Genomic DNA, 144,179 nt, shown 5'->3' with positions numbered 1-144,179 from the left:
AGAATCACTCAATGGGGACAAATTATTTTGTCATATTCTTCAAAGCACACGTCTTTGTGGTCCAGAGTAATAGTCTCATTCATGATTTGTAAAGATGTATGCAGGCCCTAAGTTAAAAATCTTAAATTAGGCCTTCAAAATACAAAAATGGATGTGACGTTATCAATCTGGAGTTTGAAGAATATAGTTTACAGCCACATGATATTGCGAGGCAGTTGAACGCACAATATTTAGCTTCTTATGTCTCAAATATGATCAGAATCAGGGATGAAATGCTGCAAAGTATCCGCTCTTCCATCAGGCACTGGCGATGACCATGTCGAGGTTGCTGCCACGATGACACCAGCCACAGGAAGGCACAAGAGCCCAAGTCACTTTCAAAGCAGGCTGGGACAGCAGTGGGATTGCAACCAGCTTCTAAAGTTAATCATTGTGCCCGCCTCTTTTCCGGTTACTCTTTTCTCTAATATGGGGAATGAAAAGTGTAAATGAAGGAAATTTGAGGTCATCTCCCTGCTTTGAGATTCAGTGAACAAAAATGACTAATTGAATAAATTCAAATAAATGTCCTACGTCTGATAAAGAAACAGAAACACTGCATTTCCTCAGAAGCCCCATTCTTTCCCCCATCAAAGGAGACCACTACCCCAGCTTGCATGGGAATTCTTTTTACGTGTGCCCTACGAGCGTGCATATTCCTAAATATTCAGTTAGTTTCACCTGCTCTGGAACTTCTTTTGTTCAGCATTATGTTTGTGAAGTTCATCCATGGTTTGTTTTCAGCTTCAAGTTTTCTCATTTCAAATGATGTATATTATGCCACTGTGTAAATATACACTGTTTATCCATTTTAGTGATAGTGGCAATGTGAGTTATTTTACTGCTTGAGATAATATTCAATATTCATAATGCTGTTAAAAGCACTCTTGTATATACATATATAAGAAGAGTAATTGTAAAATAAAACAATGAAGTTCCACAGAAAAAGAAGTTGACTTTTATCACAATTGCTTGGCATTATAGATTGGTTTGGAAACAGTGACATATTTATGATACTGGGCCTTGCAATCCACAAGCTTGACCTAGCCCTTCTTTGATTGCTCTTTGTAAGGTTTTAGAGTTTCTTTGTGGGTGTGTAGATGCCTTGGACATCTTTCATTAGATGCATTCTTGAGTATAATCATCATATTTTAATTTTCTGTTGGCAAATAAAATTGCAATTTATTTATGAATATTGTGTGTATTATACAAATATGTTATATATTCCATATGTTTGATGTCTTATTTTTTTAAGATTTTATTTATTTATTTGAGAGAAAATGAGAGAGAAAGAGAAGGAGCAGAAGTGGAGGAGGGGGAAAGGAGAGAGGAACATAGGGACAAGTGGGCTCCCCACTGGGCAGGAAGCCTGACCTGAGGCTGGATCCCAGGAACCTGAGATCATGACACATGTTGAAGGCATATGCTTAATAGATTGAGCAACCCAAGCACCCCTATTTGTATGTTTTATAGACGGTCTATGTTCCCTTCAAATTCATGTGTTGAAGCCCTAACCTGCAATGTGTTGGTATTTACAGGTGAAAACTTTGGGGATAATTAGATTTAGATGAAGTCACAAGAGTGGGACCTTCGTGATGAAGTTAGTGCACTTACAAGAAGAGGACTAAAAGGAGGTGATTAGATCTCTCTCTCTCTTTTCCTCCTTCCCTCCCTCATCTTTTTCTCCCCTCCTCTCTCTCTGTCTCTCAGTCTCTGGCCCTTTGCTTCTCTGTCTCCATCTCTGTTTCTCTTCTCTGACTCTCTGTCTCTATTTCTATGTCTCTGTGTCTCTCCCTGTCTCTCTGTCTCTCCCTCTCTCCTTCTGTCTCTCTGAGCCCACACGCCAAAGAAAGAAAGGCCATGTGAACACACAGGCAGAAGGAGGCTGTATACAAGTCAGGAAGAGAGCCTTTGCCAAAAACCAAGTCTGCTGGCACTTTGATCTTGAACATCCTAGCCTCCAGAACTGTGAGAAATAAATGTCTGTTGTTTAATACCACCCTGTGATATTTTGTTAGAGCAGCCTGGATTGACTCAGATACACTGGTCAGCCTTCTCGTTGAACTTATTAAGTATAATTTATCTACAGTTTCTTCTAAAACTCCTACATATGTAATCATACTTGTATCATATCATTTTGGTGCTTTTTTTTTTAATGATTCCTTTCCGGTTATTAGACTTATTTATTTTTCTTACCCCAAATCTACTATTTGAGTACATCAAGTAAAAACTGAATGGAAATAGTGACAGCAAAATTCTTGTCATTTTCTGATCTCAAAGAGAAAGCTTTCACATTTCATCCTAAATATGGTGTTTGCTGTAGGCTTTTTATAGATCCTTTTCAAGTTAAGAAAGTTTTATTCTATTGCCAGTTTGCTGAGTTTTCCTAAAATTATAAATGCATGTCAAATTTTATTTTAAAATGTCTACATCTCTGCAGATGATCATATGATTTTTCTCCTTTATGCTGTTAATATGATGAATTACATTGATTGATTTTAAAATGGTAAATCAACTTTGCATTCCTGTAATATACCCAATTTGTCATAATGGATTATCTCTTTTATATAATTTTTAGGATTAGATTTGATATTATTCTGTTTAGAAGTTTTACATCTCTGAGTAAGAAAGACCTGTAATTTTCCTTTTTCATAGTGTCCTTGCCAAGTTTGAGATCAAGGTTACACTGGCATCTTAAAAAGTCCTGGAGTGATTTCTCTTTTTTCCCTCTATTCTCTGTAAAAATGTGTGACATAAAAACGTTTGACAAATATTTATTTCTCAAATGCTTGGCAAAATGCACTCTTTCTTTTTTTCTTTTCTTTCTTTCTTTTTTTTTTTTTTAAGTAGGCTCCACACCGACCCAGTGTGGAGCCCAATATGAGACTTGAACTCACGACCCTGAAATCCAGACCTGAGCTGATGACAAGAGTCTGATGCCTAACCAACTGACTCACCCAGTTGCCACAGTAAAATGCACTCTTAAGCCATTTGTACCTGGAGTTTTATTTATGAGAAGGTTTATAATTACTCTTCAAATTCTTTAAAAGTGAAAGATATTCAGCTTTTATATTTCTGCTTAAGTCGTTTTGGTAACTTGTGCTTTCCTACAAATTTAACTATTTCATAAAAACTTTCAAATTTATTGAAATAAATTTTTTATGATAATCTGCTCTGATATTTTTAATGATGATAGGATTTTTACTGGAGCACCCTTTGGCATTCCTGTGTTTGTTAATTGTGTCTTCCCACTTTGTTTCTAGACCTGCTTCATGGGTGTTTTTAAAGTTCTAAATCCTTTTCAATGAACTATCTATTATTATATATTACTACTTCAATTAATTATGAATTATCCTAATTGTGCTCTCTTTATATTTTCAGTTTGTTTTATTCTCCCACTTTGAGTTTAATTTGTTATTCTTTTTCAAATGTTTGGCTTCAAAGTTTATTTTGTGTATTTTTCAACTTTCTTTTTCTCTAACATAGATGCTTATGACTATAAATTTCAGAGTGTGGCTTTAGTTATATCCCTCAAGTTTGATATATACAGTAATTCTCTCGCTGATTAACTAATTTTAATTGTGATTTCTTTTTACTACCAACTTACAAGAACTTTGTGGGGCATTTTGTCGTTACTGCTTTCCAGCTTAATTGTTGTGTGGTCAAAAATATAGGCTGCATGAATTTCAATCCCTTGAAATCTCTGAGCCTTGCTGTGGAAACTGAATTGTTGCTTAGAATGAGTACTGCTCCTTCCTTCCTACTCTTCTCTGGAGTAGAATTATCCGCCTGCTCCAACTGACGTTACTTTGAAACCATATAACCTGATCTGTCCAACCATATGTAAGTGGAAGGATGAGAGATTCTTCTGAGATCTCTTTCTCCTCTGCCAAAAGATAGATGGAGGCAGCTGTGCCAGCCTGAGTCATAAAATGAAGACATGAGATGAGCCAGAGACATTCTCAATGAAGTTTGAGGCCATTTGTGACTATAGCATAATCTCAGAGTGGTAGGCCATGTGAGGATAGCCTTCTATGACCTTGCCTCCTGGAATGCATGCTCTTGGGTAAAGACTCACCTCGATAATTTAAGGACTTATTTTCTGTGAACAGAATGCAGTAAAGGTAGAGGAATGTCACTTCTGAGATTAAGTTACAAAGAGACAGTAGCTTCCACCTTGGCTACCTTCTCCCATCCCCTGGTCCTCTCTCTGCCTCTTTCTGTCATTATCTCTTTCCTTCCTACTCTCTATCATTAGCAGCTGCCAAATCATGATGACACTCAGGCAGCCTAAGCAGAGATCCTCATGGCAGAGCTGAGGCCTGCCAGCAACTCCATAAGTGAGTCTGGAAGCAGATATGAGGTAGGCACACAAGTGAGCTAGGAAGTGGATTCTCTCTCTAGCCCCAGCTGAGACTTGAGATGATTGCAGCTCCAGGAAATGTCTTGACTACAGCCTCCTGAGATTATTTAAGCTATAACCATCCTACTTAGCTCTCCCTGGATCCCTGACCACAGAAAATATGAAATAATAAATGTTTATTGACTTAAGACACTAAATTTTGGGGTAATTTGTTAGATAGCAATAGCTAAATAATACATATTTTGGTATCTGGAAATGGGATGCTGCCATTAAAAAAAAATGTGGGAGTAGCTTTGGAACCAGACAGTTGGTGGAAGCTGGAAGGATTTTTAGGAACATGTTAGAAAAGCATAAATTCCCTTGAGCAGACTGTTGGTAGCACCCTAGATTTCGAGGACACCATGAGTGAGGACTTACAAGGAAATATGACAAACATATTTTAAGAAACTGGAGGAAGGGAGATCCTAATTATATAGTGGTGGAAAGGTTTGCAACATTATCACCTGCAGTAACATGGAAAGTAGAACATATGCCATATGAACTAAGGAGATTTCCAAGCAAGTTGTTGAAGGTACCAAATGGCTTCTTTTTGCTGCTTAAATGCAAAAGGAGAGAGATAAATTGTGGGAAGGACTGTTAATCACAAAGGAGCCAGGATTTGAAAATTCTCAGACCTTCAAGATGGCAAGTGATGCTGCAATTAAGAAATGGCTTGTGAATAAAGTTCAAATCCAGGGCACTGCTGGCAAAATATGGGCTAGAGATGAAGCTGAGTGTGGTATCATAAAATCTTCTGGTAAGACCTCAGAAAGATCAAATTTGATTCCTCGGAGTACTATTTGGTCACACAAAGGGCCTTTTAAAAAGTTTGAAGGGGAAGCTCATAGATCCTCTTAGCTGAATAACAGAACCTCTAAAAAGGTTAAGGTCTTATCTGAAAGGGATTTGGAGGTATGGCTTTAGCTTAATGGAGTGACCCACGAAAAGATTCTAAGAGGGCACACAAACTTTTTGAGAGATGTATGTTAGGGAGAAATGTTATTGGCCTGGCTTGTACAGTATAGTCAGAAATGGTACAGAATAAAAAGACATTGCTTCCCAGGACCCCCCAAATTCTAATGGCAGGAAGCAGGTGGAGAAACTACTTAGATGCAAACAAGTGCCTACAGTTCATGGCAAGGAAGAGTGATTTCAAGGATGGAAGCAAGAGTCATGAAGAACTTTTTTCCAGGTTTGAAACCTAATGAAGAAGCTTCCCATATTTTTCCCAACTAGATTTCAAAACTGCTATGGACCAATGACTTCTTTATAGTCCCAATTTTTCCCACTTTTGAACCAGAATATCTGTAGCAATTATCCTCTGCCTGTCTCACTTCTCCATGTTGACTATACAGGAGGACAGATAACTTACATGCATGGTTTCACAGATTTGCAAATAGAGAGGAGCTCTCAACTTGGGGAACTGCATGTAAAGAACTAAATCTGAGGCATCTCACCCACCTCTGGACCTGACTCAAATAATGGCACTCTGAACTTTAAGCTGAGGTTAAAACACGGTGAGATTTTGTGGGCTTGAGAGATGTATGTTAGGGAATGAGATGAGATGTATGTTGAGAATGTATTATATAGGTAAGAGGGTCAAGAATAATTGGGGGGAGAGGGAAGATATACTAGGCATCCTGTAAGACTAAACTTCCTGGTAAGCATGCCCTTGTGTAATCCCTTCCCCTTGAGCTTGGGCTGGAGTTAGTGACTTGATTCTATTGCATAGAATCTGATGAGATGTCACTTCTGAAAGCACATTCCAGAAAAGATGATGGCTTCTGTCTTGAGCATGCTCTCTCATTCTCTTGGTTGCTTGCTATGAGAACAAGGGCTGCCATGTATGAGGTGTCCTATGGAGAGGCCCATAGAGTAAGGTATTTCTATCTGACCATTGCAACCTTGTAAGAGACCTGAGCCAGAGGCCTCCAGCTAATCTATTCCCTGATTCTTAACCCATAGAAAGCATATTGTAATAAATATTTGTTATTTTAAGCCCTGAAGTTTTAGTGCAATTTGTTATAGAAGAGTAGATAACTAATACACCTAATTCTAACTCAAGCTAAGTGATAATATTGTTTTATTACCTAGAGTATAGTAATTTTCATTAATGTTACATGCACGCTTAAAGCACAGATGCATACACACATTGCAATTATTGAATGGTTTTTGAACTGATAAAAAAAAAAAAAAAACCTCTCAGCCATGCCTTTAAGCTTCTGACCCATTTCCTCCTCCCTTTCCTATGGGATTCCAGATCCAACATTTATTAAAATTTCACAATTCTATGCCTCTAACCCTCTAATTTTTCTGAACTTTTGTCTTTCTGTGGTTGAATATCCATAATTTCCTATAAATTATGACCAAATTCATTCTTTCTCTCTAGCCATTGTCTAGCTCCTTCATAAAACTATCAACCAAGTTTTAAATTTCCATTATTTTATTATTTTATTCTTTAATTCCAGAATGCCCACTGGCCACTGACAACTCCTGACACCTAGAGAGTCTGTTTTTTAATTTGGTTTCATGTCCAGGCTGTCTTACATCTCTAAGTTCCAATCAGATAAATTAATCGAATTTTACTGTTTTCTGGGTATTGTAGGGGCAAAATTACATATATAAAGAAGTCTAGGCTTTCATAGAGGGTTCATGTTTCTTTTTCCAGATACCTGGGATTCATTCAAGTTTCAGTGGTTGGGATGCCATTCCCATAAAGATATCTCTCAGCTGTAACAGAGGGTCCAAACCCAAAGCTGGGGTGGTTCACTAGAGTGCTCCCTCTTCTAGCAGGTCCTGGATTCCAAACATGTTGTCTTAGTCCCAAGAGGTTGTCAAAACAATGCTCAGTCTCTCCCGATTCCAGCCTCCCCCTTATGAATTTTTGTCTTTTGGAAAAAAGATGGCCAAAAGCCAGTATCAGTTTTTTGGGCCTCTGTCCTCTCTTTAATCCCAAATCACAATATAAATGATTACATCATTACCAAAACTAATACGAAGTTCATCTGAATTACAGGGACAAGGGGAAAGGAACTAACATTTGTAAGCAACTCCTAGATGCCTCATGTCTATTACATGACATCTCATTTATTCATCACTTTAGAAGTTATCTGTAAGGTAATTCTTTATCCTTATTTTTACATATGAAAAGCTGAGACTCATAGTGATAATGACTGGTCTAGAATTACAGTCAGTTAATGGCAGAAGCTAAATTTGTATACCAAGTTTGTTGGACTTCAGAGACCCACTTTCTACTATGCTGTGGTATTATGAATTATAAGAAATATATATTTGATCTGGAAAGCCTAGGTGGCTTAGTCCATTAAACTTCTGCCTTTGGCTCAAGTTATGGTCCCAGGATCCTGGGATCAAGGCCCTCATCAGGCTCCCGGCTCAGTGGGGAGTCTGCTTGTCCCTTTCCCTCTGCCCTCCCCACTTTATCCTCCTCATGCTCTCTCTCTCAGATGGATAAATAAAGCCTTTATTTAGAAAAAGAAATATGTATTTGGTCTTTCAGATGACCAAAATATATCTCATATATATTTGGTCTTTGTCCATGGTTCCTGGCTCACAGCAACCACAACTCTTAGAATTTCCTAGGAGATAGGAGTCCTGGGAGCATCTTTTGTTAAAATAATTGGTCTCTTGTCCTCAGTTCCTGAAATTATTTCAGAGCCATAAAGGTGAAATGGGAGGGGGCACCTGAGTGGCTCAGTCAGTTAAGTGGCTGCCTTTGGCCCAGGTCATGATCCCAGGGTCTTGGGATCAAGCCCCACATGGTGCTTCCCCACCTACCTGCCACTCTCCCTGCTTGTGCTTGTCCTCTCCCTCTCTCTGTGTCAAATAAATAAATAAAATCTTAAAAAAAAAAAAAAGGTGAAATGGGTGTCTTATTAGTCATAACCAGCCCCTTTCTACCATAACTGGGTTTATGTTAATAAGGTGCCTTGGTAAGCACCTGAAGCTCCAATAGCCTGAAGGATGGGGGCTGATCACCAGGGGAACCAACCATGAGTAGAGGTTGGACTTCCAGTCCCACCTCCTGATTTCAGGGGCATAGAGAGTAGCTAAAGTTTAATCGATCACCAGTGGCAAATGACTTAATCAATCATACCCATGTAATGAAATCTCCAAAAAATCTCAAAAGAGGGGGCTTGGAGAACTTCCAGGTTAGGGAGTCAGAAAACATCCACTTGTCATGAAGCTGGGCCTCAGGCTCCATGAGTACAAAAGCTCTTTTGTTCAGGACCTCATCCTATGCATCTCCTCATTCAGCTGTTGACTTGCATCTTTTAATATTGTGTGTAGGGGCACCTGGGTGGCTCAGTGGGTCAAGCCTCTGCCTTCAGCTCAGGCCCTGGTCTCAGGGTCCTGGGATCGAGCCCCACATCCGGCTCTCTGCTCAGCAGGGAGCCTGCTTCCCCCTCTCTCTCTGCTTGCCTCTCTGCCTACTTGTGATCTCTCTCTCCATCAAATAAATAAATAAAATCTTTTTAAAAAATGTTCTTTGTAATAAATCAGTAATGTTGTGAGTAAGTCTGTTTGCTGAGTTCTATGAGCTTCTCTAGCAAATGAATCAAACCCAAGAAGAAGGTCCAATTTAAAACCAGCTGGTCAGAGTACAGGGGTAACAACACGGACTTGACATTGGCATCAGAACTGGGGGACTGTCTTGTGGGGCTGAACCCTTAGCCCATGGAATTTGATGCTATCTCCAGGTAGGCAGTGTTCGAATTGAGGTGAGCTGTAAGACACCTAGCTGATGTCCAGAGAATTGCTTATTGGTGTGGAAACAGCCACCCGCAAACTCATGCTGGAAACGGGTGCCGAAACTGTGTATGTTCTTTAAGCTGACCTCTCATTTGGCTTCCATTCGTGTTAGCAAGGGGAGAGATTTTTAATATTTTAGTTGCGCAGAGTATGATAAGCAACAAAATCTATTCTGCTAGAACATATACTCCTCACCCGTCTTACAGTTTGCAACCTTAAACATTGCTCATTTCATAGCTCTAAATCATATACTGTGCCAGGGTTGCAGAGCTCTAGACTTCTGTTTCTTAAGACGTATGATGTTCGTAATACAGAGAAAAACAAAACCATCATTGTGGATTCTGGTCAGGAATTATCTCTGCTTTTGCTACTCAAAGACGAATCTGTACACAGCCTGGGTTACTGGTTGTCTCCAACCCCCCTCCCCCCACTTGAGCGGGGGCTGCTCTCCTCTGGCAGACGCTGAGCTCATGCACTGTGTCACATGTGCCACCACACGTACTAGCTTAACCCAGTAGGACAGGAGGAACTGAACCACGGCAGATTTTTAAAAAGTGTCTCTCACAGCAAATAATTCAAGAAGCACTGATCATTTGTTAGTGTCGGTTTATGTGCTGCTCCGGGTCGGTGCCCATGCCTTCCTCTCTTTCCGCAGTCACCCTAGCAGTGGCTGAATCTTGGGCTGGTCACTCCGGCTGCAAGCCTAGAGCCCTAGGAGCCTGTGCATGGCTCCACAGGGCAGCCTGATGTCCATGGAGGCTGGTTTATCCAGCAGCTGCCTGAACAGGAAGCTGATTTGACCTCAAGTGGGGGGGAACATCCCCTGGGGTAGCAGTAATAAATTGAAGATGAGAGACTAGAGAGAGCTGATAGATAAATTTCTTGGCCTTTACCTCCCCAGGCAATAAGCTGATCTTGTTACAAAGTGAGGGCCCGCTCATCAGTAAATAGCACACATTCTCCTGTCTGTCTACCCTCCGTTCCTCCTTTGTGTTTCTTTTTCCCCTCACACCAGCTTCCCAGGGAGTGCACACCTCAATAAAGTATCAGCATGTAAGTGTTCATCTCAGGCTCTGTTTCTCCGGAAACTGGGCCAATACATACACACTATGTTAAACTCAAGAAATGCTTTTCTAATGCTTTATGCCGTTGGTTCTCAAAGTGTGGGCCTCAGACTAGTGTTATTTGTGAAACGGTTAGAAATCCAACTTCTTGGGTCCTACTGCAGAATGAATAAGTCAGAGATATTTGGGATGGGGTCTAGTGATCTGTTTCAGCAAGCCTTGCAGATGATTCTCTTGCATGCGAGTTTAAGAACTACTGCTTTAAATGGGCAGTTAAAGCCAGAAAAATTTCTTCCTTTTTCAAATGTAACAGTATGCTAGAAGTTTAGCTCAAGGATAGACCATTTCTTAGGTGATATAGTCACGATATTAATTTGACAATATCATAATGGCATATAATCTAGCAAATACAATGTAACATCTCTGTGACAGCACCAGCCCAATGGAATAAAAGAAGTTCTGCCTATCAAATTTGTCATGACTTCTATTTTTTTTTTAAATTCCCCACCTTGTTTTATGTTGTCTCTTCATAACTTAGACCAGCACAAAGAAAACTTAGCACTCTAGATCAACGCTCCAGCATTCTTAGAACAGGACCTCCCTTCAGCTGTGCAGTTTATTTATTTAACCTTCCATTGCATCATTCCTTTCTGCTCTCCCCTCTGAGACAATAAGAATATCTACAATAAGAACAACTTTGTTTTAAATAAAGCATATTAAAACCAATTTTTAGACTTTTGCAACATTCCTGGAGATCCACAGAGCCCCCTGGGCTGTTGACAACAGGGAGAGCCCCTGCTCTGGAAACATGTTAGAATCAGCTGGGGAGCTTATAAACTTACTTGTGCATTGATCCTGGACCAAAGAAACTGGTCTAGTTGGTTGAGGGGTGGGACCTAGATGTTGTCTTTTTCAAAAGCCCCGAGGGGATATCCTAATAGGTAGCCAGGGCTGGAAATAGCTTTGAGGCTAATTCTTCTAACTTACAGTGTACTTGGCTTTTTGCTTGACCCCATAAGCCCTGGGGCAAACCCACGATTGTATGTGTTTCTTTCTGCCTTTCAAAGACATTTAAGAGGACAGCCCCCCACTACCCATGCCACATAATTATCAGGAGGAGTTCTAGTAAAATTATATTCTGGAAGTTGACATCAAGGGACAAATCAGAGCCCATTTAAAATTACTCTAGAACTGTACCTCCCAGAGCAAAGGTTTTGCTTAAAACAACAACTTATCTATTGTTATCTTATCTATTGTTACTGCCCTGCTCCACTGGTATTGTCAGAGGAAACCTATTCCCCAACCCAACAGGCCTTCCCACCGCACCCCCCCCCCCCCCCACCCCCCCCCAGACCAGCCTGGTGCTCTCCAAGGTAAACACATGGCCCTGTGGGAGGGGTCTACATGCTCATCCTGAACCAGATGGAGCCAGAGCCATAAAGCTCCGGGTTCAGTTTCAGAGGGCTGGGGGCTAGCTCCCGGGAAGGTTCTGCAGACACGGGCACCCCTCAGCCAACACCCCAGATTCTGCACCCCAGACTTCAGCCTTCTCCGGCCTGTGGGTTTGTGCTGAAATGTTTGTGTCTGATTCTCACCTTCTATTCCCTTAGTGAAAATCCCATTATCTCTAACATCTGTGTGTCAAGAAAAGACATGAATTTTGTGTAACAACAGAAGGATACCATACTTGTTTTTCCAGATAGCCTTAGGCAAAACCATTTCATCTCACTTTCTTCATTTATAATATAAAGACTCAAACTTGGTGCAGAAAGAGGGTAGATACTTTTGGGAGGGAAACTTTTGAAAGGACTAAATCCCTATAGCACAGAAGGAAGCTTACAATGATATATTTAAAAAAACAAAAACAAAAATGGGCAAAAAAAAAAAGAAAAAAGTACAAATTCGCAATTATCAAATTTTATTTGCAATTTATCATTTCTAGATAAATTCATAAAGTGAAAGAAAACCAGGAAGGTGACATACACCGCTTGTGTAAACCTTGAAATTGATTTCAGAGGCATCAGCGCTCACTACAAAAGAACTTCACAGTTTAATTAGGATGGCTCAAATCCAGCGTCTATATTTAGGATAAGCTGGAAATTACAGTGTAGAAATGAGAATCATCTAGCAACAGTCTAAATGGGGGGAGAAATCTATGGAAAAAACACCACAGCTTTTCTCAGTAAACCATAAATTTTTTAACTTTTGTTTTGCATTGGACACAAATTGAATATCTGTAAGGACTTCACCTGTTCAGCTGAGGAAACCATTTTTACTAAAATTCTCTAAATAGGAACTTTTAAATCTATACCTGCACATATTACCCAAATTCTCTTTAATACCTGTATGATCTGCTTAAGTACAGATAAATTTGGCATTTAACATAAAACATATCAAAGGCATCTCATTAAAATTCTGAATGTATATAAACATATTTTATACCATTAATATTTTGGCTTCTTTTTTAAAGTGGTTGGCAGAGTTCTCATGGCACTATATCATTAATTCCTTAAATATTCCTGTTTTCTTCTCATCATTGGTATATCAGCAAATAAATTAGTTCAAGCTCAAAATGTGACAGAAAGAACCATATGATTGATTTTTTTTTTAACTTCAGGAAATGTCTGAACTGATTTTGTACAAGTTATATTGGCTTAACATCCAATAATTTATTAGAGGAGCACATGATTATTTATGACCATAATTATGGTTTTTGGATGTTGAACAGGTCGTTTTCTTCTTCTTCTTTCTCTTCTTTAGAGTGACCTGGGTCTGGGTTTAAATATGCTTGTCGGTAATTTCACTAAAAGCAGTTTAAATGCTCTATATGATATACTCAAAATTGTTAAGAAAATAAATTGCTGTAGTCAGCTGACCTCATCAACAAGGATGTTCTAATGTACAATAACTACAGAGCCAGAAAGACACAGAAAGAAATTAGAATCACAGGAATCGAGTCTGAAATTCTTTCAAATTAAAGTTACTTGCCTTGGCTGAAGGTTTAATTTTAAATTACAAGGAAGGAAATACCCCAGGTAAAATAGCTCTTACTCAATTGTAACTAACAAATAAATTGCAGATAGCTGCTTTAGAGCTTTTCACGTATTAGTGAATTACTTTCTCCTCATTTATCACTTTTGCAATAGTTCAAACACTGCCCTACTCTCATTCCAATGTCAGACGTCTTATTCAATGTGATCACTCAAATTTAAAAATGGCCTGAACGTCACCAAGCTGCAACCCTGAAGACCCAGTATAATGAAGCTGAGTTTGCTTGCTTGTATGTTACTATGAATTTGCTGCAACTATCTGACAGGTACACCAATTAACTCATTTAATCCTCACAGCGTCACTTAGGGATAGTTGTTCACCTTCTCCGGATGAATAAACTGAGGTTAAATATGATTCAGGCCAAAGCCTTCATGTTGAACTCACATGCAAGTCAACATTATTATTTCCTGTCCTGTGCCTGTCTCTGTTCCAGGACTCCAATGAAGGAACTCTGGAAAGATACAGCTGATTGATCCAGGGGTTACCTGCTATTAGGGTGAAAAAATGAGCACTTCTTGCTGCCTTGAAACTGTCTTAGTAACTGAAGGTGAAACCAACAAAGCTAATTGTCTTCATTTCTGGGGAAAGCAAAAAGGGGGAGCTGGATGGGCGGGGGAGTGGTTATGGCTATCCTGGGCTGCCATGATTTTCTATCAAATTAGCTGAAACACCCTGAATGTTTCATTCCTTATTTTAATTCAAACTTCAGTCTCCAACCAAAAAACTTTCTTAGACTTTTGAGCTAACTTTGGAGGAAAGATGGTGATTTCTATGACGTGGCAGGCAAGCCAGATTGGTCAGATCTTGTCAGCCATCCTGACTGCAGGCATGGAGCAGACCCAAGGGACAGGGGCTGAGGACAAGATGAGCAGCCAGCTGGCTGGAAGCTATTCATTTTCATGTGCAGGTGCTGCTGTGGCTGGCTGGCATCAGGAAAATGCAAAGAACTCAAGGTAGAGGAGGGGCAAGGTCAGTGAAAACGTGGAGACTCCACTTAGAAAGAAATGAGATGCCTAACACTGCCACCAGGTGGTCTTTCCTGGGAGAGGTTTATTACAACAAAAACAAAAACCTCCTCTGTGGTTTTCTTGCTAATGATCAGAATCTAATCAAGTCTCAGATCTAACATCAGTTTTCATGTCAAATGGCACTGGGGGATTCAATCGGCCATATCCAGAATGAATGAATCTTTAAGACAAATAACCCATTTTCTTCAACAAATTAATGGGAAGGGAAAAAGAAGGAAAGGGAGGTCCTGGGAAGGCAGGAGGAGAGGGGCAACTACGGCAAAAGATACTTGTGAGAGGCACCAATAAAACACACCCAGCGTGTGCCTCTCATTCAACAATGAGATCCTTATTCAAACAAACTGTACATGTTGTAAGCCAAGTGAAAATAAGTGGACATAGCCTGGCTGTCAGATGATATTAAGGAATTAGTGTTAATTTTGCTGATAATAGTCTTGAGGTTTATATTTTTTTAAAGGGTACATTAGCCAATAGATAGTATTCAATGGTGAAATAATGTAGTATTGGGATTATTTTTAAATATTTCCCCAAAAAAGTGGGGCTGGGAACAGATGAAAGGAGATTAGAGGAATGTTGATTATCTATGGAATCCAGGGAACGGACACATGAGGGGTTGCTATATTATTATTTATACTTGTGCGTTTGAAATTATCTTTAATAATTTTTTTTCCAAAAATACGCTAATTTATAGAGAAAATTATTGGTCATTCTATATTAAGTATAATGCTTTCTAAAAATACACACTTTTTAATCCATCCTGTGCCAAATTTTCTTGCACTTATCACCACTGTCTTCACATACACAGATATACATATTTCCCATGTTAGTTGCTACTCGATGTCCCATGTGCTGTTGTTAAATACTATACATCAAATCCTACAAAAGAAACTTAGCTTTCTAATCAACAACTTAAGCAAAGCATCCACAATTCCACCTTAAAAATCTAACAGTATTGGGAATCCATTTTGTCTTCTCTGCCTAAAGGCTTTTCTCAGTGAAACACTTTTCAACTCCATAAGGCTCCCCTCTTTACTCATGTCTGTGACATGAGAAGATAGAAAACAAGCAAATGAGAAGTCTATTTCTCTCTTTAAAATTCTCATTCCTTGAACACATCTTCAAATACTCCTGCATGACTTGGGGAAGGCAACTGTCTGTGATGACTATATAAAAGTATCTGAACTCTGAAAGTGAAATTAACATTTTGTAATTCACATGTTATTTTGTATTCAACTTTTTTGTTACACTTTTACAATAATCCCTCATTGACATGTCAGGAAATGAACCAACCAAAGCATTCTCACCAGACTGCCTACGAGAGTTCTGATCTGAATTTCCTAAGAATGAGAACTACAACCCTAGTTCAATCACTGATTGACAAAAGGTTGTCAATATGAAGGACAAGGAGAATTTTCCAAATAGATGGAGGTAATAGAGATTTTTTTTTAAACACTTAACTTCTAAAAATTCTACTTAAAAAAACAAAAAAGAACACCTAAAAAATATTCTCTCCCTGCTTTATTTTGGTTGGCCATGGGCAGTGGGCCGTGGGCAGGGGTGGGTCATAGGTAAACATAGGGAATATGACCAGTTAAGAATGCCTTTTCTCTTTCTAAACCAAGAAGACCACTTCAGGTAGTTAAAAGGTGATTAAAAAAAAAAAATCATTGGTTATATTTCAGTGTTCCCCAAATTGCCATTTCCCTCAAACCGACAGAGGGCTTCTTCCTGCATCCCAGCTGTTAGGAAGTCTCCTTCTCTGATCACAGACTTATGCAGAGGGATTTACTAGCCCCTCTCTCTGCTTCTTGTAGAAGTGTGAAGCTGATCTATCCCCACCCTGAGGGCTGGGACTCCACACCACAGCCTGGGTGCAAATCCCAGTTTGGTCATCTACGAAGTCGGTGAGCAGAGAAATTTCTTTTGTCTCCCTTTTCCTGCTGCTCGAAAATGGACATTAGTCATACCACTGTGGTGAGGTCCGGGAGACTCTATACAGCTAAAGTGCTCAAGGAAAATAACAATGCAGAGTGTTCAGACCACCTTCTCTCCCCAGCACCCTCACCCCAAGCGCAAGTGTACAAAGCAGGAACCATCAGGCTCTGCCTGTCTGCAAGGAGCCTTCAACCTGTCCCGTTCCCACTGCAGCTTCTATGCCCTCTGCTTAGAAAATTTCTGTCTTGCTGTTGGTGTAGAGAAATGCAACTGATTTCTGTGCATTGATCTTATATCCTGACACTTTACTGAATTCCTGTATAAGTTCTAGCAGTTTTGGAGTGGAGTCTTTTGGGTTTTCCACATAGAGTATCATATCATCTGCGAAGAGTGATAATTTGACTTCTTCTTTGCCGATTTGGATGCCTTTAATTTCCTTTTGTTGTCTGATTGCTGAGGCTAGGACTTCTAGTACTATGTTGAATAGCAGTGGTGATAATGGACATCCCTGCCGTGTTCCTGACCTTAGTGGAAAAGCTTTCAGTTTTTCTCCATTGAGAATGATATTTGCAGTGGGTTTTTCATAGATGGCTTTGATGATATTGAGGTATGTGCCCTCTATCCCTACACTTTGAAGGGTTTTGATCAGGAAGGGATGCTGTACTTTGTCAAATGCTTTTTCAGCATCTATTGAGAGTATCATATGGTTCTTGTTCTTTCTTTTATTGATGTGTTGTATCACGTTGACTGATTTGCGGATGTTGCAGCAATGTCCACAATAGCCAAACTATGGAAAGAACCTAGATGTCCATCAACAGATGAATGGATCAAGAAGATGTGGTATATATATACAATGGAATACTATGCAGCCATCAAAAGAAACGAAATCTTGCCATTTGCGACAACATGGATGGAACTAGAGCATATCATGCTTAGCGAAATAAGTCAAGCGGAGAAAGACAACTATCATATGATCTCCCTGATATGAGGGAGTGGTAATGCAACATGGGGGCTTAAGTGGGTAGGAGAATAATCCATGAAACAAGATGGGATAGGGAGGGAGACAAACCATAAGTGACTTTTAATCTCACGAAACAAACTGTGGGTTGCTGGGGGGAGGGGGGTTGGGAGAAGGGAGGTAGGGTTATGGACATTGGGGAGGGTATGTGCTTTTGGGTAAATTGGAAGGGGAGATGAACCATGAGAGACTATGGACTCTGAAAAACAATCTGAGGAGTTTGAAGTGGCGGGGGGGTGGGAGGTTGGGGTACCAGGTGGTGGGTATTATAGAGGGCACAGCTTGCATGGAGCACTGGGTGTGGTGAAAAAATAATGAATACTGTTTTTCTGAAAATAAATAAATTGAAAAAAAAATAAAAAATAAAACCTTACAAATGAAAAAAAAAAAAAAAAGAAAAGAAAAGAAAATTTCTGCCCGCTCTTCCTTTTCCTGGCTTCACCATAACCCCTGGGAAGCATCCCCTTTTCCCCACTACCACTACCACCCAGAATTAACCCCTGCTCCTGAGAAGGTAAAGTGGCCTTCAACATCTGACAATTCTTCAATCTTTGATATGTATTGGCAGATGAGAGTAATTGATTAAAAACTAAACACCGTGCGGGATTGACTGTAAGTTTCTGCAGGGAAGGAAACGGCACATAGTAGGTCCTGAATAAACATATATAATGGAAATATGCAGTCTCTGGAAAACATACCCAGTTTTATAGAAACCTACTGGAAGGGCAGTCAATGATACTATGGGAAAGGTGCTGGGAGGGAGGGGGGTGTTAGAAGAAGCTCCCAGGAGGAAGTGCCTTCTGCGAAATTAGCAACCAGTTGTAGATACTCACAGAGATGCAGAAAGATAAGGACAATACTGACTGCAATGTATTGATTGCTTAAGATGTGTCTGGTCATCTTGTCACCCTTGTTTGGGGTCATCCCGAAACAATTAGGAATTAATAATTATTTCCAGTTTCCAGAAGAAATCATTAAAATACAGGGAAATTAAATGAAGGCTCAAGGTCACATTGCTAGTGAGCAATGGAGGCATTTGTGGCAAATCGGGGACAGCTCTCCTTACCATAATGCCCGGCTGTCCATCCAATACCTGCAACAGCTTAAATAAATTACAAGACACACATGGAGAAAAAGTTCATGTCTCCCAAACCATAATGTAAGCACTTACTTTGGGGGGGTTTTCTTTCAGCTTGTAGAATAGGACTACATGTTAATAGGTCCTGGATAAGAAATTGTTAAATGATCAAATAGAAGGCTCTTACCTAACATGCTGCTCAACAGGTTTCTGAAATATCACTGCCAGATTTATATAAAGAGTTCATTAGTGAGCATGCTTATAGGAGTACTCTTTTAAGAATTCTTATACTTCAAGAATACTTATAAAAATAGGAGCTGTGCACCTTTGGGTAAGTTACTTAACTTCTCTGTGTCTCAGTTTCTGCTGCTGAGAAATGGGATTAACAAGTCTACCTGCCTTGTGTGGTTGCTGTGAAGGTTAAGTGAGAAAACCCACAGATGACCCTGGCCAGCCATCACTCACATCTGTACCATCATCACTCATGCACTGATCCTGTACTGAACCTAGTATTCACACATCAGTCGCTCCGGGACTGGGATACGGACCGCAAGGGGAGAAGAGGAAGAATCCTCTGGCTTTCCTAGGAAGCCCAGACTTTGAATGTCACCTTTCACAGCCACAATTTTTCTGCTCTCAGAACACTGGCAATTTCCCCGCCCTTGTCCACCTATTGCTGCTTTTCTCCTCACGGAAGTGGGGCTGCATTCCATCAAGTGACCAGACCAGTTGTAGCCAAGAAAAACTGGAGGGGTCTCCAAAGGAAAGAAATGAGGACACTTACAGCAGCGGCAAGAAGGATGTAACTGTTAGACTGGAAAGCCTTCTAGAGACTGGACCTTAAGTAAATGCCTGGGGAGGAGGGACCCCCACTTCCCCATCAGCCTCTGCACTGTCCCCCTTCTCCCACACCCCTGTCATGGACAACCTTTGCTCTGCAAGACCAGTGCAGAGATCCTCTGCCTGAGATGTCAGTCAGCAGAAGGTAAGGCAGGCTCGCGCAGAAGACAGCCGGGAGGAAGAAAAGACATTTGGCCCAAGGCACTGGCCGGGCTCCAGCGTTGAGTGACTGTCCCATCTCCCAGTCAGGAGGGCCTGGTAAGCAAAGCAGGCCTCCCGCCTGGATGCAATTAGCTATCAACATGCTCCTGGAATCTGCATGCAAATGTACCCACAATGCAACCTTAGTTATTTTCCAAAGCCATAATTTTGTTTTTAAAAAAACCTCATGCCGGGATAGAAATATCTGAGACAAGGTGGCCTCTGCTGACCACCGGGTCACCATAGAGGTTCCTGGTCACAGACCACTATCCATTAATCATCCTGACAGGAGCAATTACAAAGCGGACGTTCTACAAAGGGAATGTCGCATTTCCCTGCTACAAGTGAGCTGATGAGGGAATGGATAATTGGAAGCATTTCTGGAAAAACAAATACTATAATCCCCTGTTCCCTTTAATTATAAATATAAGCAGGTATGTATTTCCTCCATTCGTTCAATAAATATTTATAAGACATGGTATAGTAGGGGAGAAACATTTAAACAATAAGCACTTAGGAGTAAGAGTAGTAGAGAAACATTGAAACATAAGCATTTAAGAGAAAAACATTAAAAAACAAATTCAAGACTTGTGTTCTTCCAAGTGGCTTGCAGCTAATTGGGAAGATGCATTACGTGCAAGCGAAAAGATAAATGGCGAATCTAACCCACATGTGATGAACGTTCAGTGACTGGTTTACACTAGAGCGTGGAGGAACGGGATGTCCCTGAATACCACAGGAGTTTCAGGAAGGGGCTGGGACATCAGGGCTTTGCAAGACTTGAGTGACAGAGGGAAGAGGAAATCCCATGGAGAAAGGAGTGAAATTTATTAGGAGAGCCGCCTGGTTTTAGAGGAGAAATTTCTCAGGGAATTGTGAGAAATAACGTGAATTAGGTAGGTTGAAACTATACCATAAAAGGGCTGAATCTCCAACAGTGTGTCAGATTACGCTCTGTCATCTGCTAATAAGAGAGATTGATTCTGAGTGACCTGAATAAAAAGGAAAACCAGACTATTTATTGGGGGATGTCAGGATTTCTTACAATGGGGTAGACCTGCATAGCCAAGGCTCAGGACCGGCAGAACCAGGCTGCCTGGCAACCTCCACATCAAGACTTGCCCTTGATGGGACCAGTTTCCATACATCTGAACTCAATGTCTCTTCATTTCAGATTTCAGATTCCTTGGAAATGGGATGTGTCTGCGCACGTTGGGTCAGAAGCCCACATTCTTGTGCCAACAGCTGTCCAAGGGGGCAGTGCCAGTGGCCCTTCTAAATATCAGGACAGTTCCTGAAGAAGGGGGTCAGGTTGTGCTCCCGGCAACCAGCGAGAAGACTTGATTATCAGGAAGTGTGTACTAAGTATCAAGCACTTTGCTACCTAAGGACAGCACCTAACTGTGAAACGAAGCATATTTTCTATGAACTGGGAAATCATGAAGACGCACAGCAGAGAACGAACAAAATACAAATATGGGGGCACCTGGGTGGCTCAGTGGGTTAAAGCCTCTGCCTTCCGCTCAGGTCATGATCTCAGGATCCCGGGATCGAGCCCCACATCGGGCTCTCTGCTCAGCGGGGAGCCTGCTTCCTTTCCTCTCTCTCTCCACCTGCCTCTCTGCCTACTTGTGAGCTCTGTCAAATGAATAAATAAAATCTTTAAAAAAATATATACAAATACAGCTTTGAGAAGAACATTCTATCAAGGAAGTGCACTTTGGATTTAGAGGGAGAGCTGACTTGAGGTCTGAGATGTGTACGGCAGTGATTCCCAACACTCTCCAGAGGGTATGTCGAAGCTACGTCACCCCGGGCTACGTCACCCCGGGCCCCACACTCCGTAATTCTCATGGCATGGATGAGGATGGGGCCCTGGAAGCGGTGTTTGGGGTAAGGGGAAGTTCAGGAGCATTCTTGGAAGCCAGTGAGGGAGGAAACAGGGCTAGTAATCCTGCCCACCAGCATTGTGAAAGCAAGAGGCAGGCAGAGGAAACGGGGAGGCATTCAAAGAGGGCTTTGCGGCTTCAGGAGTCTATCAGAATCTGGAAGATGGTGGTGAAGGAGAGGTTGAGGTGAACCCAACAATTCAAAACTCAGGGAAAAGGACAGTACCATCAAACAGAAATTGAGAAGCAGATAGGGACGTTGGACCAAACAGATAATGATTCTGTATTCATGTCTTAGCAGGACATCAGAGCAGACACAGTCGGGAGGCATTGAGGCCCACATGAGATAAGTGGGTTATCTTCCTGGAGGTTATAACTCATACATGGGTAATAATGTATGAACGCAATCTATTCAAAATGAAATTAAAATATTAAGATAATAATGAAATCTAAACAGCATTTCAGTGATGCAACTGGATTCAGATTTAACTAACCGTACTAGGTGCTTTCATGAATATTATTTTATTTAACCTTCACAATTACCCTGTCATGGAACTGAGCCTCAAAGCTCTAAATTATGTAAATTGTTTGAGGTAACATACCCGTGGAGATGGGAGAAGCGAGAATCTGGACCCCGATTTTTGGGTTCCTGGGTTGTTTCCATGACATCAAGTTAGCCCTCCCTTCAATGAAGAAACAAACAAAATTATCTATCCAGACAACCAATAATCGGGACAAAAATTGATGTCATTGGCACTGTGAAATGTAGATATCTATCTTTTTAATATCCACATGGATAACTGTTCTTCTTAAAACTTGAAAGTCCACATGAACTACAAAGCTCAGGGCAGTCACTGAGCTGCCACGGAGGGAGTGCTTTCAATCCCTCTGCCGTCGCTCCGTGGCCTGTGCGCAATTTCGGCTCAAAGTCTTTTTTTTTTTTTTTTTAGTATAATTTTTTCTTAATAGAAGTATAGTGGATATATAATATAATGTTAGTTTCGGGTACACCGCATAATGATTCGACAATTATATATAACTCATGAAAGGCTCACCAGGGTACGTGTAGTTAGCATGTGTCGGTTCGCTTCAAGGTCTTTTACTTGGGGCTCTGCTCATTGAAACGCAGTTCCTTTCCTTTTTCCTATTTTAATAATTCCACAGTGACACCTGCTGGGGAGAAAGAATGGCTCAGCGTTGGGGTCTCTCCATAGAAGAGCTCCGTGGGGCTGCGGAGGGCGCTGTGCACCGCGTGGAGCCATGGGCTGCTGGTTCTCTCCTCGCTGGGCGCGGGGCGTCCTTATCTGCAGAGCTGGCTGCTTCCCATGTGAGAGCGCAGCTCTTCCAGGATTAATGCCCAGATTCTGGTTCCCTAGGTCCCTAAGCACCAAGACCGCCCAGGGACTGGCAAGTGAGAGGGAAGACATCCTGTGTTCTATTCTAGATTCTCTTTCTGCCTTTGCTTGCAGCCCTGAATTCTGCCCCAGCACCACTGGGGAATGGGCCCTCGCCACCACTGTTTGTTTCTCCGTGGATCTCCGTGATATTGTTACTTAATAACAAAGCAAAATTCAGGAAAAAAAAAAGTCCCCTGGCATAACTGAGGAGACGCCTTCCCCAGAAAGTGCCAAAATGTTTTAGAAATAGAGGCAGACAACAGAATCGTGGCGTATTTCACTAGGCAGGATAGTAATTTATGTAATGTATTTTTAACTGTGAGAAGTGATGGGGGAAACCACTTAAATATAATGTGAATTGAAGATTTGTCAGTTATGTAGTTCATGCGGTGGCAGATCTGGAAAATGTTATAAAAATTGAAGGATTACCAACAGAGAATGCCTAAAATCGGAGCTCCTATTTGAGTTCTGACTCCCCCTATTGCTGGGAATTTTCTGCTTTCTGGGAATATTTTGCTTTCTGTGAAGGGAATTGCAGTTATATGCTGTCTGTCAAATGTTCTTTTTTTAAATCGCCTTTCTTCATTCTTGTTTTTATCCCTTAGCTCTCTGTCTCGGCCTGTCTGATGCTGAGAAGGCCCGACACTAACTCAGTGCCCTGTTATCTCTGTGCCCCAATGTCACTGAACTGACCCCCACACACTCCCATATTTACTTTGGGTTCTGCCCTGTTTTAGGTGGGTGAGCCCTTTGGAACTCAATGGGGCATTCATCCCAATCTCAGAAGAGTTAATTGGAATGAAGTCTTTCATTTTCCCTCCAAATACGTGCCCCAGGTAGGGCCACAACAATCAGCAGTATACAGCCATCTTAAGCTGTGGGGAGCTCACACTTAGGCACACACCTCCTTCCAAAGTTATCCAAAGATACAACTCTATCTCAGGGCACTCCCCACCTGGCCCCCAGCCTTGAGACATGCTCAAAAAAGCCCTTTGGAAAGTTCTTGGCTTTTCAACGTAGACTTCTTTATAGATGAAATGAGCCCTCTAGTGGCGATATTTTGAGTTACAGCCTGTCCTTTTAGGACTGACCGTGCTGGTTCAGAATGTTTCTTCTTTCTTCTAGAGAGGCACCAGAACAAGTTCTCAGGATGAACTGACATAAATCTTGCTCCTGTGACTGCTTTCCCTCCAACACAACTCTACTTTCCTTTCCCCAGTCTGTGCATCCCTGAGAATCTTTCTTTTGTCTATTACAATCTGGATATTTCATGGTCACCGACTGGCTCCCAGAGGATCAGTCTCACTAAATCTCGCCAAACTGTGGCCACAGGGACCCTCGGCCCCACGTTCCTGTTGTAGAATTGCTGACTTCAGAAGTTGCATGCTGAGAATAATAGCACCACACAGGCAATCCGTCAGTGGACTAACCAATCCCTGGCTCTGAACAGAAACAGACTCAGACATGGGCTTCCTCACAGCGGATGGGAGTCAGAGTTTGGCCACGAACTACAGCCACACGAGTTTCGTGGTGTTCCGGTATTTTGAAAAGTCATGTAGTCTGCCATGTCAGTCACAACTAACACCTGCATTTCTGCCTTCAGGGTGCTCCAAACAAACTAAAAAGTCCCCTTTTGATGGTTTAGGACGGGTGCTAGCAAGTGGTGAAGCCCTTCATGAAGGGTATGATGCGAAGTTGCTAATCGCAGAGAAATCAGAAATCAGTGCTAACTCAGATGTGCGCTGCAGTGGTTGTAAATTGCTCTGTCTCCTTCCAGTCTAAGTGTTTAAATCAACAGAGAAAATCCACACAGCCTTTTAAACAGCTTTGATGTTCTCTTGAAATCCTAATCAGTCGGAAAATGGTATGTATTTAGCACCCGCTGTTTATGCCCTGTGAAACACACATAGTGACAAGAGCAAAAAGAATATCCTAGTGACCAAAGTATTCACGGTCAGGTGGGAAAGAGAGCAAAGCAAACAGAGACATAAAAACACAAGCACCATTACTACTGGTTACTTGGTGCTGTGCATGGGGTATTACTAATAAATGCCTGGGACGCCCGGGTGACTCAGTCGGTTAAGCATCTACCTTCAGCTCAGGTCATGATCCCAGGGTCCTGGGATCGAGTCCTGCATTGAGCTCCCTGCTCAGTGGGGAGCCTGCTTCTCCGTCTGCCTGGTGATCTCTCTCTTTCTCTCTCTGATAAGTAAATATAATCTTTAAAAAAAGAAAAAAACTAACTAATAATGAATGGTTGAACTACCTTCAAGAAAATAGTGCGTCCTTACTAGCTCTTGATTTTTCTCTTCCCTCCATTGTTCACACCCACAACGTAGCTCAAATTCATCCTCTCACCGCCCTTCCTCTGCCCATGGTTGGTTTTTGTCTCATGATCTGTACACCGGAACAGGTGCAAGACCCCATGGGTTGGAATCTCTTATGGTTACGCTGCCCAGGTACGATCATCAGTTCTCCATGAAGCCCCAGACCAGCTCCTAAAATGTGCATCTGCCTCGTCCTGCTTTAAAGTCATCATTGACTCCCTCTGACCTCTACCACAGTTTCCAAAGTGTTTTCAGGATTTTGGTCCCTTGAGATGTTACTACTGACCAATGAGAAGGGGTAACGTACTTGGGGAATGGCAACGTGGATTACCAAGTGGGGCAGAGGGGAAAGGATGTGGGAAATTCAGTAGGTGAATGAAGGAAAGGCTTTCCAGAGGAATGAAACCCCCCACCCCTTCCCCACACAGCCTTAACATGACAGACACCCTCACCACATGGCTTAACACTACTATAGTTATGTGCTTTTATACCTTGTTAAATAGGAGCCCTTGAGAGAAAGATCCAGGTCCAATCACAGCTGTCGTCCACTGTACCAGGCAGTGGAACTAAGGAAAAAAATGTCTTGAACTAAGAAAGTTAAACCCCAAGTTCAAACAATAGCTGTCAGAAGTGATAACTCAGCTTCAAAGTTTTCTGTTTTGAAACTTAAGACCTACAAAACCTAAATCACACAAGGGAAATGTAAACACAATGCCACGTATGCAGGCCGAATTGGATAATTAGGTTTATCATGCGAAAGAAAATAAGACGTGGTGAATTTGTAAAAGGTGTCTTGAAAATATTAATCAGCATTTTGTACTAATATTAATTTGCACTTTGAAGTGAAATGTAGCCCACGAGCCCATGAAACTCTACAAGGAATTTCTTCCTACTGAAATATAAAGAGCTGGAACAAGGTGTCTTGTTCATTTTTCACTTAATTTTACTCTGGTTGGATGAAGGTGTAGGTTAAGGCAGAGAACTGTCTCTTAACTTACACAGATTTGGTACAAAAGTGAGAGAGAGGCTAACACTGGGGACAGGGTCAGCTTTATGGCTGAGTGACAGATGCAGTCAGACCTGACCCCACACTTGGACCCATGCTTGGATTAGTGCTCTGCTCTTGAAATTCTTTTTATTTTATTTTATTTTATTTATTTATTTCACAGAGAGAGAGAGATCACAAGGAGGCAGAGAGGCAGGCAGAGAGAGGGAGGGAAGCAGGCTCCCTACCGACCAGAGAGCCCGATGAGGGCTTAATCCTAGGACCCTGAAACCAAGACTCAAGTTGAAGGCAGAGTCTTAACCCTCGGAGACTCCCAGGCATCCGCTCTTGAAATTCTTAATAATTTTTCAACAAGGAGCTCCTTTTTTCCCTTCACCCCGGGCCCCTCAGATTCTGTAGCCAGCCCTGAGTGGGGAGCTCTCAGAAGCCACCTGTTGCCTCCTTCAGCTGACAGCTTCCCTGGAAGTCCCCTGCCCAGACAGTCTATAATCAGCCTGCATCCTTGGGCTTCTAGAAAGCGTGAGAGTGCAGCTAGAACCAAATCCACAGGAGACACTGACAGCCCATCGGCCCCTCTTCTGCTGCCCCGTCAAGTGTGCAGTGAACCCAGCTGCTCTGTCACAGCTCATCATGGGTCTTTTGCTTCGGCCTCTGCCACGGCCTTAGAAACCACATCTCACAGCAGGGACTGGTGGTCCGTTAAGGTGACATTAGAGTGGCTCCCGAGCCCAACAAAGCCATCTCACAGTATCACTACAGAAAAAAATTCTACAAGGCCTGCACTGGCCGTCAGGGGTAAGCGTCCTCGCATTTTCAAGAGCAGAATCTGCCCCCTATTCACAGCAGCAAAGTCGGCCCTTACTACTTGCATTTTTCTGTTCCCTAATTCCAGTTAAGAACAAATCATTTCTCCTATTTGTCTTAATGAGCAACTTTATAATTCTTGACATTTTTGGAATTACAACCCCCTACATTGGGGAAAAAAAAAATCCACAAACTTCACCTTCTTATGCCGAACATTTGTTTTTAAAACTGAATTGGGTTGGAACTAATGTTCTAAGAATTCTCTATTTTGTATGAAAAAATTAGAAGCACCACAGGGTATCGTAGAACTTGGAATGGAAACTACCTATGAAGACAATTAACAGTGGAGGGAGGTAGTGCAGTAACACAGAGCTCTCATTTGTGGCTGACGTTCATGCGCAGGGCAGGCAACATATTTCAACTAGATAGCAAGACGATGCTGGGTTTATGTGCTGCACTCGAGAGAGGTCCTCTGGCTTTAATCTGAGCATGAAATTAAGTACATTTATAATAGGAAACTGGATCTGAGAAGCTTGGAATAGCCATCATCCATCAGGATTCCTCAGGATAAAGCCAAGGACTGCACACCTTCTATCAGAGGCCGAACCTGGGATGATTGACAGCTGAGTTTGTGTGGTGCAGAGGACCAGGCTGATAGAGATGGGGCTCTCTTCCTGTGTCTTACTCTAAGTAGCCATGACTTCCAGCAAGTCCCTTCTCAGATCTGGAATGAAGGTCCTCCTCTCTGACGGGAGGGGGTGACCATGAGACCGGCACTGTCAAGGAACTTAGCCTCCTATTGTAAGGAAGCGCCTCTGAACCCTTGGCTTTGTCCTTGGTATTTATAGGACCTTAGTTAAGTTATGTAACCTCTCGAACCTTCCTTTTACTTCTCTGGAAAATAGAAAAGCAAAATCATAGCACTTATCAGACTTTTGTAAAGTTTAAATGAGATCATAATAGTGCTTAGCCCAGTGTCTGACGCATATTAAGCGCACAACTTTAAGCATAAAGAGCTACAACTACGCATGTATTAGAATGGCCCACATCCAGAAGAACTGACAGCGCCAAATGCTAGAGAAGATTAGAGGAACAGGAACTTTCATTCTTTGCTGGTGGTGCGGCAGTATGGAAAACAGTACAGCCACCGTGGAAGACAGCTGGGACAGTTTGGAGAAGTTTCTTGCAAAACTGAACACACTTTTAGCATATCATGCTCCTTGGTATTTACCCAAAGGAGCTGAAAACCTATGTGCACGCAAAACCTGCACCCGGATGTTTATAACAGCTTTACTGCTAATTGCCAGAACTTGGGCCCAACAAAGATATCCTTCAGTAGGTGACAGGATAAAACAACCACACACACACACAAACGGTGGAACATCCACATAACAGAATAACACTCAGTGCTAAAAAGAAGCTCACTATGGAGTTGTGAGACAAATTTACATGGAGGAAACTTGATTGTGACTAAGTGAAAGCAGCCATTCTGAAAAAGCTATATATCGTATGCTTCCCACAATATAACATTCTGCTTTAATTTTTTAAAGATTTGTTTATTTGAGAGAGAGAGAAATTGTGCCCTAGCAGGGGGAGGGGCAGAGGGCAAGAAAGAGACAGAACCTTCAAGCAGCCTCCCTGCTGAGTGCAGAGCCTGTGCGGGGCTTGATCAGCGGACTCCGAGATCATGACCTGAGCCAAAATCAGTCAGAGGACACTTAGCGGACTGAGCTACCCAGGCGTCCCTCACAATATGACATTCTGGACAAAGCAAAACTATGGAGACAGTAAAAAGTTCGGTAGTTGTCAAGGATCAAGAGGGAAGGAGAAGTGCATAGGTGGGGCTCAGAGGAATTTTAGGACAGTGAACTACTTTGTATGATACTATGGGGTGGATACATATTAGCTGTTGGTCCAAAGCCACTGAATATATAATAGTAAGAGTGAACCTTTGTGTGAACCATGGACCTTGGGTGGTAATGACATGTCAGTGGAGGTTCATCAACTGCAACAAATGTTCCACTCCGGTGGGAGATGCTGATAAGGGAAAGGCAGTGCTTATGTGTGTGCATACGTGGTGGGTGGGAAACCGGGGGCTTATGGGAAATCTCTTTACTTCCAACTTAATGTTGCTGTGAACTTCAACTGCTCTAAAAAAATAAAATCTATTAAAAAAGGTTTAGCTGTGGCTATTTGTATCAATGACCCTTTCTAACTTCAGATTCTGATGGTATATGTAGCCAATACGTATTTGTTGAATGAAGCAAATGTTTACCCAGCATTTGTGTTATCCTGGCCTCTGGTGGTGAATTTGCAGAGATGTCATAACTCTCACTATTGCATTTAACATTTCCATAGCACTTTTCCCAGATTTTGGTTTTCCTTGAGCTGTTACAATTATTACGCCTTTCCCATCCCCCACCCTCCACAATTGCTTTGTGTGCAGCTGATTACTATTATTATCCTGAATTTCCAAAGAAGGAAACAGGCACAATGGGTCCTTATCTAGGAGATGTTATTTGGGCATAAATAACACTTCGGTGAAACAGGTGAGGCACAATTTGCATCTTGGCATTAAATTAGAAATAGACCCCAGGAATATTTTGTTCCTGAAATAACAACCACCAAGTGGAAAAGCCAGGGTGATTAAATAATGTTCCTTGGATTTTTATAATAACTTGGTAACACATCCAGAGTTCGGGGCACCTGCTCATAGATTGGACGGCACTGGACCCTCTAGGATCCCGAGCCTCTTTTGCTGGGTGAACGGAATGTCAAGGCAGCTCAGGGAACTGAGCATCAGGACCAGATGCTCTAACTCTTTACTGTTGTAGCCATTTAAAGCAAGTCTTTGAGCCTTCATCAGGGTTTTTTTTTGTTTTGTTTTTTTGTTTTGTTTTTTCCCCAGGGGGGATGAGGTTGTTTTTTAATTTGAGGAGTAGTCTGATTTTTCCACCTCCCAGGGATAAGGAGAAAAAAAGATACATGTGGCACATGTAGATAAAAAAGACAACTCTTAAGATGGTGACTGGATCAGTTCTTCTTTCTTTGTCATGCATAGAGTTTATAAATGGATCATCCTTCAGCCTTAATGTTAGAGCCTAGGTAAAGTGGGGTCAGGTGTTGACTCACCGATGGCTACAAACAGCCACAGTGCTACCAGAGACGCATTTAGACCTGTATACATCATGGTGATCGCAACTCACAGGGCAAGAAAATTAAAAATGCAAGCCCCATCAAGGATTTGAGGCATTGAATTCTTGCTCAGGGCACATATATACTGCTCAACTACAAGTCTACTAAACGGAAGGCTAGCTAGGTTCCTTTGCCAACTCGGGCCCTGGTCGCAAAAAATGGAAGAAGTTATATGTCATTGACTTAGCAGACCTCACTTTAATTAAGGTCACCCTCACCGGTAATGGGACAGATTAATATCCTGTGTTTCGTAATGCCCTGAGGAGGGTACATCATCTCTGCAGTATTCTTTCCGAAAATCTATAGCTCCGATCTGTCAAAACATCAGACAAAACCAAAATGAGAGACACCTGACAAGGTGCCTAACAGGTACTCTCCAAAAGTGCCAAGGTCATAAAAGACAAGGAAAAACTGAGGAAAGGTCACAGACTGGAGGAGGCTAAGGAGACAGTGTGACCAAATTCAACTAGGAGTCCTAGTTCAGACCCAGGACAGAAGAAGGCTGGCAGAGGGAAGACAGAGGGAAGACTCGAAAGATCCAAAAAAAGGTACATAATTTTAGTGTTATCATACCAAGGTTGACTTCTTAAAAGTTGTACAGTGGTTTCATGAGATATTAACATTAGAGGAAGCAGATGAGAGTATGTGGGGGAGTTGTCTATCTTCCCAATTGCTCCGTAAGTTTAAATTTATTTCCAATGGAAACTTTTTTTTTTAAAGCATGGTGCTTGATTGCCCAGCCCCCATGCATAATTCCTGGGAGGTGCCCAAGCCAGGACTGAATGTAGTGAGGGAGAGAAATGACAGCTAAACTGTTTAAATTGATGCAGGGGTCAAAACTAACATGGCTGTTATTTCTACAAAAAGTATGCCCGTAATTGATTTATACTAGACTGTGAATGAATAACAGAATTAGTTTGATGAGATCCTACTAGCAGCTCTCTGATCCCTAACCCACCACGCGTCCTCCAACCTTCCATCTGCCTGAGGAAGAGGAGCTCCTCTGTGAAAGCGTCCCGTGTTCCAATGTGGGTGTCAACCACTGCAAAGGCACCAGCCCTTCTTACATTGTTCTCGCGAAGTACGCTATTAGGGGCTCAGAATAATAAAGACCGCTGTCATAATTAAGCTCTGGGATGTATTTCAAAGACTCACAGACATTCAAAAGGAGAAGGACCCAGCAGGTCATCCAAGCCCATCTTCCTGCCAGTGCAGGATGGCTGTGTGCAATTTGGCAGATCTGTTATCAGGCTATACAAATTCTAAACTATTCAAAAAATTCCCACGTTGTATAAATTATGATAAAAAGTTTACCTTATTCCTGGGTGATTCTTGAGGGTAGGAGGAAAAAAAGTAAGTCATGAATAGCTTCCTAAAAACAATTACTGTTCTATTTAGAAAATACTTTCCAAGGTGAAAATGTGGTCATTTTCTGTTCAATGTGACAGTCTATGCTTATTGTTATGCAAGAGTAGCCTCTCTGCATCTGATAATTCAGAATTAAGCACTGACCCCAGCTGTCCCTCAAATGATGATATAAATGTGGTTTGCAATAGTTCCAACTTCTTTGGGCTTATATTTAAGTGCTGGACTTGAACACAGTTGTATACAATCCTGTCTTTAGTTCTGACCTCCTTGTCCCAGTGTCTACATTCCTTGAGAATGAATTCTAGAAAGAAACCCTCTAAAGACCTTCTACACCTCATCAAGTTGGGGGAGGCCTTTTCCAATCAGAATCATGAATTGACTGTGATAGACATTCTGACTTATAAATCCAGTAGAAAAAAGGTAACAACAACAATAATAATAAAAGAAGGAAGTATTTTCAATGCGGGAACTTGTAAGATTGAAGAGAATCACTAAGATGGAAATGTTAATTCATAGCTCATTAATACAGTCTCAAAATATATTTTGATTATGTACAAAGTGGAAACCTGGCAAAATAAAGGGTGTAGGTAGATACGGTCCGGTGAGAAATGTGACCACTGTATCCATCAAGAACAGATGTTTATCTGTCATTCTTCCATGCTGAGCATAGGGAAGTTGGTGCATACCAACATGAAGTGTGCCAATATTTTCCATTTTTCTCAAGCTTTCTCTACTTAGTATATACAATTTACTTTTGTATATTTTAAGAAAATGTAGGTCTGTGTCCTATGAAATAAAAGGAGCATTGTATCAAAAACTATTCCTAGTCCTTCTTTACAAGTGCCATTTTGGCTGGGCACATCATGTCTATAAGTCATGGCAGAAACACATGTTTAGAAGCATATCCAAAAAAACAGAAGTTCTACATTTGAAACCCTTCTTCACTCTTCTTTTAACATGACTGCATGGAAAATGTATACAGATAGGATAAGTGGTTTGTGTTGATAAGTGGTTTGTGTTCCAAAAATTCATTTGTTGATTGGTTAAAACTTAGAATGTACTTTCCCAAAGATCCAGTGTTATAAACAATAGCTTACTTCCCAGGGAAGCTCACAAAAGATCTTGATATCATTATTAGAACTAGTATCCTGGCCTTGACCACCTGTATATCCAGAAATGCTCAAAACCTAAGTGCTGAACACGCCATTATTTCACACACCATTGGGGCTTAATGGCAGCACTCCAGGGCTTTTGAATCTGGAGTTCCTAGGCTATAGGGCATGATTGGTCATTTGTATGAAATGGTGTTAAAAAATTGATTGTTCATTAAGTCTGAGGATTGTGATGTTGAAACTAATGGATAGAGCATCCGACACATGAAATTAGCAAGAGCTGTAAGACACCTACATCATAATACAATGAAAGGGGGGGTGCAGATTAGAAATCAAATATTCTGTGAGATATAAACGCTTATATGGAACTGGATGACTAGCAAATCCTCAGCTGCTACAGCTTTCTTGAGTCTTTCAATGGTAGACCAGCAATATGAACTTACCTCCTATGACCCGTCAGCTGTTACTCATGCAAGTAAAATGGACATTGACCTACTAGACAAGAAAACTGCCTCTAAGTTTTCCTTTCCTGTTTTGGTTGGCTCTCTGGGTCACCAGAATAAGGACACTCTCAGTCTAGCTTAAGTGGAGGAGGGGTGTGTCCAAGCAAAATGCATGGTGCAAGGAGGGACGTCTTACCAAAAAAGCCAAGAACAGGACACATAACGAGCTAGGCTGCCTTGAGCCTGGAGCCTGGAGCAGGATGGCAGGAGGCTCGGAGGGTCACAGCAGTAAAAGCCTCTGGAACTCATGGAAACCAACTGGTAATTTTTTTTTTAAAGATTTTATTTAATCATTTGAGAGAGAGACCGAGCATATGCAGAGGGAAGGGAGAAGCAGACATCCCGCTGAGCAAGGAGCCAGAGATCATGACCAGAGCCGAAGGCAGACGCTTAACCATCTGAGCCACACAGGCACCCCAGAAACCCTCTGGTATTAATGAAACTCCTCTATGCTCTCCAGGTGGATGGCTTTCTGACCTGCTGGCAAAAATCTTCATGTGCTTTCTGATGGTCTCTGTCCCCCTAAGCCTTCTGACTAAGCATGGCCCATCACTGTCTCTACTGTTCCCATTAGCAACTGTTCAGTGGAGCCTGGGTGGCTCAGTCAGTTAAGTGTCTGCCTTTGGCTCAGGTCATGATCCCAGGGTCTTGGGATTGAGTCCTGCATCAGGCTCCCTACTCAGTGGGGGATCTGCTTCTCCCACTACCCTTCCCCCCTGCTTGTGATCTCTTTCTCTCTCAAATTAAAAATAAAAAAATCTCAAACAAAACAACTGTTCATGTATCCTCCAGGCCTCTCCCTCTACTTCTTCCAGACACCTTTTCATATGTCCCAGTATAAATTACTGGGAAGGCAGCAGTTGAGACATTAGAGAAAAAGAAAGAGGGAGGGGAGAGAAAGAAAAACCCAACTGGTGGACTTTTCTGAGGAGGGAGACAAGTCTTGCATCCTGAGCAGCTGGAGAGGCTCTGGACTGGCTGTCCTGGGACCAGGAGCCCCTCCTTGGCACAATTAGCTGTTCTGGTCCTGCGGCATAAACCAGGGACCTGCTTCCTAGAAAGTATAAGAGGAGCCAGGTCTGGGACATTATTAGCACCTTTTTTATGAAGTGTATTTCAACAAAGTACTCCAAGTAAGTAAGAAATTCTCAATCCAGTGATGCTCGGTGTAGGTGAAGGAACTAGCATGACCTGGTGAGAAACTTCAGCTACCCCACAACCTCCGCCCTGCCCTTAAACTTCTCCTGCCGGGAATGTATGCTTATTAGTATACATTAAAAGAGAAGGAATCCAGTGTATCTGTTCAATTCTGCTCTGTCTTAACTCTTTAAAGGAATGACTTTTATTTTTCTAAATGACCATAAATGGGCCACAAAATATTTGTTTAATGTAAGTAGTTACATGCTGCCTTAGTTTCTCCTAAGTGATCAGTACAAGTGACCTTGTTCTAGGCCAATATTTCACAACAGCTTGATCCATTCACTCATTCGGCCATTCAGCCGTTGTTTATTGTTTATTGAGTACTGGGGACACTGTGTCAGGGAGGAGTTAGCAACACTCCCCACCTTGGTGATCACACGCAGAATTAACGACCATGACCAACAGGTCACCTTGAGCCAGAACCAGGAGGGATGTCAAAATCATGACATTTTCCTAATGGTTTTTTATTGCAAAGATAACATGTGACAATCTGAGAAATGAGTCTACTGCCTTGTTTCTCCAGCTCTCTCAATGACTGTGTATATTTTCACAGGTAGAAAAAAGAAGAAACGCCATTCCTAATGTGTCAGCCATGAGTAGAAACAGCGTCCTCATCCCCAAATTCCCATAAAAACTAGCAATCCTATGGGTCTGCTCCACCAAGGATAACTCTATTCCAGGTGACCTGAGGCTAATGTGACCCTCTCTGGTCATTCTTAGGGTAGGCATTTTGATTTCTGTGGTTAACAGCTGTGTAAAGCCTTATCGCTTAACCAAGTCACATCCAAAACGTACTTTTTCTCTAATCCTAAAACCACAAGTCACTGTTATCCAGTGTACATACTAGTCAAGTCTTTTTGGAAGTTCCTTGTTGGTCTTTCTTGAATATTATGTGAAATATAAATGTTGTATAATAAGGAAGGTGAGGCTTGAATCTGTTCTTCTAATACTGAACACTCAGCCGCACTTCCAAATCTTATCTGACACTGCTTAGGCAGGGGCAAAATGGTTTCTTTTCAAGAAACAATCTTCCAGGATCAATGATGCACAAAGTACTCCGGTTCGAAAAGAGGAGACGAGAGGAAAGCGAAGAAAAAAGCAGCTCAGGCTGGCGGGCCTTGAAGCTGGGGAATTTTTTAAAGTTGTTCACAAATGCGGTATCTACCCTTGACAGGTCATTTCATTCCATTTAGCACTTTTTATTCTCCATGTTTAGAAGCTCTTAGGCAAATGTAGAAGGGAGGAAAAGCTCACATATCTGATAATGCTGTATATCAGACTGACAACCTAACTGAATTTCCCCCGTGGTGCAAGCAAGACACTGTTCCGAAAAGAGGTAACACAAAAGAAAGAAAAAAGGATCGTGGAGATCACGCCTTCACTTTTAATTTCAGAGAAGAAGACCTGAAGTTGATTCCTGTTTAGATCAGTTGTGTACCAGTTGGAACTCGGGTGCCTAGCCCTGCAGTGCGGTAATATGATCCGTGCTTTAAATAGCTGCCAGAGAGCCATGTGGTGGCTGGCAGCAAGCTACGTACGTGTCGCAAGGACAGCGATCTGTTTCAAAGTGAAGCCACATAACAAGGGGACAAGTAAACCCGATGTGCAGGAGGCCCGTTTTTCATTATCTTCTGTGTTTTCCTTTTATAGATATTTAAATGTATTCTCCATTTTAAAAGGGCACTAATTCAATTTCGACATTTTTGGAGGGGTGGCGTTGGGGAGGGGGTTGGCCAGCCACATATAGAAACCCACCCGAGTGATTTCTGAGCTCACTTCTCTTCTTTGGTGGTCTGTTTTCTCTGAAGGGAACATAATATTACAATGGTTCCCCCTTCCCCCACATTTTTCTGGCTCTCATCACGCTCCCGGGAAATCTTATACCAGGAGAGGCAGTGACACGGGAGATGTTCATAAGGAGAATATATAGGAAAAAGAGGAGGGAGGGGTCCTGGAAAAATTGCATCCACTGACCTTTGAAAAGTGAAGTTAAGAAATCCGGGATCAAAAATCAGAGTAATTCAAAACGATAATAACAACAATAACAAGAGTAGATAATATTCATTCATTCATTCATTTATAGATAACATGTATTAAGCACCCCCTCTGTGTCAGGTATTGTTCTAAACACCTTGCATAAACATTTTGCTGTCCTTACTTTGTGGGTAAGGAGATTGAGGCATAGAGAAATCTATAATGCTCAAGATTGTGCTGCTCGTGGTAGAACTTGGATTCCAACCCCAGCCATCTTTCGCTGTCTCTCCAGGGCCCTCTTGCTTATCTGGAAGGTCTCCGTCCCTACTACCCCAATTGGCCTTAAGTGGGAACTGTGCCAGAAGTCCAGCTGCAGACTGTACATTGCACTGGGGGCTTTGCCCAGTTACACTGTTTGGAGAAAAGTAAAGAGGCTCAGTGATTTGCCTGAGGATACACAGATAGGTTTTAGACTCAGATTTCCACTGTCTTTCCTCTGTCACATAGCTAGGTGTTTTTTCCAACACTGCGAGTGACAGCTTCCAATAATAAAACCAGGAAGTCACTTCTTCAAGGCAATATCTGCTTTCCACGTAGCAGCATTTCTATTTTGCCCCCGCAGTGGCATAAGCCATTAAAGTGGCTTCAGACCCCTATTGCCTCCCACCGGATCCTAGGTCACTGAGGTAGGTCACTGAGCATGTCACAGGGACCCCGACGTACAGTAACCATCCCATTAAGGCTTGAAGCCCAAAGACAACATCAAAGGGAGTGGTCAGTGCAGAATTTTAAAACAGCTCACTGTGTGCGATTTGGTTTTTCATTCATGCAATTAATCCAACACATACCCATTCACAGAAATCTTTCTGTTTTTATTCAAATATGTTCAAAACCACTTTCCAACTGTTATTAGGGGGAAGCCAATTGGTATTACAGAAAGAACATGAGGATTCAAAGACCTTCAAAACAAATTTTCAACCCTCGCTAGCTAAGGAGCATTGGGCAACTTACATGCCCCTTCTCTCGCCCTTCCTGCAACTCCCCAGGGGAGTGACACCGAAGACAACGTATGAAAAGCTACCGGCACACAGGAAGTGCTCAAAAATCATTGCTACTCTTGTCTTGATTTTCGTTCAGTGGAAATTTAGAGAGCACCCTTTATTTTCCTAAGGTGATCTTCAATTGCCCACAATTACTTAACCCTTGATAACCCAGGTGGATGGTCCTTACTATTCCTCCTTTTTAAACTATGCCCACAAAGACAGCAGCAAAGTGACTCCCAAAACACAGACTGGGTTGGCATGCTTTTGAGCTGTGCTGGCTTGGCTGTAATTGAAAGAGTGGAGTAATCTTTGAAATATTTAAAGACACAAACAATGTTCAAGCTATAATATTAAATTAAGTAAAAGACAAAACTTTATTCTGTAGGACCCCCTTCTGGCTACCTATTATAACTATATACACCACTTGACTCTAGTGGTGGAATTATGGGTGAAATTTGTGTTTTTCTTTCAGCTTATTTATACTTTCTGAATTATCTAATGAATATGTATTACTTTTGTAAAGGAAAACAGCTTGGAGAATTAAAAGATTTCTTTAACGACTTTTTTTTTTTGGCCTATTGTGTCTGTGAATAGGCAGTAACAGACCTTGGAAACTATTTTTCTGAAAGCTTGATAAGTAGTGAAACTGTGGGCTTTGGGGTTCACCATTTTATGATTAAGACAACAACATTATAAAACAACCAGGTTAATTTAGAAAATCCTGCTATCTATAAAAAGTAATGTGCACAGATAAAAGTATTGGAAATCATGAACCAGAATGATACTACTGTTGGTCAATCAAAAACAACAATATCTTCTAGTGTAAGATGTAGTCCCTCTTCCTGGGCACTTGAGATGTTTTACTTCGTGTGCTAGTGGTCAGTCGGGCCAATTACAAAAGAGTAGAAACTCTTCTATATGCCCCTTAAAAAATAAACTCCTCTAATTTTACTACTGATAAATTAAGAAACAGAAGAATTTCTTAGAATCCAAACAGTCAATTTTAAAGATCTTCTGATCATTTTTATCAACATTCCTTCATATAGTATACTTTTCCTTTTTATCTTAGGGTATTTTCCCAGATCAGAAATGGACAACCTAAAGTAAATAATGTGTAATCTAGATCCAGGTTTCCAATGCAATATCCAGGATGTGTGTTGATTATTCTTAAAATAGGAGGCCAGAGGATTCCCATCATGCCGGTGGACAGTTTTCTGACAGTCAGAGGGATTCTTCTGGATTGGAATAAAACTAAGGCCATCAGATATAAACAAGAAATCTCCTTCTCTTGGGGCACCTGGATGGCTCAGTGGGTTAAGTCTCTGCCTTCGGCTCAGGTCATGATCCCAGGGTCCTGGGATCCAGCCCCGCATCGGGCTCTCTGCCTCCTTCCCTCCTCCCCCTCTGCCTGCCTCTCTGCCTATTTGTGATCTCTCTCTGTCTGTCAAATAAATAAATAAAATATTAGAAAAAGAAAGAAAGAAATCTCCTTCTCAAATACTTATCTAGAGAAGCGAGTCAGGGAGCATCTAACTTCACTAGCGTGATAGAAACTTCCAGATAGGCAGCAACATCCTGACATACTGATTCTGCTGTCATTTTCTATTCCTACTTAAATTATTAACGGATTATCTTTCAACTGTGTTGACTCCCTGGGGTCTTATTCATATGCTTCACTGATAAGCAATAAAGAGTATTACATTTAACCTATACAAGGTGATTTGTTCAACTTTCCGTAACCCTGACACCTAATGTTGGAACTAGTATGTGGTAAATGTACAATAGGATATTTGTTTGTGTTTGTGGTGTTTGTTTTTGTTGTTGTTGTTGTTGTTGTTTGCCAAGTGTAATATAGTGAGTGTTTTCTCCATCCTGAGTGTCTTTAAGTACATCACCTCCTTTAAGGGACGGCGGGTACACTGTCCGTCCACACATAAATCAGCATGCCTCATGACCCCACTGTCGTCATGGTCCTTTCCCACATCATAACCCTCTCCTCTGGACAGAATGACCTGCAAAATAAGCAAACGGACTCTCATTTTCCCAGATCTTAAGAATGCTTCCCTCGGGCCTCACATTCCCTTCTTCTCAAGTCCATGACCCTTCGCTCTCCTTGAAGACAGTCTTCTAGAAGCTACTCAACTTGTGTTCTTCACATTCTGGCCTCTCATCAGCTCCTCCCAACAATCAGATCCAACTTCTGTCCCCACCACTATGCCAAGACTTCTGTCAGTATGTCACAAACAACCTCCAAGCTTCCACAGCCAGAGGTCCCTTTCTTTCCCTGTCTCAGCCATCTTCTCAGCAGCGTTGGTAACTATCCTGTCTCAAAACATCCCCTCAACCCCAGCCTTTCCCCTCCACATTTCCTATCAATGCTTCTATGTCTCTTTCTGGCCTCTCTTCAGGCTCCACCTTCGCTTCACTCTAGAAATGTTGTGTTCTCCAGTGCAGAGAGTTCTTTCTCTTGCTAGCCATCCTCCCTCATCGTCTCATCTTTCCCGTGACTTTAAATGTGGTGACTCCCAAATGTGAGTCGCTAGCTCTGACTGTTCCTCTGAGCTTCTGACTATCACACACGAGTCTTTCAGCTTGGATATTTCACAGACACCAATCATTATGTCGTCAAAATGGACCACAGATTCCATATCTTTCTCGCTCACACCTGTTCCCCCCGACTCTTCTGTTCTAGACTTCTGCATCTACCCATTTGCTTAGGTTAGAAATCTGAGAGTGAGTTCTGACTTGCCCCTCTCCTCATCCCTTATCCAATCCACCAGCAAGTTCTTTCAATTTTCTGCTTCAAAATATGCTCTAACATCCACAAGGGGTCTAAATGGTTGGGCCTTTCTTCTCCAACTTCATCATGGAACCCTGCCCTTCAATGCCCAGCCACACAAACCACCTTGCTGTTCTTAGAACATGTCAAGCTCTTTCCACACTCAGACCGTCTGTCACTAGTCCCCTGCCCTGAGCACCATTCATCCTTCCTAACTTTTATGCACCTAAATACTTGGTGTCCTAATTCAGAATTCTCTTTGTAAGGAGAACCTCTGTGACTACAATTGTGGTTTTATGTCATTATGTCTTACGTATTTTTCCTTAGAAGACTTACCATAATTTCTAAATCGTTGTGTTTTTTTTAACTCATTTGCTTGTTGTCTATATTATTTCTCCAAGTCCTAGCTTAAAGAATGAAAATACCATGTCTATCTTTTTTAGTGATATCACCCAACATGCCGCACCATTTGTGACATGTAGTATGTACACAATTACTATTTTCTGAGTAAACTAGTAAATATTTTAGATGAATATACTGAGCCAAAGTAAGGTGGAATAGCTTGTCAAATTATAAGTTTAAAATCCAGGATTGGAGTGCGGGTCTTCAGATATAGATTTAAAATCTTTCCCACCACACCAGAGGATCCTTCCTACAAGTGACCCAAATAAGGGGTTCATGAAGCAGCCGGTTTGCTTAACCTTCTGCACGAGGATTCAGAAAATGTATCAACAAGGCATGTTGCTTTAGAAAGGAATTCTTTTATCTGGCAAAATGTATTACTATTGAATAAATATTAATTAACGGTTAGGTATCAGTTGTTATAAGATGTTCAAGGGCAGGGTCATTGCCATTATGCATGCATAGGATCAGACATAACCCATCCACATGCATCATCACATAAGCCCTGGATCTAAGGAAGAGAGGCTCTGATAGCATTCACTGAGTCTCCCCTGTATTCCTCACTCATCGCTGGGCTGGGCTTGCAATAGCATAAAGATAAAACACACCCTCCCCTTCAGCAAGCCTTAAGAGCTCAGGAATGCCCAAGACAAACAGATATTTGCAATATGCACATACGATATACATTTAGGCATTTATTATATACAAACATATATACCTTATATGTACAAAATATTTTCATAAACACACATGGATTATGTATATATGTGCATATATATTCATATCTGTCTATTGACAAATATATATGTATTGTTATCCAAAACCATATATATACATGCATAAATTCCAACACATACATAACTATAAGCACATATAGGTATGTGGGTATATGTTCACAACACACAAACACACACACACATACACAGAGGTTAATCCAAATTTCTGTTTTACATTTCTCTAGGCATTTACATATACCCACAATATTCTTTTTTTTTTTTTCATTTATTTGACAGACAGAGATCACAAGTAGGCAGAGAGGCTGGCAGAGAGAGAGGAGGAAGCAGGCTCCCCGCTGAGCAGAGAGCCTGATGCGGGGCTCGATCCCAGGACCCTGGGATCATGACCTGAGCCGAAGGCAGAGGCTTTAACCCACTGAGCCACCCAGGTGCCCCTACCCACAATATTCTTGAGAAAAACAAAGGTCTTGCATTTGGGGGGAGTGAAGACAATATATCAATACTACATATAGTGTCTATATAAGCCACACCAAAATATGAGGCAACAAGCATTCTTCTTTATATAATACTCTTTAAAGCTGTATTAATCAAATACCTATTTGTTTAGCTAGTTTTCAATGACAATCCAATCTGTAAGCACTGGTAAATTTTTTAACAGTGGCAGTCTGTCTAGAATAAATGGAAAAAGAAATGCTAAGAAAAATAAAAGCAACTGCCATGTAAAGGGGGGACTATTTACGTTTTTACTGAATTACGTCACCATAACTCCTGGACTCCCAAAAGAATGGGAATATTAAAATTTTTGTGGCCTCTGTACTTATTTTATCCCAGTGAGCCTCCACCCCCCTAGACTATCCACACAATACTCAGAGTCAGTACAGGATGCCAATTACTCCAACCACACTTATTTCATAAAGCCAATTTTGACTATCACTCTCATTTGTATAAACCAGAAAAATCGTTACTTGAATTCAAAATCATTCTAATTTATTTGCTTATAGATGCCTCACAAATAGAACGGAATGGTTAGACATGCCATATGATTCTCTACATCCAAAGACATATCATTTTATAAAGATCTATCAGCCAATTGCCTCTTCAATTGTTCCCCATTACAGTGACGCACTAGTGGGAAACATGACCCTTTGGAAGCCAAAGTAGGACTCTTCTTAGTACTCCACTGTCATTTCAGACTTGTTGTCTCCAATACTTCCCATGCCTGCAGACAGGTCCAGGCTGATCTTAATCTTCGTGGAGACAGAGGTCCTAGCACTTGCCTTGGTTAGCTAGCTCAGAAACCCTAACCCCAAGTTGGCAGTTTGTTCTTTCTTTCCTCCGACCCTGCTAACCAGGTTAAATGTTCCTGTACATGCTTTATGTTCATTTTAATATACATGGTGTATTACCCACCGTCCTTGGCTTTTAACATCAAATATACTGTCTTCTTAAGTTTTTGTTGGACTTTCTGTACCTAGACTTGGTCATGATGGAGGAAATGTCTCTATGTATTTAATGTTCTCAGACAATCAACAAAAATCTAGTTTCTATTTCTTCTCTGCTGTATGAGCCCCCTCATTCCTGGTGGCATCCCACCAAAATCAAACTGGGGACTCAACCTCTTAATATATTTCTTTCCATATAACTCCAGCACTACGGGTCTTTCCCCATAATGCTACCCGCCTGAAGATGTATGTACAGCTTACTTTTACTAGCATCCCCTACCTGTCTAATCTTTAATGACATTCTAAGCCTCTTCACAAGCCTAATTTGGTTTCTTTCATGAAAATGTAAGTCGAATTATGTGTTTACCTGAACTGACCATCATCAGATGAGGAAAACCGGTAAAGTAGTACTCAGGGACATAAACTCTATGACTGTCCCCCAACACTGATTTTTAAATTTTTGCTTATCTCAATTATATTTATTTCTATCATTCACTTTATCTCTTTTATCCAAGTCTATAATTCTGGGTAGACACACACATACACACCCACACACGCATGTACTGATGATAAACAGATTAAGAATCAAATACTATCACCCTACCCATCATATGACTTTATAAGTGGATTTAATATTCAAATTCAATAAATACATTTCATACATTAGTCATAAAAGTGACTGGCCAGTAATAGCATACTAGTGGTATTTTTTTTTTTTTAAGTCCTACCCGCAGCCCCTATATTGAACATCATCATTTAGCTTCTCTCTATGGTTTTTCCAGCTAGTCCCAGTGTATAGGCTAAACCCTAACAAATACAATATGGGAAGATCACAGCTTTCCCCCAAATGCAAGGGCATAACTCACTGCCCTCTTACTTCATTCTTTCCAGAATGTCACCAGAAAGATAATCTTATTTGTTACACTGAAACTTCATGATGCAAAATCAACTCTCTTAAAAAAGGTTTTAACACAGTATTTGGAAGCTTCTGAGAATTAGTCAATACACCAAACAGAGACACACATACTATCCTACATCAGACATAAGGCTGTTACAAGAATCTACTGCATATTTCTGCTATTTTCAAGTATATTTACTTATTGACACAGCACGCACAACTCACCTTCCCTCCTTCCACGGATTGCTGGTAAGTGGATCAGGAAATGCATCTGAATTAAGGTGACTGATGCATTACAACTATGAAATATTTCCAAAGTATGTATCTGTGTAAAAGTGTCACACACATCAGATAGTCAGCCAATTGCCTTATGGTAAGTATATGGTAGCCACATAAGTGTATTAGAAAATGAGGATAACCATCTGAAATTTATAAATATTCAAACCTTTACTGAAAGCAGCTTGTATGTGAAATTTAAATGACATATAATACACCAGAAAAAAGGCTCCATTCCAAAGTTCTACAAAAAGGAATTGTATTTACAGATGACATGAACTAATCAAATACATCTAGCATCGTCTGGAAAACTCAATGGCATGCCATAACTTAATATCACAGTAAATATGCATAACAGAACCCATAATTATTTTTCTAATAATCAAGCCAAAAGCAAAGAAGTAAGTGGAGCAATATAAAAATGAAAACAGAAAAAGACAAAGGCGAGTACCACAAAAAACGTTTATAACTCAGATGGCTTGAGAAACCAGTTAAACCCCTGAAGCTTTTGTTTTTTTGTCTTATATTTTTGTGTTTTGTTTTTATCACATGCTCATCCTCCCTGTCCCTAAACACTAAAATGCCCTCAAGATTCTGCAGATAGCTCAGAGCGTGGCTATTGGAAATCCCTCCCGCGGAAACAGGTTAATGGAAGGTACAGATGTGTCCAGAAGACAGACAATCTCTCCATCAGGGGAACGGCTGAAAGGAAAGCAATAGCCCCTCTTTCCCCCTAGCATCTTCTAGGTGGTCACTGTTAATTTTCCTCTGAGTCCTGCCTTAGGTATTCACGACAGCTGCAAAGTAAAATGCTGTGCCCAGAACAAAGCTCGCATACCATGCAGGTTCTCTGTTCCCTCATCAACACCAAACTGCTCCTCCGGGGAGGTTTCCAAAATGCAAATGCAGTGTGGGCTTCTCAGATGGATTTGATTTCAATCAAAATTAGTGCCAAACAAACATCTTTGATATGCAAAATGTCTGCATGTCTACACTAGCAAATAAGAAAGAATTATCCACCAACCAGCACCAAGTTTTCTTCCAAGAGATTAAAGGAAGAAACTAGTGTGTCTGTAAATGTTAAAATACCTGTTGTAAAGATGAAGAAACTGAGAGACAATAATAAAGGGAATCAAATTATCAGAAGAACTACCATAAAATCTTGGGAAAAGTTAATATTTCATAGTCTTTAATAAAGCAAGGCTATTATCATTTCATATGGAAATATTTTGAAAGTTTATAGCTAGTGCATATTAAAAACACATTTCATCAATAAATTTTCACATGCTGAACATATTAGCATATAATTTTAAGGGGGGATTTTAAAATATCAAACAGAATGAAGTACTAAGCTAAGGTGCCTTATTTTTACGTATTTTCAATTAATCCACTGAGCTCCTAACAATCCATTCTACATTAAATGTAAGTTGGTGTACAGATGAGTCACTTTTAAACACAGTTTAAGGTTTATATAAGGACGCACAATTAAGGGAGTACGATTAGGTGACCCAAGTCCTGTTGGCTGGAGAGTGGAGTAAGTACGCGCCCTCAGTCTGGTTGTGGCCCACTTGAACCGATGGGTCTGCCTGGTTCCTGCCACAAGCACACTGCTACCTGTTTTTAAGTTAGAAATAATTGGTTTACAGGACTCAGTAATGCATATGTGGAGATGCATGTGTGTGGAGAGGAAATGGAGGAAGTTCTCTGACAACACTTGTTTTCCATTTTAATTATTCTCTAACGTTTTTTGTTTGTTGTTGTTGTTGTTGTTTGTTTGTTTTTTGTTTTTTGTTTTTGTTTTTGTTTTTGTTTTGATCAGCAGAAGTGAGTGCCAAGAAGGAAGTTTTAAGTCAAAGCTTCACTGGCCCAGGGGGTGATATCATGCCATTATCAGGCCTTTGTAACCTGCATGAGCTCTAACAGGTGCAGTGAAAGGGAGGCCCATTTTACCTGCTCCTAAGAGAACTAGGTTCTTGAAAGCACCTACAGAGGATGGAAACATGTGGATGTCCAGAAATATTCTAGGACCTTCCTATTTAGAGGAAATCACAAGTAAAATGTAAAAGCAAAATTCAAATACCAGCTCAACTAGTCTAATTCTACGTTGGGATCACCCAAACAAAATGAAAAAGAAATTCTCTGTTTTAAAATCTCTCAAGAAAATGCTGGTGGCAACGATTTGATTAGTGATGTATCTGTATATGCCGCCCAATAACTAGAAACAGTAATCCAGCTAGCAAAGAAAAAAATATCCCTGCCGGGGCCAGGAAAAATGACCAGCCATAGACAACAGAAGGGGCGAACTCCAAGCAGTCTCTCATTTTCATGGTTTTGTAGTCTTCCATGTCAGCCACTGCCTGGATCCAGATGACATACAGCATCACCACCAGGGAAAACAGGATGCCTGAGAAGGACAAAACAAAAGACTTTTAGTCTTTCTGAAGATGTTTTCCCAAGAACGCTAACCAACCATTTGCCTGATGATATGTCTCTACAAATACCATTCTAGCCAAATCACCTACTTTGTACCATATCCTTTAGTATGTGTTTTATATGCACCCTGCTTATCTTTAATTTTCAAAGCATTAAGATGAGAGTTATAACAATATAAGTAAAACGGCAACAGCTGACATGCATTTATTAAGTACTTACTGTATGCCAGGCACTGTATTAGGTGCTTATGACCATAAGAGTCAAAGATCCTGCCTAGTGGAATTTCTCCTAACATTTCCCTTCTGTACTATATGTCTGGTTTGGGGTGAGCACTGTAATACATTATTTATTTTGAGATGTACAGTGAGTTGATAAAATAGGTACTATTAACCCTTGGTTTTAAGTATGTGCCAACACAACTAGTAGTTTTCAGAGCTGATTTTCAGCTCAGGTCTTTCCAACTATTATTATATTATTATACCATAGCTAACTAGTGCTACAGGTAATTGTGTCAATGAAAACAGAAGCCAAAGTAAGTATCAGACAAGAACAGAGATGAGAGCACTGAACTCCTATAGAAGAATAGATGTGATTCTTTTTAATTGAAATATAGATGCTGAAGACTGTATAGCATAAAGGCAACATTGCCTGGAAAGAGTGAGGGAAAAAAAATTTAATGAAAGAATTCTGTGGAATGTAAAACCATAGGTGTAAGAGCAAGAGCCTTATTAGGCAAGAGAAAGGAACGGAAGAAGAAGGGAGGCATTCAGGGAGGGAGCAAGATGACAGAAGTGTTGAGGCGCCTGGGTGGCTCAGTGGGTTAAAGCCTCTGCCTTCAGCTCAGGTCATGATCTCAGGGTCCTGGGATTGAGCCTGGCCAGGGAGCCTGCTTCCCTTCTTCTCTCTCTGCCTGCTTCTCTGCCTACTTGTGATCTCTGTCTGTTAAATAAATAAATAAAAATCTTCATTTAAAAAAAAAAAAGATGACAGAAGAGCTTCACGAATGCTAACATTTGAGAATACTGCAAAGCATACACTTTTCCACATGGCTGTCCCTGAAATAACAGAAGGGAGGAGCGCCACTGTCTGAGCTGCAAACCCAGGACAGTCGGCTCAGCTGATGCACTGGTGAGTGAGTGACAGGTCCCACACACAAACCACAAACCACGCAGCCTGAGGGATTCAAATTTGTTGCTGAGCAAAATATACTTGAGGTCATTTGCTAGCTGTCCGAAAGTTCAATCCAAATAAGTCAAGGACCTATTATAGTCTTTGAATTAATGAACAAAACCATCAGTCATAAAATCTCCATATTCTAATTGCGAGTCTGTCTGAAAGGTAAACATAACCCTATGACTGGGAGCAGAGATGAAGGCATATTGGCAGGACAGAGTAGCTTTTAAGAGCCTAGCTATTAATCAGCCTTCTCCAGTTAATTGTGATCCTCCAGTATTTAGGATGTCCTCTCTCTCTTGGGCCATCCATTGCGTAAAGAATCTTGAGAAGTACACACAAAAGAAGAAGGGCTCATAAACATGCCAAGGTGAGTCTTAAACTTTCTCGTAATCGGGATACAAACCACAGAGCAATGGGGAATCAACATAGATGCTTTGCTAATAAGAAACATCCTTCACACTGTGGTCTGTAATGTAAATGCAAATACTGGAGCAGAGAAGAGTGCAATTTAGCCACTGAACAACAGCTATGTCAGAGAGAAATAGTAAAGTCATAGCCGGCGAGCAAACTCCCTGCAAAGCCGCACCTCAGATGCTGACAACAATATGGCCAGGCCATGTGCTGTCGAGCAACTCTGTGCATTCCAATACATTTTTCTGCAAATATATAGACACTACTCTCCCCTAATGTAAAGGTTTGGCTTAGTTATTTGCATACTATTTGCCTTATGCAAACAGACTGCAAACCTTTGTTATAATTTATTGATATGTTTCTTAACTTTCTCGCATCATGTGAGTCTCCTGTGCTTTCAGATAGTTTTACAAAAACAGAAAATTGCCTTTGTGAAGAACCAGTAGCCTTATGCATATTTTCTTTCAAAAGTTGCAAAACCCCTTACTGAGTTTAGAGTATTTAAAAAAAAATGTATTCCAAGTAACCATGTAGATGATTCTTAATAAGGAAGAATTAACTTACATTTTAAAATTGATGTTATTTGAAGAGCATTTACATCCTGAAATCAATGAAAATAGGCGTTTCTATCACTACAATCTTTAACTTGTTCACTAATTGAAGATACTGTCATTTAATTCATAGTATACCCATTTATAATTACATCTTCCCATGGAGTAAAAGAGTGTTTCCCTACCTATTAAATTGCCAGTGTTTTATGCCTATTAAATTGCCAGTGTTTCCCTACCTATTAAATTGCCGGTGTGCATGTGTGCATGTGCACACTCAAATGCAGAGGGACAAACAGATAATGGAAAGAATTTACACCAAAGCCAATGGTTTATTTAGCTGACACGGTAGCAAGAATTTATGATGAGGGGTTTATGCAATGCATCCGGCCAACAGAAGAGTCAGGAGACTATTACATAGGGGTAGACTGATCAAACCAATAAATATATTGAGGTTAATTGGAATCATGTTCTTCTTCACTGCCTGAAAAGAGAGTTACAAATTTGAAAAGGGGGAAAGCTAGAATAAAGTCTATGATGATGTTTAGAATTAAATGTATCAAGGTGAATTTATGGTTCTAGATAGATAGATAAACAGATATAGAAGTAAAAGTATGTGTGTGTTAAGATACATCCATGTGTATACACCTACATGTATTTCCTGGCTCTATGTCCTGGGAGGATCTGACCACCATAACACCCCTGTAGCATGGAGCCAAGCACTAGATCTTGGCTTCTAAATATCAGGAACCAGGCATCTCAAAGAAATAGGGGAATCCAGGTTGGGACAGAAAGTACAAGTCTGGAATGTCAGATGTGGTCTCGGAATGGTGGGAGTGTTTCAGAAGTTAGCTTTACAGGCTACCCCGGCCAGTTCTGAGGCAATCAGACTATCCAACCAATAATGATAATGGCATAATACCTCACTGAATAAAAGAGAAATCCATGAGCCCACAGTGATAGAAATACATGAATGAATACATTAGATAGGGAGAAGGGAAAGCTTTTCCTCAGAGAATGCTAACTTATAAATGTAGAAGGAATAGCTCAATTAGAAATCACCATTTGACAATCATTTAAGTAATAATGCAGGCAAGAAACAAAAAAGGATGCTAAAACTAGTAAAATGAAATTTAGATGAGAAATAAATATTTACAGAGGCTCAAAGTCACTTCCTACAAAATACTTATCAATTATAAAGAGGAAAACAGTAATTTCATGCTGAAGAAACCTGGCAAATATCACCTTACTCAAATGATCAGCGTGAACATCACCGGTGGCATGGCATATTGATGTCACTAACCACCTTGTAAGATACAATGAGAATAAAACAGCATCACTGCTACGATACAGCCAAAAATGGAAAGCCTAAATCCAATCAGAAGGAAACATCAGACACACCAATTCAGGAACATTCTAGAAAATCATGGGCCTGTACTCTTGTAGAGTCAAGGTCATGAAGGTCTAAGTAGGACTTATTCTTGTCTGATGGAGATGACATGACTGCTAAATGCAAAGCACGTTCCAGGACTGGAGCCTTTTGCTATAAAACACATTGAGAGTGAAAAATGAATGGAGTCTCTGGGTGAAGGGATTTTCAACTCCTATGTAAATCTGAAAATATTTCAAAACAAAAGACAAAATGAATGAATTTAAAAAAAAAAAAGTATGGTGGGAATCTGTGGTTGTGTGTTAGAAAGGGCATATGATGGTGGGAATGGGAGAGAGTACATGTGTTTGCACACCCAGAAAGACACATCTTCTTTTGGTGGGCTATTGTGATGATTAATGAACATTGCTGCTGATGTGGTTCACCTACCAAGTGGAGAGGCTTATCTGGGGGAACACTAATGGAAAAATACTATGTTAAAATCTTATTTATTATCCTTTGATATCTTAAAGGACTCTCCTTCATGCAAACACAAGTAATAATTGTCCTTGTGTAACAAGTGGGTTACATGTCAAACCCACTTGACTCTGTGATTTTAGCAGGAATAGAAATATTGCTAATATTTAGGTAATAATTTATTTATTTATTTTTAAAAGTTGTGGGATTTTTTTTTTTTTTTTTTTAACAGACAGAGTTCACAAGTAGGCAGAGAGGCAGGCAGAGACAGAGAGAGAGGAAGGGAAGCAGGCTCCTTGCTGAGCAGAGAACCCAATGCGGGGCTCGATTCCAGGATCCTGGGATCATGACCTGAGCTGAAGGCAGAGGCTTTAACCCACTGAGCCACCCAGGTGCCCCAATAATTTGTTTTTAATTTGTTATATTTAAATTTGGTTATATTATGAAAGCATAACTTATTTCCAATTAAATTTAAAAATACCTAATTGTTTGAAGACCAAAAAAATGCATTAAACAGCTCACTGGAGGCATAATCAAAGTAAGGTCCCAAATCCCAAGAAGATTTGTGATAAAAAGAAGCCATGGACAAATACTTAAGTTACAAGAAGAATGTGTTGGTTCTCTTACTAACATGCAGTGTGGGGAAGAGCCACTCAGGGTTTTACAACTCTCACAAAGTTGAAAATTTTTCCCTCAAAATATCATGAATTCAATCTGGAAAGCATTTTCTCTGAAACAAAGATCACAAAGTCACAATGGGCCATTAGGAATACAATTGTTGATGACAAACAATATGGAAATGTTCACAATGTAGGAAAAAATACAAAAGAATTTCACCAACACCAAGTCACAGACTGAAAATAAAACTGCACGTCCTCAATATTTCATGGAAACAAGGATGGAAAAATAAAGATTTTGTATACTACATTATAAAAACCAGATTTAAAAACACATTCCTAGGGAAAAATTAGCCACAGAAATGGAAACTCTTCAAAAAGACAGGCAAATGTCAAACCCCTATATTCTTGCCTAGAAATACATATACCTGTATTAAAAAACAAAAGCCTTTTGGAGTTGCTGAAAAAAACAATAAACTTGATCTTTAACTGCTTAGATATAAGAGCCTTTGAAATATGTTTTAGTAACTTCAATCATGAGCTGCTATTGGGTACTTGGGAAAGAATCATGAATTCAAGATGATTCCACTGGCCTCTTTTAGTCACGCTTGCACATAAATTCAGTGGCAACTCACTTCAGCTTTCTATGGGCACAGGAAAGGCCAAAGAATTCCACAGTCAAAAAAATTGCATTATGAAGAAAATTAAAGTGAACAGTAAATTAGAATCAGAAAAATAGTGCGTTTTTTCTAACAGGAGGGCTGCATGTACTTTAAAGACAGGACAATATTCAGCAAGAGCATCTAGAAAAACATAAGTAGAAAGTCAGCTTCATAAAATTTTAGGGATGACAGCATTGGCTCACTCCTTGTCTATTTTCAGAGGATGAAATGAGGTCTATAGTCACAAGGTCAAAGTAGCCTGTGGCATAACTCAAACAGACACCCTAATAGCAGGTATAATACAGTAGGATGAAGACACTCACAGACACCCTACAGTGGGGAAAATTTCCAAGGAGGTGGTGAGCAATGAGGGTACTTTTCCAGGTGGGGCTCCCGGGCAGGTACAGAGTGGGTTCCTGCTAACTACAGAAATGAAGAAAAAATCTGGGGTGTGGGTAAGCGTACAAAAGATAGCAGTGTTAATGGAATGGTGAACCTGGGTCTGCTATGCCCAGGAGAAAGAACAAAAAAAAAAAAAAAAAACTTGATAAGCTATGTATTTACTATCATTCTCCAAAAGGAAACATAGTAATGTATCAAGAAATACATAATGAATGCCTTCTCAGATCTGCAGAGGAGCACCAAGCAGCATAAAGGACCATGTCCCCACAAGAGGCTTTTGCAGAAGATCCATAAATGGTCTTCCTATCAACATTCCTGAAATTGGTCCGTACTAATCATTGAAGGTATTATATATATATATTTTTTAAGATTTTGGGCGCCTGGGTGGCTCAGTGGGTTAAGCCGCTGCCTTCGGCTCAGGTCATGATCTCAGGGTCCTGGGATCGAGTCCCGCATCGGGCTCTCTGCTCAGCAGGGAGCCTGCTTCCCTCTCTCTCCCTCTGCCCGCCTCTCTGTCTACTTGTGATTTCTCTCTGTCAAATAAATAAATAAAATCTTTAAAAAAAAAAAAAAAAGATTTTATTTACTTGACAGAGAGAGATGGCAAGCAGGCAGAGAGGCAGGCAGAGAGAGAGGAGGAAGCAGGCTCCCTGCTGAGCAGAGAGCCTGATGCGGGGCTTGATCCCAGAACCCTGAGAGATCACGACCTGAGCCGAAGGCAGCGGCTTAACCCACTGAGCCACCCAGGCACCCCTTGAAGGTATTATATTAAGCCCCTATAGTTCGAAGGTTGTTCTAACGGGTAAAAAGCATCCCAGTTTCATTGTTTCTCTTTCTCATTTTTTTTAAACTGAGGTGTAATTTACATAGAGCAAAATGTACAAGTTTTAAGTGTATGATTTGATGAATTTTGATAAATGGAAACATCAGTGTACCCACAATCCATTAAAAATAGAACACATCCATCACTGTCACTCCAGGCAGGTTCTTCAGGCCTCCTCACCCCCGTTCCCCAAAACACTTACCACTATAGCAGAGTTTTGCTCTTAGAACCTTGTAGAAATGAAATCATGACAGTGTGCGGTCTTTCGTCTCCAGCTGTTCATATTCAACATGATGACAGAGAATCCACCCAGGCTGTGCATGTCTTAGTAGTTCCCTCCTTTTTACAGCTGAGCACTTTTACAGCTGAGCACTATCCCATTGTATGAACAGACCATGGTTTGTTTATCCATTTATCTCCTGATGATCATTTGGGTTCTTTCTAGATTTGGGCTATAATAAATTAAGCCACTACGAGTATTTTGGTCCATGATGTTCTAACTCAAACACAGAGTCCTGAAATGACATATACAATTCCTTAGACAAATGGTTTTAAAAAAAGAAATGGGCAACAGTATCTGTTTATGAAACAGGATCTTATGCCATATACAATGACGCTGGGCTTACAGATGCTATGGCAGTGACCTGCAGTGCACCTGCTTTGACTTTCCCCCACACCCCTTAAGAATACAGTCTTCTCTTCCTCAAGCATCAGTTTTGTCAACAAAAATTTGACAGCTGTTCAATAGTGCTCACTGGGCAATTAAAGTCTCCAAGGGCTTGGAGCACAGGGATGACTTTTTTAAGTTACAGTTTTTTGTTTTTGTTTTTGCTTTTTTTTTCTAGTGCACTTATGTATAATGCAATAAAAATGTAATATTTTGAAATATACAAAATATGACATATAAATGAATGTTATGAAGTTTCATTATCAAATGAACCCCTGCAAACGGGTCCCCAAATTAGGAACCAGAAGTCTACCCTACATCTTTGTTTTCTGGGACTTCTTTGGAAAGACAGTTGCCCCTCAGGTATGTAGAGATGATCTCTAGCCTTTAATTTAGAGGATATAGAAGCACAACCAAGGAGAAAGAGCTAGACCCTTTCTGAGAATGGGCAAGGGTTTAACCTCTTGGGATGGAATAATAGTGCTCCTTCATGATACAGACGAGACTGGAGTCCATAAGTGATATGTGTTTGGGATCTAAATTCATAAAAGATTTTGGATAATGTCTGCAAATGACCTTATATTAGGGTCATTATATTTATGTATGTGTTTTAAAAACATGGAGTATTAACTTTTAAAATATAAACACTAAGTGCCACAGTATTTTCAAACCTTTTTAACATGTGTTAACTTTTAATACAGTAGGAATCTCAAAAATTGCAATGTTTAAGAACTTTCTCAACTTTTTAGAAATCCTATGTGTCAGGTTCAAGGAGTAAACATGGCCATTAGTGCAGGCTATTCTCACAGATCCATTCCAGAATCTAAAATGCATACTTATTTTTCTAAACATTACATGATGGGGAAAGGAAAATTTTCCAATTCTGTATTTTCTCAAGAGTAACATACTTTCGTAGTAGTTATGTATCTGTTAGTTCATTCACTAAAAAGTTCACTTTTCCAGAAAATGCACTAGAAGTTCTTAAAAAATAATTTAAATTGTACTTTTGTAATAGTCCTTCTTTACATTAACATGCTATTCCTTTCTCTTTTAATTAAATTATGCTCATTTTTACATATCAGACTTCAGAAATTTTAAAACTACTAATTCATAATAGTCAACCATAAACAATTTCCACTCTTCATTTTCTCAGACTCACTTTCCACTGATTTTTCTCCAATTTCCTGAGATAGCTTGAATACCTTATATAATTTCATGCTGTATATTTTCATTACATCTATCTGATTTCAAAGTATTCATAACTACTTACACTTCACCACACTACTGTCCGAATATATTAACTGCCCCTTCCCTTTCATTTTCTGGCCTGATGTTTTTATTTAGTCCACCAAACTTATATAATGTCTATTGGATTTCTCAGACATTTATTACTTTCTTAGATTGGCGTATCCATTGTAGGCATTAAACATCCTGTCTATCCAATTCTCTACTCTCTTTAAAAACAGTTATTGATAGAGAATGATCATGAGGGTTTATCCAATCTGTACAAGTCATTAGGAACTGCATCTGGAAAACAGATTTTCATTTAACCCCAAAGAAGTGTTTACTCACAAGAGATGAGTTTCATGAAGCAGGAGGTAGCTGAAGGGCACAAGCCTGGCTTCTGACTGCCCTGGTTTAAATCTTACCTCGCAGGTGTATAAGCTGGAAAGATTTACACTTGACTAGCTGAGTAACCTTGAACAAGTTCTGTACTTCTCTGTCTCAGCGTTTTTGGTAAAATAGAGATCACGCAGGTGCCTACTGCAGAGAGTAGTCATAAGGAATTAATGGACATAACACACTTAGCAGGGTGCCTGGAACAGGGCAAGCATGTAATACGGCTAGTTATGTTATTATCATTATTTCTATTGAGCTTCGGCATGAACTCCTGCTAATGGCTAGCAAATATTATTCTCTGAAATCTTTTAAAGCATCAGAGCTTCTCATATGACTGGGCTATTTCAGGACTAGTCAAGAGGCAAGGGGAAAACTGCCCCAGTGCCTTCCCGTTCTGAGATTTCATGAGAGGTGAGGGAGGTTGTCTGCCCATGTCTTACTAGAATCTTCCACCAGATGGCACCAGTCACCCCACAGGCCCATCACCGAACATTTCAGAAAGGTTAACAGGTGAATCCAGACTTGTGCTCATGTATGTGTTAAGGACCATTTTCTGTCTTAAGGGTCCAGTGAGAAAACTTCCTGTCCTTCCCCAACTACCTTTCAGTTACAGGAATTAAAAATTATTTCTAGGACAGACTTAGTATATGTCAATCTGGTCATTCAGTGAGTCTATTACTAATGTATTTCTCTTTTGTATAAGTAAGTATAATGGGTTGGGGGAAAGCCTCAGAAGGCCTTTTCAGGCCTGAAAAGGCCTTTCAGTTAAAAAATCGATATGCCAGGCACCTGGGTGGCTCAGTGGGTTAAGCCCGGGCCTTCAGCTCAGGTCATGATCCCAGGGTCCTGGGATCAAGTCCCGCATCGGGCTCCCTGCTCAGCAGGGAGCCTGCTTCCCCCCCACCCCAAAAAAAAAATCGATATGCCTTATTCATTTGCTACTAGTTATTTCTGAGCAAAGTGACTCTTTGGGGGGAGGGTATGGAATAAAACAGAATATTTGCAAAGGAATTAAATCTTTCCCAGAACTAAATTAATGGTAGATGTTAGTGATACACATACTTTAAAAAAGGAGAGTGAAGCAGACGGAAATTAACTCTGCCTTTCCACCATACCAATACCTAACCCCAAACTAAACATGCCATTTATAAAGTGGAAAGAATCTCATTACCCTACACATCTGAAAACTCCCTTTCAGTGAGGAGGTTAATTACATCCCATAATAAAATGTCATGTGAGTAAAAGCATCCATTTGCCAAGCCTACAGCTCTAGTTCTCAGAAGAACCACACAGATACATTTTTAAAAGAGGGTAGGGGCCATTTATTCACACTTGGGGTTCAAGGTTTTCCAGAAAGTCCCACTAAAGCCACTACTGAGTTGATCTCTCATACCCTAGATTCATCTGGGCAGGGGCTGGACCATCACCCAGAATGTTTCCAGTGAGGACACATATGACACCAAGCCCGGGTAGGGGTAGAGATTCAGGAGCACAACAGCTCTCTCCAGAGAAACCACTCTGTCTCTCTACTTCATATTCCTCATCCCTTCCCCAGGCTTCACCTGGCTGGGGTGTTGGAGGCTCACAGGACTGGGTCTCGCTCACCCCTTCTGAATCCTTCCTCTGGGGACCTGCCTCTTCACTGGAGCATCATACATTTATCATACTGGTACCCCATTCAAAGCTGAGTGGGGACAAGTCTGATCCTAACAGCCTGTTATGCACATTCCAACTAATAGGCAATGGGGCGGGGGGAAATAATTCAAAGAAATGAGAGAGAATAATTGTAGGCTTTAAAACATTTTTGTAAATAAAAATTCTTCAGAGCTCTTTCCTCTTTAATATTGACCAACGTTGACTCATTCTAGCATTTGACATTTCTGTGAAATGACATATTGAAGACATTAAAATTCCATATCAAAATTTGAAGAGAGGCCTTCCCATGTTATTATAGTATCAATATCCAAAATAATAACTTTGACTGATCCACTTCCCAAATATGACAACTGAAGGCACAAAGCCAGGGTACAAAGCAAGTGTTTTTAGAAACATAAGGGTGACTTGCTCTTCTGGAACTACTCAGAAAGTAGATCTAGTATGGGAGCTTTGGACTGACCAAAAGAGAAATCCAAACTGCTGTTTCGTGTTTCATAAAAATTGAAGACAAGAATTCTACTACAATGAGCACATCTGCTAAGGTATCAGTAACCTACAGTTCTCATGAGTCACCCTTTTGTTTCCATGCATATGTCTGACAGAACAGACTTATGAATAAAATGTGAAGTCCGAGACTTTGGTCAACTAGTCTGTTCCCCACTAGGAGATTATGCTTGTCATTTTCTCCTTCTGGTGCACTAAGAAAGACAGAGAAAGACAGAATTTCCACTAAGAAATTCTGGCAAGCATTCACTGCCCCTCCATGCCTGTTCTGCTAACACAGAGGCCCCTTTGCTTTCCAGGGTAAGCGGCTGTTTATAGCCCGGATCTCTCATGATATAGACATGGGGACAGCAGGTGCAAGCAGGGAGATGCGTGTGCCGGTAAGTTCAGAAGCCTGCATCTGGGCTGTCAGCAATTCCTCGCTAATCCCTTCCTGCTCGTGGTCTTCTGTTTCCTCCACATATTCTTCTCTTGCTCTGCTTTATCTGGAGGAAGACGTGAGCAGCAAGGTATGACACGGAGCGCTTTCCGCAAGCCAAGTGATCATTCCCAGCCCCCCAAAAAGGAACATCTGAAATATGTCCCTTGGCTTCTGTGACCTATTTTTTTTTCTAGAATTAAGGCGAAAAAAACACCTTGTAGTTTGCATCCATCCCATCTATCTTATTTCCTATAGAAATAAATGTGGTTTACTGAGGAGCCACTACAAATTCTATTGATCTTTGAGAGAAAAAAAGAAAACAAAACACAAGTCCAGTTTAATTTTGATTCAGTAGTTTATAAATTTTGTACTCAGAACTTTATATTCTCTTTTTGTCCACTGACCTTTCCTATGCTACTTTTCTAAGAGGGTTCACATCGTTACGCTTTTAGAAAGCACTGTCCTCCAGATCCAAAGGAAACAGATATGAGTTGTGGAAGGATATGTGCCCAGCAGTTTGTTCCACATGGCAGAGGATTTATAAAAATTCATCCCAACTCACTCAGCTGGTATCCCTTGGTGACCAGTAATGGCTTGAGCAGCAGCTGTCTGGGCAAGGAGCACCTTCTGTGGTCACAGAACGGGGCAGGAGTCAAACCACTACTTTGCCTCTAAAGAACTAATTGTTCCAAAGGACCAATTACGTGCAGAGGTACCCTTTGCTTCCATTAATACCTCCTGGGTCTAGAATAAAGGCTGCTGTATTCCTCTAGCTTACAAAAGGTCCATGTAGTCTCACCAACATGAGGTCCCACAAGGGATTTAGACATGATCCAGAAGCTTTTCAGGTACCTTTACCCTGGAGGGACTCTGTCTGGCTCTACATTCAGCAGAAAAATGCAGTCGCACTTTGTCACTCAGGAAAAGGTGATTTCAATTACAAAAGAAAAATCTTTGTACCCTAATATGTTGGTAAAATACTGATTTCAAGTTTTTATGGCCCATTACCCAGTGATGTCAGTATCCCAGAACTTCCAGATCACATCTTAGGAGTTTTATAATGCTATGCCTACCCATTCTAACCTCTTCTGCATCTTTCCTATCACCTACAGTTTCACAAGGTTAGGAGAAGACAAGTGTGAACCCCTTTGGGTCTGACAGTTCTCTGGGACACCACATGAAAACAAATTTCAGCACTTGTTTAGGCTTTGTAGAGTGTGGGATGAGACTCACTGATACAGGCTCAGCATTATAACGTTCTGACAATTACCATGCACTTGTTCCAGAACTGAACCTCCTTGGGGACCCATGGCCTAGCCTGCCTGAAGAAGAATTTGTCCAGCTGCAAGGAGTGGCAACATATGCCCTCCAAGGTTTGCTCTGAGCCTTTTGACAGAGCAAGGAACAACATGGACCCCGCCCCTTACTCACACAGACAACTGTGACATCAGGATGACTCAGCCACACATGGTATGCCCAAAACCAATCTTCCTGCTAATGCCAAAGAGTCTTTATGCATGCACACACCCAGCACTGGCCATTTGGAATTTGGCTATTCTCCCTTCTAAAGCCATCTGTCCAAATAAAGAGAGAGTGTGTAGTCTTGTTTGTGGCACTGATAAAGCTGCCACAGCAACCCAAGGCCCAAGCTGCACCTGTTCCCTACTGCCCAGCAGAGCACAGAGCATTGGCACAGGGCAGCACCGGAGACTGGGGCAGGGAATGACGAGGTAAGCCGTAAAGAACAAAGAGACTCTAGAATAGCAGGCACATAGAATAAGACCACTTCATTTTGAATATGTAAAATCTAGCCAAAGAAAGCAATATAAATTTAATTCAGTTTAACTCAGTAGATATGCATGATTCCATATTAAAAATGGCATATAAAAAATATGGCTGGCCGAAAAACCTAGTGTTTGTTACATATCTGCCAAGTGTTCATATAGCACATGTAAGTTTCCACCTTTGACTTTGAAAGGCTAAATTGTCTATTAACATTACCTGAAAAAATGTTCATCATCACTAGCCATCAGGGAGATTCAAATTAAAACCACAATGAGATACCAACTTATATCAGTTAGAATGCACAAAATTAGCAAGACAGGAAACAACGTGTGTTGGAGAGGATGTGGAGAAAGGGGAACCCTCTTACACTGTTGGTGGGAATGCAAGTTGGTGCAGCCAAATTGGAGAACAGTGTGGAGATTTCTTAAGAAATTAAAAATAGAGCTTCCCTATGACCCCGCATATTGCACTACTGGGTATTTAACCCAAAGATACAGATGTAGTGAAAAGAAGGGCCATGTGTACCCCAATGTTCATAGCAGCAATGGCCACAGTCACCAAACTGTGGAAAGAACCAAGATGCCCTTCAACGGACGAATGGATAAGGAAGATGTGGTCTATATACACTATAGAGTATTATGTCTCCATCAAAAAAGATGAATACCCAACTTTTGTAGCAACATGGACGGGATTGGAAGAGATTATGCTGAATGAAATAAGTCAAGCAGAGTCAATGATCATATGGTTTCACTTATTTGTGGAGCATAACAAATAGCATGGAGGACATGGGGAGTTAGAGAGGAGAAGGGAGTTGAGGGAAATTGGAAGGGGAAATGAACCATGAGAGACTATGGACTCTGAAAAAAAATCTGAGGGTGTTGAAGGGGCAGGGGGTGGGAGGTTGGGGGAACCAGGTGGTGGGTATTATGGAGGGCACGTATTGCATGGAGCACTGGTTGTGGTGCATAAACAATGAATTATGTTACACTGAAAAGAAACTAAATTTTAAAAAGTTACTTGAGAATGTTAAAAATAAACAATGAAAATATTTTAAAAATTTTTCTACCAAGAAATATGGAGGCTCATGGATGACTTATTGGCCCCATAACTGTGTTTCACAGTGGAAATTGACACTAGACTGCAAACTTCAGTTATTCCTGAGAACATCACGTTTTTCTGCCCAAGATAATTTTGTCTCATCTAACAGAATCTGTCTCTGTGTTCTGCGGAAACAAATGGTCCTACACAAACAATAAAGAATTCCGCCATGAAGGAAGTTAAAAGTCAAGTTTGAAAGGAATTATTCAGTTTGGTTGTTTGCAGAATGGGTCCCAGAATACCATGGGCACCTCTCAGTTCCCAGCGTACTCCATAAGAAGATCTGAGGAAGGGGGACCACAGCCCCGTTCCCACACACAGCAAAGATTCCTCACAAAAAGAAAACACACTGGTCAATGGCATATGAACACATACCAAATGCTTTTCCTTCCTACAGAGTTTTCAGCCAAACGAAATTCTTTGGATATACTACCTTCTTGCACAATTTAAAAATGACCAACACTTTTTTTTTCCAAAAGCACTAAACACACACACAGACATACAATTCTTTGATCAAATTAAACCAAGGATCAGAGCATTCCTGAGTTTAAAACAACATGCTTCCATAATGTGTACTAAACTCATGCTTTTACAATTGATCCTTGAATATGTTGGGGTTAGGAGCACCAACCCTTGTGCAGTTGAAAAACTGCCCATACAGCAATGTCCATAATAGTCAAACCACAGAAAGAGTCAAGATGCCCTTCAACAGATGAATGGATAAAGAAGATATGGTCCATATACACAATGGACTATTACTCAGCCATCAGAAAGGATGAATACCCAACTTTTGTATCAGCATGGACAGAACTGGAGGAAACTATACTAAGTGAAATAAGTCAAGCAGAGAAAGTCAATTATCATATAGTTTCACTCTTTTGTGGAACATAAGGAATAGCATGGAGGACATTAGGAGAAAGAAGGGAAAAATGAAGGGGGGAATCAGCAGGGGATACTATGGACTCCAGGAAACAAACTGAGGGTTTTAGAGGGGAAAGGGGTAGGGGAAAGCGTGAGCCTAGTGATGGGTACTAAGGAGGACATGTATTGCATGGAGCACTGGGTGTTACATGCAAACAATGAATCATGGAACACTACATCAAAAACTCATGATAATACTGTACAGTGATTAACATAACATAATTTAAAAAAGAAAAGAAAATTTCAACTTCCTCAAATCTTAACTGCAGTTAAAAATTTGCCTATAACTTTTTTTTTTGCCTATAACTTTTGGCACCACGGAAACTTAACTGTAGTTAAAAATCTGCCTGTAACTTTTGACTTCCCTAAGATTTCATGACTAATAGCCTACTGTTGACCAGAGAAGTCTTACTGATAACATAATCAACTAACACATACTTTATGTACGTATTATATACTGTATTCTTATAATAAATTAAGCTAAGAAAAGAAACATAAGAAAAATATAAAGAAAAAAGATGTACAGGACTGTACTATAAATTTACTGGACTGGACTGTAAAAACATAAGAAAAAAAAACAGATTTACAGGACTTGTAATTTACAGATTTACAAGACTGTACTATATAGTACAGTCTTGTAAATCTGTTTTTGTATATGTATACACATACACACACACACACACACACACATATAAAATCCATGTATAAGTGGACCCACAGTTTCAAACCCAGACTGTTCAAGGGTCAACTATACATACTTCCTTTATTGGAAAAGATTTTAAAAGAAATGTAAGAAGTGAGAAGAAACAAATATTTACACATTCTAGCAGACAGCTGTTATTTCTGGGAAGATCATGGAAAAATATGCATCTTCACAAGACCTTGGAACGAACCAAAGTTAGAAAGTGGTTTGGAGAAGGAAAAAATATTTGGCTCAGAAAATGCTCAGTTTTATGGCTTATGAGGGATTTGGTCTTAGGGAATTATGAATTAAAGAAGAGAGATTATAAATTGAGATTGAAGCCTGACACAAAAGGCGACACATTGTGTGAATCCATTGATAATGAAGTTTCCAGAATAGGCTGACCCACAGACATAGAAAGTAGATGAGTGTTAACTCAGGGTCAGGGGAGGGAGGGAGGGGAGACAATATGAGGTCTCTTTGTGAGGTGATAAAAATATTCTGGAATTAGTGGTGCCTGGGTGGCTCAGCCAGTTGGGTGGCTGCCTTCAGATCAGGTCATGATCCAGAGTCCTGGGATCGAGCTGTGCATGGGGATCCCTGTTCAGTGGGGAGACTGCTTCTCCCTCTCTCTCTCTGTCTGCTGCTCACTCTGTTTGTGCTTTCTGTCTCAAATAAATAAAATCTTTAAAAAAATTATTCTGGAATCAGAGAGTGGTAATATTTGTACAAATCTGGAAATGTATTGAAAAACACTGCATTATATACTTTAAAATGGTGAATTTTGTAGGTAAATCAGGCCCTTGAAAGCAAGGTCCATGAAAAACCAGTGAGGAAAGGAATTGAATAAAAGACTAAATAATGACAGAAGAGGTTAAACAGGACACTTATAAAACCAAAACCCAGAAGGTGGGTTTTGGTTTTGGTGGGTTGTTTCTTTTTCTTTTTTTTCTTTTTTGAATTCTTTGAACAGAGGATCCATATCTGATTATTCTTTCTAGTCCCTCCACAGAATTAAGCACAATGTTATGTAATAAGTGTGCTTGAACTATTGATTGGTCATCGATTAAATGGTGATGGACATCAGGATCTGTCTCTGCAATGATTTAGAGATGACAATGTTATCCATTCTGTTTCTTTACTATCACTACCATTTCATACAGAAACTCTGTGTCCCGATTTGGTGTTACAATATAGCCTAGCCACGTACGATTTGGTTTTGGTCATAGTGATGTTTGTCTCATTTACTAGAACTCTTATTTTACAAATCATCTAGGCTTATATGTTTTCAGATTAACGTTCTTGTTTTTATTTCCCAATTAAATGAAAAACACTTGATATTTGCAAGAAACATCTAGTCAATTATTTTCCTATCTATACTAAGATCTCTGTAACGGGCATTAAAAAGACTAGTTGGAAAGCTGACTAAAAAAAATGCAGGTTTTGCCAAGGAAAGAATGTCTTTCTATAACACACATGAACCACAATTAAGAAAAGTGAGTGGTGACACCGTAGAAAGAGATGTTTTCTGCCTGTGATAAATAAATCGTGCCGGTTTGTGATGTCTTCATGCAGCTTTCTCTTTAAGAGTACGCGGAAGACTTCACCCATATCCTGATGTTACAGAGAGACATGCTCTGGACCCATTTGACAGATAGAAAATAAACAGGTTAAGCGAGGCTAAAGAACAGAGCTTTTCCTTCTAGTGGCTTCTGTATACCATGTGGATACAGTAAGCAAATGCTGTGAAGAACATGGAAAACACAAGTCTCTAGAGAAGGGACTGCAAGTTGTGGGCACTCCAGCAAAACTATGTACGAGTATCATTGTATTATTACTATAGAGGTCTGAAACCTGAAACTAGAAAAGGAAAATACGAGGATATCCAGAAAAGCCATGGCTGGAAACCACCCCCTTTGCCTCGCACATACCTGCGGCAAGGTAACCACCTCCACCGGCTTTATAGAGAACGTGGCTTGCAAAGGGAGCTGCACAGATGATCAGAAAGCTTGCAGTCACCACGGTGACGACTCCCAGAAGCATCAGGACTGCCCAGAAACCACGGTAAACTGGAAACCCCAGAGGGGAAAGGAGAAAAGAAAACCGCATTTAGATTGTGAACCCCACTTGGACTGTACCACGCAGTCAGTTTCTTTCCTCTTTATTGTTCTGATTTCGGTACCAGCAGGGTGAGGCGGAATCCCAAGCCACGACGATCCAAAGGAAATCTTACTAGAGAACTTTGTACTCAGTGATGTCAACCTTTTACTAACTCGTGTTTGGTATTTGCACCACACATGCTCAGTACACTGTCGGAGCTCATTTTCCTGACCTTGTTTTCCACTTTAGAAGGGGGAATGTCCTAAAGTTCTGGAACAAGCTCCCTTAAGTAAATACCTAGTGTTAGGGTGTTTCATACCAAACGTACAAAGACGTGAAAAGTCATTCACATTTACAGACCTCATTTCTTACTACCACCGTCACCCCTAGAAGCTAATAATCACCCCCAATCCCTTAACAAAAAAGTACACTTCTCTTTAGATGGTGACTCAACTGGAAAATAGTCTTCAGTAAGAAAAATGGCAAACAAAACCAAAACTAAAAGTTTGTACAGACTGAGATTTTAAATCAAATATATTTAAGGCATACTACTTTCTAGCAACATTTTTCTTAGAAAGGCTCAAAATGAAAAGAGTAGTCTCTTATACATGGACCAGCAAAGCTGGATTAATGGATGCAGCTGGTGATAAATGGATTGTGGGTTTGGTGATACATAGTAATCAAATAAAGAGGAATTCTAATGATCATTTTTGAGTGGGATAATTACTGATCTATTAAACAAATTCATCATTTCCCAAGGCCTAAAACACTAACATAAGTTCTTTTTGGTATAAATGAGGGAAAGCTCCATAAAACACATTAGTCAAATTACATTTTTTAATGAAAACATAGGACTTTGTATAAGAAAGCGAAATAAATGATTTTCTTCCACAGGCCCACCTGGTAAAGGGAAATCTGTGCCCATCAGCTAGAATCTTAAGAGTAAAGAGTATAGGAAGATGGAAATTTTGGGGAGAAGTCCCTGCATTTAAATTGGAAACAAAAGCTGAAAATTGTGTGCGAACACGTGTGAAAAACAGGAGTGAAAGACCGGCTTGTACCCCACATCCCATGCTTTTCACTTGCCAGTGGTTTCCGGGTTTGGGGTGCTAGGAATATTCTTTGGCTGCATTCAGGCTCTGCAGGGTGCCAAGCAAAGGAGAAGTACTGAACATCTTTGAGCGTGGGAAGAGTGGTAGACAGTGAGCCAAACACGTTCAGTCCGGGTCATACCAGAATTTACTGGAGAATTGGCAAGCTTCACTTTTTATATTTTCATTCACATACACACACAAAGATTTCCTTCACATTGGTGAGCCTCACGTTTTATGCTTCTATTACCTTCAATTACTTAATTGTCTATCATGTGGTAGGTTCTGTGGCAAGTATTAGGGGTGAAAACATGATTAAGAGGCAGTCCACAGAATAAGGAGCCTATTCTGTGGCTCCCCTGGCCACAACTTAAATGTGGACACATTTGGCAAACAGCTATCTGAGGAGTCAGGAAAGTAAATAACAAGTGGCTTAAGGATCGAGAAGTCAAAACTTAAGAAAAGATAAAATTGGCTACAAGGAGTTTTCTGAGTTTATCCTTTTTTTTCTCCTTCTGGATTTGTCCTGAAAGCAAGCCAAATTGGGAACTTTATAAAAGGTGCAAACAGCAAAGGCGCCTGGGTAGCTGAGTGGGTTAAGCCTCTGACTTTGGCTTGGGTCATGGTCTCAGGGTCCCAGGATCCAGCCTTGCATCGGGTTCCCTGCTCAGTGGGGAGCCTGCTTCCACCTCTCTCTCTGCCTTCCTCTCTGCCAACTTGTGATCTCTGTCTGTCAAATAAATAAATAAAATCTTAAAAAAGATGCAAACAGCAAAACAAAAAAACAAAAACAAAAACAATACAGAGTTAAGATCATTCTGGCTAGATCAGCAGGAAAAGCCTCCCTGTAAGCCAGAGTACGGGGAAAGTCTCCGTGTTGAATTTTCTCTTTTTATTCAACCAGTCCTGCCTCGAGACCTCAAAAGTAAATCTGTACTGCTACCCCCAGGGGAGACATGGACACCTAAGATCCCAAATGATGATTCAACCTTTTGGCTACAAGAAGCAGAAAAATGGTGTGCCTGGGAGGTTTAGTGGATTGAGTGACCAACTCCTGGTTTGGGCTCAGATCATATCTCATTGGTCCTGGGATGAAGTCCCATATCCAGCTGCCCCCTGCATTAAGCTCTCTGCTTAGCAGGGAATCTGCTTGAAGATTCTCTTCCCCTACCTCTCCCACCCATCACATTCTCTATTTTTTTCAAATTAAAAAAAAAAAAAAGCAGCAGCAGAAAAAAGGACACCCAGTTTGCCAAGAGCGAAGGAACCACTGCTATGGGTTTTCCTCCTCTTTCACTGCTTTGCACAATGCTACAACTGCATGAAAGGAGGCCATGGCCCAGGAGGCCAGCTCTGAGAAACATCTTTCCAGCGAGAAAAACTGGAAAAGTGGATCCTGGGAGCCTGAGAATATGGAAGAAACCCCACAGATGAGAGAGAACCAGAGAAGAGAATCTCTAATCCTGTGTTTGAACCCACACAAGTGCTGAGCTCACCTTCAAGTTGTACATGTACCAAAAATGTCCAAAGAAGTACAATGAAGACTTTGAGAAGTGAATTACAGCACAACATCACCCAAGAACCAGAGCAAGCCCTGAGGGATATTTATGCCCCAGCAGACCCAAACAGCATCTCAAAGGCTTTGAAAACTTAACCGACCTTGACACGACCACCACAAAAGCAAGGAACATATCATGCAAGTAGATTGCTTGTTCAAACAACAAACAAATATTCTCCAGAGAAGTTTCACAGTGTACAAGGTCTAACGATATAATATTCAAAATGTCCAGGCTGTAATCCAAATACTAACAACCAAATCCGACCAATTCTCAAAGGAGTGAGCGATCAGCAGATGCCAACCCAAAGACGGTTCAAATGTGTTAATTATCACACAGACTTTAAAGCAGCTGCTAGAACCATTTTCTATGAACTAAGGTGACACTCTTGAAATGAAAGAGAGGAATTCTTAAAAGAAACAGAGTCTATAAAAAAAGAACTAAATCGCAGTGAAAAATATAATATCTGAAGCTTAGAATCCATGAAATGAGCTCAGTAGAAGAATGGAGATGAGAAAGAGCAAGTGAACTTGAGGAGTGAGCAGTAGAAATTATGTAGTTTAGGGGCGCCTGAGTGGCTCTGTGGGTTAAAGCCTCTGCCTTTGGCTCAGGTAATGATCTCAGGGTCCTGGGATCAAGTCCCACATTGGGCTCTCTGCTCAGCAGGGATCCTGCTTCCTCCTCTCTCTCTCTCTGCCTGCCTCTCTGCCTCCTTGTGATCTCTCTCTGTCAAATTAATAATTTAAAAAAATAAAAAAAAAGAAATTATCTAGTCTGAACAGAAAGAAAAGAAATTGAAATAAATCACTAGAGTCAGGGGTGTGTGGGTGGCTCAGTCAGTTAAGCATCTGCCTTTGGCTCAGGTCATGATCCCAGGGTCCTGGGATCAAGTCCCACATTGGGCTCTCTGCTCAGGGGGAGTCTGTTCCTCCCTCTGCCTCTCCCCTTGCTCATGCACTCTCTCTCTCATTCTCTATCTCCCAAATATATTAAAACAACAACAACAAAAATTTTTTTAAAAACGGCTAGAGAGTCTCAGTGACTTGAGAGAGAAAATCAAAAGATGTCACATTTGTGCCACTGGAGTCCCTAAGGCAGAGGCAGACCATATTGGTACAGAACGAACATTCACAGAAATAATGCCTGAAAAATCCCCAGATTTGGTGAAAGATAAATTTATAGATACAAGAAACTCAACAAACTCCAAAGAACAAACACTGAAGAAAAAAAAAATAAGCCCAGACACATAACAATAAAATTACTGAAAACCATAGATAAAGAAAAAGTTTTAAAAGTCATCACATGTAGGTAAGGGGGAAGACAGATTGAATACAGGGGACAACAATCCAAGGACCACATTTTCTGATCAGATATGTTGGAGGCCAGGAGAGAGTAGAACAACATCTTTAAGGCAAAAAAAGAAAAGAATTATCAACCTCAAACTCTCCTTCTAATGAAAATATCTTCCAGGGATGAAGATGAAAAAAAGTCATTTCTCAAGGAAGAAGACAGAATTTATCTAAGCAGACCTGTCCTCTAAGGACATAGGAGAAGGAATTTCTTTAGGTTGAAAGAAAGGACACCAGGGTTCACTTGAAACTTGAGGAATAAAGGAAGAAAAACAGCAAAGGTGAGTATCTGCATAAATGTGACCTAGTATTTTTCTCATCTTCATTTCTTTATTCTCGACTGTTGAAATACAAAAATATATTGTCAGCACAATACAGTAAAGACATGAAGGTTTTACAATCAGGGTGACCTCGGTATTTACCACTTAGATGTGATGTGATGTTGGACTAATCACTTAAGCTTCCCGAACATCTATCTCTTTTGTAAAATGCAGATGTTTCCATCCATCCTTTGGAGTTTTGGAAGAATTATTAATAATGTATGTGAAGTGTGTGACATAAAAAATAAGAAATCAATGAATAGCATTTATTTTGTGGTTGCTTTTATTTACACTATTATTTAAATTGCATGAACACTACACAGCAGGTGGTACTGTGTTCAGTAATAGGAAAGTGAATTACTTTCCTCAGAGAGCTTGCATGCTGCTTTTATGTACCATCGACGTTTGGAAATCCCTTTAGATTCCAGCCCACTGTGTAGAAGAGAAGTTGTGTTTGACCTACTGTCTTCCATGGGACGTTTCCTTGTCCACTAACCTCTAAGAAGGCATTGGCCCTTCTATTAGAACATGGGACTCTACTCCTAAATGTCCAAAATACAAACAAATGAGGTCAGACACCTAACACAAAGACAGCTCAAACACGGTGACCTCTGACCCATGTCTTACGACCTATGTTTTGTAAAGATGAATTGGGCTAATCCTTGTGATCCCTGGAGAATGGGAAAACTGGAAATATGAGGTGATCTACTAATCAAGGCTGAAGTTAAAAGGAAGCACTGATCGCTGCTGGGTCTAGAAGAGCCATACACAAGCAAGAGGGCAGGCATTATGAAGCGGACCACAGAGAGGACAGAAGTAGCAGGACACACCTCTCCAGGAGAAAAGCAGCGGGACTAAAGGAGAGAAGCACCTGTGGAGGGAGAGAGGGAAAGAGAGCAAACCAGGGATGTGGATGGATGCTCTTCAGAGCTGCTGCTGCTCCTGACAGGGGCCAGTTCCCGTCCTGTCCTTTGCTCTAACAAAATAGCCTGATCTGATTTTGATTCTGAGTCCTTAGAGAAGGCGGAGCAACAGGTCTGCATTTAAGGCAAGGGGGAACCTCGTGCCTGAGAGTCGTGACCACACAGAAATGGCTTCCAAGAGAGACTCCTTACTGCAGTCACAGGGGGCTTTATTTTTCTCCTTGTGCTTCAGCATTCAAAAGTGCGTAACTTCAAGTTTATTTCAGAATTTTTTGGAACTTCCTGTTCCCTAGCTAATTATATGACCTAGTTTGCATATGTGGCACACGTTGATTCCAGATCTAAAATGTTCACTCGTCACTCAGAATTGTCTTGTGGAATAGTTAGAGTTCTTTCACTGTCTGAAGGAAAACTGAGGCAATCAGAGAATCTTTAACATAAAGTGAAGAAAGTCTATGTGTTTTCGGAGTCAAACATGACACTGGGGTCTTTCCACTAATTGTGTGACTCTCACAGACTATAGTTTTCTAAGACGGAAAACAATATCCTTCACATAAGCTTATAGAAAGAATTGAGAAAATACGAGGAAAGGAGCTACATGCAGTGAGTATTCACATACATTTGCTATTACTGTTATTAATAGTTTTACCCACTTTGTAATAAAATGTCCTTGTCAATGATGTAATTGACACATAAAATATATCTACTAATTTCATGAATCTAGGATGGGGACAAGCTTTCAGTTCTAATATATCTACACCTTCGGAACTTTGGCAGGGAGGATGTTTGTATTTGCTTAGTGGTTTGTATTATTTAGGACCCCTAGATCATGACTGTATCTCAGAGAATACTTCATTCATTTTTTTACTCCTTATAGGAGCTATAAAAACTGAAGTTTTGTCTTTGCAACCTTTGGACTGTGCCAAGTGAAAACAAGTCTAAAAATCCATTTGTACCACTAAGTACAATTCAATTAACTTAAACAATATTGGATTCCTATTAATTCCTACCAGAACATGAAGCAAGATTTACAATGTAAATAGATTTACATGTAATCTATATAATCACAATTCGGATTAATTAAAAGAAAGCATCATCTGAATCTGCAGAAGGCCTGAATTAACTACTCCTTTCAAAGCAATGAAGTTCTGTTGATTCTAAATAAATTGGTGAATTGACCTAACAAAGGGCTCCTTGCTCGGGTGTTGTAATGAGGATGAGTAGTAATTACTCTAACAACAGATGTTGTAGAAATGCTTCTTTTAGAGTATCCAGTTTATTTTCCTAAATAGATTAAGCTTTTACCCTTACAGTATTAACTTTCACTACCAATTTACTTAGTAACTTCATCCTTGTAGATCTAGATTAAAAATCATCAGCCCTGGGGCACCTGGGTGGCTCAGTGGGTTAAAGCCTCTGCCTTCAGCTCAGGTCATGATCCCAAGGTCCTGGGATCGAACCCCACATCGGGCTCTCTGCTCAGCAGGGAGCCTGCTTCCTCCTCTCTCTCTACCTGCCTCTCTGCCTACTTGTGATCTCTGTCTGTCAAATAAATAAGTAAAATCTTTTAAAAAAAAAATCATCAGCCCTGAGTATCCTGAAATGTCCTCTCATATATCATCCTGTGTATGTCCCTTCATATTTTTATACTTTCACTAACATACAGTATTTTTCTGATTTTCATTTGAGGACTATCCTTTTGCTTTTTCATGAAGAAAAGACACATCAAGTCATTAGGATTGTCTAGTTTGTTAAATAAGAGCATATATGGAATGCAAAACTCTGTTCCCAATGTATTTTACTCATAAAAAGTACCTAACATAAAGAATATTAACTGAACTGCAAATTCAAATTTCAGACTGAAACATACACCAAAAAGAGTTCATACCTTGGATATACCTAAAAGATCATATTCCAAAGTGACATAATTAGGAAGTGTAGGGAGATATGTATTAAGCATCCTTCAGGGAAGAAACATAAAAATCACCCCAAACACAGGACAATGAAGGTAATGAATAAAGCAGACTATTAATTGTGTACATCAATATTGTGCATAGGTATGAGTGTGTGTGTATGTGTGTGTGTGTGCACGTACGCACATTTTTGCATGTGTGCAGATTACCGCAGATCTCAGATGGGAAACTAATGGCAGAACTGGCATCTGCTTTGAATTCCATCTCCAAGGTTAGAAGAGTAATCTAGAGTATCTCTTTTTCCACAAAGAATGTAATAAATGTGCCCTAAAACTCATTAATTTTGATGATGCTTAGAAGCACTCTGAAGTTTTAACTCTGGATTATTTTATAAGACGCTCCATTCCCAGCCATTCACACCCATCCCGCTGGATGTAATTCAAGCCAGTGTCTCCCAAGGGATCGCAAAGAGAGACCCTGCCAGGCTTACTTGGTGAATCAGTGTGTGGTTGACAACCATACGCTCCTTAACTTAGCAAACATACTTCCACGGCTGTCTGGGCACCAAAGACCACTAGAGTAAGACATAATCCTTGTCCTCACAAGTTCAGTCTAGGGAGGGAAAAACAAGTCAGTTTAAGACTGGTTGATAGGCGCCCCAGCAAAGGTATGCACAGCACAGCCAGGAGCCGGATGGACAACTGCCCTGAGAAGCCACTATTTCAGGGTTGGAGGGTCATGAGCAACGCCCTACAGTTCTGATTATAGTTGAAATGGCAGAAGGCAGGAGGAAGGCCATTCTAATTGGAGTTTCCCATGCATTGGGAAATAAAACCAACTCTCTGCAGCTGCCTCCCCTGTGGACAAAGGCGCCAAGAAACGAGGGACAGGAAGGTAGTCACAGCCTCATGTGCCACTCAGAAAGTGTTGGTCCTTATCCTACTGGTCCGAGGGAGCCCCGGAAGGTCAGTTATCAGCAATTATAGCCACATTTGTATCTGAATACCACTCCTGCCGCTGTCCAGAGAATAAACTGGTAAGAAAAAGAACAGAACATGGGAAACTGGTGAGGTGGTTATTCCAACTGGGGCCTAAAGCTGGGAAGTCAAGATAGAAATGAAATCAGCTTTAGTGATAAGCTGTTGTTATAGGAGGTGAGAAACCAGCAAGAAATAAAGCCTGTTTTCATGTGTATGCCAGAACAGTTTGTTCTCTTAAGATATTAACAAATCTCCTCTTGATTTTGTAATATTATAATGTATACAACCAACCTTCCGTATGGAGTATAGAGGGAAAAAGTCAACCCAAATGATCACAATTCCAAATTCGTAGTGTTTTGATAAATTATTTTATTGTGTATATAAAAATGTAAATATTGTATTTGCAGTTTAAAGATAAACTTAAGTGTTATTCATTTTTCAAAACTTGCTATCTTGCCTCAGACACCTCACAAAGCTAGTTCATAAAGCTAATCCTATGTTTCGACACATCCTCGAGCACACAGTGTGAAGTGCTATAAAATGTTTTATGAGAAGCCAAAACAAAACACGCCACCCCCCTCCACCATCCTCAGCAGCAAATGAGAACCTCCAGCATATGTTGCCGTAGCTTTAGGCAAGACGCTTCTGTTACACAGGCCAGCAAGCCTGTCCTGCATCTCCATACACTACTTGTCTTGGCAGCGTTGGGCAGGTCTAAAAATACAGTCATGCCTTCACCAAAGCAGAAGGACAGGCTGTACAGCGTGTCCGCGTCTGAGCTCCGCAACTGTGGACGTGCCAAGCCAAGTCACGTGCTCTCCATGGTCCATTGATTTTTTTTTTTTTCCAGAACAAAAAGAACATTGAAAGGCCTGATGGAATTTATTTACCTCCCTACTGCAAACAGAGGCAGCGAAGGAAAAGAAGGATTGTCTTAGGTAGGTGGGGCAGAGAGGCCTCACCTCCTGTGCTGGCTGTGACCTTGGCAAAGTCCCGGCAGCAGGAGAAACATGGGTTTCTTCACATAGTTTCAGAGCTTTCCAGGCTTGAGAGTGCATCCATGGTCACTATCTTGTTTCTCCTCCTAACCATCTCTGGGGGTGGGCGGGGGTCTGCTGGACTTTGCAGTACTAGAAGCAGAAGGGGTGGTGGTCGTGGGTAACAGGGGTACTAGTACAGTGCAGCTTGATTGCAGGAGCAGCCGGTATGCTCAAGGTCACAGGAGCAAGGAGCTAACGGGGATCGGAATGTGTCACCCCAAAATATTTCACTTTGGGTAAGATTATTTTGAGCTGGAAGCCAATGAGAATCAGTGAATGTGGAAAGAAACCTGTGGGGAATCTTCCTTTTCTGACTGAAAGCAGAAACTTTTGAGAAATGGGGACTGCCACAAGTCCACTCTTCCCGGGGGAGCCTGATGGCCACAAAGCAGACAGCAAGTCAGCATCACGGGGGGGTCTGGGAACACATCTACCCAAGTACTCTTATTGCCCCCTACTCCCCCTACATATTTCCTAGTCACTTTCTCAGTTTGCCGCCACAAGCCCAAAACCCTTTCTCCTCTGTCTTGTCACATCACCACATCCATGGTCCTTTGTTAAAAAGGCATATAAGCTCCAGGCCTATCTGCTCCTTTGGCTCTTCATTTTCCTATGAAGGTCTCCGTATACATTCATACCAATAAACCTTTTCTCATCTTCCTCTCTTTCTATAGTCTAATTTGCAGGGTTACAGTCACTGAACCTAAGGGGGTAGAATAAAGTGTTTTCCTTCCGTACAGAGGTATTGTGTACAAAGACACTGAGATCCTAATACAGGGGGCCAGATTAACCTCCAGCTCTGAGGTCGTCCTCAGACCCCTGCTGCCTCAGAGAGCCTAGGCGGGCAGCCTGCGTCCCTGCCTGAGCAGCAGAGCCGCCTGGAGGATTTTAATGTCATACCCACGCCAGGATTCCATCCCAGTCTATTTAGGAGAGAATCTCTCAGGGTAGTCACACAGGATTGTATTTTTTTAAGCCCCCTGGGAGGAAGGAATGTGCAGCCAGGTTGGGGACCACAGGACTCTCAGGTGTCTCAGGAGCTGCCAACTTGACTGCACAGGTGCTGTGTGCCAGTGGCCAAGCCTTTCCACGGTTTCATCCCTACTCTGTAGTTTACCCATAAGGCCGGAGAGGCTAAAGACAGTTCCAAAAATTAAACAGCCAGTAAATGACGAGGTCAAGATTGGAACACAGGGCTGTCTGAGTTCAGCCTCAGATACCATTAGTTTCTGTGTTCATTGTGGCTGTGTGTGTGTGTGTGTGTTTCTTAAATAAACTGCCACGGCTGCATCACAGTCTTCCAGGCTCAAGTCCCTCCCAGTCTGGCTCCTCTTACCTGATCCTCCAGAAATGCTGAAATTTTACCGAAGTTTCCTGGTGGGAAATGCTGTTATGCTTCTAGGATTTTGCAGTACTCTTTCCCCTCACTAGAATGAATCAGGCTTCCTACATGTACTTGAGATCTAGTCAAACTCCTTCCCTCCTTGAAGGGACATCATGGAGTTACCTCCTCATCTCCACCAAAAGGCAGGAGAGCGTAGAACCACGAGGAGTATAGCTAGACTCAAGAGATGCAATAACCCATCCCAGCTGTGTGACCTTGAGCAAGTTACTTAGCCTCTCTGTGCCTTCATTTCCTTCCCCAGCATGTGATAATAATGATACCTATCTTACGGTATTATAAGAGGACTCAAAGAATTAACACAGGGAAACAATGAGCAGAGTGCCTGGCCTGATCCTCAGTCTGTGTTCCTGACACATGCCAGTCTCGAGATTCAGTGCACTCTGGCCTGTCCTGCTCCCTTTACATAACCACCTCCACTTCTTGACTGTGAGTTCCTTCGGGACAAAGACTCCGTCTTGCTCATCATTCTAACCCTAGGGGAAACTTCATGCCTGAGTGTAATAGATGGTCAATAAAAATAGGAATGAGAGAATTGTCAGTAATTTATCACCCAGCACCCACTGAAATCTCAAGTTGTACAGCCCAGGCTGGTGGAATATTTGGCCATGGGACAGAATGAAGCAAACTCATTCAAAACAGAAAGGAGTCCATGGTCTCGGCCTCATTACCACAATGACTAGGGAGACTTTATTACCTAAAACCCTACTTTAGGTACTTGGAAGAGAAGATCTGAAGGACCAAGCAATGAGCCATTAACACCTGGGAGCTAAGGGCACTGAGGTAACTGCCCTTTCCATGCTCCTGAATACCCAGTACACAGAAAGGAATCAAGAATATCAGGGGGTTATGTCAGTCTTCCCACCCAACTCTAAAATTTCCAGAAAAGAGATGCATTTCCTCCTTGACTAAGTCCCTTAAAAAAAAAAAATCTGATCTTTACCTGAGAAGCTATATTATACTTTATATTAAGGCATAAAAAGAACATTTTAAGGCTACTTTATTCATATAATTTTTGTAACATTAAATTTGAAACTGCTTGCCCAAAGCTTTTGTATAGACAATAGAAAATAATTGTTGCCAAGACTTGCTTACTTAGTTGCAAGTGTTCTAGGACTCCCAAGTCAGATGATTTGCATCTATGAATCGCTAACATCCTAGAAAACACATTTCTCTAGGGGATTGTATGATCTTTTATCATACTGCAATTATATGTCCAAAACCTTTCCTAAGAGATGTAACTCAAGAGAAGTTTCTACTATTTCTGCATCAAAAAGTTACTTTAGGAATCTCATAGAAATGAAATTATTTGATATGTTCCCTTTATTTTTATCATAAAACACCCAACAAAAGAAGTGATTAACAACTAAATTAATTCCACTCTTTCATCTACCTACACTTAGATACTGATTGGAAAAATCACCCTTGGATCAGGCACTGTGCTAGGTAAGCACTTACTGGTGATATGACATGAATAAAAGTAAAATATATGTTATCTAGCAGTCTAATAAGAGAGAGTTACACAATCAGATGGCTATTGACTATGTCAAGTAAAGAGAGAACTCAATGGCATATTACATAAGAATATACCAAGGTATTCAAGTAAGGGTACTTAACCCGATCTTGGCATATGACAGAAGGCTTCCTGGAGGAGGAGACTCTTAGAAGGGAGAGTAGGAATGCAGGAAAAGGAGGCAGAGAGCAGAAAGCACAAAGGATACCTAGGAAGAAAGCAGGGTGCAAGGAACTTAATGCCAACGCACAGAGGGAAGCTTTGGTGGCAGGCGAAATGTTAGAGGAAGAAAGTAAGAGGCAGATCACAATGGTCCATGTAAGATAGAATCATTTTCCAGTGGAAGATTTTTGGCCCATGTTATATGAAACTTTCCCTACAAATGATAAGAAAAATCACCAATTAACTTAAATCAAAATAGTCTGTTTGCCCACACGAAGCTTCTATCTATCAATAAGCCAACCACTGGTAGAAGATTTGCAGTCTGGTTTGTGGGGGGAAGTGTTTTCAGTGAGAAAGACAGACAAAGATAAAAAGAGAAAAACACTCTCTTTTCTTTTTTATAGAAATTTGTATTTTCCTGTTTTGTTTCATTCTGTTTTGTTTTCCCTGAAGGAATAAAATACTATGATAAAGCCACCAAAAAAATCTCATAATACTTCATGGAAACCACCCTGCCCTGTGGAGAAAATGAAATGGACAAGGAAACCTCATGGAAGAAATAGAATAAAAAAGAAATGAAGCAACAAAGTTTCTAGGAAGAAAATAAAGGTATTGAGATGAGGGTAATCACAAGCTGCTGGGGTGAAAGGGATTTGCTGGCAAGTAGTGGCCTGTCCCTGCCAGCAAAGGCCTTGGAAAAATACATAGCCAGCTGAGGAGAAGGACCTGCATAGTCTGGGCTGGGAACCACGCATGCAGGGAGTGCTAGGACAGCCAGTGAAGATGGGAGTCGCGTGGGGACAGACAAGATAGCTGGCACACAGCTGGCATCTCCAGCAGGGCAATGCCTCATTTTACTCCAGAACAAGTGTTCACACTTCGCTTGTTCATGAACAGACTGACCGTCGTGTTTTGTCCACTTAGCAGGAAACGTGACCTTTGGTGTTCAAAGTCACCATTCACCAACTACCGTACATAAACCCTTCCTGGGCATCTTTCACTGATTTGGCCTCTTTGAGCAGCCAGTCTAAAGGAATGTGGCAGAAATGCCTACTGGCAGCTTTGGGTTCTCACTGACCTACCAACTATTTGCTGTGTGTTCCTTAGATGAGAGTCACTTAACAAGCCTCCCTAATTTTCCTGTTTGATTCTTGATAAAAAAGACAGCAGTCTCAGAAGTCACTTCCAGCTCTTCTGGTTAGAGTCCCAGCCAGTGGATGGTCAATATTTCCCTTTGATAATGAACTGCACATGCACAGACTGAACTTCCAAATCTCTGCTTGAAAGGACCAGTTTCCCCAAACTGCCCATTTTAAGCAGAAAATCATTGAAAAGATCAAATATAGCATCCCCATAGCTACTCTATACATGATGTAGTGGGGGATTTGGTTTTATTTATTTATTTGCAGTGACAGGATCCATCTTTGGAAAACTTCCCTCTCTAGCTACTCAACATAGCAAACTGTTACAGCAAACACCCTCCATATTGCATAACAACAGCTGTTGCTCTGGAAACAAGTTAACACTTTGCTTTCCATAAAATGTATCACTTCCCTTAAGGATACTAACTAAGTCAATGCTCTCTGGATGTGAAGAATAGCCTTGGCTACTCACAGACCTGACATAATCAATTTGTGTACTAGGGGAGGCACTCCAAAGATCCATCTATTTTTAAATAATCACATTTACTGGAAGAGATTATGCTGAGTGAAATCAGTCAAGCAGAGAGAGTCAATTATCATATGGTTTCACTCATTTGTGGAGCATAACCAATAGCATGGAGGACAAGGGGCGTTAGAGAGGAGTAGGGAATTTGGGTAAATTGGAAGGGGAGGTGAACCATGAGAGACTATGGACTCTGAAAAACAGTCTGAGGGGTTTGAAGTGGCGGGGGGGGGGGGGAGGTTGGGGTACCAGGTGGTGGGTATTATAGAGGGCACAACTTGCATGGAGCACTGGGTGTGGTGAAAAAATAATGAATACTGTTTTTCTGAAAATAAATAAATTGGGAAAAAAAAAGTCACTTTAATTTTACTTCCATACTCCTAAACTTGTTTGTAAAGAGTAATAAATAGTAAAAGAACACCTGACATTGACCATACCAAAACTATAAAGGGAAATGATAGGACTTACCAATTCTTCTCTAATTAACCAATGGATTTTGCTTTAAAGTGTATATTGAAACATAATTTGCCCTACAATGTTATCAAGAAGGTGATTATGCAAATAAAGGCAGTTCACTGCAGAGCATGATCTTTGGGTTGAGAGATCTAAACACTCTCCGTCTCCTTGGCTTTGAAATGACAGCAATAAAACCTATCTCCTAATGCTGTCACCAGATCTAAGGGAGTAGATATGTATGACATATGTAATGTCAAGTACGTGGGCTGGCACAAAGATGGCACATAGTAGGGGTTCCACATATGCTCCCCTCAATCTATTTAACTTGTAATAAGAAATGAAGAAAGCCATTCTATTGTGATATCAGTGATCTCTAATAAGATAAATAAAATGGAGCACCTGTTTGGCTCAGTCAGTTAGGAATCTGACTCTTAATTTCTGCTCCAGTCATGATCTCAGGATTCTGAGATCCAGCCTGGCACTGGGATCTACCTAGCATGGTTCCAGCTTAAGAATCTCTCTTTCCCTCTCCCTGTGCTCCTCCCACCTTTCTCTCCCTCTCCAAAATAAATAAGATAAAATAAAATAAAATATTTCTTTTTTAGACATCTGTTAATAGATTAGTAGGTTTAAATAAGCAGAAAAAAGAAATAAGGATAGAAACAAATAACTCTGAAGAAATTGTTAGGGTATCCCTGAGAAATTTATGGCTCCAGCTACTAAAAAACTCACTCATTCTAATTCCTCATTCCAGAGGTGGAATTTATCAAACCATATTTGTGTTTATCATTTATTTATTATTATTTACAGAAAGAAGAAGAAGAAGAAGAAAAAAAGAAGAGTGCAAAAAATGTTAAAAGGGAAATAAAAGTCGTGAGTCTTCGAAAAAGAAAACCCAGCTTGGGAAATGGGAAATAAAGTTGCTGCCGGCAGAATGTTCAGCCCAAGGGTCAGACAATGTGCCATACCTTACCGTACCTCTTGGTATCACTTGACCAAACTTATCACTCACTCCTCTGAGAAGAATTTAACCATGGAGCATCCTTGGCCTCAGTCCTTGGGCTGACCTCCTCACTCCCCAAATGGTCCCATGTTGTATTGCTTTAAATATATCTCCACACGATGACTCTCAAAGATGTAATGCCTCCCCAGACCTCCACCTTTAACACTAGATTCTGTGATCCAGGAGCCTAAAAAACATCTCCACTGTGCAGCCTCAACTTGACTCTTCTAAAACCCACCAAAGCTTCCACTTAACAACCAGCTAGCTCTACCTCAGCTTTCTGCTTCTCTAATAATAGCAGCAGCATCCCTCCAGTTGGTAAAGACAAAAAAAGGTCACCACTGACTCTGCTCTTTCCCTCATACCCCACACCAAATCCATTAGCAAATCTGGTCAGCTGTTCCTTCCATATATAGTCAGATACAGCGAACTTCTGCTTTCTTCAATCACAACTGAAATCCCTGGAGATTATCCATTAAACAAACAGAGGAAGCTTCTGAAAGATAAATAGAAGAGGCAGACCAGCTAGGGAGCTTGGAGCCCAAGCAATGGCACAGAGGTGAGTTCCCTGAGTTTTCTTTTTGCTTCATTCTTCTTATACTTAGCTATACAGATTAATAACCAGAAAATGGTAACAAACAGAGGTCAATCTAGACAAAGTGTCAGCAAAGGGACAGTCCATCATGACAGAAAACATTCAGAAAAACACCAAAGAAGATTTCAACAAAGTCTGAGTGAGGAGCCTAGATTCCCCTTCACTAGAATCCATGGACCACTCCAACACCCATGCTGGGTGGTGTCAGGGAAGAAAGGGAGATGAGATTTTCATCACCACCAGATGGTACCATTTAACCCCTATCCTGTGGGGTCCAGGGAGAGGGAAAAGCCAGTAACCTGGAAATGACAACAATCACAGAAAGAAGAGCCCCCAACAACAACAGTTTATCTAAAGGACAAGGTGAGGGGCTGTCTAGTAAGGCAAGGAACTTTTAGGAGATATGCACTACTACGCTAATAAAACACCACAGAGTAAGACTTTGGCTCCCAACTCTACTCTCATCAGCAAGGACCAAGAATGGAGCCTAGACTTTGATCCTTGACAGGCTTTAACAAGGTGCCCCAAATACTCCCCCTTAAACACACACACACACACACAAGGATAAAGGATGTGTTGGAAAAGGCTGAATAAGCAATCAGAACCTTCATCTTTGCAAAGATAATGAGGTGACCAATCACAGTGACAGGAGAGATCATGTGTGGAGCCTGGACTTCCACCCCTATTAGGTGAAAATTAGACATTCCTTCCAGCTAGGGTGCTATCAGAGGAGGCCTCGCAGAGAGCAAGACCTAAATGAACACCCAGTAGTAAAGAGAACACTCCTTGTATACTCCCCAGGTCAATGGAAGCAATGAAAGAAGCTATATTATTCAATCCTACCACTTCTGGCCAGGATGATATCAAAGGAAGCATAGTGGAAAGTCAGAACTCTCACTGCTGCCCAGAAAGACCATAGCCTCTCCTCATGTTAGCACATACTAAGTGGGGAACATGGAATTCCACACCCACTTGATTTTTATTGAGGCAGTACCCACCTCTTCTCCAGCAGAAGCAGTATCAAAAAGCCAACCAAAACAGAAGATCCAGAGTTTCATAATACAATACCCCCAAATCCCAGGTTTTAATTAGAAAAAAAAATGATTAACCAGGAATATCTCAACTTCGGTAAAGATCACTCAGTAGACCCAGCAATGGCACCCTTAGATATTTATCCAAAGGTTAAAACAGTGATTTGAAAGGGCACTGGTACCCCAGTGTTTATAGCAGCAATGTCCACAACAGCCAAAATATGGAAAGAGCCCAGAGTTCCACTGACAGATGAATAGAAAAGATGTGGTGTATATATATATACAATGGAATATTACTCAGCCATCAAAAAAAATGAAATCTTACCATTTGCAATGATGTGGATGGAGCTAGAGGGTATTATGCTAAGTGAAATAAGTCAATGAGAAAAAGACAATTATCATATGATTTCACTTACATATGGAATTAAAGAAACAGAACAGATGAACATAGGGAAAGGGAGGATAAAAGTATAAGATGAAATCAGAGAGCGAGACAAACCATAAGAGACTCTTACCTATAGGAAACAAACTGAGGATTGCTGGAGGGGTGGTGGGTAGGGGGATGGGGTAACTGGGTGACAGGCATTAAGGAGGGCATTTGATGTAATGAGCACTGGTGATATATGCAACTGATGAATCAAACTCTACCTCTGAAACTAACAATACACTATATGTTAATTAATTGATTTTATATAAAATAAAAATTTTTAAAAAGATCACTCAGTAGGTACTAACAGACAGAGTTAGTATTAGTTAATAAAGCTTTTGAATGAGCCATGATAAAATGTCCCAAAAAGAAATATGGATGTGCTTGAATTAAATTGAAGAGAAAAAAAAAATCTTGGCAAAGAAATAGAAGGTATAAAGAGCCAAAAGAAAATTTTAAGAATGAAAAAAAATGTAATAGCCAAAAATAAAAACTCAATGGATGGTCTGGAAGGTGGAATGAAGTAGAAAAATGAGGTATAGTAAAAAACACTAAAGACAGATCATAATGCATGGAATTCTAAGAAAATTCAAGTGGTCCATAGTAAGGCAAGAAAAAGAAAACAGAGAAATAAAAAACAGAACAAAGAGAAAATAAACATTCAAATGGCAGGGTTAAACCCTAACATATCAAAAATGGCATTAAATATAAATAGTATAAATACACTAATTAAAGGACAGCTTTGCCTTAGTGTATATGTACCTAACAAGAGAGTGTCAAACTACTTGAGGCAGAAACTGATAGAACCAAAAAAAAAGAAAAGAATCCACTATTATAGTTGAAGACTTCAACTCCTCCCTGTAAGAAATGGACAGATCCAGCAGGGAGAAAATCAGTAAGGTCCTATCTGGGCTCAGAAACACCATCAATTAACTGGATATAATTGGCATCTATCTACAGACCACTTCAACAAACAATGGCAGAATAACATGGTTTTCCAACTCATATGGAACACTCACTAAGACCACATTCAGGACCATAAGCATCCCTCTATAAATTTAAAATAGAGCTCAAACAATGTCTGCTTTCAGACCACAGCCGAGTTAAATTAGAAATTAATAAAAAAAGATAACTGGAAAATCTCAAAATATGTGGAGATTTAAAAACACACTTCCAAATAACACAGGGGTCAAAGAAGAAATTTCAGAAATTTAAAATATTTTCAACTAAATGAAATGAAAATACAACTTATCAAAATATGTGGAATTCAGGAAAAGCAATGCCTAGTGGGAAATTTACAGTACTAAATGCATATATTAGAAAAGAAGAAATATCTAATATCAATTACCTGAGTTTAAACCTTAAAAACTAAAAAAAAGTTGAGTGAATTAAATCCAAAGTAAGCAGAAGCAAAGAAATAATATGAATTAGAAAAAAATCAATGAATTTGAAAAGAGAAAATCAACAAAACCAAAAGATTATCTTTGAAATGATCAACAAAACTGATAAGCCTCTAGCCAAGCTACTTAATGGGGAGGGTGGGAAAAAGGACACAAATTACTAATATCAGAAATGAAAGAAGGAACATCACTGCATTTTTTGCATGGATTTTAAAGATTTATTTATTTGATGGTGGGGAGAGACAGAGTGTCAGGCAGAGGGAGAGGGAGAAGCAGGCTCTCTGTTGAGCAGAGAGCCCGATTGTGGGGCTCCATCCCAGGACACTGGGATCATGACTTGAGCCAAAGGCAGCTGCTTAATCGACTGAGCCACCCAAGTGCTCCTTTTGCATGGATTTTTAAAGGGCAATAAAAGATAGCTATATTTATCATGGTGAACACTTCATAATGTTGAATCACTAAGTTGTACACCTGAAATTAATATAATACTGTATGTCAAGTATATTGCAATAAAAAAATCAATAAACAGCCAATAAATGGGATAATAAAAAAATACTATGAAATATTCTATGCCTACAAGTTGATAATGTTGATGAAATGGACCAATTACTTTAAAGATGCAATCAGCCAAAACTCAAGTAATAAATCCCAACATCTATTAAAGAAATGGAATTAAAAATTAATAATCTCCTAAGCAGAGAACACCAGGCCCAGATGGATTAACTGGTGAATTCTACCAAATATTTAAAGAAAAATTCTATCAGTTCTCTACAATATCTCAGATGATAGAACAGAAGTAATACCTCCAAAATCATTCTAGGAGGCCAACATTATTCTAACACCAAAATCGGACATTACAAGAAAACTAAAGACCAACAGTTCTCATGAACACAGATGTAAAAATCATCAACAAAATCTTAGCTAATTGAATACAAAAATGTGTATAAAGATTATGCACCATGATCCAGCAGGATTTATCCTAGATATGTAAGCCTGATTCAACATTTCAAAAATCAATTAATAAAATCTATCATATTAGCAAACTAATAAAGGAAAAATTCACATGATCATATCAATAGATGCAGAAAAAGCATCTGACAAAATCCAATACCAATTCATGATTAAAAAAGACACTCTCAAGCAACTAAGAATAATAGGGCACCTGGGTGGCTCAATCAGTTAAACATCTGCCTTCGGCTCAGGTCATAATCCCTGTGTCCTGGGATTGAGTCCCACATCTGGTTCCCTGCTCAGCGGGGATTCTGCTTCTCTCTCTGGCCCTGCCCCTGCTTGTGCTCTCTCTCTCTTTATCTCTCAAAAATAAATAGAATCTTAAAAAAGAAACCCAAGAATAGAGGGGAAATTCCTCAAATTGATAATGCATATATACAAAAATCCTACAGCTAATATTGTGCTTAGTAGTGAGAAACTTGAAACTATTCCACTAATACTCAAGGATGTCCCCTCTCACCACTCCTTGTCAACATCACACTGGAAGTCCTTGCTAATGTAATGAGATGAGAAAATAAAATAAAAGGTATATAGATTGGGAAGGAAGAAAGAAAACTGTCTTTGTTAATTGATGACATGATCTTCTGTATAGAAAATCTAAAATAATCTTTAAAAATACCTCTAGTACTAATAATAGCAAGGCTGTAGTACACAAAGTCAATTGATTTCTTATATACCAGCAATTAACAAATAAAATTTGAAATTAAAACCAAAATACCATTTATGTTAACACCCCTAAAATTAGTTAGGTATAAATTGAACAAAATATGTACAAGATCTATATGAGGAAAACCAAAAAATCCTGATGAACAAAATCAAAGTTCTAAACAAATGGAGAGATGCTCCATGTTCATTGGTAAGAAGACTCAGTATATCCTAAATTTGATTATAGATTCTATGTAATCCCAATAAAAATCCTAGCAGATTATTCAGTAGATACCAACAAACTGATTCTAAAGTTTATATACAGAGGTAAAAGACCCAGAATAGCCAGAACAATATTGAAGCAGAGGAACCAGCCTGGAGAACTGACACTATTTGATTTCAAGATTTACTATGAAGCTGTAATAACCAAGACAGTGTGGTACTGACAAAAAAAATGACATATATAGATCAGTGGAACATAATATATAGCCCAGAAACAAATGCATATAAACGTAGTCAACTGACCTTTGACAAAGGAGCAAAGACTGTAAAATGGAGCAAGGAAAATGATACTGGAACAACTGGACATCTGCATGCAATAAACTGAATATAGATACAGAACCTACACTCTTCAAGAAAATTAACTCAAAATGGATCATAAACCTAAAAGTAAAACACTCAAACTATAAAACCCTCAGAAGATAATATAGGAGAAAACCTAGATGTCCTTGGGTATGGCCATGACTTTTTAGATACAACACAAAGGCACAAACCAAATAATTGATAAACTCAACTTCATTAAATTTAAAAATTCTTTCACAAAAGACAATGTTAAAAGAATGGGAAGACAAGTCACAGAGTGGGAGGAAATATTTGCAAAAGACACATCCAATAAAAGACTGTGATTCAAGATATACAAAAAGCTCTTGAAAATAAAAGGACAAAAAAATCCAATTAAAAAGTAGCCAAATAGCCAAACTATGGAAAGAACCTAGATGTCCATCAACAGATGAATGGATAAAGAAGATGTTGTATATATACACAATGGAATACTATGCAGCCATCAAAAGAAATGAAATCTTGCCATTTGTGATGATGTGGATGGAACTAGAGGGTATCATGCTTAGTGAAATAAGTCAATCAGAGAAAGCCAACTATCATATGATCTCCCTGATATGAGGAAGTGGAGATGCAACATGGGGGGTTAAGGGGGTAGGAGAAGAATAAATGAAACAAGGTGGGATTGGGAGGGAGACAAACCATAAGTGACTCTTAATCTCACAAAACAAACTGAGGGTTGCTGGGGAGAGGGGGGGTTGGGAGAAGGGGGGTGGTGTTATGGACACTGGGGAGGTATGTGCTATGGTGAGTGCTGTGAAGTATGTAAACCTGGTGATTCACAGACCTGTACCCCTGGGGATAAAAATATATGTTTATAAAAAATTTAAAAAAAAATTTAAAAATGGTAAAAAAAAACACCGTAGACAAAGACTGTAACAGAAACAAAGATATAAAGAGGGCAAATAAACTTATGAAAAGATGCAACACATTATATGGGCTAAGGGAAATGCAAATTGAAGCAACGAGGTACCACTATTTGGCCTATTAAAATGGCCAAAGTCCAGAACATTGACAAGATTAAATTCTAGAGGATTACAGCAATAAGAAATCTCAACTCTAGTGAGAATGCAAAATGGTTCAGCTACTGCGCAGGAGGGTTTATCAGTATTTTATAAAATGAAAGAAACCCTTGCTATTCTATCCAGCAATCATCCTCCTTGTATTCACCCAAAGGATTTGAAAAGTTGTGTCCACATAAAAACTTGCATGTGATGACTATAGCAGCTTTATTCACAATGGCCCAAACTTGGAAGCAACCAAATTGTCCCTCAATAGGTACATGGATAAATAAAATGTGACACAACCACCCAATGGAATATTATTCAGGGATGACAAGAAATGAGCTACCAGGCCATGAAAAGGCATGGAAAAAATTTAAACACCTATCACTAAGTGAAGAAAAAACAATCTGAAAAGGCAGCACGCTATATGATTAAACACAATATGACATTCTAGAAAACGTAAAAATATGAAGACCGTAAAAAGATTGGTGGTTGCCGGATGTTGGGGTGGAGCGGAGGTGAACAGGCAGAGCACTAAGGATTTTTAAAAAGATTTTATTTATTTATTTATTTATTTGAGACAGAGAACAAGGATGTGGGGGGCAAGAGTCAGAGGGAAAAGCAGGCTCCCTGCTGAGCAGGGAGGCCAATGTGGGGCCTGTTCCAAGGACCCTGAGATCATGACCTGAACCAAAGACAGATATTTAACTGACTGAGCCACCCAGAATAGAAGATTTTTAGGGCAGTGAAATTATGTCATATGATAACGTAATAATGGACACAATATATATCATTATACATTTGTCTAAACCCATAGAATATACAACATCAAGATTAAGCCCTAAAGTAAGTTACAGACTTTGGTAATTATGAGGTTTCAATGTAGTTTCATCAGTTGCAACAAATGTACCACTCTGGCAGGGGATGTTGATAATAAGGGACGGCCTGCATGTGTTGAAACAGTGGGTATATGAAAAATCTCTAAATCTTCTCTCAATTTTGCTGTGAATCTAAAATTGCTCTAAAAATTGTCTTCAAATAGAAAAGAGATAGCTTAGCAGATTTGATTAAAAAAAATCTTCTAACCAAATGTTGTCTGTAGCTCACTTCAAATATAATAATTTAGAAATATTGAAAATAAAAAAGTGAAAAAATATATACCACATAAATATCAATTCAAAGAATGAAGGAGTGGGCTATTCTTAGATAAAATAGATTTTAGAATAAAGAAAATTACTGGCAACATTAAATAATGATAAAAGGATGATTCTACCAAAAAGACATAGGAACACTAAATGTGCACGCATCTGACAAAAAGCAGGAAAATATGTGAAGCAAAAACTGATAGAAATGAAAAGAGAAGCAGATAAACCCACAATTATAGCTGGGGACTTCTGTATTGCCTCTCACCAATTACCATAGTAGCTAGACAGGAAACCAGCCAGAATACAGAAGAACTCAACAACGCCATCAACAGATATCCTCTAACTGACATTCAGAGCACATTCCATCCAACAGTACCTTTTTTCAAATGTCATGGTATACACAGAAAAATAGACCATATCCTAGGTCACAAAACAAACCTTATTAAATTTAAAAGAATTTAAATTGTACTCAGTATGGTCTTTGGTCACAAGGGGATCAAACTAAATATTAATAACAGAAAGATTGAAAGAAAATCTTCAAATTCTCGGAAACTAAATAATACACTTCTAAATAATCTATGAGTCAAACAATCAGTCACAAGGGAAATTAAACAACACACGGAGTTGAATGAAAATAAAAATAAATAGTATCAAAAGTGTGGGCAGTCGGGGTCCCTGGGTGGTACAGTCTGTTGAGCACCCAGCTCTTGGTTTCTGCTCAGATCACGGTTTCAGACTGGTGAGATCCAGCCCCACATGCGGTTCCGTGCTCAGTACAGACTGTGCCTGTTTCTTTCTCCTTCTCCCTCTGTCCCTCCCCACTCTCTAAAATGAATAGATAAATCTTAAAACAAACAAAAACTGTGTGGAACAGCAAAAGCAGTGCTGAGAGTGAAATCTCTACCTGTAGATGCTTATATTAGAAAAGAGGATAAAATATCAATAATCTAATCTTTCACCTCAAGAAAGTATAAAAAGAAGAGCAAGACAAATCTAAAGCAATCAGAAAGAAGGAAATAAGAAAAGGTATAGGTCAATGAAATTTAAAACAGAAAACCAATAGAAAAAAAATGAAAAAAAAGCAGCATCTTTGAAAAGTTTAACAAAATTAACAATCTTCTAATAATACTGACAAAATAAAAATAAGACACAAACTGCCAATATCTGGAATGAAAACATGGGATATCACCATAGATACTGCATTCGTAAAAAATAATAAGGGAATATTTTGAACTCTATACATACAAATTTTACCACTAAGATGAAATGAACCAATACCTAGAAAAACACAAACTGTCACAAATCACATGTTAAATACATAATCTGAATAGCCCTGTAATTATTGAGGAAATTAGATTTATAATTTTAAATTCCCCAAAAGTCAAATCTCCTGACCCAGATGATTTCACTAGTAGATTATATCAGATATATACATTTAAAGAGAATTAGTACCAATTCTGCACAATCTCTTCCTGAATACAGAAGAAGAGAAGACACTTCCCAGTTTACTTAATGAAATCATTACTACAGATACTTAACCTAGATGAGCAGTAAAAAAAAGAAAACTACAGATCAATATCCTTCATAAATACAGATGCAAAAATCCTTAATAAAACACTAACATAGAATTCAGCAATATGTAAAAAGAAATATTTATCATGAACATATGTGGTTTATTCCTATGACAAGAGGCTGGCTCAGTATCTGAAAATCAAGAAATGTAATACACAATATTAATATGATAAAGAACAATAGTATTGGGACCATATCAACTGATGCAGAAAAAAAAAATTAACAAAATTCAACATCCATTTATGACAAAAATGCTCAGGAAATAAGGAGTAGAGGGCAACATCCTAGAGTTAATAAAGAACGTCTATAAATAAATAAATAAATAAACAAACTCTATAGCAACATCATACTTAAGGAAAAAATGCTGAACTTTTTGTCCTGAAGACTAGAAATGAGGCAAGACTATCTGCTCTCACTGTTGTTATTCACCATAATACTGGAAGCTATAGTGCATGCAATAAGGCAAGAATAGGAAATAAAAAGCATATGTTTATATGCAAGCAAGGAAGAAATAAAACTGTCCCTATATGCCAATGACATGACTCTTTTTTTACTCTTTTACAGAAAATCCCAAATAATGTACAAAAAATTAAAAAATAAAACAAAAAAAACCTCCTAAAGCTACTAAGTAAATTTAGCAAGGTCTCAGAATACAATGTAAACATTAAAAAGTCAATTATTCTATTATCAATAAACACATAGAAACCACAATTTAAAATATATTAACAGTTGTAATTGCTCAAAAATTGAAATACTTAGATGTAAATCTAGTAGTGCACATTCAGGATTTGTAAGCTGAAAACTATAAAATGCTGATGTAAGAAATTTAAAAAGATCTTAATAAATGGAAAAATATATTGCATTCACAGATTGGAAGACAACATAATAAAGACTCAACAAAATAAAATTAATTCTTCCCAAATTGATAGAGGCAATTCTATCATCCAAGAAAGATTTTTTTATAGATATAGGAAAGACTATCCTAAATTTCATATTGAAATGCAAACAATCTAGAATAGCTAAAATAATTTTTAAAAAGAACCTAATAGGAGGAATCATTCACTTCAACTTCAAAATATAGCTAAACTCATGAGAATGATGTGGCACTGGCAGACAGACCAACATATAGATCAGCAGAACAGGATACATAATCCAGAAATAGTCCCACACAAGTATAACTAATTATATTTTAACAGGTGTACAAAGGCAATTCAATGGGGGAAAAGACAGCCGTTCCAACAAATGGTGCTAAAGCAATGGAACATACATTTGAAAAATTGTAAATCATACACTTTACACAAAAGTAACTCAAACTGGATCATAAATTTAAATGTAAAACATAAAACTTTTGGGAGAAAATCTTCAGAACCCGGGGCTTCGTAGACAGTTCTCAGACATGACACCAGAAGTATGATCCATAAAAGAAAAATGCCATAAATTAAACTTCATCAAAATTTGCAACTCTTACTCTGTGAAAGACCTTGTTAAGTTTATGAAAAGACAAGCTACAGATTGGGAAGAAGTGTTTGGAAAACACATACTCAATAAAAGACTCATATCTAGAAAATATTAAAAAAATCTCAAAATTCACAATAATAATCATTTGATTAGAAAATATGTTGATAATTATTGTGCCCACTTTGGCAGCACATATACTAGAAAATACGCTGATAACTATTGTAAAGGTTTGGAAATTTCTGTAATGAAAAATTTTTAAAAACTACAAAAAGGGAAAACTGGTATTTAAGGTACATAGCAATCTGGACATAAGGGTTGTATTTTATTGTGCTGTGTTACAGGTATTGTCCACTTGATAGATTTCCTTACTGGTTGTTAAGTAATTTTAAAAGGACCGTGCTAGATTCAGACAAATTTTTACTTCCTAATGTCTTTGTGTTAGCCATCTGGAATATAGCAAACTTTCTCATTTGTCGGCCTGAATCCACATTTGACTTTCTACAGTCTGTTAACAATGCAATAACTGGAGAAATTCTTTTACAACACAAATTAGCTCAAAACCACCCATTAACCCCCTTCTCCTCTCATTCAGAGAACATGAGCCAAGGTCCTTACCCTGGCCCAACCTCCCCCATACCATCCACTTCCCTCACCATCTCCTCTACTCTCTACTCACTCTATCTCTTCCTGCGGTGCTGGCTACTTTTGTGTTCTTTGCACCCATCAGGCACGTTCTACCCTCTAGGCTTTACAGCTCATGTTCCCTCTACCTAGAACACTCTTCTGGACATCATATGGTTCACTTCCTCACTTTCTACAAGTGTCCACTCTGTATCATTTTCTCAGAGCCAAACTCCCCTCTAACCACATTACAGAGTTCTTATCACCCTCACATCTGTCAGTCCCTTGTTTCCAGCCTCTTTCCATGTTTTGTTTTTCCAAGGCACTGTCATCTTCCAACATGGTCTAAATTGACTTATTTTATCTTGCCTTATGTGTCCCCCTCTCCAGAATGTCAGCCCAATGGGGACAGAGATTTCCTTCTGTTTTGTGCCCTGTTGCTCCCCAGAACCTAGAACAGTGCCTGGCACATAGTACATGTTCAATAAATATTTGTTGAATGAATTTTAATCAAAATTACTAGATAAACAGTGGCAAAGCTTGGCCAATACAGATGGTATTGTACCAGGATGATGGTCATCTGCTAAGGATAATGATAATGAGCACTAGTTTTGAAGTCCTTATTCTTTGCCAGAAACTCTACCAAGTGCTTGATGTGACTGCACACACACACACACACACACACACAAACACACACATACACACTTCAAAGAGCAGGAAGCATTTCACTGGGGAAGTTGTGATGAATTTACCTGCCCTCATGAGGACTTATTTCCAGTGCTCTAAATTGGTATATTGCCATAAAAGTAGTTGACATTTATTGAATACCAACGACATGGCAACTACTCTGCTAAGCACTTGTATTATTATCTCTTCTCATTTTAACAACTGTATGGGTTAAGACTATACTAATCTTCCCTTTATCAACAAGTACAGTGAGCTTTGTGGAGATAAAAAAGCCAGAGGCAGGAAACACTGGCTTCAGGTAGTGAACACAGACATACCGGCTGGAAGTTCAGCTTGTAACTCCCACAGAACTCTTACCACAAAGCCAGACCCTGTGCTAAGTACTCTCTGTATAGCATCCCCCTAGTCTTCAAAAGAGGGATCAAGGAACCACGACAGGTTAGCTAGATGACAGAGCCCCGTTCCATCAGGGCTGGCCAACTCAAAACAGACATCATCTCTCTGGTCACCTTATTTAATACTGAGATTGCCTCCACACATACACTATTCCCCTCCAAGTACCTGACTGACTGATTTTGTCTACCATCTGCTCCCCCCTATAATGAAAGCTTCACAAGGGCAAGAATTTAGGACTGACAATAAAGCACCCAGAACAGTGTCCAGGATACAGTAATTCTTTGACATTCTTTTCCATTGGATTAAGTAAATCTCTTTCTTAAGAAAAGATCCACAGCTTGAAGCAGAAGCAGTAAAATTTAAAGGTAAGAGAGACCCACAGAAGCTCCTTGCTCCCTTTTTTGTCTGCATATTCTGCATGGAAGAAGGAAACTAACCATTATTTATGTGTGTTGAGCCATGGAGCCTTGAAGGTAGGCACAGAAAGTACACAGTGTGAGTATAATCTGAAGAAGAGCTTGGGTCCTCAGAAGTGTTAGCAATGAATATCTACAGGGCCCCAGTAGTTTTTGTCAGAGGTGATTTTGTGCCCATCCACTCTAGAAGATTTGGCTACATTAAGAGACATTTTTTTTTAATTTTTTTATCTATTTGACAGACAGAGATCACAAGTAGGCAGAGAGGCAGGCAGAGAGAGAGAGGAAGAAGCAGGCTCCCTGCTAAGCAGAGAACCCGATGCAGGGCTCGATCCCAGGACCCTGGGATCATGACTTGAGCTGAAGACAGAGGCTTTAACCCACTGAGCCACCCAGGTGCCCCAAGAGACATTTTTGACTGGCACAACTGAGGGGTGCTTCTGGCATCGAGTGGGTAGAGGCCGGGGGTGTCACTAAACATCCTCCAATGCACAGAATAGTTCCACAGCAAAAAATTATCTGGCCCAAAATGTCAATACTACTAAGGCTGAGATAGCCTGGCACCAAGAGCTTCTCTATGACTGGAGGAGATTTCTACTTCTGAGTATGGCTGACATTTTAATGGATATCACCAGAAGCCTCCATAGAGGCTGGAGCCTGTCCTCCATGAGGGGAAGCCAAGCCATATACACAGTCTTGTTTACAGAAGGTAATCTCCCCATGAGTGCAGGGATGTTATATAAGCTGCCAATCAATCCTTAGATGCACATGAATCAATTGCAGGGAACACAAAATAACACCCTCTGAAAGAGTGATTTTTAATTTCAGCCTTGATATTGGGCCCTGGAACTGGAAAGCCAATTAACTGTATCCTCATGAGCTGCAGCTGTGGAAGGCTGAGTGAGCTGCCCTGTGGGTGCCTCCAACCTGAATGCAGGGGAGCCTTCCCTGGGTCACAGATTAAAAAGTCCACCAGAAATCGGGAACTGCAGGCACCCTGTAATACCGCACTGTTTCTGTGGCCATGGCTGTGTAATCCCCAATGACTGAATGAACAGTAGGACATGGAGTGGATGTTAAGGTATCTCTCAGTATTTAGGTACTTGACATTTATGATTTAAAAAAAAAAGGACCTGTAATTTCCATCATATTTTGCAGCGTAGTTTTTTTCCTATATAATAAAGCAGAACAGAAGGAAGTTTGGTAAATTTAAGACAATGTCCAGATTTACCATATTTGAAAATGAGGAAATAAGACCCAGCTACACCAGCATTATTGATCAGGAAGCTGGAAGTCATCCCAATGAAATTAGGTACCTAGGACATGCTGATATATCTTCTTAGTTATATAAGTATTTTCATTAACTTTAGACTCAAATCTTAATTCATTTCTGTGCTGTTTAAAATTGTCAAATATAAGGGTATTTATGTTTGATTTTACCTTGCATAAGGCAAAATGTGTGTGATTTTTTAAAAATTTTGTTTATTTATTTGACAGAGAGAGAGATCACAAGTAGGCAGAGAGGGAGGCAGAGAGAGAGGGGGAAGCAAGCTCCCAGCTGAGCAGAGAGTCTGATGTGGGACTTGATCCCAGGACCCTGGGATCATGACCTGAGCTGAAGGCAGAGGCTTAACCCACTGAGCCACCCAGGTGCCCTGTGTAAATCCTGTGCGCTTATGGACTCCAAGTCCAAGTCCAAGCTGCTGGCTAATCACAAAGGTCTCAACTTCTTTGCTGCCCATTCCTTAAACATTCTGTATGAGGGTTCACACCCCATCATTCTGATGCTCTGCCCCCTTTATGAGCATCTCTGCTTTCTGACCTCTCCTCTTGGAAAAGGAGGAGAAGGAAACCTGAGGTAGGGCTATTGTCCGGCGACAGAACAAGTGCAGGAAAATGGAACGCTTCCCTGGGGGAGGAAGGGCACTACCAGGAAGGAGGGCAGGGCCTTAAGGTGCGATCCAAGGGAACAGGAAGTAAGCAGGAGTGAGATACAGAGCAGCAGGCCTATAAGTCTCAGGCCAAACCAGCAGAGCAGGCGGGATTAGGTTTAGAAAGAGATGCCTCCGAAGTTGAGTCTTCAGGGTAGACAGCTATCAGTGCTCATGAAAACTCTTGCATTATCCCATCTTATCCAATTCCTTCATGCCCCTCTCATTCCCAGTCACTCTGCATTTGTCACTGAGGGCTACCAACTCCTTCCCAAGAATCTCTCCACCACCAAACCCTCTGGCAGGGCTCTCAGCCTCCTCAACAGCTGACTTCTCAAGGCTTCTTTTTCTATCTCCTTTGTGGGTGGTGCTATGCTGCTTTCTTTCTCCCCCTAAGTATAATTGAAATTTTACCATCTCTTTTTCTATGACTTTTTTCTTAAAGATTATACCTTATATCAAAAACTACCTCTGTGGGTATTATGCTTAGTGAAATTAGTCAATCGGAGAAAGACAATTATCATATGATCTCCCTGATATGAAGAAGTTGAAAGGTAAAGTGGGAGGTTTGGGGGGTAGGAAAAGAATAAATGAAACAAGGTGGGATCAGGAGGGAGACAAACTATAGGAGACTCTTAATGTCACAAAACAAACTGAGGGTTGGGGGGGAGGGGGGTTATGGCGTTGGGGAGGGTGTGTGCTATGGTGAGTGCTGTGAGGTGTGTAAATCTGGCGATTCACAGACCTGTACCCCTGGGGCTAATAATATATTATATGTTTATAAAAAATTTAAAAAATTTTTAAAAACTACCTCTGTAATTCCTCATCAGTATCTGCTGTTCTAATTAAGGTCTTTCGAGGAAGTCAGTTCTACACAGCAAGCTATGGGCTGAATTATTTTGCAATGGTGTTTTACCGTCAAACCAACTTTAAAATGTTGAAATCCAAACTAAGTCCCCATCCTCCACTTTCAAATGTGACTCCCTCCTCCTACTGCTCATATTTCTGCCCTCCTTACCAAATGTTCTTAGCTGAAGTCATGCACAGTTCAGGGCTTGCTGGCAAGCAATGACGTACCATGGCCTGACACAACAACAAAGAAAACCTATCCCTACCTTCTGATTCACCATTCACACTTCTGTAAATATAATCCAAACAATTAACACAAATTATGACATGGTACAGGCATAAAATTATTTTTATTTGAAATGTTTTTTCCCTGTTTTTTTTATTACATTAGTTTTAATGTGGAAGTAGTAACTAACATATTTAAAATTTTAAAAATCATTAGGTAAAAAGGTGGACAAGTGCTTGCTAACTTAGAAAGGATACATGTTTATAACAAATAAAACTATGTAAAATATACATATAAAAGGATTAGCAAAAAATACTCTAAAATAGTATTTATCAGTGGGATGGAGGTGACTTTCTTACCCTTTATTGCACATTGTTTAAATTGTTTAAGTGTTTATGTCTTCTTCAAAAGGGAATTTCTTCACCATCCTAGATTCCTCCAGCTTTGTTTTGTTTAGCTACCTAGTTTTACACATTAACTCTTTTTTAAAAATTTTTTTTAAAAATTTTAAAAAATATTTTATTTATTTATTTGACAAGGAGAAAGAGTACAAGCAGAGAGAGCAGCAGGCAGGGATTGAAGGAGAAGCTGAGCAGAGAGTCCCCAGTGGGGCTCCATCCTAGGACCCGAGATCATGATCTGAGCCGAAGGATGACACTTAACCCAGGCATCCCTACACATTAACTCTTTAAATAAACCTATAACCATTATTCCCTTTTTATCCTTGCTGCCCTGCCCTCATTGGCCCTGAGGCCATGTTGACCCTTTAACGGATCAGCACTTGTTCCTAGCCCTTCTCCCTTCTCCTCCTCTGACTAGAGAGCTGGCAACTCTAGGTCCCAGCCCACCGAAGCCACGTGACTACAGCATTGGCAGAAATCTACTGGAGAATTCTAGGGACAGCCTGCTCTTCTGAAGGTGGAAGAGCATAGCTTCAACCGCGCATTTTTTAGCTTGTTAGTTTCCTGTCACTTACAACCTAACACATGGCTGACCAATATCTTGCCTACCTGCCTCCTTCCTGTTCTAGTCTTCTATAATCTGCTTTGCCTTACAATTTTGTGTAAGGGTGAAGAAAGAGAAGACCGGAAAAGAGTACGAAATAAATAAACATTGACAATAAATGCAAAGGACAGCTGACATGTGAAAGCAGTGTTGAAGACTGAAAAATTGTTTTAAAAAGTATGAAAAACAATTTAAGAGTAATCTAAGTCCACTTAGTAAAGGCTTGAAAAATTCCTACACACACCAACAGTTCCTTAGGGCACCAGGATGAATACCACAGTATAGGGTAGCAACAAGGCTCTCCCAAAGTTTTCATTTAGCATTCAGTCTCTAGTGGGTACACCAGTGAGCCAAACACACAAGATGTCACTACCACGGAGCTTAGAGTTGAACTGGAAAGCAAATGCACGAACAAAATAATTACACAAGCAAACAAATCTGTACTATGGATAGTCAAATTCAAGTATGGCTCAGTCAGTAGAGCATGCAACTCTTCATCTCAGATTTGTGAGTTCAAGACCCACATTGAGCATAAAGCCTCCCCCCTGCAAAAAAAAAAAAAAAAAAAAAAAAAAGAATGGTCTTGATAAAGGAGAACCTGGTCTATTCACTAGTGGAGCAGAGGACTGGCAAGGAAAACTTCCTTAAGGAAACTGACCTATGCGCTAGCTTGGAGGATGAGCCTGCTTGTTAGAGAAACAAAAGGAGGAGGGGCTGGGAAGAAAGGAAGAGCTTTTGGAGAGGAGGGACACTAAATCCAAAGCCCCCAAAGAATGAGGGCTAACACTGATTCTGAGAAACACAAGGAAGATCATGGTGTGTGTGTTTGTTCCAACTCACCAAGAAAAGGAAAAATTACTTTCATATATTCTGCTTAAGAAGAAAACCAAGGAGCTTTTGCACTAAGTCATTCCATAGAGATACATAAGCATTTACTAAGTACCATGTACTATACTAGGTTCTGGGATATAAATATGAGTAGGATATATTCTGTGCCTTTAGGGAGTTCCAACAAATAATAAAGAAACTAAAGTAAACAATTGCAGTTGTTTATAATGAGCACTTTGATGTAGGTGTGGCCAAAGGCTGTGGGGACAACAACAAAATGATTAATTCATTCAGAGGCTCAATTACCTAGAAAATTAATCTATGTTCTGTACATCATTACCAAATGATGCCGAATAAAAGAAATATGACTGAGTCTAATCATGAAACAAACCACAAAATCTAAATTCTGACAGATATCAAAAGGTAATGGAATTGTTTAAAAGACTTTGAAGTACACAACCCTACTTTAACAACCTCTCTAGGCTTGGGCAACCATTCAAATAACCAGAATTGCGCATAAAGAAATTTTAGGATACATGTTGAGGCAAAGATAAATAAAGGAAACACTGAATTAGACCTCATGAGGATCAGATACAGAAGTAGAAAAGGCCAACATAACATTAAAATTCTTCTTTTGTTGAGATCCAGGGAAAGACTTGTACTTAAGATGAGTTAATGGCAAACATTAAAATCTGCCTTTTCATTCACTTAGTTTATATGATTATCCATAAACAAAATCCAGAGACTTGGGCCTTTGCATTAGTTCTGCCAATAATCAGCTGTGTGAAAACAGAATCACGTGGTTTCTCTGAATCTCAGTCTCCGTATTATGAAATAGAATAATTTCATCATTTGCATCTGATGATTGCAAAACAGTCTTCCAGAATTTTAGATACTACTCTTTTATTTTCACTGATTTCAATACTGGCTAACTACAAGTACAAGAGCTCAGGAGAATATAGAGCCATTTTACCAATTATTTGCCAGGCTGGAAAACACAGATTTTACAAATAATACTTTGAATTTAGCCAAGATAAATTAGCAAATGTATAATGCCTGATCATTATAAGGCTACATGAAGCCAAAGAGTGGCTATGGAGTCTAGTAAAGACTAGATGGCCTCACTAACTAGGAAACATGCACATTCAATCAGGTAAAACCCTTCTAATGATATCTAGGGCCCTTCCCTTGGATAAAGGAAATCATAAGAAAAAATCACCCAAATATAATGTCAGATATCATTGTACATTATTATGAAGGTAAATGAAATATGTGTATGCTATTTCTATTGTAGGACATACTTTTTCCCATCTCAGTCATTTTTCTAAAGTGTTTGATAAAGTTGCTTAAAGTGAATAGGGAGTTACAATATGTGAGCCAAAGAGGACTCTGCTAATTTAAAACAAAACAAAACAAAACAAAACAAAAAATTGGAATATGGTTTTGTCATCAGATCCAAAAAATGACACAGTAATTATATGCAGTGCTACACAATAATTCTAAGCATAATTGCAGTATAATTTTTGTGACATGCACTTTCTATCCATCTCCATCATAATTATTATGTTTAGATCATGTCACCTTGTTTTTAAAGTTCTCTTCTATTTCCTTAAGGTGCAGGCTTTTCAAATATGTAGAGTCATTTAAAATATATGTACCCCACGATACCTATCTCATCACAGGACCTGAACATATGAGTATCAACAAAAATCCTAATATTTATGCAAATACCTAATGTTGTAGAAAGTCAACCCTGTACAACTTCTTAGTCCATTTTAGAAAAATAAGAATGTCAGGGGAATACTTCTTTTGCAACTTTTTATAATACAGAATGGTTTCTCCTACTCTTTGCTATGCCATCTTTCTCTTATCAATGAGAAGGTCCATGTCACCCAGGATGCAAAGGGCTTTGAGAAATGAGAACTGCCTTGTGCAGTTTTCAATGGGAAAGAGCATCCACACTGCAAGTTCTCAAGGCCAAAAGCCACAGGCATTTTAAGCACAAGCAACTTTGATGGATAAGCATGGCTGTGTGTCAGTGCACCTCTTTTCCTATCCAGACCCCACATCCACTACATAAAATGATATGTCAATTATGTGATATAAGCAGATGGTATATCCTTTGAAGAACTTAAAATTATAAGGTATAAAAATACATATTTTTATAGAAAATTTTAAAAAATGATGTATGCTGTAAAGATTTGTTAAAATTTGTGATGTTTAATCTTATGTGTTAATTTGGTTAAACTACTCATAATGGGGGTGGGCCTCATCCAATCAGCTGAAGGCATTAAGAATAAAGATTGAAGTTTCCTTTAAGACATTCTACCGGAGTTTCCACCCTTTAGAGTCAAGACTGTAATGGCAACTCCTATCCAGTCTACAGGCTTGCCTTACAGATTGTAGACTTGCCAGCCTCCTCAATGGCATAAGACAATTCCTTAAAATCTCTCCATCGATCCCTTAATCCATCCATCAATCCATCCATCCATCAATCAATCAATCAATTATCCTCACTCCCCAACCTTCACCCCCACCCGTATACCTGCTACTGGTTCTCTGGAGAATACTGACTAAACAAGTCAATCCAGCACACCCAATATATTACTTATTATCTTTTATAAAACAAATATATTTTTTAAGGTTTTATTTATTTATTTGACAGACAGAGATCACAAGTAGGCAGAGAGGCAGTCAGAGAGAGAGGAAGGGAAGCAGGCCTCCTGCTGAGCAGAGAGCCTGATGCAGGGCTCAATCCCAGGACCTTGAGATCATGACCCGAGCCAAAGACAGAGGCTTTAACCCACTGAGCCACCCAGGCGCCCCTATAAAACAAATATTTTTGTTCCTGTTTATGACACTGGTAAATTCTGAACCAACTCTTAGTTTTAAGATTATGATAAACACCCTTTATTAAAAACTTCATGAAACTAGCTAAGAATAATGCTGACATATTGAGCTTAAGCACTTTCTCTAAAACTAGATTTAAGTATATATTATGTGTTTTCTGTACAAACTAAGTTTATGTACTTTCTATAGAACAAATAGTATGAAAAGACAAAAGAAACTAGGTAATTATGACTCTCAGTTAATATTTGACTCTTCTTCTCCGAGTTATCACATAGTACAAAGTTCAGTCATTCTATAGGAAAACAGTAACATAATCATATTTGTATGTGCAGCAGCTGCAAAAACAAGGGTATATATTATGATTACTTGTTGTTGTAAAACTAGTTTCAGGTCAGTTCTTCCCAGTATCATTATTTCCACATCATAAAACACACTTAAAAATATCTTTAGAAGTAGCAAGTAAATTACAATGGCTTTACTTCTATTTATATATTTTTAAGGATTTTTATTTATTTATTTGGCAGAGAAAGAGAGAAAGCATAAGCAGCAGAAGTGGCCAGCAGAGAGAGAGGGAGAAGCAGGCTCCCCACTAAGCAAAGAGTCTGTTGGGGGGTTTGATTCCAGGACCCTGGGGTCATGACCTGAGTTGAATGCAGATGCTTAACCGACTGAGCCACCCAGGTGCCCTACAATGGCTTTACTTTAAAACCTAAATTATATTCAATTAGAGTTATAAATGATATATTATAAAGGCCTCCTATTATTTTATATGTAACAGATTGATACCAGAGAAAATATTGAAATGATACATGTTAATTTTTTTTTTTTTTTTCAAAAAAACAAGTCCATATAGAGGGCACAGCTTGCATGGAGCACTGGGTGTGGTGAAAAAATAATGAATACTGTTTTTCTGAAAATAAATAAATTGGAAAAAAAAAAAAAACAAGTCCATCTCAGAGGCATTCAGTGGACTGAGGTACTTACTAATAGCAGAATCATAGGAGGTTGAGTTGTGCTCTCCCCTCATAAAGGGATATGGAGACAGGTAAGCATGTGCGCAGTTCTTGGATGCTGGCTGATTGGCTAGAAAGGAGACCAAACAGAGGTCGTTGTTATTGAGAAAATGAGAGAAGACCTGTTCCTAACAGAAGAGAAATGTGGCATCTGGGGCACACAAGCTAAACAAACTGCAGGTTAGATCAACAAGTTCAGAGAACAGTTGAATGAGGGGGAAAAAACTCCCATCAAGCAGCTCAGGGGACCTGGAAAGTGGATTCATCTAAAACATCTAGCTCAGTGCAGAGAATGCCCCTAATATCACCTTAAAATTAAAGACACTACACTTCATTTATTTTCACAAACATATTCTCTAGTTCCTAATTTGATGTTTAGTGCATAGTAAGTATTCAAAAAGTAATTGTTTTAAAAATCTAATAAACTTAGATTTAACCTTGATCAGTTCTGAATAACATAAAAAGTATTCTATATTCTATTTTTAGGGAAAAGATGGAAATGATAGGTCATACAAGTTAATAATCCAAATGCATTTTTAGTATTTGAAAAAAATACAAGAAAAAACTTTTATTTGGTTTGAAAACTTGAAGATTTCAGTGCGTACTCTTTAAGAAGGAGTGAAATTCTTCCTTCTTCTAAGTCCTTGGAAGAGTCTTCCTCTTGCATAGTCTGATTTACTCTATCAGTCTAAATAGTTTTCATTGGAAGACACTTTTTCTCTTCCCCAAAATATCTGTAAGAAAGCCTGTCAACTATTTCTTGCAAAATTTTATCTCATTATTACTTGTTTCCTTTTATTCATGCCTACTTGCTGTCAGCTTACTTGTCTTCCAAGATCTCATCTTTTTATTATGTATCCTTTATTATATATATAAATGCCATATTTTGATAAATCACAAGAGTATATACCATATTTTGATATATCACAGGAGTATATGGTAAGGAGACTAATAATTTCAGCCTACAATAACCATTGGGGTAAGATAAAAGCTAGTTATTTTCAAAGAATAATAAAATATAGGAAATACAGTGAAAAGAATGTATCATATTTTTAAGAGGCTTTTCTACTTCAAAAGAGAACTTTCAAGTTTCTACGAGAGAATGCAAACATCAAAAGCCAGGCATTTCTTCATATTGCCCACAAACTTGGTTAAAGCCCAAACAGAGTGAGCTTTCATCCACTGCGGCTGGCAATTAAGTTTTATTATTTAAAAAGATTTTTTTTTAACTTTAAAGTCATGAATATAAAATAACACATCTCTATTTCTAAATTTTTAAATTTGGGGTTTCGAGGGATAACCTATATATATATATATATATATATATATATATATATATATATATATATATTTGCAACATAGCAATAATAGACATTTGAGAAAAATAATATAGGTAATATCAATGGTTTTTGTTTTTTGTTATTTTTATTAAAGTTAGGGTATTTTAAATCAGAACAAAAAAACAGCATATAATTCAGTTTTGCCATAAATATTCAGACTCTTACTTTAGGTTAGAAAATAAAATAATTATTTATATAGCCATTTCTACCTACTGAAAAAGAACCACTTTGTGAGTCTTTTGAAGATATCCTATCAAGATTCTATAGTTAAGAATCCAATCCTGTCTTGTAAATGATCTGTACTAAATAAGAAGCTGTTCATTCTTATTTTAATGACAAGGGGGAAAATAAAGCTAAATTGCACTTACTGTACCAGAACTTCCAGATACTGGAATCATTCTCTTCCACAATCCCATTAAACCAACATCTCCAGAAGAATCCTTCATGGTGGAAAGTGATGTTCTGTATCTAAACAGAAGACAAATGAAGTAACTTGCCATCAACACAAAGTACATAACTTAAGTTACCATAACCAGGAAAATGTTAAAGAAATGTATTTTATCCCAAATAATAATGGTAATAGCTTTCTACCTATCTCTTCTGTGAAGAAATAGGCACTCCACTATTACTCTCTGATTTCAAGAGGAAGGCTCTCCTCATTTCTACCAAGTACATCAGTATTTGGAAGAAGAAACGCACATTCTGTTCACCTGAACACTTCCCCACTTCAGTTGCAAGAAGCCAATAATCCGATCCAAAGGCCACCAAAAAGAGTAAAACCCCCAAAGCACCAAAGAGAGCCCCAAAGAAGATGGCAATATTTAGTCTCATTTTCAAGGCAGTGGTTTCCCTTTAAACAAAATAAATTTAAAAATGGCAGACACTTAGCTTCTCAATTAAAAAAAGAAAACAAAAGAAAAGAAGAAGAAAGATTTTTTGAGTAAGCAGGATCTTCTTGAGAAGCCTCTCCTAGCTCATGTTGTGGTGGCTTCTCACTTACACCCCGTGGGTGGATTTGTGTTCCCTTTGCTCTCCCCTGGAGGGACTCCAGCCCAGCAGCTGAGAATGGCCAGCTATTTTAGGATACTGATTGAGGAGCTGTCTCTCTCCCATGGGGATCAAAAAATAGCTGACCTTCCCTTGACTGTAGAGAGGAGCATCAGGAGCTGGTTAGAATGACCATTATTGCTGTTGGGTAATCCATAGAAGTGGAAAGACGATGCAGTGGTATGAAGTCATTGGCAGTATTGGCCCACCATCTTAAGTATCTAAACAAGCCTCTCTTAGTCTAGAATGACCATTACAACCCCAAAGCCAAAGACACTTAAGGCTCTCTTTGAATATAGATAAATAACAGTTATAAGAAACCACAAAGAGTTCTCTTGAGTACAAGTGAAGTTGTAATTAATTTCTTAATTCCTTTTCGATACTTCTGGGATACAAAATAATCTGTGTAGTCTAATTGAATATGTAACACAAAGTAGAGTCTAGATTTATAAACTAGACAGATGTATACTTAGAAGATCAATAATAAAGTAACAAACTATTTAAAGTATAAAAAAGTACTTTCATGCTACATATCTTTTTACATAAAAACAGCATTTTCTACCACAGCTCGCAGATCTTGTACAAGTTGCTTAAATAACCAACCCCAACATGGACAGGTAAAAAAAAAAAAGTCTTAGAATAGAAATTTATTTAGAATTTATTCCTATTCCTTAGACTGGCACAACTCCAAATCTCCTTACTGTTCTGGTTCTTTGCTACAATTTTCAAGTATTCAGTTTAAGTGAGGCATAGTAAAATATTCTGCATAGAGTTTAACACCTTATTACTATCACCTTTCTGATTTGGAGGCTATGATAAACAGAGTAATGGTCTCCCCATTACTCTGGCCACACCCTAGTCCTAACTGTAATCACATAATCTGTGAATAGTTTACTCTTTATGGCCGTATCTTGGGTGATACAGGGAGATCCAATATAACCATATCAATCTTTAAAAGAAAAGTAGAGAATCTCTTCTAACAGAATGGTCAAAGAAAGAAATGTGACAAGAAAAAGGGTCAGAAAGTTCTCAGTTTGAAGGTGCCACAAGCCAAGTAATGTGGATGGCTTCTAGTTCCTGGAAGAGGAAAAGAACATAGATTCTCTTGAAAGCCTCCCTGAGGAAAAAAAATAGCATTACCAACACCTTGATTTTGGGGTTTGCTGACCTCTGGAACTGTAATGACAATAAATTTGTATTGTTACAAGCCACTAACTTTTTATCAATTTGTTACAGCAACAGTGAGAAACTAATACAGATGCTATTCCATAATTAATGTTATATCAGATCAAATTAAGGGGTTTTGGGGGGGTTGGAGAAGGAAATACTCTTGAAGAAGTGCTTATTGAGAACTTGTGAGGGTCCAGGCATTTTGCAAGATATTAAGTTTACAGTACATAGGCCCTGACCTGGAAGAGTCCATGTCCCAGTGGAAAAAATGATTCATTAGAATGAAGCACACAGACATTGTAATAATGAGCTTCTGGCCGACCTAGACACATTCTCCTGCTCCCCACCCACCCTTCTCCCAAGACTGGTGTGGCTATGTGGTTGTGGTTGTGGTTGTAGGCACCGACACTGCTCTTTGGAGAGGAGGATGGATTTTTCCAGGAAGTTTTATTTTATTTAATCACAAAGGTTTATATGCATTATCACTAAATCTTTAACACAAATTCACAAACATACAAACAATTAGATTTTTAAAATAAGCAGGAAGGAACATAGAATTTTGTCATTATTATAATTCATCTCAATTTTGGTCCTTGTCATGCACAAAAAATAATCTTTCTGACTAGGTCTGTCAATGAATAACATTTTCTTACCATTTATGGTTTATCCAAAAATTGTATAAGCATTGTTACAAAAATATGTTTATTAAGTCATTTATTAAGTAACCAATCTAATTAATTCCACCACTCGTTTGTACACGTTAATTTGATAAAACAGAGTAGTTCTGACATCATGAAACTGAACTCCTTTAGCTCCATTATCCCCAGTACTTATCACAGTGCTTGACACCCAACAGGCACTAAAATAAATAAATAAATAAATAAATAAATAAATAAAATCAATTTGTATTAGGACTCTTGGCTGAGATGCAAATACATGACCTTCTGAGCTATCCAACTGGCAATCCATCACAGAAGAAATGGCCCTGGTCTGGCATGGCCCGTTCTTTGTGAAACTTGGAAGAACGGGTTTGGCGGGGGTGAGGGGGGATGGCGGGGAGGGGAGGGGCATGTGTGTTTCCTCTGCAGATGCTCACACACCACCTTTTTGAGAATCCCCATCAGACTCCCCCATCAGACTCCAAGAAATGAAATGGAATTTACCATCCAAGGGTCAAAAAGTGTCTCTCTTTTTTAGAAAACCAGACCCTTCACCTGTCATTTGCAACTCCTCTAATTTTGCATGATTCCTAAAATATTTCTAACAGCTATTCAGCATCTCTTCCTCAGATTCCCTCCGCCGCCTGAACAATTACCTATGCACCAGGAAGATGGCTAAAAAGCTGCTGGGTTCTTATCATCTGTATGGATTTGAGCAGAGGGTCTGTTTATCCCTTCACACTCCTTTCTAGTGAAAGACCATGAGATGAGGAGAGACAGACATAGTGAGGCACCAACATCAACTCATAATAATCCCATAATAAAGCATCTCCATTGCCTATCCTTTTTGTGACTATTGAATCTATTTTTATGTTGATATGATTATCACACTGAATCTGCAAGGCCACAAGCATAAGCACGTGGGAGAGCTTGACTGTCAAAAATGAGAAGCTGATACTCATGAGCATCTACCAAGTGGCAGACACAAACCTAAGCACATTAAATATCTTGACTATGAGTTAGTCTCCAATAGGCAAAATATGAAATAACCACTTTCTCTATGGGCATTCACGCTCTTGGGCAAGGATCTTAGCATGTAAAAGTGTTCTTGGTGGCAGGAAGTAAAGATGCTCTTGTTCACATGAACATGGCCAGAGGCAAACCAAAAGAGATCTGCATGCAGTCTCACCACCAAAGGCAATTCACAATAATTCATGGGTGATGTTTCTATGTGTGTACCCTAAACATTAGCCCATAGCTTTGTTACAACTTTCAGTTATTCTCTGTGTCCCAAAGACTAAATGAGGAGGCAAGGCAGCTGAGTGAAGACTTTGGACTTGTTTTCCAAATACAGTAAACCTGGGCACAAGCACAGGGCCTGCAAGGAGAGCTCCGTTCCCTGAGTTCTCCCCAACTGTCAGTCTTTTAGAATGAGAATTTCATTGAATTAAGAAGAGTAAGAATTTTCTTTCATAGATAGTGATCATGGGCAAATCATTCAAATCTCTAAGCTTCAGTTTCTTATACGGAAAATAGGAACAATACTTGAGAGGATAATTGGGGTATTAGGTAAGAGGACGAGTGTCAAATGTGTTGGTACGTAATCCACATTAGGTTTCTCTTCTATCTTGCCTTCAGCTGAAGACCACTTTTTGATGGAAAAAAAAATTAACAATCATAATATAAAATAAAACTCCCTGTGATAGCATTCCAGATAGGACTCGGATTTATTTCAACAGACTAACCTCTCACCAAGCGCCTCTAGTACCAGCCACGCCCATATACATTGTCCTTCTTAGGCCACCAGCAACATTTCTCCCAGTCCTTTCCTATTCTGCTCCCTTCTCATTAGAAGTCTCTTCTCTTCCATGATGAACTCTTCACTAACCCACTCAACAAATGGGCACCAAGTCCCTACTATGTGCTACATGTTCTTCTAGGTGTTGAGTGCCGGCAGCAATCCCCAAGGAGACTGTATTATACAACCTCTAACACTTTTCCCTATTTGTCTAATTACACTCTTGCTCTTCTATAGACACTTTTTGAAGCATGTCTTGGGAAAACTTGGATCAAGAAATGTATGCTCGATGAACAAATTAATAATATATAAACCAGGGGTGCCTGAGTGGCTCAGTCATTCAGCGTCTGCCTTCTTCGGCTCAGGTCATGATCCCGAGTCCTGGGATCGAGCCTCACATCAGGCCCCCTGCTCATCGGGAAGCCTGCTTCTCCCTCTCCCTCTGCCACCCCCCTGCTTGTGTTCCCACTCTCACAGTGTTTCTGTCAAATAAATTTTAAAAAATCTTTTTACAAAATCATATATAAACACTAAATGAAATCTCCATATAAAGTTTGCTACACTGTTCTTCTAAATGTCATCAAGAATGTTGGTCCCTGCAACCACAGTGTCTTTTTATGAAGACCAAGAGGAAATTTCTGAATGCTAAAAGAAGTTCTATTTTCACAGACCAATACTGTTATTTTTTAACCTTAGAGATACTGTAAATCTTTATTCATTTAATACATATTTATCACATGCCTGTTCTAAGACATATTGCTGTGTCCCAGAATGGTGACAATGAATAAACGGTGCTCTCTAACTTTAGTGAGCTTATATTCTCATGGCACGGAGAGTGCTTCTCTTCTAACCTGGGTACTTATAAAGTCAAAGCCAAGATGTACAAAGGTGATGTCCCAGCTTCCCACTCCTTCCCCTACCATTCTTCCTTAGTTTTCTTCCTGTGTGACCCTGATTTTCTCTCCCACATATACTTGTTTAACCTTTTATTTTACGTATGCTTATGTAAGCTGCTCCAAGTACTTTTGAAAACAACATAAAGACTTAACAATGAAGCAAACAAACTTAGACGCGTTGTGAAATCAGGTAGTAGAAGGCATAACGCACCAAACTAAGCAAGCTGGTCTGGCTTTGTTCCCTTCTGAAAGCTCCATGAACTCCTCAGTCACCCCTGCTGTTCTCCTCTCATCCTGATCATTTCTACTATCATAGTTTCATTTGGAGATCCTCCTGACTTCCTGGAAATAACTTTGTTTTTAGAATCTTTTGTCACTTAGAGAAATTGTGGCAAAAATGTTTTTAGGTTTTTTTAAAATTAAATAGTTTGAATTTTAAAGATTTTATGTATTTATTTGACAGAGAGAAATCACAAGTAGATGGAGAGGCAGGCAGAGAGAGAGAGAGGGAAGCAGGCTCCCTGCTGAGCAGAGAGCCCAATGCAGGGCTCGATCCCAGGACCCCGGGATCATGACCTGAGCCGAAGGCAGTGGCTTAACCCACTGAGCCACCCAGGAGCCCCAAGGTTTTTTTTTTTTTTTAATTAAAAAAAAGTTTAAAAATCAATCTTCTAAAACCTAGATTATATGAAGATCATTAGCACCATATTACCACCACGATAGTGTAGTAAATTTCCTTCATGTTTTCTTCAAGTTAAATAAAACTTGACAACCAAAGTCTTCATGACCGTAAACAATGAAAGGCTTTGATTATTTTAATCCAGTATCTTTTTTTTTTTTAGTTAACTGTGTTTTTTAATTGGTAAATACACTGAAACTTAGCAGAAATCCCAAGTCATGTTTAATTTGTGTGTGATAATGAGAAAAACATTCGTTTTACCAAAGTCATAATTTCCAATCCTGATACAGCAATAGTCTTAATTCTCTCAAAATACCACATTATGCTAAACATTCTCAAAATGAAATTAATTTTAATTCATTTCAGTTTTTAAAAATTCAAGAATAACAATACCCAGGACCTAATAGTACTGAACAAATTTATAAACAAACATAGGCATATGTCAGAAATACTGTAAATTTGGTTCCAGAGCACAGCAATGAAGCAAACAAATATCACAATAAGGCCTGTCAAGTGGACTTTTTGGTTTCCTAGTGCACATAAAAGTCATGAGTTTATATTCTCACAACACTGAGAGTGCTTCTCTTTTACACTATACTGTAGTCTTGTAAGTGTACAAAAGCATCATGTCTAAAAATACAATGGGTATATCTTAATTAAAATATTTTATTACTAAAAAATGTGAACCATTATCTGAGCTTCAATGAGTGGTTATCTTTTTAGTGATTGGAGAGTCTTGCCTCCATGTTGATGGTTACACACTGATCAGGATGGTGCTTGCTAAAGGCAATTTCTTAAAATAAGACAACAATGAAGTTTGCAATCTGGGTTGATTCTTCCTCTCACAAATGATTTCTCTGTAGCAAGTGATGGTGTTTGACAGTATTTTACCCACTGTAGAACTTCTTTCAAAATTGGAGTCCATCTTCTCCACCTGTGGCTATTGCTTTATCAACTAAGTGTATGTTATATCCTAAATCCTTTGCTGTCATTTCAACAATCTTCACAGCGCCTTCACCAGGAGTGGATTCCATCTCAAAACCACTGCTTTGCTCATCCATAAGAAGTAACTCCTCATCCATCAGTTTTATCATGAGACTGCAGCAATTCAAGTATAATAATAATGAAAAACTTTGAAATACTGTAAGAACTACCAAAATCTGATACAAAGACATGAGTGAGCAAATACTGTTGGGAAAATGGCACCAACAGATTTGCTCAATGTCAGGCTGCCACAAAGTGCCAATTTGTAAAAAACCAACTAACCAACAAACCATCTGTGTGTATCTGTGAAGCACAACACAGTGTCCTGCAATAAAATGAGGCCTATACAGAATCAAACTCTCACAAGTTTCTATAGACAGACAATCCATTTTCCAGAAAACTCGAATTTTTTTTTTTTTGGAGATTTTTTTGGGTTGGATTCTTTTTTGTCATGGAATAATATATTATAGATCCAAAATATTTATCTGCCATTCCACCATCTCTGAAAACCAAAAGCTGTTGGCAAAATAAACCTAATTGGCATAGGGGTGGTGTATATAAATTATAGTGTGAATTTTCTTATATTTTATTGCATAAGTATGAATGCATTTGATTAGAAGGCTCCCCCAGATTACATTGGGGGTGTTACATAATATAAGGCATATTGCTTTTCCAAAATCCCCAAGATTCTGACTCTAAACACATCTGGCCTGAGGTTACAGGTAAGAGACTCTGCTCTCATAGTCTTAAATATAAGACAATAGACTGCATCATGACCCTAAACTTCAGTTGCTTCCCTATGATCATTATTGAAACAAGATTTTTACTGCCAATGAAACACTGTCATCTGTCTCTGTGACTCTACTGACTTCTTTTTTTTTGGGGGTGGGGGGAGATATAGAGAAGGAGTGATAGGGGAAGGATAGAGGAAGAGAGAGAATCCTAGGCAAGTTCCATGCCCAGTGTGGAGCCTGATGGGCTCAATCTCAGGACACTGAGATCATGACCTGAGCAGAAATCAAGAGTTGGGGGGCACCTAGGTGGCTCAGTTTGTTAAACATCTGCCTTCAGGTCAGGTCATGATCCTGGGGTCCTGGGACCAAGCCCCACATTGGACTCCTTGCTCAGCAGGAAGTCTGCTTCTTCCTTTGCCTGATGCGCCCCTGCTTGTTTTTTTTTTTTTTTCTCTCTCTCTCTCTCTCCCACTCTCCCTCTGTCAAGTAAATAAATAAAATCTTTAAAAAAGAAAGAAAGAAATCAAGAGTTGGATGCTCAATGTACTGAGCTACCCAAGCACCCCTCTACTAACCTTTTTAAATTTTATTTTTTTATGCTGGTTCTTGGTTCTTGTGTGTGTTCATCCCCACTACCTTCCGCATCCACCAATGTGACAACAGAACCACGTCCTGTAGTTTTAAAGGTTTAGATTTAAAGACTTTCTCTTTTTGTAGATTATTTAAAGGCTTTCTCATCTTATAGGTAGTACAGAACAACAAACTCTATGTGGGTGATTAGTGGTTCTGTTTTTGTTTACTGCCACATCCCTAACACCTACCAGGACTTGAGGTAGGTGGGCAGGAAAATTTTTAGCTGATCAAGTGTTATCATATGGAATTGAACTGAACTGGGTTGAACACTGCCATCTGCTGGCCACAGATAAAATTTGCATACTATGGTACACCATGGTCGGTGGTTAGGATTTTTACATAACACAAATATTGGAGTACAAAGATTTGCTATTTTCACAGTATTTGATACAGCAAATCAAGATGACACCACCAAAGTATCAAGACCCTGATAAGTAGCTCACACTGAACACAACTTCAGGAAGATCCACCGGCTCATTCACCTCATTAATTTAGGCAGTTCATCCTCCATTAAATTGACGGCTCCTTACACAAGTAAGTCACACAAAGCTTACATTAACATCCTTTACTTTGAAAAAGAGTTCACTATCTAGCTCCAGATTAAATTCCATAAAGAGCTCAATTAGTGAACTTAAGTACATCAACTCCTGAAAGAGGTAAAAAAATTAGAATTTATTTGTCCAAAAAAAAAAGCTACCTTTATTTGTAATCAAAACACAATAAGACATTTTGGAGGCAAAACTGGGGACCAAAGGGGAATTTTTTTTGATACATAAAACTAGAAATCAAACAGATGTAACTTAGCAGAAGCTATCTATCATACAAATACACATCTTAAAGGATGCTATTTTGATTTAATTCATTCACCACTTTGTTTAGTTGCAATTCTCTCTTGAAGGTACATGCTACACTCCATGTGCCAGAAACCTGTGAATGAAAACATTCCCCTCTCCTGTCCCTTGGTTGTGAAAGTGCTTTTCATGAATCTTGTGTGTCATAACCTGAATTTTAACAGAGAGAAAGATATTTTTACTCTTGGCTCTAGGATGTGTTGCCTTTTTTTTACATACCTTTGCCACTGGTTCTTCTTTATCAGTAAAGATAAAGATGGACTTTTAATTCCCACCTCAGATGACTTTCCCAAAGCAAGATGCTCAAATAGGCTCAGTGTCTGCGAGCCAGTTCTGGTTATGTACCCCAAAGGAAAGCCAATCTGATCCACAGGTTGGAGTGCAATGCACAGAGACACATTCATGCGACCTTCCTGCTACCACGTCTCCAAGAGGAGAAAATAGTTGGTATTGCGCTGGTGTGAAAAATCCAGTCAGAAGCTGTCCAGAGTGGCCACTGTCTGCAGAACTGTTGAACATGCTGGTAGTTTCTACAGAGAGGGCTGCGCAACTTCTCTTCATGTTTTCCCTCAGCCAAGTCTTTTAAGTTCTAAGTTCTGTGAATTTAATTACATATACAGTATGGAGTAAGCACTTGAAAATCAGGACATATTAGAATACTCAAATAACACAACAGCTAAATAACAAAAATGACAAAGAAACGAAATAGTAACACCCAGCAGTACATAGCTCTCACTTTGCTCTAAGCACTCCTCTAAGTGCTTTGCTTCACAATAACCCACTACAATAAGTCTATGATTTCCCCTATTTTATCAGGAAGGAAACTAAGGTAATTCTGATCCCTCTGTGGCATGGTTTCTTATTACGCTGATTTGTGTGCCCCACCTCCACCAAATTCATACATTGAATCTCTAACCCCCAGTGTGGCTGTATTTGGACACAGGGCCTATTAGGACTTAATTAAGATAAAATGAGGTCATAAGCTTAGGTGGGACCCTAATGTTTTACTCCAGAACATGGAACTTAAGCCAGGAATTAGATGCTCTGTGAAGATTTCAGTTCAACATCCATTGTCAAAGAATTATAGCAATATTAAAAAAAAAAAAGTAATAAGTTCCCTTTTCACCTTGGAAGTGTAGAGCACTGGAAAGAATTTTATCTCCACCTTTTCCTCAAATGAAAGGTTAGACAAACTTCACATGAATCATTCTTCTTGAACACATGAGAGAATTGAGGTGTAAGTTAAACAACCAACCAGTATGGGTCTCTGAGGAAAAACAGGTACCTGTAGGAAGAAAAAGGACCTAAGCATTTGCTAACCTATAGTGGACGAGGCTGAGTGACATACAAGTTCCTAAGAATATTCAACTAAAATTTCCTTATGAATTGCTATCGGCCAAGTGTGGCTAGGATGAATCCTACAGGTCCCACACAGAGCGATCTGCACCAACTTATTCATGTCAACAAACCCTACTAGGTATTTACACAGACTGGTGAGAATCTTGACCACCTCTGACCTCAATAACGCCTGTGTGCATAGAAAAATAGCCACTGCCAACCTCTACTGAACTGCCTCCCCTCTGGAACAAAAGCCTTAATCTGCACGGAGAAGAAAAGCACAATGTCCACTAGGGCACTCATTGGTGAAAACCCTTTGTAGCTGACAAAGACAAAAGGATTTTTTCTTTAAAAAAAAAAAAAGGCAAGAAAGAAAGGGAGGGAAAAAGGAAGGAAGGAAGGAACTTTTCCCTAAGAGAAACAGGAATAAGCACACAGCATGAAGAATATGTTAGAGCAGTGAGGCTATTCTGTACAATACTCTAGTAGTGGATAGATGCCATTATGTATTTGTCCAAACCCACCGACTGTACAAAACAAAATGAAACCATGGTCTTTGTGACAGTGGTGGTTCAATTTAAGTTCACTGATTATAACAAATATACCATTATGGCACAGGATGTTGATAATCAGGGAAACTGTGCATGTATGGAGGCAGGGGATATATAGGAACTCTACGCTTTACACTTATTTTTTCCTGTGAACCTAAAACCAATATGAAAAATAAAGTCTATTCATAAAAACCTCTCCCAGAGCACCTGGGTGGCTCAGTCTGTCAAGTGTCCAACTCTTGATTTCAGCGCAGGTCATGGTCTCAGGGCCATTAGATCAAGCCCCACAATGGGCTCCACACTGAGCATGGAGCCTGCTTAAGATTCTCTCTCTCTCTCTCTCTGCCCTCCCCATTCCTGCTCATGTGTCTTCTCTCTCTCTCTCTCTCGAAAAACAAAACAAAACAAAACAAAACAAAACAAAAATAACTCTTCCTAAGTTGGCAACCAGAACATGTGGTCCCAGGCCCAGTACTACAACTGGATGAGAATGTGAACACTTCTGAAAGGCCCTATCGCCAAGCCTCAGATTCACAGTACCTGGCTAAGACATACTCAGCACCAGTATACTGACAGTCTACATGTCAATATACATGCCAGCCACCAATATACTGACGTGAGTCCAATAGAAATAACAGTGGACTACAACTCGGACCTGCAAGAGAAAGACTGTCTCTGAGGGGCAGCGCAAAGCCAGCCAAGAGAGAAGCAGATGTTATGGAAAACACTCTAGCAAACCACCTGAAACATAAAGTGTCTCTAGAGCAGTGTTTCCTAACTCGGGCACTACTGACATTATGTACTGGATAATTCTCTTATGGATGCTCTCCTGTGAGGTGCAGGATATTTAGCAGTATCTCTGTTCTCTACTCACCAGAGATGCTAGTAGCACACTCCCAGTTATGGCAATCAGAAGTATGCCGGGCAGTCTCAAATGTCCCCCAAATGTTTCTTGATGCTCTAGAAACATCAAGCCTACGGCGCACTGAGAATAACCAAGAGGGTAATCGCTGAGGGTAACTGGGCAACAACAAATTTCAAGCTCAGTCCAACTCCTGACTAGATTAGCACATACCCTCATGCTGAAGGATCAGCAGAAGGAAAGTTATGCTTACCTCTAAATATATAAGCAAAATGTACGTATATATTTTTATTTATCTGACTAACTAGTGTTCTATAGAATATGCCAATTTTTCGACAAACTATTACAGAACATGTGAGAAGCAAGAAAAAAAATAGAGCCTGACTTGTGATGATCTCTGTCTGTCAAATAAATAAATAAAATATTAAAAAAAATGGAACCTGAGTTTTACTTCAGGAATGGCAGCTTGCAGCGCTTCATGGACATGTTCCCTAATAACACAAGCATAACTGGTAAAATCTATTATTTACTTTTTAAAAATATTTTATTTATTTATTTGACAGAGAGATAGAGAGCACAAGTAGACAGAGCAGCAGGTAGAGAGAGAGGGAGAAGCAGACTCTCTGCTGAGCAGGGAGCCTGATGCGGGGCCCTGATCCCAGGATGCTGGGATTGTCACCTGAGCTGAAGTTAGAGGCCTAACCAACTGAGCCACCCAGGTGCCCTCCCACTTTTTTTTTTTTTTTAAGATTTCATTTAATTATTTGATAGAGAGATAGAGAGCATAAAGGTAAAAGCTCTTTCAAACCCAACCATTTAAAGTCTAAGGAAATTGTCCTAAAGGCGTACACAAAATGTAGAAACATTGAGCCAAAAAGTCTACTAAAAATTTGATAAAAACAGCAAGCGTCCTTGACATTTAAGCCATGGCCCACTCTCTCCCCACCCCTTTCTCACGAGATATAGAAAAAATTAATTCACTATGGGTCAAAGACCAAAATTTAAGAGCTAAACTATAAAATTTTTAGAAAAAAACATGGGCATATGACTATGGATTATGCAACATGTTTTTGGATATCACAACAAAAACACAAGCAAACAAGAGAAAAAAAAAACAGACTGGACATCCTCAAAGTTAAAACTATTGTTTATCAAAGAATACTATCAGAAAGTGAAAAGATAACCTGCAGAATGGGAGAGATATTAGTAATTCACATATCTGCTTAGAGATTTGCATCTAGAATATATAAAGAATTTTTATAACTTGATAACAAAAAGACAACTCAATTTAAAAATGGGCAAAGTATCTGAACAGACATTTCTCCAAAGAATACATGCATTGCAAATGGCAAATATGCACATAAAAGATGCTCAATAGTATTAGCCATCAGCAAAAGTGAATCCACACAACTACCATTAGATAATAAGTATTGATGAGGATATGGAAACATTAGAACACACATCCCCTGCTGGTGGGAATATAAAATTTTATAGCTAATTTTGAAAACAGTTTGATCATGATCTGAGCCGAAGGCGGACGCTTAACCAACTGAGCCACCCAGGCATCCCCAAAACCATCTGTTATTAATGAACTCCTCTATGGTCACCAGGTGGATGACTTTCTGACCTGCTGGCAAAAAATCTTCATGTGCTTTCTGATGGTCTCTGTCCCCCTAAGCCTTCTGACTGAGCATGGCCCACCACTGTCTCTACTGTTCCCATTAACAACTATTCAGAGGCGCCTAGGTGGCTCAGTCGGTTAAAGTGTCTGCCTTGGGCTCAGGTCATAGCCCAGGGTCTTGGGATCTAGCCCCACATTGGGTTCCCTGCTCAGTGGGGAGCCTGCTTCTCCCTTCCCCCCTGCTTGTGCTCTCTCTCTTGCTATTTTGCTCTCTTTCAAATAAACAAATGAAATCTTAAAAAAAAGAAAAATGGAAAATATATCTCACAAAAATTTGTATACAAATGTTCATAGCAGTATTATATCCACAATATCCTCAAATTGGAAATAACCCAAATGATATTAACCAATGAATGAATGGATAAATAAAATATGAAATATCCTCACAATGAATGTTATTAGCATCCATGTTACAATAGGTTGAACCTTGACATCAATACGGCAATAAAAATTGGTCATAAAGGAACACATATTGCACAATTCCATTTATTATGAAATGTCCAGATAGGCAAATATAGAGACGGAAAAAAGATTACTGACTTCCTAGGGCTTAGGAAGGTTGGGGGGCTGCTGGGTGATAGCTAAATGTTCAGGTTATCTTTTTCAAGTGACTAAAATACTTTAAAATTGATTGTGGTGATGGCTGCACAACCTCATGAGTATTCAAAAAACTCATGAATTGTACATGTTAAATAGGTGAATGGTATAATATAAATCACACCTCAACAATGTTGTTTTTTAAAAAAAGAGGGGTTCCTAGCTGGCTCAGTTGGAAGAGAATGTTACTCTTGATCTTGGGATTGCAAGTTTGAGTCCCACATTAGGGACAGAGATTACCTAATTGAATAAAACTTGAAAAAATAAAAAGAAAGAAAAAGCAGAGTCTAAAGAGACTGTATTGAAGCTATCATAATATGGAGTTAAAATAACTAATAAATGTTAAAGACCGTAATGGAAAAGGTAGACAATATTTAAGACTTGATATTTATCTTTAGCAGAGATATGTAAACAATAAGAATCAAATGCAAATTCTGGACACGAAAACACAGTAACAGCGATGAAGACAGCCTTTATCAAATTCATCAGCAAACTAAACAAAGCTAAGGAAAGAATCAGTGAACTTGAAGATAGATCAATAGAGATTACCCAAGGTGAAATGCAAAAAGAAAAAAGAGGGGGAAAAAATAAAGAGAACACACCATTCAAAATTGGATGGGCAGTAATAAATGGGGTAAAGCATGTATCACTGGAGTCCCTACAGAAGACAGAAAATGGGGCAGAAGAAATACTTTAAGAAATATGGCTATGGAATACACCAAACAGAACCAAGTGACTCAGGAAATATTAAGTAATACTAATACCAAAATAGGAAGAAAAAAAAGTAGGTCTATCATATGCAAACTGCTGAACACCAAAGACAAAGATAAAAATCTTAAAGGCAGCCAAGGAAAAAAAGTCAAATTACCCATAGAGGAAAAAGAGTTATAGCAAGACTTTTCATTAGATAACATGATAGAAGATGATGGAGTGAAATGTTTTAAGTGCTGGAAAAAGTAAAACCCACATGCCATTCCATAATTCTATACCCTTTAAAATGAAGGAAAATCAAGGCTACTCATACAATAAAAAGAGACACTTCACCACCAGCAGATCTACACTTTAAGAATTGTTAAAGGAAGTTCTTTGGGAAGAAGGACCATATATTACATATAGATACATATTAGAAAACTTGGTCCCAAAGAAAGAAATTAAAATTGTTCTTCCTTTAGTTTCCTTATAGGTTTAGATTACTGATTTCAGATCTTTCTTCTTTCAGATATGTGTACTCAATGTAATAAATTTCCCTCAGAGTGCCGCAACTGTTGCATTTCACAATTCATTTAGTTGAAAAAAATTTTTTTTTTATATGAGAGAGAGAGAGAGAGAGAGAGAGAGACCACAAGCAGAAGGGTCAGAGGGAGAGGGATAATCTTCAAGCAGACTCCCCAGTGAGTGGGGAGCCCATCACCAGACTCAGTCAATCTGAGAGATCATGATCTGAGCCAAAATCAAGAGTCGGGCTGCTTTACTGCTTGAGCCACCCAGGTAGCCCAAAAATATTTTTTAAATTTCTTGTAAGACTTAATCTTTGAGCCATGTGTTATTTCAAAGTTTGTTGTTAATCTTCAAGGGTGTTGAAAATCTGAAAATTTTTTGTTACCAATTTCCAGTTTTTCCATTATGCCTACTTTTTCTATTTTTCTAAATTTGTTAAGGTCTATTTTAAGGCCCAGAATGTGGCCTCTTTAATTGAATGTCAAAGTGAATTTGAGATGAAGGCTGATGCTAGATGAGGTATTTCATAAATGTCAATTAGATCCAGTTGAATATTGGTGCTGTTCTTTGGTTTTCTGTATTTTGAATATACAGGTCATTGTAGGGTTTTTGGTATTTATCCTGCTTGGTATTCTCTGAGCTTCCTATGGTATAGTTTCTATCATTAATTTTGGGAAATTCTAGATCATTGTTACTTCAAAAAGTTCTCTTTCTTCTTCTGGTATTTCAATTATGTATATCACATACTTTTGGAAACTGTCCACAGATCTTCAATATTTTGACATTTTTTTAAAAAAAACATTCATTATATTTTATCTTTGCTTTTCACTTTGGGAATTTTCTTCTGACCTATCTTCAAACTCAATAATTCTTTTCTGTGCTGAGTCCAGTTTACTGATAAGCACATCAAAGGCAATCTTCATTTCTATTACAATGTTCTTGATTTCTATGATTTCCTTTTGATTCCTTCTTAGAGTTTTCATCCCTGCTTGCATTGTCTTTCTGTCCCTGCATGTTGTCTACTTTCCATAATAGCCCTAGCGTAGTTAGTTTAAATCCTTTTATAATTTCAAGACCTGTTCTTTTTTTTTTTTACAAGACCTGTTCTAAATCTGGTTCTGATGCTTATCTTTTCAGAATGTTCATTTTTGCCCTTTACTGGGTTGTAAAATTTTTGCTCAAAGCCAGACATGTATGTATTGGGGAACAGAAACACAAGTAATTAGGCGTTTAATGTAAGGTTTTATATTAATATTGCTAGGAATTAGGTTACATTTAACATTTTTATAGCTATAGGCTACACTTAATATTTTTATAGCTTCAGTTTCATCCAGTTCCCTTGTTTCTCCTTCCCTGCTTTCTTTAGAAAGTCCTTCTTTATAGAGTCTATTGTTTTACATCTTTCTCAGTTGTAATGCACTGTTACTATACTGGATCTCTGTTGATATTTTCTTCAGTTGTAGGGAAGGGGGGATATTCTATAACCTCATGATTAAATCTCATTGTTTTAGTGAGTTCAAAGTCCTTGGATTTTGACTTTTCTTAGAAGATACCTTAGTCTTTTTTTTTTTTCTTTTGTGTGAAATAAAAAGATTAGAGGGTGCTGGAATTAATTGTCTTTTTTTCAGGTCAGATAAGACTCTGGTAGTTTCTCTTCAAGAGTAAACCTTTGTCATAGAAAATGAAGTTGGTGTATCTCAAAACTGTTAATTTTCTTATGGGTATACCTTTAAATGTTTACTTTTCTCACCATGAAATGTTTATCTTCACCATGAGAATCTGGTGTAAAGCTTCTATTGCCAAATACCATGAGTATGGGGATCCCTAAGACTAAACTCTAAGAATCCTTAGATTCTTAGAGTTTAGTCCACTCTCAGCCTCCAGCAATGCATTAAAATTACCACGTAAGTGTTCCTACTGGTTGCCAGTACCAGCAACTTCTGTTCCCATTAAGTTGACCTTCACAGTAATCGTCTGTATTAGGCGCTCTCCAGACCTCAGTTTTCAGATGGATCTATTAAAAGTTGTTGGTTTCCAGTTTCTCCATTTTTTTACTTATTGTAAGATTGGCAGTTGCAACTTCCAAGGTTTTTATATATTGGAGATGAGAACAGAGTTCTGTGAAATCTTCACATTCATGGAATCCCACAACATGTATTTAATTTTATCTGATTTCTTCAGTCAACTTAATTATTTTGAGATTCATCCATATTGTAGTATGAATTCACACACTTTATTGCTAAGTAGTACTCCATTGTATGGATTTACTACAATTTGTTTAGCAAGTCACCTTCTGATGGATCGTTTCTAGTCTGGGGCTACTACAAATAAAGCTTGTATGGACATCTCTGTACAAACCTTTTTTGGATATATGTTCTCATATACATTGGGCAAATATCTCAGAGTGTAACTGCTGAGGTTTATGCGGTAGATGTATGTTTAGCTGATCAACTTTTTAAAGAAATTTCCAATCTCTTTTGAAAATGGATGTGGCATTTCACATTCCCACTAGAATTATTATTCCATATCCCACCAACACTTTGTATAGTCTTTTCATCTGTAGTCATTCTAATGACAAATGAGAATAATATATTAATATTCAGTCTTCTAGTCCATGATCATAGTATATCTCTCCACTTACTCAGTTTTTTGTTTTTTTTTTTCCTCTATCTCTCAGTGTACAGGTCTTTGCTTGGTGTTTAATTTAATCTTATGCCATCTAAAAATTAAGTTAGCCTATTACACTGTTTCACAGATGCCAACAGAAGACATGGACCTCTGTATCAGAGACAAAAGACTTTATTACTCATGACATGACAAGCAGCATAAACATCAGCATGTTTGCACCAGTTTCTCTTGCCTCCATGTTCCATGGAAGTGATGCAGCAGACCCACATGGATTCTGATTCTGTATACATAGTGGTTTTTACACACAACTGATGAACACTGAGCTTGTTTGCAACCAGAAAGTCGGCTTTATCTTTGAGCAGAGGAAGGACATTACCTCACCTTTCAAGGTTACCAGCTGTATAATCAGGTCTGTGAAAATGACATAAATAAAATAATGGTTAGAGGCTTGCTGTGCCCAGTAAAAAGCATTGGAACTCAATAGGTCCAAAATGGATCATCTCTCTGCACGGTTTTTAATCAAATTTATCTGTATTTCATATTTAATGCTTTCTCTTTTTTTAAGATTTTATTTATTTATGTGACAGACAGAGATCACAAGTAGGCAGAGAGGCAGGCAGAGAGAGAGGAAGGGAAGCAGACTCCCTGCTGAGCAGAGAGCCCGATGCGGGGCTTGATTCCAACCCTGGGATCATGACCTGAGCCGAAGGCAGAGGCTTTAACCCACTGAGCCACCCAGGCGCCCCCATATTTAATGCTTTCTTAATGGTTTTCCTCTTAAACTCCAGTTTCTAACTGTTGTTAGGATATGTGACTAAATTGTTACTTGTACAATGATCTTGTATTTTGCAACCTCATTAAACTCTTGGTTCTAGTAGATTTCCTGTAGATCCCTTAGTATTTCTAATATAGATGACCATGTGGTCTACGAGTATGGTCCACTCTTGACAGTTTTATTTTCTTCCTATCAAATCTGGATGTCTTTGTAACTTGCCCTCAGCTGGAACACTCATGAAACTCACTGGAAAGCCACCAGCTGGGGTATCTGTGGAAATGGCTAGGAAATTATTTGCTAGGGCACCTGGCAGGTTCACTTGGAGACCAGCTAGGATGCCAAAGGAATTTGCAGCATGCATGGATGCCACTGAAACTTGCTGGAAGCTAAGCACCACTGGGGATTTCACACTCTTCTGGGTGCCATACACCACAGGAGCAAGAAGAGAGAAAAACGCATTCATCTGGAAGAGAAGCTCCTTCCTCATGAAGTGTCCCCTTAGCACCTTTTACTAAAAAAATTTAACATTATACCAGCTAGTAAAAGAGAAATTTCGATAGGGTTCTTCTCCAGTATCACATAGCAGGGCAATTTTATGTGTATTTGGAACTGACATCAACCAATCAATACCTTTGTCTGCCTGATTATTAAAGCCCTCTGCAGTAGATATCCAATGGTAGGCATTCACACAGGAGAAAAATATCTTCTACATCCTGTGCCCCTTTAGACATCCAGTCATATAGCTCTTCTGTAGAATTATTTGCCATTTATCTTCTAAGTCTATTGCATCTAGCCTATTAGAAATTGCCCACAAATAGTGCATTTTATTTTTGGCCATCTCTCACTCCAGACAAAGTGACCAACCAAAGTGCCACTTGAAGTTCCAACTAATGTTAACATTTTCCTTCACCACTCTACTTCAGAGTCACTCCTGTGTAGTACTGTAGTGCTACAGCTGTCTACTTTGAGGTGGTACCAGAATATCATGCTTCTCATTTATAAACCTGCCTGAGGACTTTTCTTCCTCCATCAAGTTGGTTGTAAGAAACTCCCAAAAGGCCATGGAGGGATGGAGGAGACAACGCAACAAGTGTCTATATTGAAGGACTCCTGAGTCAGGCCACCAGCTCATGCAATTTGTAATTTCTGGAAGAGCCCAATATTAATTTCCATTTCATGATGTGCACATACAACCTTACGTCTAGGTGAAGACAGTAGGCTTTTGTTTCTCCTGCCTAAGGAGACCTATCTAGAAAATCATGCTAAGGTCAATGTCAAAACTACTGCCTCTGTTAGTATTTCATGGTTGCATCTCTCACATCTAGATCGTTAATCCATTTTGAGTTTATTTTGTGTAAAATATAAGAATGTGGTCCTCTTTCATTCTTTTGCATGTAGCTGTCCCAAGCAAAAACATTTTAGGCAGACTTTTTCAAAGGATAATAGGCCTGTTATGTTAACTCCTTTCTGCACAGTAGCTTAGGGTAGTTACATGATACACAGGCACTGAGTCTCTATCAATTTCCCCTGGTAGACAACATTTCACATGTGTCACAACTTATAGCTGGAAGAATTAATGATGTCTTGTGTGACTCCACTGGAATAGGACTCTTGGAAGCTTGTACCTATTTTTCTTCAGACTTCATTCCATGCAAGTCACTTTGCTGATTTTGCTTTGTGTCATTTTCCTGTAATAAATCTTAGCTATGACTATATGCTGAATCGTGTGAGTACTCCTAGCAAATCACTGAATCTTAGACATGGTCTTGAGAATAACCAATTCAGCTCCATTTTTACTGGTGGGGCATAGTGCATTTTGAGCCCCTAATGATTAGCGTCACTCTGGAGCCAGCGTCTAGTAATTCTCCAAAGATCTGGCTATTTCCTTTTTCATAATGCCCACTCTAGTAATAGCTGCAGGATACATAGTGGAAAGTATAGAGGAAGATTTATGGTACATACTCATGTAAATGCATCAAGATTCATTCTAAGGTTACCTAGACTCCCCTTGAGATCAAGAGGCTGTTTATGAATTGATTTTTGTCTAGTAGTGAGTGAGAGGTTTTAATTCTCCTGTGGCAAGTCAAGTCAGGATTCTGGGTACCCAATCCAGAGGTTTTTTTTCTGTTATATAGCTCAAACAACATTCTAGTAGACTATTTCATTCCCACGGATATTATGGTCAATTATCCAGAGTCAAAAATCCTTGAAAGCAAAGGCGTTCTGATTACTGATACATGCTACCTTTTACAATAAATGCGCCCACCTCATCTTTGATGTCAAAGTGCTACCACCTGGCCTCTAACAATCTGGAATCTTTTTACCTCCATTTAAACCAGGGAGCTCACCTCAAAAGCCGTATCACCCATAGCTACACCCAGCCTAAACAGAGAGCAATCACAAGCCTTTCCAAGAATGTAAGAGTTCTTCCCACTAACATAGTCCTCAATGCCTTATTAAGGTAGTGTCTTCTGGGCCTTTTAATGGAATATATTTGGGGGATATGCATGCAGGTCATACTCTGTAAATCCACTCTAACATTCTTATCTCTCAAAGCTCTGGATCCCCTTTTTTCATATTATGCCAGAAAACATCTGGCATCCCAAGACTTAAATGTAAGTCATCTTGGAGTCCATGTTATCAGCCAACCAACCAAGTAAACTATGAAGAGTCACCTCTAGCTCTCCAACCTAAAGCATTACATCTGGAATCTCTAGCAAGTGCACCTTTATCAGTGAATTCTGCCTAATCTAGCGTTATATTTTTCTCTCCTTAATCTGACACACCTAAATTCTCTACCCCATACATTTCCAAGGTGTGCTGATTATACATTAGCAGAGTCTTTCAATTCTTTTGGTGTGTAAACAATTTCCTCAGAGGCCATAATGTCTACCTGCCCTCTGGAACAAGAAGAGATTTTTACCCTAGCTATTTATCTGTGAACACAGTGAGTAGTTTCTTTTTCTTTCTTTTCTTTTTCTTTCTTTCTTTCTTTTTTTTTTTTTTTTTTTGGTTTATTTATTTATTTGACAGAGAGAGAGACATCACAAGCAGATAGAGAGGCAGGCTGAGACAGAGAAGGAAGCAGGCTCCCTGCTGAGCAGAAAGCCTGATGTCAGGCTCCATCCCAGGACCTTGAGACCATGACCTGAGCCAACACAGTAAGTAGTTTCAATGGGTCTTGAAAAACATGAGCATTCCCCTCTTAAGGCACCTACCTCAGATGGGTTAATCACAAAAACTTTAAGCACAGGAAGGCTAATTTCCTTAGACACAAGAGGACTCACTACTTCTGGTGGCAAAGGAGGTTCAGAGTGACTTGGGGGGGTCAAGATTGACAGCTTCATCTGGCTCCAACCATGTATCTCCACTCTAAATTTCAGTACCCCATTCTTTCCTAAACAGTACCCTAACTTTCACATGATAAACTCTGCAAGATCGAATCCTACAGATGTAGTCATTTAGCAACCTGCACAATTAAAATGAGATTTTCTTGAAAATCTCAGACTCTTTATACCAGAGCAAGAAAGGAATGAGTGCTGAAACAAGCTCCTGAATAAAAGAGGAGTGTCACCATAGGTAATATTAAATACTTACCATGTGTCAAGTCACTGTGCTACATGACTGATAACACACCATCTGGTGTCATGCACTGCTTACCTCCTCTCACTGCACTTAGAATTAAACCCTAACGCTCTACCAGGGCCTTTTAAGTCCTGAATGAACCTGCCTCCTGCCTGTTTCTCTGATGACTTAAGTTTGTTCAGAAAGTTTCAGCCACATATACCTCCTCAATCTTTTCAGCCTACATGTCCCCTCTTCCAAGCTACCAAAGGACACCAGTACCCCCCCATCTTCCCCCCACCCCGATCCCAGAGACAGTGCTTTTCTTCTACCATTTGCCACCATACCATATCGTTTTATTTATCGTGTTCTTCTCTTGTGTACTGCACGTGTATTATTTAACTTACCATGTTTATGTACTGTGCGCTTAGGATTATTACTCCAGGAAACTGTAACCTCCCCTTGGGCTCCAGAAGCATTTGCAGGATTCTCACTGCTCTCTAAGGTTAGTCTACCTTATTTCTGCCTGCTTTTCCAACAGACAGAATGAAGTTTGAAGGGGTCATAGGCACCCCTCCAGGTCACGCAGAGCCAAGTAGGGCCTGAGTCTGTGGGTCTCCCGAAGGCGGGGCTGGCCGCCACCCCAGGCGGCCCCATATTCTGTGGTGAACCTCAGCACAGTTCCCTTCCGACCTCCAACACCAGAAGCAGTCTTCCCTCCAAGGAAATAGACAGCATCACCATTACCATCACAAAACTGGCACCCGCTAACTCTTCCCCGCCTGGAAGCCGCCACGTCCCCGCGGAGCCACCGCCCCGCAGCCCGGTCGCGCTCCCCTCTGCGCAGGCGCACGCCGCTCGCTTCCGCTTGGGGCGGGGCTACCGGGCGGGGGTCGCCCGGCAGCGGCTACGGAGGTCCGCGCCCCCGACCCATCCGCATGGAGTCGGGGGTGCGCCGCGGCCCGGCCACTGCGCGGGGACCGGCCTCGGCGACCCCGATGCCAAGGCACGAATTGGGGGCCGGGGCTGAGGCGCGGGCTCGCGGCCCCGGTGCCGTCGGAGCCCGCCGCTTCCTTCTCTGTCTTTACCTGGTGGGCTTCTTGGTGAGTGCCGGGGCTGGGAGCGAAGGGCGACTGCGTCCTGGACCTGGAATCCGATTGGGGGCGGCTTTTTTCTTGAAGCCCGAGTGGTCGTCTCAGCGAGGGCTGGGAACCTGCGATCTGCCTGGTGGTGCCTCCTTACCTTTCAAGCCTCTTTTTGCCCCCAAACCTCTTTCACTCTGCGCCAGGTCACATTGCACCCTTGCGGAGCCCAGTCCGCGGCTCCTCTGCCCCTCCTGCGATTTAATGCGCCCCCAGCACCAGCGTCTAGTGTGATTGAGCCGGGCTCAACGGTGACCCCAGGTGTTAGGTGCTGTGAAAGGTACAGAACACGCAGAGTGGATAGCTGGGCTCCTGAGCAAGTTTGAGGGCCGTAGGTGTAGTCGGAGTGAATACACGGGCCTTTTTGCCAGGCCCGGTCAGCGAAGTCACTGTTGATGACCTCACTTGGGCAGAATTAGGCACATTTTCATTAGGGCTCCTGATAGACTGAAATGTTTAAAAATGCAAACCATAATGAATTATACCGATTTCTGCCTTTCAACAAACTGTTTATTGGGCTAAGCAGATTTGTTCTTTTTCATGATGTGTGTGTGTGTGTCCTGGTTTAATAAAGACAATTAATTTTGAATTCCCCACTTAGAATGGAAAGCTTAGAAAGATGAATGTATGATAGGAGAAGTCATCCATCCATCCATCCATTTATTATTCATAGAATTTCTGAAAACATTTTATGTTGCCAGGGCTGTAGAGCTCCAGTCCCTGTAATACACAGTCCCTGCCAGGAAGAACTTAAAATCTTACCAGAACGCTGTGTTGGTAGTTCATGGGCCATTATCTGCAGGAACCCTAGATCCAAGTACTCACTCTTCTTCCTCCAAGTCTAGACCTGGTTCAATTGCCCTCTTTGTGAGCTGGTCCAGATTAGGAGAGAACTGGGACGAGGACTCAGTAGGATTTCCTCTTTGCTGAGACTGAGACTATATCTTGAGGACAAAAGGAACTGGTCAGGTTAAGTGTCACTGGGCAAAGACTGCCTTTAGGGGCCTTGAATAGTCTGCAAAGGCACTAGGTCATGGCAAAGAGAAATTACTATTTTCTGCCCAGATGCAGGTTAAGACCTCTACTCTGCAGTATATTAGCCTCACTAGAGTTTGGGTACTGAACCATCAGTCTGTAACCATCTTTCTGTAAAGGGTTAATGTTGACTTAATAGTTGTTAAGACAATGATGAAAGCATTTTCCAAATCACTGTAAACACCACACCGTGAGGCACTCAGGAGGGCTCTGGTTAACCTTGCCTCACTTAGCCCCCAGGGTTAACGCTTCAGGTCAGAGCCTGGCATTCCTTAATCTTAGTTCAGTCTTAGAGTGCATGCAGATGCCTCTTCCACGTTCTATTCCAGCCATCCACAATTCAAAACTATTGATGGTGAGTCGTCCTTGACATTTCCGAAGGGAGTTGGCTGCCATCCACCCTCTGGTAGAAGCTGGGGACTGTCCATCGGCTACTGCCTCCCTCCCTCAGACAGTACTACTATCTGGTTCTGCCAGATGAGAAGAATTTGAACCCTCACCTGGAAAGTCCAGATTGGGACTTCAGAGAAACCAACATGACCTAAAATTCGAAATAGTTTGAATGTTTTAAATGAATCCACAGGCCATTCATTATAGTTGATCTTTCAGTACAGATTAGAATATTCAGAACATCTCCTGTGTTGTGTATGAACTGTGCACACAGCAAGTATAATTTAGCAAGCCTGATGTAAAATTGTAATAATTTGTTCAAGAGAGTTATTAGGTCTCTAATATGTTCAGGGTAAAATGTAAGATTTCCCAAAAGTTAAAAGAGAGTAGGGATTTTTTTTAAATGGAAAATGTAAGCAATTAAAGTATGTGCAGCTTTGGATATCCTTGTAGGATCTAATGGCTCTTTGTTAGGTAACATCTAAGGAATATTATTCATAACTTAGTTATTACTTTTATTATATATAGAGAGATGTAAAGACCCCCTAAGACTTTTGGGAAAATGGTTTCAGATTAATAAGAGAGGAAGGGAACAGGATTAAAGAAGTTATTTGCCAAAATGTTCTGTTTTTAGTTCTCATCTGGGCTTCCAGGTTTTAATTTGTTTAAGAAGGAAGATTAAGATGACCCTCTAGGCCCCTTTTGGTTAGCATTGTAAGATGGTGCTAAGACCTATGATTTCAATCCCTTCTTCCTCCAGATACAGAGATTCATATTTTATTTCATCAGCTGTAGTGAGGTCTCATTCATTGTTACTGAGGCAGTTTGCTGATCAAGAAATATTTAGGTTCCTACCCTGAAAATCCTGAAACTTTTTAGTGTATTCATCAGTTTTTGTTGAGAGATGTAGATGTTCCATGAAAGGTTTAAGTGTCCCCTCTTGCCTGATTTCCTTATAAACGGTTACAAGCACATGACCAGTTGCCACATTCAAAATACATTCAAAGCCGGTGGTTTTGAAGAAACTGCAGATTCACAGCAAGAGAGGAGTTGCCTTTTCTGGTAAGGGGAAGACGATTTTAGAGCACAACTTCCTGAGAGACAATTCTAGGACACCAGCATCCATGGAAATAGTTAATCCTTTTCAGGCTCACAAAGCATTAAAATAATACTGATCACCAGTTATTACTTATGAGCCTGTTTTCTTATTACCTACCGTAAATTGCAGCCTACTTAATTATTTCTCTCCCATCCTTTACTTGAATGTTAAATAACAAGTCATACTGGGAATTTTTTGAAAAAGATCTTTTTGGACAATTGAGTTTCCTTTTCTGAAAGATGCAGAAAATTCATTAGGTTGCTGATGTATTTGGGGTCTTTTAAGTGATATCGTACATCAGTAGGCGGATGAAAGAAGGCTGAGAGCCCCCAAAATTTATATAATCTTAAAATCAAAATAAGCTGTAGTTGAGGTAGTATAAATTTATGAACTACTTGAGAACGCTAGATAGTAAGTATATGGCCATTTAAAGATGTAACCATGGAAAAGAGCCACTGAAAAGTACATTTAGAGGTTCCTGTTTCTAAAATTAGGTGAATGCACAGCCACCAGGAGAAGGGACAAGCAAAAGATTAACTGTGGGCCCCAAAGAAAAGATGTTTTTCATGCATTTCTTTCTATTTAAACCAGATTGATTATAAGGAAAGGAATTCTAGTTGAATATAAAGAAACGCGTGTGTGTGCAATGTGGTTTCCTTCTTCTACTCCAGTCGTTGCAAGTATCCAAGTGAAGTAGGGATTAGAATAAAACTTAAAGGAAAAATTAACAATCCTTCTGTTAACTCAGAATACCTAGCAGAAGGGATCAGTACTTATCCCCAGGACTGAAGAAAAGTGAAAATATATTTGAACTGCTGTTGTGTGTTAGACCTGTCTCAATCATTACATCTTTTAATGGACTTCATATTTCTACCAGACAGGTGTTATTATTCCCATTTTTTTGCAAATGACAGCACTGGTGCTTGGTGACATTAAGTAACTTTCCAAGCACACATGCTTAGTAAGTAATGGAACCGGAGCTTAGAACTGTCTGTGTAACCCCAGTGCCTGCACTTTCATTGACTTAGCTACAGAACACTGGATTTCCCCAGTACCCCATCCTTCTCTCTCCTTCCTACTTTGCTGAGACCTTCTTTTCAGGTATAATTTTTAAGGCTATAAGCCACAGATTAGTCGCCTTCCCTAGTTCCAGGAGGAAATTCATATTATGAAGCAAGTGCGGCTTTGTCAAAAAATAGGTATTGGGGCACTTGGGTGGCTCAGTGGGTTAAAGCCTCTGCCTTCGACTCCTAGGGTCCTGGGATCAAGCCCCACATCGGGCTTCCTGCTTAGCAGGGAGCCTGCTTCCTCCGCTCTCTGCCTGCCTCTGCCTACTTGTGATCTCTCTCTGTCAAATAAATAAATAAAATCTTAAAAAAAAGAAAGAAAGAAAGAAATAGGCATTATCCCTGCCTCCTTTCCCACTTCATTACACACAGACATTTTTTGTTTTTGTTTTTTATTTGAAAAACTTCTATCTTCTATAGCACATCCTCCTTGAGTATTAAGGATCAATCACAAAGAAGCTAAAGTCGAAATGATTCTCGGTCATGGTGGTCAGGCATTTATAGGTAGCAACTGTTATAACATTGTATTTTGATTCTTTGATAAGTTTAATCTGATGGGTATAGCATACTGTAGAGGTACGATTTCTTGTTTCCTCAAAATTAAATACTGGTTTATGTTTTTAATCAGTTTGCTATTAGGATCACCACTTTAAGAACACCTAAGCATCAGTTTCTAATTTGAGTCAATCAGTGTTTTGTTGTCTAGGATTTGTTTGGTGTCAGCATGGTCGTCCCTTTACTGAGCCTTCATGTCAAGTCTCTTGGAGCAAGTCCAACAGTTGCTGGAATAGTAGGTAAGTAGTTAATATTGTACATTTCAGAGCACCGAATTTTCAATCCTCTGGACTAAGAACCTAAAAACAAATCAGTCTTGATAGCTGAGTATCATCCAAAGCTAAATTCAAAGTGGGCTAAAAGGAATTTTTAGAGTACTTAGGAATGTTACCCTGGAGTGAATATAGTTCATCTTTTCCTAGACTACCTGTGTTCAGAGAGGTGTTGAGGGTTAGCATCATTTCTTTGCCCTCACCACCAGTGACATCACAGTTCCTCCCCGAGCCTCTCCAAGGAGCTGGCTGTGTGTGTCAAAGGGTAGGTGCGGACTCCTGCCTGCGGGAACCAGAGAAATGTAATCTACAGAAATCAATTCACACAGCAAAGGGACTCAGGGTGAGCCTTGACCACCACCAGTGCATCTTAGGGGGTTGTAGGGTTTCTCTGCCTGTGCAGCATAGAACCTCCATCTGAAAGTCCCTGATTTACCAAAGAGACAGGGCATAGCAGGGCTTAGGACTATGCCAATTAATAAGGAATTGTTAAAAGACTAACAGCCCTTGACTATTCGCAAGCTGGATAAGCAGATGTTGGGAGACTGTGGTGGACACAGTATTTGGTAAGTCCTGCATGACATGACTTGTATTTCCCTTGGAAAGTAGAATTATACCAGCCCCCACAGTGGCCCAAGGGTTTTTGTGAAGAGCAGAAGGGACATGTTATGTGATATAATGGAGGTAAAGGCGCTCTGTAAAATTTTGTCAGTTCTTTATAAACTAAAGCAGTTCATAAAACCGGAATATTAGAGGCATATAAGAGGATACAGAAACTTTTAGACTTAGGAGAATTTTTCTAGAATTTGGATTTCTATTCCCCGAGTACTCTCTATTCTGTCTCAGTTGGGGGTATGCATCCTTACAGAGCAGAAGCCTCTCTCAGAGACTGTGGGCAGCCCTTGTTGTAGTCTCTCTCCTACTTCCTTCAATTTTTGAGGTTTTTTTGTTTTTTGTTTTTGTTTTTTAAAGATTCATTTATTTGAGAGGGAGGAGGGAAAGAGCACAAGCAGGGGGAGTGGCAGGCAGAGGGAGAAGCAAACTCCCCACTGAGCAAGGAGCCTGATGCAGGGCTCAATCCCAGGACCCTGAGATCATGACCTGAGCTGAAGGCAGACATTTAACCAACTGAGCCACGCAGGCATCCCTGAAGGTCTTTTAGTAAAAATTGTATTGCTTTACCCTTTCAACTGAAAAAAAAAGGGGGGGATATCTCCTTTTTAAAAATGGTCTTCTTTTCCCCTAATGTTTTCCTGTTAATATGTGTGTAATTATTACCACATTGATCCATTTTCATGATTTTCTTGATGTTACTGATGTTTTTTTATAGGCTCCTCCTATGGCATTCTGCAGCTCTTTTCCAGCACACTGGTGGTAAGTTGTCTCTCATCTGGCATCACATCTCAGTTACATTTGGGGGCATCTCCATGGTGGTGGTGGTTAAAGGTGGGGGGTCAGAGGACTTTCTGTGTTCCTTGCTTTCCTCAGGGCTGCTGGAGTGATGTGGTTGGAAGACGGTCTTCCTTGCTGGTGTGCATTCTGTTCAGCGCCCTGGGTTATCTGATTCTTGGAGCATCTACCAATGTGTTCCTGTTTGCCCTGGCTAGAGTCCCTGTGGGTAAGTTCCTGCCCTTGGGTGTGTTTTCATTCAAAATAAACCAATTGTCTGTAAATGTATAAAGAGAGACCATCTTACCTGTCCGTGCCTTCTTTTTCTTTCTTTCTTTCTTCCCCTTTTTTTTTTCTTAAGATTTCATTTATTTATTTGAGAGAGAGTGAGTCTGTATGAGCAGCTGGAAGAGCAGAGGGAGAGGGAGATAATTTCCAGCAGACTCTGCACTGAGCCACAGAGCCCCATGTGAGGCTGGATTCCAGGATCCTGGGATCGTGACCTGAGCTAAAACCAAGAGTTGGGTCCTTAACTGACTGAGCTGCCCAGGCTCTCCTGTTGGTCCCTTCTTGGTTACAACTTATGTCAAGAGAGAATAATGGCAAGAGCGATTATAACTGGAACATCAGACGCTGCTGTTGATGGAGGACTTAGTATCAGTCAGGCTCTGCTCAGATGAGCACAGCCACAGAGCTTGTCCATGACGGGGCCTGGAGCCTTCCCTGTCGGTATGAATCATTATACCACTGCACAGACCTGGCTCCTTCCCATCGCTCTCTCTACCTTCAGTCAGTAAGAATTTGTTAAATGTCTTTGGCCAGCGCTGTGGTTATTATTCTTCCCCTTGGCCAACTTCTAGTTTTAAAATTGGGCTTCCTGACTTCAGATGGAGATCTCCCACTGTAGCTCTCCGGCAGCCTCCCGTAAATCCGGCTGTTGGTCGGGGGAGATACTAGGATGACGATGGCGTGGCTCTTGGGTTAGTTTCTGTTTCCAAACTGATCTTGAATGTTCCTGACATTTTCGAAATGGCTTTTATTTTGTCCGTTCTTTGAGCTGCCGCTGTTGACTGCTATCCTAGTGTGGCAGGTAGGGAGGCCCTGTGGAAGCTCTTTGTTCTCTCTTTGCCTTTCTCAGTTGTTAGAACCCTGGAGTTTCCGTTTCTTTCTCCCTTGACTCAATAGAGCACCAATAGACTCAGCTGCCCTGGTGGACAAGTTTGCAGCCCTGGACCTCTGCCCCTAGTCAGTTAAGCTGCTCCTTTTCGCCCAGTGCCCCAAAGGAACAGAGCATAAAATAAGTACTTTTAACATATGGTTGATGATCAGCTCATTTGGGATTTTCACACCATTTCTGTGACATACATCCTTACTCTCCAAGTCTTTTGAGTTAACCCTCGAAAATTCATGCTTTGCCTTTCTTTTAACTCAAAAACCTGAAAATACTTACAAAGGTCTTCGCTTTAAATATGAGCTATCATCCTAACTCGCCCCCCCCACACAAAAAATCCAACTGATGGCTGCTTTATGTGCATTCGGAGTCAAAATTATTGTACATGCTTGGTTTGAGTTGCAGTGTGTAAATATAATACACTCCACCATTCAGCATTAAGGCTGTTTGTAATTCTAAAGAACTACAGAGTAATCGGCCCTGTATACAATAGGTTGAAATTTATAGAGAAGATTAAAATGTTTTTACTTAATATGAAATGAGCCTGCTTTGAGTAGTGATAGTTCCACTAATATATGTCTTACTCTTGACTAACAGGAGAGCTACACATAAAATTCTCTCCTGCTATGGGAACTTCTACAGTGTTCGGTTGGCCCAGGAATATGAGGGAGCCCTGGGGAGCCTTGCAAGGGTTATGCTGTACAATGTCATGTAGGTTCAGGTCCTTGGATCTGAAGGTGAGCCTGACAGAGTTTGAAGTACCAGAGGAAGACACATGGTTTTCCCCTCTTCTCTCTATCCCCTAGCCCAGCCTCTAGAAGGTAACAGGAAGCTAGTCTGGGTCACCTTCACCACAGTCCTCCTTCCCCGGGTATATAAGGTGAACTCAACATCGGTATCATTTCAGAAATAATTACAGGATCCCTGCTAGGCCTTTTAGGAATCATCTTCCAGCCTGGTCCTTTCTCACATTAAAGGAAATAGATCTAGGGACAATCTGTCTAATTCTAAGACAGGTTTGTAAGTTTGCTTCCCATAGAGGCTGGTTATCAGGCAAATATCTGCTCTAATGTTTACACGCAGTTGGATATAGAACCCAGGAGCAGGGTGCAAGCCGAGAGATGTACAGAGTGATGCTTCTTTCAAGGAAATCACTGGAAACCATCGTGTTGCATCACAGTTAGGAGCACGGCAGGCCGACCCGCCAGCAACACTGACTGAACTGCTGCCATGTATTGCCAGCGTGGCGGACAGCATACTATATCAGAACCCCTCAGTCTGTTTATTCAACATATGGGTGTATGGCTGCAGACAAGTCAAATACATCAGCAGAAGTATGAGGAATATAAAGCTGCTATATACACTTTAATCTCTTATTAAGTCATGTCCCACCTTTCGGTTTGTTTAGTCAACCAATTCATAAACCTCTTGCTAGGAGAAAATCAGTTGGTAGTGTTTAGATGACTATGTGATCATGTTTTTATATTCTTCCTCACTCCCTATCCTTCCCTGCTCTCTTCCTCTCTAGCAGTTATCACCTGTACCCATGTACACACATACACACACTCTATGAAGAGAGTTTGTGGGGTTTTTTGCTCTCTGATCCTTGCATTATTCTCAGGGTCAGGGTCAGGATTAATGCTGAACAAAGAGTAGGCATGCTCGAATGTTTACTCACTGAGTGAATGAATGAAGAATGATACATCTCTGTAGAGAAGCGACCACGAATTGCACTTGGCTAACAGAAAGCTGGAGATACTGGGATGTCAGTGTGGATGGTGGGAAAGCAGGGGATGCAGGGCTTGACTCCCAGGGATAAGGTAGCCAACTAGAACTGTGGGGCTAGATCAGGAGTCCAGTCACAGTGGGATAAAAGTACAAACCTTAGAGGTTCAAAGAGAATGGAGACCAGAACTCCATCTGTGATAGAGATGAAATGCAAGTTCACATCCAAGATTCTTTTGGTCTGAAAAATGTTACAGAGTATGTTTCTTATCCCCTTGCAGGTATTTTTAAACATACCCTCTCCATCTCAAGGGCTCTGCTTTCTGATCTGGTTGCAGAGAAAGAACGGCCGCTAGTAATTGGACAATTCAATGCGGCATCTAGTGTGGGCTTCATCTTAGGCCCCATGGTTGGTGGATATCTTACAGAACTAGAAGATGGATTTTATCTGACAGCCTTCATCTGTTTCTCGGTCTTCATCCTCAATGCTGGTATGTTGACGTTTCATCCTAAGAAGGCTGTTTGGTTTATGCATTCATACTGACCCATCTACCTGCTTTACTTTTATCTCCTTACACTTTGTTGTTCTTAAAATAGGCAGAGTTTTTGTTGTTGTTACACTGCTATGATAGTTTCAGGTGTGCAATTTAGTGGGTCAGCAGTTCTGTACATCACTCAGGGCTCATCCTGATACGTGTACTCTTAATCCCCTTTACATTCGAATAGGCGGATTTATTTTTCAAAGTTGGTCACCTCGTCTCCTGCTGCAGACCACCTGCCCATGTCTTCCCATCATGCTTAAAGCATGTATATGTCTCACATAGCATGTGGATGGGCAAGCCCTGCCCCCCACCCTTCCATGTGCTCCAGCCACACTGGCTTCCTGGTCTGCCTCACACATGCCAGGCTCATTCCCACAGGAGGGCACTGCAATTTGCTCTTTCCCCCACCTACAACATTCTTCCCATATACCTTTACTGGGTCTTTCTTTGTTTTGTTAATTTTTTTTAAATTTTATTTATTTATTTGACAGAGAGAGAGAGATCACAAGTAGGCAGAGAGGCAGGCAGAGAGAGAAGGGGAAACAGGCTTCCCATTCAGAGAGCCCAATGTCGGGCTCCATCCCAAGACTCCATCCCAAGACTCTGAGACCTGAGCTGAAGGCAGAGGTTTAACCCACTGAGCCACCCTACTGGGTCTTTCTTATCATTCGAGTGTCAAATATTTGCTTCCTTGGAAAGGCTCTTCCTGATGATTCTATTACACATAACTCCGGTTTCTTCACAGCACTTCTGAAATTATATTATCCATTTGTTTTCTTGCTTATATTCTCTCCTCCCTACCTCCCCACACATTCTGTTAGAAACTAAATGCCACAGGATAGTGATTTTCTCACCGTTGTCAGTCCTGCCCAGAACTGGCCAGGCATAAAGCCAATGTTCAATAACATTGGATGGATAAAAGAACACTTACTGGACTATGAACTCCTTAGAAGCAGGGCCAGTCGCCTAAAGCCAAGAGGATAAACCTCTTTGCCTAGAGACTGGTACCTTCCTGAGCCTTAGAAAAACAACTTCAGAAACAAGAGGATTTGTTCATGTTTCTCAGTTTTCCTTAAATTTAATGATAGCCTACTCTACTGCATCTTTTTTAGTCTTTGTATTCAAGGCTCCAGGTTGCATGATGGATTCCATGTTGAGCTAGGATATCACACTCAGGAAACAGAGCTCAGGAGTTTAATGTGAATTGTCATACGAATACTTTATGATCTCCTGCCAGAAGTTTAACCTGTAACCTCAGCTGGGAAGTGAGGTCTGACGGATTAGTGCAAATCGAGATAAAATACCTGAAGCCCATGACTGGCTGGTGTGGCCAGGTACCTTCCCACATGAAGGAATGTGATGAATGTGATAGCTCTCCAAGTCAGAAGTCAGTGTATAAACGAAGATTGTGATTATGGGGTTCTGTTTTGGATTCTCCAGCGATGATGCTGTTTAATATCATGCCCTCACCTAAGCCTGTGAATGGATCTGAGTCAGTCAGGGATAGTTCAGCCACAAGTGTTCTCAACCGCAATGGCTAAAAATAGTAATAGGGATTTCTTGTGCATTCTTAAGAAATTTAGAGGTCAGCAGGCTGAGCTGATGCAGAGAATAGCAGGGGAGAGCGATAGGGGCAGGCCAACGGACAGTGTCTCACACTGGGCTTTGCCTTCCAGCGCAGTGAACAGTGTATTGCGTTTTTTCCCCTCAGTGACTTTGGCTATTTTCTTAAACCTCTTTTACCCCTTCAGCTTCTCATATTCTCATTCTGATAGGCCACTTTGCCTGAGAAAGGCCTCTTTTATGTCTTTTGTGGCATGATTTCTGATTTCATGGTTAAGAACTTAGACTCTGGAGTTTGACAGACTTGGATTCAGATTCTTGCTGTGCCACTTTTTAGTGTGGGCCTTGAGCGAGTTGCCTCAGTTTACTCATCCATAAAATGGGATAACAACACTCCCAGTCTTACTAGGGCGAGCCCTGGAGGTCTTGCATGCAAGCAGTTCACCCCGCTGCGTCAAGAATACTGCATGCTCAGTAAACATCAGTTGCTGTCATCATTATCATTTTTATTACTTTAATTATACTCTTGGTCTCAGTCCACTGGGGCGATAGCCCTTTCATATTTTTATCAAGATTGTGTAAAACGTCTAAGGGCCCTTTCAAAGATAAGAAGTGGTAGAAAGGCCAGGCCTGCATTCTCATGTGGTTAAGTTTTCTGTCATAAATTAGTCCCTGGAGAGTAGTCCCCCTTAACTGTGGAGAAACCACACACACAGATGTGGTTGCTGAAAACAGCACGAAGCGGTCTGAAGGGCCATGGGCCAGTTGAATTTAAGTGTGGAAGGACTGAAAACTCCACAGGATGAGTTTGGAAAAAATGTCCTAGAATGGCAAGCTGGAATTCAGTTTCAAGAAATTTGGAGGCATGGATTGGCAGTAGGTCCTTCTACTTGGATGGCATGGGATACATAAAACGACCGAGGCAGGAATGCACCAGTCATAAGGGTGGAAGTAGGATTATGAGTAGGAATTGGACTGCTCTGTAAGGTCATACATCATGGTCTGTGAGAATGGTACCCCAAAAGATTTTGAGGTGTGACTTGCAAAAGCACATGGTAGGCCCTGACAGGGGGCAGAGCCAAGCAGGTGCTTCCTGACAGGTCACTGGTGTCAAACTGCCCCTCTTCCCACAAGCCGAGGCCGGCTGCTTCTGCTCACAGAGTGAGCTTCCCCCAGTACAGTACTCACCCTGTAATTCAGTTGCTGTGTTTTACTTGTCCAAACCCCCTTTTAGACTTAAATTCCTTGAGGGCAGGGATATTATAGGCCTCGTCTTGTTAATATATAACTACTGTTTAGCACAGGCCTTAGCATTTAGGAAGCATAACTACTCAGAATGTGATGAAGTGTGGGTGGGGAATGGATGGGAGGGTGGATGGATGGGGAGGCAAGATGGTGGACAGGCACAGAGTTAGAAAGGTAGTGAATTTAAATATACAGACGCCTGGGTGGCTCGGTTGGTTAAGCAGCTGCCTTCGGCTCAGGTCATGATCCCGGGGTCCTGGGATGGAGTCCCGCATCGGGCTCCTTGCTCGGCAGGGAGCCTGCTTCTCCCTCTGCCTCTGCCTGCCTCTTTGTCTGCCTTTGTTCGCTCGCTCTCTCTCCCTCTCTCTCTGGCAAATAAATAAATAAAATCTTTAAATATACAGCATGAGAATTTCAATACCCCATGATACAGGAAACCATCATGGGCTCTTGAGCCGGCGAAAAAAGTGAACATTTTGTAGGTATAGAATTTTTCTAAGGTGAAGAGAATTCTACCATCAAAATGGAGTAGAAGTAGCTGTGGCCAATCCAGTTTTGAATCCAAAACTGGATTCAAAGACAGGTTAGTAAATGTACTAATACAAAACTACAGCATAGAAATCTCGTGCACATATGTGCTCCTCCCCCGAGATTGCGGGCACCCTGCGAGTCCGGGCGTGCAGCCGACAGATCCCGTGCCCTCCCACCAGGTCTGGTTTGGCTGTTTCCCTGGTGCGAAGCGAAGCTCTCCAGTGCAGAGAAAATCCAGGCAGCGAGGAGGAACTCTGCACCCTGGGGGAGGGGAGATGGTCACGGGCAGGAAACCGCCACCCCTCCCCGGAGCACAGTCGGCCCCAGACCTGCCAGGCCGCCCTGGCTGGAGTTCACGTCCACACTGCGGGACATGAAGAACCTGATATTTTCCGAGATGTGGGACCTCTTCGCCGTGCGCTTGCTGATGGCGGTGGCGGTCATGCTCTACTACAGTAACTTCGTGCTGGCGCTGGAGGAGCGCTTCGGGGTGCGGCCACGGGCGGCCGGCTACCTCATCAGCTATGGCAGCGCGCTGGGCGCCCTGGCCGGCCTGGCGCTGGGGCCCCTGCTGCGGCTGTACCGGCACGACGGCCACGCCCTCCTGCTGCACTCGAGCGCGCTCACCTGCCTGCTGCTGCTGCTGCACGCCTGCGCCCGCTCCGTGCCCGTGGCCGTGCTCTGCTCCTCGCTGCTGGCCGTGTCCACCGCCGTGGGCAGGACCTGCATCACCGACCTGCAGCTGGCCGCGGGCGGGGCGCAGGCCAGCGGCACGGTCATCGGCGTGGGGCAGTCCGTGACGGCCGTGGGCCGGATCATCGCCCCGCTCCTCTCCGGGCTAGCGCAGGAGGTGAGCCCGTGTGGGCCCCCCAGCCTGGGGGCTGTCCTGGCCCTCGTGGCGATTTTCCTAATGTCACTCAACAGAGCCCGCTATGGTGGTGCCGGTGGTGGGAGTGACAAATTAAAACGTGAGTAGAGTGGAACTGGATAGAAGAAACCAACTCTGAGGCCATGAGGAAGGGACAGCGGCCAAGAAGGGTGGTTCCCCAGCAGGTGCTCTTCGTTGGGAGACTCCCAGGTCCAGCCTGCGGGGTGATCAGAAGTCAGAGCCTTGTCAAAGGGGAAAGTATTAAATCTTATGTAGAAGTCTCCTCTTCAAACCCTGCCAGTGGGGTTCAGATTTTCCAGGGGGAAACACTACCAGCTTCAGGACGGGAAGGTGGTGGTGAGATAACAGAAGGTGATAGCCCCCCCCCCCCCCCCCCCCCCCCCCCCCCCCCCCCCCCGCTAAGTAAAAACAGGGTAACCCACTGGGTGATCCGCTGGGACACAGGCTTCGTGTCACACTGCATAAACCAAGGTTTTTTTGTGCTATCAGAAGCCTAGAGATTGAATAAGCCGCTTTATTGAAATTAGCCTGGACCTTACTCAAGTCCTAACAAGGTTCTACCTGGGAGGCTGGGGAAAGATCACACGGCTGCCTCAGCCCCCAGACACTGGTTCTGGGGGCCCAGGGGAGGCCCAGAAACCTGTATTTAATAAGCAACACTTGCACTTCCTCATGGAGGTAGAAGAAGGATCATTCAGAGACATACAGGTTTGGATTCAAGTCAAAGCCAGAGACTTGGTTGTGGTTATTGATAGCTAACTCAGTTTGAAGTATTAAGATTATGTGATCCCGAAACGTTACCTTCTCCCTAGCTCTTGGCAGTCACGCTCCGTAATAGGAGAAGCAGGTTCATGGAGCCTGTCCCCTGTGTCTATTGCTTCGGAGGCCCTGTGCTCTGCAGAGAGCTGAGGTTGTCAGTGTGGCTAGTTCTCCCTGGATATCAGGCATGAACTGCTCCCGGAAACCAGGGCTCCATTAGGCTGCATGGGTTGGATGATGGTAGAGCACAGTGGAGAAGACAAAGTACAGGAATACCTTTAAGAGGAGCATCTCATGCAGGTAAGAGTCAGGTGCCATGCCTCATGAGACAGACTTAACTACAGTGTCTTATGTTGAAAGTCATTTCTTTTCTCTCACTTTAATATCATACCTGAGAACAAAAGAGCTACACACTGATCTACAGGGAAATGCCTTTTCCTAGGCCTAGGCTTAATGGTCATTACAAAAGTAGCATGCCAGGGTCCAACTGGGAGGCTCAGAGTGAGGGTTAGCACAAAAACACAGGGAAGCATTTGTGTGATTCTTGCTACTTGGATGATGTCACCTATTAATAATAATTATATTGGAGCCCCCTCTCGTTTCCTCATGCAAACTACTGAAGTTCACATTCCTCTCATTCTTTTTCATTGGTCCGCTGGGAAATTACTCTTGTTTTCAACCAACACACGTATAATTGTAAATGTATTGTATGAAAGCAGAAAAAAAAAGTTTCTCTAGTTTTAGAAGTTGTGTATGGGTTAAACCCAAATGTTTAAGACAATTAATTGGATGTCTGAAGATTGTCCTTTTCTCCTATCTAGCTACAAGGAAAATACTAACTTTTTATGAAGTGTTGTGATTGTGAAGTGCTAAGTGCTTTTGAGGAAAGCAAAATATAATACAAAATGGTGTGGCCCTTAAGGAGCACACCAAATTGGCATAGAGCTTAGACTCAAAGGGCAATAAGTAATCAAGGGTTTATGCAATGAAGTTGAATTTCTCCGAAGATTATATTTTCTGTGCACTCAGAAACAGGCAAGTTTCTTAGACATTCTTTAATGTAGTCATTATTAAATTTTTGAAATCCTAGCACTTTATTTTTGTGGTTAAATAAAGCCTATAAATTTATTAAGGCTTTATAGTTACCAGATAAATGGGAATGAAAACCAGGGTTGATCTTCATATAGAGAGTAGACAAACATTTTTGCTATTGTCCACACTCCTGTGGGGTTTTTTTTTTTAGATAAATATTATGCAGACATACCTCATTCCATTGCATTTAATTTTATTGTGCATCACAGATACTGCAATATATTTTTTTTAACCAGTTAAATTTCGTGGCAACCATGTGTTGAGAAGTTTATTGGCACCATTTTTCCACCAGCATTTGCTCACTTTGCGCCTGTGTCACATTTTGGTAATTCTCACAATATTTCAAACTTTTTCATTATATTTGCTATGTTGATGTATGATCAGTGATCTTTGATGTTACTGTTATAATTGTTTTGGGGTGCCATGAACCACACCCTTATAAGGTGGTGAATTTAATCCTTAAGTGTATGTGTTCCAAGAGCCCCACCAACTGGCTGGTCACCCATCTCTTGCCCTGTCCTTGGCCCTCTCTCTATTTCTTGAGATGCAAAAATATTGAAGTCAGGCCAGTTAACATCCCTACAGTGGCTTCTTAAGTGTTCAAGTGAAAGGAAATGTCAGCTGATGTGGCAAACTTCCTTGTTGTCTTATTTTTAAAAATTGCCACAGCCACCCCAGCCTTCACCAACCACCACCCTGCTCAACCCTGAGGAAAGACCCTCCACCAGCAAAAAGATTGCCAGTTGCTGAAAGCTCAGATGGTGGTTGGCATTTTTTAGCAATAAAGTCTTTTTAATTAAGGTATGTACATTGTTTTTTTAGACATAATGCTACTATAAATTTAATAGACTATAGTATAGTATAAACATAATTTTTAATGTATACTAGGAAGCCAGAAAATTCATTTGACTCACTTCATTGCAATATTTAACTTTATCGCAGTGGTCGGGAACCAGGTTACAGTATCTCTGATGTATGCCTATACCTCTCCTTAAAATGTCTGATGTGTGGATATTCCAAAGTGTGTTCCAGAACCAGCAGTGTCCACATTCCCCTGCAGCTTGTTAAACATGCACTCACACCCCAGCACGGACCTGCTGGGAACCATTCTCAACAAAATCCCCAGCTGCTCTGTGTGCACAGTAAACTTTGAAAACCACTGTTCTGTAGACAGTTTTTGTATAATTTATGGATTATGATCTCAGGGAAATTAAATCTGCTCCACTAAAGTTTGTGTTGTTTTGTTTTTGAGTCCCTGAGCAACTTCCATAATAATGTCCAAAGTATTTAGGTTGAGCCACATGAAATTGCTACTTTTCTAGGTCAAAATTACCTGCAGTTTCTCATAGTTCAACTTAATAGTATATGGAATCTTATTTTAGGGGCATTGAACTTGCCTCAGAAGTTTATAAAGGATATGGCATCCTTTCAGCATTTTACGAGCCTCAACTGCTAAGTTTTGTGAATGAGCCTCAGGGTTTTGGGTTCTAGAAGACTTTGGAGGGATGGTATACCTCTGCCCTCATGTCCAGAGAGAGGTGAGCAGAAATCAGAAAGGGAGTGGGGCATGTTTGGCCAGGGCAGTAACATTGGCAAGGCTCCAAAACCCAAGTGTGTGGGTCAAAAGTTAAGCCTGCAGCAAGCAGCCGGGGCAAGAATCAATGGTTCTGGCTTCATAATAGAGTCACCTGATGCCCAGAGCCTGCCCTAGACCTCTAGAACCAGATTCCAGAGTGCCTCAGAGGTGAGAGTCCCTGAGTTAGATCGTGAAGTAGTTCATGGACCATGCTCAGGAGTGAGTTTTTATTCCCACAGCTGAGGGGGAGCCACTGAAGAATTCATGCTGGTGAATGCTCCGGTGGACTTGATGTTGAAGATCCCTAGAGGGCAGTCATCCAAGGGGGATGGGAGGGGGAAGTCACAGACACTGAGGGAATCAGGTAGGGCACGAAATCTGAAAGGCCTGGGGACCATCAGCTTGTGACCTCCAGGGAGGCACTGGGTGGCAGAGCTTAGACAAGGTTAGCTAGTAATGAGTGTTGAGACATTCTGCCCCGTCCTCTGTTAGCTGTAAGAGAACATGTGTGGGCAATTATGAGAGACTGTTCTCTGCATGTCCTGAATATTAGGAGATATCTTTTCTGTGGGACACTTTTATAAGAAGTTTAGACACCTGTGGGGGAGTTGTGGGGGAGCCCTGGGAGAGTCAATCCGCTTAGGGGAAATTTCCAGCTTTGGGGCACCTGCTAGAAGGGATAGCTTTTTATTTGGAATGTACAGTAAAAGCCAGCATGGTGATTTCCCATGTCCTATTCCCTCTGGAAACCTTAGCCTTCCAGAAGTCTCTGAAATAAGATTCCCACAGATCTAGCCAGGATGATGTATAATGTAGCTCTTCTCAGAACAGGGTGATGGACTGAGAAAAATTGTTTTTCTGTCCTAAAATTGTATTTTCCC

General features: G+C 40.2%; 2 protein-coding genes and 1 long non-coding RNA gene across 4 annotated transcripts; 1 reads left to right on the top strand and 2 right to left on the bottom strand.

Moving 5' to 3' along the window:
• Positions 1 to 45,055: 45,055 nt before the first annotated feature.
• Positions 45,056 to 103,574, bottom strand: TMEM182 (transmembrane protein 182). Its single transcript, XM_044262426.1, has 5 exons — positions 103,291 to 103,574; positions 102,960 to 103,059; positions 101,223 to 101,321; positions 63,982 to 64,119; positions 45,056 to 46,182 (listed from the first exon to the last, which is right to left on the bottom strand). The coding sequence occupies exons 1-5, from the start codon at positions 103,420 to 103,422 to the stop codon at positions 45,962 to 45,964; spliced, it is 690 nt and encodes a 229-aa protein (XP_044118361.1). The 5' UTR covers positions 103,423 to 103,574; the 3' UTR covers positions 45,056 to 45,961.
• A 17,498-nt stretch (positions 103,575 to 121,072) lies between these two features.
• LOC122916402 lies at positions 121,073 to 126,045 on the bottom strand. Its single transcript, XR_006386184.1, has 2 exons — positions 125,664 to 126,045; positions 121,073 to 121,328 (listed from the first exon to the last, which is right to left on the bottom strand). It is a non-coding gene; the product is annotated as an uncharacterized LOC122916402 (long non-coding RNA).
• Positions 126,046 to 126,191: 146 nt separating this feature from the next.
• Positions 126,192 to 140,229, top strand: MFSD9 (major facilitator superfamily domain containing 9). Of its 2 annotated transcripts, none has more exons than XM_044263763.1 (6): positions 126,192 to 126,359; positions 130,696 to 130,783; positions 132,147 to 132,190; positions 132,305 to 132,434; positions 135,440 to 135,592; positions 139,162 to 140,229. In XM_044263763.1, exons 1-6 carry the CDS (start codon positions 126,195 to 126,197, stop codon positions 139,956 to 139,958), a joined length of 1,377 nt encoding a protein of 458 aa, XP_044119698.1. In that variant the 5' UTR covers positions 126,192 to 126,194; the 3' UTR covers positions 139,959 to 140,229. The 2 variants fall into 2 exon arrangements, with proteins under 2 accessions (XP_044119698.1, XP_044119697.1); XM_044263762.1 differs by having other exon boundaries at positions 135,383 to 135,592.
• The last annotated feature ends 3,950 nt before the right edge of the window (positions 140,230 to 144,179 follow it).

The sequence above is a fragment of the Neovison vison genome, chromosome 8, assembly GCF_020171115.1.
Source record: "Neovison vison isolate M4711 chromosome 8, ASM_NN_V1, whole genome shotgun sequence".
In the NCBI taxonomy this organism is placed as follows: Eukaryota; Metazoa; Chordata; class Mammalia; order Carnivora; family Mustelidae; genus Neogale; species Neogale vison.
Note: the sequence above shows the minus strand (reverse complement) of the source record. Positions and strands in the feature narration are given on the sequence as shown.

Bases quoted from the DNA above. Each gene is read 5' to 3' on its own strand.
- TMEM182 (XM_044262426.1), bottom strand. From the start codon at position 103,422: ATGAGACTAAATATTGCCATCTTCTTTGGGGCTCTCTTTGGTGCTTTG. The intron at 103,060-103,290 runs GTGCGTTTCTTC...TCTTCTGTTTAG, and splicing joins AGTGTTCAGGTGAACAGAAT to ATACAGAACATCACTTTCCA. The intron at 101,322-102,959 runs GTAAGTGCAATT...TCTCCTTTCTAG, and splicing joins TATCTGGAAGTTCTGGTACA to CCAATCAGCCAGCATCCAAG.
- MFSD9 (XM_044263762.1), top strand. From the start codon at position 126,195: ATGGAGTCGGGGGTGCGCCGCGGCCCGGCCACTGCGCGGGGACCGGCC. The intron at 130,784-132,146 runs GTAAGTAGTTAA...GTTTTTTTATAG, and splicing joins AACAGTTGCTGGAATAGTAG to GCTCCTCCTATGGCATTCTG. The intron at 132,191-132,304 runs GTAAGTTGTCTC...TGCTTTCCTCAG, and splicing joins TCTTTTCCAGCACACTGGTG to GGCTGCTGGAGTGATGTGGT.